Here is a 121,896-nt window from a genome sequence, read left to right on the forward strand (position 1 = left end):
GTTTGGCCCAAGAACATTGCCAGCCACGAGGCCCATGTGCTCCACATGCCCCAAGCTTCAGCCAAGACCCGCTCTGTACTGGGTCTAGGCAGGAGGTCTTCCCTGCTCTTTTTTAAAATGCTTCAGTTTCATTACATTTTTCCTGTGCCTGAGAGTGGCATGAGAATCAGGAGGCCTGGGACTTAGGTACTGTTAGCTCCCTAGTTATTCTCCAGCTTCCCACCAACTCAGTTCCATTGCCCACACTACTATCACACATGAATTTTTAAAAACACTATCTGATCATGCAAATCTCCACTTAAAAATCATTTCTGTCTCCCCATTGCCTAAAAATGCAATGGTCCTCAATCCTTTCAACGTTCTGGATCAGTGATAAATTTTCTACATCTAGCCTGGCATGCAGGCTCCTTACATTCTTTTTTTCTTAATTTATTTTATTATTGAAAGTAATACAGATGTACTCCTTTTTCCCCCATTACACTCCTCCAGGTCTTCAACACACTATTGTCTGTGTCCATGGGTTATGCACATATTAGTATTCATACAATATCTTTGGTTGACTAGCTCCCATCCACCCACCATCCCCCGCCATCCCTCTGAGATTCTGCACTCTGTTCCATGCTTCCATGTCTCTGAATCCACTCTGTTCATCAGTTTTATTTTGTCCTTTAGATTCCACATATGAGTGAGATCATGTGATACTTGTCTTTCTCTGACTGGCTTATTTCACTTAGCATAATCGCTGCTTACCTTCCAACCCTGTTCCCCTTCTCAGTAAGTGATGTCAACACCATCTTAAGTCAGAATTCTGGAAGTTATCTTTACTTCCTCCCTCTCCCTCACTCCTCACTCTGAATTTATGTCCAGGTTCAGGCTTTTCTTCTTACAAATTATATTTTGCCTCTGTCCACTTGGCTCCATACCCACTGCAACCATTCCAATCCATCTGAGCTTCTCCCTCCTAATCAGGGCTGTTCTATGACTTTCGTGGGCTCCAGGCATTTTTGCCTTTATGGATCCCTTCACCCATAAAAAATAAAATAAAAATTATATTTTAGTGCTGCATTGGTATAGAGGCAAATATGATGCAGGCTGGATTCGTTGTTATATATTTATTATTATTTTATGAGTTTTATTCTGAGTTTAAAATAAATTAAAACTAAACATTTTCACTGTATCCACTATGCCTGATGAATGAAGGGACCCTGCTCCTAACTACTGCAGCAGCCTCCCAACTGGCCTCCCTTCTTCCCCTTCTTCAAATCCATTCTCCTCACAACACCAAGAGAGATCTTTTATTATTGTAAATTGGATTGTGCTGCTCCTAAGGTTAAATACCCCTGACCATAGCCTACAAGGGCAGGCACTAAAGACTTCACCTTATTATAGATACAAATAAAGCTTCTCTCAATGACACCCTTCAGGCAAGTAACTGGTTATGTTTGATATATCCTTTTTCACTCTTTCTTCTATGACATGTGGAAAATACATACAAAATATTTATGACTAGAGGCCCAGTGCACAAAATTTGTGCATTGAGGGGGGTGTCCCTCAGCCCAGCCTGCACCCTCTCCAATCTGGGACCCCTCAGGGGATGTCTGACTGCCAGTTTAGGCCCAATCCCATAGGTATTGTGCCTAAACCGGCAGTCAGACATCCCTCTCACAATCCGGGACTGCTGGCTCCCAACCGCTCACCTGCCTGCCTGTCTGATTGCCCCTAACCATTTCTGCCTGCCAGCCTAATCACCCCCTAACCACTCCCCTGCCAGACTGATCAACGCCTAACTGCTCCCCTGCATGTCCGGTTGCCCCAACTGCCCTCCACTGCTGACCTAGTAGCCCCCAACTGCCCTCCCCTGCTGGCCTGGTTGCCCCTAACTGCCCTCCCCTGCTGGCCATCTTGTGGCAGCCATCTTGTGACCACATGGGGGTGGCCATCTTGTTACCACATGGGGGTGGCCATCTTGTGTGAGGGTGTGACAGTCAATTTGCATATTACCTCTTTATTATATAGGATATGTATTAAATACGTACTGTTGGGTAAACCTACTGTTTTTTCATTAAATAAATGATATCCTAAGGTAAATATCATTCTTCACCCTGCCCATTTCACTCAACAATAAGTCTTGGAGGTAAGTCCATGTTGATGCTTATAGATCTTTCTCATTCCTTCTACCTGGTTCTCCATGTTTCATAGTATGAAGATGTTATATTTAGCCATTATTTACTGAGGCCCATTTTTTCACCTTGACAAAGAATACTACAGTGAACATGCTTGCACAGGTGTTTCTCTAAGACAGATATCTTGAAGTAAGTTCCCTGATTTGTCAGATGTGTGCATTTTTAATTTATTAATACCCCCAGTTTGCCGTTCAAGTGTTCATACCACTTTATATTCCCACATGCATTGCATGAGTTTGCCCATTCCTTCACAATTTCACCAACACTAACCATCTCTAACATCCTCCAGTAACTCCTTCGGAATAAGCTTTTAGAGTCTGAATATGTCTTTATTTCAACTTTACTTACGCAATAATTTGCATGCATAACGATGGGTTTAAAGGTATTTCCCTTTTGCACATGAGATATTCTCTATTCCATTCCCCTCTTCCTTCCAGGGGCTGGTGAGAAATCTAAATGTTAACCTAATTTTCATTCTTTCCCTTTGGCAATTTTTAAGATTTTAATTTTATCCTTAATATGCTGAAATCTCACTATGAGGAATCTACGTATAATTTTATGTATGCATCCCACTTGGTATATCCTTTTAGTCTGAGAATTCATCTCTTTTTTCAATTATGAAAAAACTGAGATCAATTTTTTTTTCAAATATCACTTCCTTTCCCTTCTCTTTAGTTTTTAATTAAAACGTTATTAGATATATGAAGTACCTTCTGAATCTATACTTCTTTTGTTTTTATACTTCTGATCTCTTTATCTGAGGAAATTCCTCAGCTTAATTTTCCAAACAATTAATTAATTCTTCATAGGGGCCATTTAATTATTCATGCTTATGTTTGCATTTTATTTTTAATGTCAATGATTACATTTAACATAATCATGTTTAATAAATTATAATTTTTAAGTGAAAAGTTGTTGTTTTAATTTCACTAATTGTTTAATTGCTTCTTTTTGCATTTTAACCTGTTCTTGTTTTCAATCTTCTCCTCTTCTTGTTATAGAGATGATATTCCTCCTTTAGCTTTCTGAGATAGCTTACTTTAAATTCCTGTTCCTATGGTTCTACTAACTCTATTTTTTTGCCATGAAATTCTTCTTTTATTGAGCTTATTATCCCTTCTCCATATATAGGCTTTAAAATATATATTTGTTAATTCTGGTTTGAAAACCTTTCTGTGGGTGGTTCCTCCTCCTTCCCAAGAAACTTTATACTACAGCCTCATCAGCTTCCAGCTTCCCTGTGGGACCCTGAAGGCTTCCTACATGGTCAGGATGGGTCATCTACTGTCCTTTTAAGACCTGCCCATTTTCTCATTCACAGATAATTCCTTTTCCTGATTCTGAGTGCAGCTATTCTTTTATTAATCTCATTTGTATATCTTTTTTGTTATTTCTATGAATTGGATATAGAAATGGGGAATTTCCACATGTGTTGAAATCCAGGTAATATAGCCCATCATTTGAAAACACCAACTCTTCACTAGCTTACTTGTACTCATTCTAGTCAACTTAAATACCAAACTACTATGACTTTGCTGACCACTTTGTATAAATTAGGCCCTCTATTAGTCTCTCTCATAGGACTTTGTCCTCTTCCTACCCAGCACTCATCACAACTTGTAATTATTGATTCAGCTGTGTATTTATCTGTCTTGATGATGACACAACTTTTTAAAAATTATTTAAATGTCTGGGTCAAAAGCATTTATTGATTCCAAAGTACAAAAATATTGTTCAGGTTCTTGAAGTATTGTAATGAAAAAATAACACAAGTAGACAAATATTTGCTCTATAATTTCACACATGCAATAATTTAAAGTATGTGTAAGAAAAGAGGTAGTATTTACTTCTATGTTGGGTGACTAGGGAAGATTTCCCAGGGAAGTTGACACTTAAGCAAGGTTTCAAAGGATAAATAATAGGAAGTTCTACTGACAGATGAGGAAGAGGATACCATTAAAGACCAAGAGGACCAAGTATGTAAGTGCATGCAGGTATGAGGGATCATGATGAAATCTGGAATACACAACAAGTTTGGTACCAGCTCTACATATTAAAGTGTGAGTATGTCAAAGTGTTCCAGTTCTGGGGGAGAATATAGAGGTAGAAGAGCAGTCTCATATCACAGTAGGATGTCGGTCAGGATAGGCTATCAGTGGTCGGCAAACTGCGGCTCGCGAGCCTCATATGGCTCTTTGGCCCCTTGAGTGTGGCTCTTCCACAAAAATACCACGGCCTGGGCGAGTCTATTTTGAAGAAGTGGTGTTAGAAGAAGTTTAAGTTTAAAAAATTTGGCTCTCAAAAGAAATTTCAATCGTTGTACTGTTGATATTTGGCTCTGTTGACTAATGAGTTTGCCAACCACTGGGCTAGGTTATCTGCAGTAACAAACAATACCAAAAGCTCAGTGGCTTCACACAATAGTTTTATGTTTTATTTTTTTAATTAATACAAATTTGGCCATGGCACCAGGCAACTCTTTAGGACAGCTGTTCTCCATATGTTGGCTCAGCACTGCAGGCTACTTCAGTCTCATGTCAACATGAGTCAGGGTTCAAATGCTATTCTGAGACATTTCTATTTTATTCTGTAAGCAAAGGAGCAATCTGGAAAGTTTGGCAAAGAGAAAGAACTAATAAGACTTGTATTGTTATTAGAGTGGGACTAAAGGTATTGAAACTAAGAGGTTGTTAAAATAATCCAGTGAGAACTAGTGAAGCCCTCCACTAACGGAAGGGCATGGGGAATGGAAGATATGCATGACAATGGATTTGATTGATACTTATATGTAAACAAGAGGACATTGATTGATGGCATATGAGAAGAAAGAGCAAACATAAATCAGGATTACAGTCAAATAATCTGGCTTTAGTTTCTGACTTGATTGTGATTCATAGACAGAGTTGGTACAGGAGAATGAACATCTTGGGAATGAAAAGATAATGACCTCTGTTTATTATAACCTTCAGATGGAGGTGGGAATAGACATTTGATTTGTGGGTGAGGAACTATGGAGAGATTTTAGGTTAAAGAAGTAGATTTGTAAGTGATCAGTATATAACAGTATTTAAAACTATACTGGTAGAGTATATGAGAAATACTCAGAAAAAATGGTTAAAGCTGAGCTTCTGAGCTTTCTGGCCTCAGGAGGGCCATCAAGCCCCTGAAATTATATGCCAAGTTTTAAGAATATGTGCATATTTACATTTTTCTTGGAAGAAGGCTCACTTCACAAATGTTTATTAAGGTCTCACTATATACAAGTGAAACACACTATTCTTGGTACAAAGAATACAAAGTAAGCAAAAAAATACAAAAATCCTTGTTAACTTGGAGATTGAGTTATTCTGAGGTTTGGAAAGGAAGCAACAAATGAGTAAATAATTAAAATAAATAGTATTTTAGGCAGTAATGAGTGTGATGAAGAAAAATAAAACAGGATATGACTATAGCAACTGTGGGTGGGAATGGAATTAGTAGAACAGAGTGGTCAAGTAGGACTTCACTGAAAAGGTGACATTTAGAAAGAACTGAAGGAGGTAAGGGAGTAAACTATGAAGCTTTATTGGGGGTATTCCAGACCAAGAAAATCTAGCTTTCATTAGATTCTCAATGATTCACCAGAAAGATAAAGTACCATTCCTCTGAAGAGAGCTGAGAAACAGGTAGAGAAAGAAAAATCTAAGGAGTGCTGGTGATTGGTTGTGAGATTCAGAAAATATGTAAAGCCGAGAGGATGTGATCAACTGGAAGAAAATGGAGTGATGTCAAATGACTGGATGGCTTGGTAGGTTGAAGTCTAGACATAGGGTTATTGAAGGAGCAGAAAACCTAGGTGGTCAGAGCATGGGGTAATATGAGCTTAAAATTTCACAGATGGGACAACCAAGATGGCAACATAGGTAAACACCTGAACTTGCTGTCACACACAACTACAACAAAGCTACAACTAAAAGACAAAATTAATATCATCCAGAACCATGGAAAGGCTGGCTGAGTGGAAATTCTACAACTAGAAGGAAAGAGAAAAGTGCATTGAGTCTGGTAGGAGGTGCGGAGGTGTGGAAGTGTGGAGGTACGGAGTCGTTTGAAAGGGGCTGGCAACTGGGTACATGTTGTCTTTTTCAATCAGGAGGGAGATATAAGCTCCCAACTGCTCTGAACTCCAGTTCTGGGTGAGACTCTGGGGACCGAGACTCATATGGAGAGAAACTGTACTGTCTGGCATAGGGCTGGAATGCGAGGGCGGCTTTCTCTCAGAAGTGCTTGCAGTGATCATTGTTCCTGCATGGTGCTACAGGACACAGAGACCCGGGGGCCTCTTCAGGGCAGGGCTGATGGGCAGCCATTGCTGTTTGCTCTGCCCTGGTGATTCCCAGAGACCCCACCCCACCCAATTTACAACCCCACCCAAGCTGTGCACAGAGGCTTTTGCATATGAATGGCCTGGCCTTTTGCAAACTAAAACCAAACAAACTGCAGCTGGGTCAGAGAGCCCCAGAGCTTCCAAAAGAAGGCCCAAGGCTCCACAGCAGCTTGCATTGCTTCACATCTGGGCACCTCTAAACCCCAAACAAAGAGGAGGAATCTGCATATCTCTATGTAGCTCCTGTGGGTGGCCTCAGGCAGTGGCTGACTTTGCACCTCCTTGAAGATACAAGAGTCAGTGTACCCAGTGGTCACAGTGAGACCATCCAGATTACAACTCATCACATCCATAAGAGACACACTCAAGGGGCAGACTCAGTGAGCCCCAAAGCCCCACTGAAGCAAGTCCTGCCCTGTAAGGGTGTCTCCAGCACAGAAGTTCTCCCAGCATAGACACAGCTGATCCTCACAGCCAATTGGCCTGGAGGTCAATTCCTCCCAGTGATACCAACAGCAATCAAGGCTCAACTACAACAAGACTGTGAACACAGCCCACAAAGGGGTGCACCAAGAGTGTTCACCTCAGGTAATTAGGGAGGCTGAGCCACTGGGCTCTATAGGACACCTAGCACACAAAGCCACTCTATCAACATAGGGAAGCAGCCAAAATGCGGAGACAAAGAAACATGTCATAAATGAAAGAAATGGAGGAAAGCAAACTACTGGATATAGAGTTCAAAACCACGGTTATAAGGTTACTCAAGAATCTTCTAGAAACCTCTGAGAAATATAGTGAGACCCTCAAGGATATGAAAAAGGACCAATTAGAAATTAAGCATACACTGACTGAAATAAAGAATAATATACAGAGATCCAACAGCAGACTAGATGATCCCAATAATCAAGTCAAAGACTTGAGATATGAAGAAGCAAAAAACACCCAACTGGAAAAGCAAAAAGAAAAAAGAATCCAAAAATGTGAAGATAGTGCAAGGGAGAAAACCAAAGAGAGACTCAAAAGATGGCAACCAGCAAGAAGGTAGGGAGGAAGAGTGTGTGAGAGAGTGAGGGAGTGATAGAGGAGTGTGTGGACGTGTGTGGGTGTGTGTGTGAGTGAAATAGGGACAGTTAGATCCTGCAGGTCTTCCAAGGGGCTGCCAATCCAGGCAGTCTTAGACGGCAAAACCCTGCTGCCACTGCAAACACTCTGGGGAGGACACCAGCGGCACAGAGACCACACCATCTTGAAGAACAGAACTGCTTGAGACCAGGATCCTAGGCTTGCCACCATCCAGTCTGATCTCAGTAGCAAACTGGGACACTACAGCCACTCTGGTAAAAAACCTGAGACCACAGCTGCAGACCCAGGGACACCAAGACTCCAGGTACCCCGGCGGCAGATTTTTGAGTCACAAAGCCAATCCCACTCTCTGCCGGCCCCGCAGCAGCGGCATAGGAACTACGTATCAGAGTCTCTGTTACTTTTCGCACACTACAGCAGCGGCAGCACAATCAGGCTTTCCGCACACAACAGCAGCGGCAGCTCTACCTGACTTTGAGCCTTGGTGTCGGACACGGGAAGTTTGTTTTCCACGACCAGGTTCCACACCCAGGCAAGGAGACTGGGCTGAATTTGAGCCTAGGTGTGCATGCTTGGGCATATTGTTTTCTGTGACCAGCTCCCGCACCCACGCAGGACAGGGAGACAGAGCTGAATTTGAGCCTGGACGTGTGAACTCGGGGAGTTTGTTTCCCTCTCTCAGGCTCCACGCCCAGGCAGGGAGGCTGTGCTGAATTTGAGCCTAGGTACGTGACCTTGGGGAGGTTGTTTTACGTGACCAGATCCCGCACTCACACCGGGAGACAGCGCTGAATTTGAACCTGAGGGCATGAACCCGGGGAGTTTGTTTTCCATGACCAGACCCTGTACCCACACAGGGAGGCAGCGCTAAATTTGAGACTGGGTGCATGGACATGGAGAGTTTGTTTTCTGCAGTGCACACCTGAGTGACCAGACCCCACACCCATACTGAGCGGTAGTGCCACCTGACTTTGATTCAGGGCAAACACACACAGAAGGCTATTTTTCGAAGCGCAGGAGTGGACCTCCTTCCGACAAAGTATGACTGTGCAACCTGGTCTCGCAAGCAGATCAGGGACCCTGAATCTCCACGCAAGAGGCAACAATGAGCACCAGTGACTAGACTCTGTTTTTCATTGCATGAGCCTGGGATCCCTGATTCCCAGTACATTTACACTAAGAGCCAGCGACTCCAGTTCTTGGCGCATGTGCATACAGGGACCCTGATTCTCGGTGCGAGGCCGCACCAAGCAACAGATACTCTGATACTTGATTCTCAGTGCAGAACCAGGGAGCCTCTGACTCCTGACATGCACTAGGGAACTTTGATTTTTGGCACACACCAGGGGGTTCTCTGTTTCAGCATGGTGCAGGCAGGGTCCCTGATTCTAGGTGCACACACGAGGCCACACTAAGCACCTATGACTCTGACCTGGGGTGAGCGTGGCTCCCACCAACCCACAGCAACCTCACATCTTGGTGTCAGAGCTCTTCAGTGACACTTGGGGGTGCAAAACTCCCACTGCACATAGCCAGGCCCCCGCAAATTGATATTTGAACCTTCTGGTGATAGTCAGAATGGGGAGACAAGGAAACAATCCCCAGAGGAAAGAAAAGAAGGAATCACCAAGAAAGGAAATAAGTGAAACGGAAGCATGCAACATGACAGAAAAAGAATTCAGAGTAATGGTCATACAGTTCATACACCGGATGGATGAGAAAATCAACAACCTATGCAAAAATCAGGAAGAAATGAAAAACGATATAGCTACAATAAAAAAAAACACCATGGAAGGCTTTAACAGTAGACTAGAAGAAGCAGAGGACCTAATTAGTGAGTTAGAAGATAAAGTAGAAAAACAAGCCTAATCTGAACAGCAACTAAAGTGAAAATTAAAAAGCAGGAGGAGAGCCTAAGGGAGCTTTGAGACAATGCAAAATGAAATAACATACATATAATAGGGCTGCCAGAAGGACAAGAAGAGCAATAAGGATTAGAAATTTTATTTGAAGAAATAATGACAGAAAACTTCCAGGATATGGGGAAGAAAAAAGTTACACAAGTACAGGAGTCCCAAGCAAGATGAATCCCAAAAGACCCACACCAAGACATGCCATAATTACAATGGCAAATATTAACCAAAAAGAGAGAATCTTAAAGGCTGCAAGAGAAAGACAGAGAGTTACCTACAAAGGATCCCCCATCAGATTATCAAATGATTTTTCAACAGAAACACATAAAGCTAGAAGAGAATGGAAGGAGATATACAAAGTGATGCAAAGCAAGGGACTGAATCCAAGAATACTCTATCCAGCAAAACTATCAATCAAAATTGAAGGGGAAATCAGGAGCTTCACAGACAAAAAAGGACTAAGGGAATTTATTACCACCAAACCAGCAATGCAAGAAATGCTAAAGGGAATGCTGTAAAATGAAGAAATAAAAAGGTAAAAAGGAACACAGGCTCAAAAAATTAAAATGGCTTCAAACAAGTACCCTTCAATAATAACTTTAAACGTAAACAGACTAAATGCTCCAATCAAAAGACATCGAGTGGCTGAATTGATAAAAAAAACATGACCCATATATATGCAGTCTACAAGAGACCCACCTTAGAACAAGGGACTCACACAGACTGAAAGTGAAGGGATGGAAAAATATCTTTCAGGCAAATGGAAATGAAAAAAAAGCTGGGGTAGTAATACTTATATCTGACAAAATAGACCTCAAAGTGAAGGCTATAACAAGAGATAAGGAAGGCCACTTCATAATACTAAAGGGATCGATACAACAAGAGTATATAACCCTGATAAACATATATGCACCCAATGCAGGAGCACCCAAATACATAAAAAAACTCCTGGAAGATATCAAGGGAGAGATCGACAACAATAAAATCATAGTAGGGGACTTTAATACACCACTGACATCACTGGATAAATACTCTAGACAAAAAAAAAAAAAATCAGCAAAGAAACAGCAATCCTAAATGACTCACTAGATCAGATGGACTTAATTGACATCTTCAGAACATTTCACCCCAAAGCCACGAAATATACGTTCTTCTCAAGTGCACATGGGACATTTTCAAAAATAGATCACATATTGGGTCACAAGCAAAGTCTCCCCAAATTCAAGAAGATTGAAATCATACCAAGCATCTTCTCAGACCACAATGGCATAATATTAGAAATAAACTACAATAAAAACAATCCAAAACACTCAAACACTTGGAAGCTGAATAGCATGTTATTAAATATTGATTGGGTTACCAATGAGATCAAAGAAGAAATTAAAAACATCCTGGAAACTAATGACAATAAAAACACAATCTAAAACCTATGGGACATAATGAAAGCAGTCCTGAGAGAGAAGTTTATAGCTCTACAGGCCTACCTCAAAAAACAAGAAAAAAAAATGGTAATAAATCATCTAACTCTACAACTCAAAGAATTAGAAAGAGAGCAACAAGAAAAGCCCAGAGTGAGCAGAAGGAAGGAAATAATAAAGATTAGAGCATAAATAAATGACATAGAGACCAAAAAAAAAAAAAAAAATACAAAAGATCAATGAAACCAAGAGCTGGTTCTTTGAAAGGATAAACAAGATTGATGTACCTCTAGCCAGGCTCACCCAAAAGCAAAGAGAGAGGACCCAAATAAAATCAGAAATGATAGAGGTGAAATAACAACAGAACCCACAGAAATACAAAGGATTGTTTAAAAATACTATGAACAACGCTGTTCCAAAAAACTAGACAACCTGGAGGAAATGGACATATTTTTAGAAAAACACAACATTCTAAAACTCAATCAGGAAGATCCTAAAAATCTCAATAGTCTGATAACCATGGAGTAAATTGAAGCAGTCATCAAAAAGCTTCCAGCAAACAAAAACCTGGAGCCAGACAGCTTCACAGGAGAGTTATAACAAACATTCAAGGGAGAACTAAATTCTATCCTCCTCAGACTATTCCAAAAAATTCAAGAGGAAAGAACACTTCCACATGCATTCTATGAAGCCAGCATCACCCTAATACCAAAACCAGATAAAGAATTATAGGCCAATATCCCTCATGAACATAGATGCCAAAATCCTCAACAAAATTTCAGCAAATTGGATACAACAGTACATCAGAAAGATCATACACCATGACCAAGTAGGATTTATCCTGGGGATGCAAGGATGGTACAATATCTGCAAATCAATAAACGTGATACATCACATAAACAAATTGAGAGATAAAAATCACATAGTCATATCAATTGATGCAGAAAAAACATTTGACAAAATCCAACACCCTTTCTTGATAAAAACTCTCAGCAAGGTGGAAATAGAAGGATCATACCTCAACATAATAAAAGCCATATATGACAAACCCACAGCCAACATACTCAATGGGCAAAAACTAAAACCATTTCTCCTAAGAACAGGAACAAGACAGGGATGCCCACTCTCACCAATCCTGTTCAACATAGTACTGGAAGTACTAGCCATTGCCATCAGACAAGAAGAAGAAATAAAAGGCATCCAAATTGGAAAAGAAGAAATAAAACTGTCCTGATTCGGAGATGACATGATACTGTACATAGAAAACCCTAAAGACTCCATCAAAAAATTATTAGACTTAATAAATGAATTCGGCAATGTAGCAGGATACAAAATTAATTCCAAGAAATCTATGGCATTTCTATACACCAACAGTGAACTTACAGAAAGAGAGACTAAAAAAGCAATCCCATTTACCATCGCACCAAAAAAATTAAGATACCTAGGAATAAACTTAACTAAGGAGGTAAAAGACCTATACGCGGAAAACTATAGGACACTGAAAAAAAGAGATAGAGGAAGATATAAACAGATGGAAGAATATACCTGTTCATGAGTTGGTAGAATCAACATCATTAAAATGTCCATACTACCCAAAGCAATCTATAGATTCAATGCATTCCCCATTAAAATACCAACTGCATATTTCACAGACCGAGAACGAACTCTCCAAAAATTCATCTGGAATAAAAAAAGACCCATAATAGCCACAAGCAATCCTGAGAAAGAAGAACAAAGTAGGTGGGTTCTCAATACCAGATATCAAGCTGTATTATAAAGCCACTGTTCTCAAAACAGCCTGGTACTGGCACAAGAACAGACATATAGATCAATGGAATAGAATAGAGAATCCAGAAATTAACCCAAACCACTATGCCCAATTAATATTCAACAAAGGAGGCAAGGGCATACAATGGAGTCAAGACAGTTTCTTCAATAAATGGTGTTGGGAAAATTGGACAGATACATGCAAAAAAAAAATGAAACTAGATCACCAACTTACACCATACACAAAAATAAACTCAAAATGGATAAAGACTTAAACATAAGACGGGAAACCATAAAAATACTAGAGGAATCCACAGGCAGCAAAATCTCAGACATTTGCCAAAAGAATTTCTTCACTGATACTGGTCCTAGGGCAATGGAAACTAAAGAGAAAATAAACAAATGGGACTACATTAAAATAAAAAGCTTTTGCACAGCAAAGGAAACCATCAACAAAACAACAAGAAAGCCCACTGCATGGGAGAACATATTTGCCAATGTTATCACCGATAAGAGTTTAATCTCCAACATTTACAGGGAACTCATACAACATAACAAAAGGAAGATAAACAACCCAATCCAAAAATGGGCCAAAACCGGTTTGGCTCAGTGGATAGAGCGTCAGCCTGCGGACTGAAGGGTCCCGGGTTCGATTCCGGTCAAGGGCATGTACCTTGGTTGCGGGCACATCCCCAGTGGGAGGTGTGCAGGAGGCAGCTGATCGATGTCTCTCTCTCATCGATGTTTCTAGCTCTCTATCCCTCTCCCTTCCTCTCTGTAAAATATCAATAAAATATATTTTTTAAAAAATATATTTAAAAAAAAATGGGCAACAGACCTAAATAGAAACTTTTCAAAAGAAAACAGAAGGAAGGCCAAGAAACATATGAAAACATGCTCAAAGTCACTAATTATCCGAGAGATACAAATCAAAATGACAATACGGTATCATCTCACACCTGTCAGAATGGCTATAATCAACAAATCAATAAACGACAAGTGCTGGCTAGGATGTGGAGAAAAAGGAACCCTCCTGCACTGCTGGTGGGAATGCAGACTGGTGCAGCCACTGTGGAGAACAGTATGGAGTTTCCTCAAAAAACTAAAAAAGGAACTCCCATTTGACCCAGTGATCCCACTTCTAGGAATATATCCCAAGAAGCTAGAAACATCAATCAGAAAGGATATATGCACCCCTATGTTCATAGCAGCACAATTCACCATAGCTAAGATTTGGAAACAGCTTAAGTGCTTATCAGCAGATGAGTGGATTAAAAAACTGTGGTACACAGGACTTAAATATAAGACGGGAAACCATAAAAATACTAGAGGAATCCACAGGCAGCAAAATCTCAGACATATGCCAAAAGAACTTTTTCAGTGATACTGCCCCTAGGGTAATGGAAGCCAAACAGAAAATAAACAAATGGGACTACATCAAAATAAAAAGCTTTTGCACAGCAAAAGAAACCATCAACAAAACAACAAGAAACCCCACTGTATGGGAGAACATATTTGCAAATGGTATCACTGATAAAGGTTTAATTTCCAACATCTACAGGCAGCTTATACAACTTAATAAAAGGAAGATAAATGATCCAATAAAAAAATGGGCAACGGACCTAAATAGAAGCTTTTCGAAAGAAGACAGAAGGAAGGCCAAGAGACACATGAAAACATGCTCAAAGTCACTAATTATCCGAGAGATGCAAATCAAAACAACAATGCGATACCATCTCACACCTGTCAGAATGGCTATCATCAACAAATCAACAAACGACAAGTGTTGGCGAGGATGCGGAGAAAAAGGAACCCTCGTGCACTGCTGGTGGGAATGCAGACTGGTGCAGCCACTGTGGAGAACAGTATGGAGTTTCCTCAAAAAACTGAAAATGGAACTCCCATTTGACCCAGTAATCCCACTCCTAGGAATATATCCTAAGAAACCAGAAACACCAATCAGAAAGGATATATGCACCCCTATGTTCATAGCAGCACAATTTACAATAGCTAAGATTTGGAAACAGCCTAAATGCCCAGCAGCAGATGACTGGATCAGAAAACTATGGTACATCTACACAATGGAATACTATGCTGCCGTAAAAAAGAAGGAATTACTACCATTTGTAGGCACTTGGATGGAATTAGAGAACATTATGCTAAGTGAAATAAGCCAGTCAATGAAAGAAAAATACCACATGACCCCACTCATTTGGGGATAATGAAAAACATTATAAACTGATGAACAAAAAGATAGTTACAGAGGCAGTAAAGCATCAAACAGACTGTCAAATTACAGTGGTAAGGTTAGGGAGAGGTGGGGGAAATAAGAGATCAACTGAAGGACTTATATGCATGTATATAAGAGTAACCAACGGATGCAAAACATTGGGGGGTGAGGGCATATATGGGAGTGGGGTGGGGGTCGGGGGCAATGATAAGATATGTACACATATAATACCTTAATAAAAATTTGAAAAAAAAAAAAAAAAAAAAAAAAAAAAAAACTGTGGTACATCTACACAATGGAATACTATGCTGCTGTAAAAAAGAAGGAATTCTTACCATTTGCAACAACATGGATGGAACTGGAGAGCATTATGCTAAGTGAAATAAACCAGGCAGAGAATGATATATTTTACATGATTTCACTCATTTATGAAATATAATGAACAACATAAATTGATGAACAAAAATAGATCCAGAGACAGAGAAACATCGATCAGACCATTAAACCTCAGAGGGAAGGTAGGGGAGGGTGTGAGTAAGGGGAAGAGATCAACCAAAGGACTTGTATGCATGCATATAAACCTAAGCAGTGGACACAGACAACAGGGGAGTGAGGGCATGAGTGGGGGGAGGAGGGGGTTGGGAAGGTAATGGGGGGATGAGGACAAATATGTAATACCTTTATCAATAAAGAAATTAAAATGCAAAAAAAAAGATAGTGCAAGGAGCCTCTGGGACAACTTCAACGTACCAACATCTGAATTATAGGGGTGCCAGAAGAAGAGAGAGAGCAAGATATTGAAAACCTATTTGAAGAAATAATGACCGAAAACTTCCCCTGCCTGGTGAAAGAAATAGACTTACAAGTCCAGGAAGCGTACAGAACCCCAAACAAACAAAAGGAATCGAAAGAGGACCACACCAAGACACACCATAATTAAAATGCCAAGGGCAAAAGACAAGTGATAATACTAAAAGCAGCAAGAGAAAAACAGTTACCTACAAGAGAGTACCCATACAACTGTCAGCTGATTTCTCAACAGAAACTATGCAGGCCAGAAGGGAGTGGCAAGAAATATTCAAAGTGATGAATAGCAAGAACCTACAACCAAGATTACTCTACCCAGCAAAGCTATCATTTAGAATTGAATGTCAGATAAAGAGCTTCCCAGATAAGAAAAATCTAAAGGAGTTTATCACTGCCAAACCAGTATTATATGAAATGCTGAAGGGTATTCTTTAAGAAGAGGAAGAAGAAGAAAAAGGTAAAGATAAAAATTATGAACAACTAAGTGACAACAACTACATATCTATCAACAAGTGAATCTAAAAATCAAGTGAATGAAAAATCTGATGAACAGAATAAACTGGTGAATATAATAGAATCAGGGGCATAGAAAAGGAGTGGACTGATAATTCTCAGGGGGAAGAGGGTGTGAGGGGTGTAGGAAGAGACTGGACAAAAATCATACACCTTTGGATGAGGACAGTGGGGGGAGTAAGGGCAGGGTGTGTGAGGGGAATTGGGTGGTTGAGAGCTATGGGGGGAAAAAGAGGAACAACTATAATAATCTGAACAATAAAAGATTTATTTTAAAAAATTTCACAGATGGATGTAGCTATGGGTATAGTATATGGCTAAGGTGAAATGGAAGAAGTCATCATTGAAGATGAAGTCAAGGAATGACATTACTCAAGGTGTCAGGAGGAATTGGAAAAGAAAGGTAACCAATGGTGCCCTGTGCCTAAACTTTTAATGAAGAGAATGAAAGATAGGACCAACAGGTTGGAAGTTCATTAACAGAGATGAGTAAGGTATGCCAGAGTGATAGAAGAGTAGGGGAATTTGGAAGGAGGATGGAAAAGTAGTGGTCATGAAACAGCCATAGGGAGTTAGGGAAGTGAGAACCTGACTTCTTTATGATCTGATTCCTATCCTCCACACTGTCTTACCCCAGTTCTCCATTTGCTTCTTATGGCTTAGTCAACCCTGTCCATGGTTGACTAAGATCTATTTAATCTATGTGGCCTTTGCATCTGAGTAACCTCTGGGAGAGAGGAGACCAAATAGGAGTGGATAGCTATAATTGATATGAAATGGATTTAAGTGAGCAAATCCAACAGAGTGTGTGTATGGTGTATTAATTTCCTAGGGCCTCCATAACAAAATACTATAGAATAGGTCATTTAAATTGCAGGAATTTATTTTCTCACCGTTCTGGAGGCTAAAAGTCTAAGATCAAGGAGTTGACAAGGTTTGGTTTTTCTTGAGACCTCTCTCCTGGGCTCACAGATGGCTGCTTTCTTGAGGTGTCCTCTCATGGTCATCCCTCTGTATTGTCTGTGTCCTAATCTCCTCCTCCTATGCAGACACCAGTCATTGTATTAGGGCCCACCATAAGAGTCCCCTTTTAAAGACCTATATCCAAATATAGTCATAATCTGAGATACTCGGGTTTAGGACTTCATCATATGAATGGGGGTAGGAGGGCACAATTCAGCCCATAACAAATGGTGTATGTTTCAAGGTCTTAAGGACCCCAAGATTCCTTCTTATACATCATCTTCCCCCATGATTACCATGAGGAGAAACAACCAAACAGAAAACCAGATACCCAGTGTTACCAGATAGGCTAGTACCAGGTTCTTCAGTAGAGCTTGGTTAAATGACAAGGCTGCCTTTGGTCAGAAGTTTAAGTGGAACATCCCTACCTCTTGCTAGTTTAAATCTTAATCTCCTCTCCTCTCACCCTTTGTCCAGGTACATGAGAAAGACGGTCAAAGAGAGAGCCAGAATTCTCTTAAAGAAGCTGCTTTCAAGTTGTTTCTCACTGAATGAAATAAGATAGAAAGCAGAAGTTGATGTATGGTTGACTCATTCTCACTGCCCACTAGTAAACTTCGATTCTGGCTTGGAGAAGAGTGAGGAAGAGGATAGGAATCAATTTAGGCTTAGAGATGGGAAAAGGAGTGAGGTATCTCCTCTTATAGAGACCAAAGGAGGTTCTATAATCCACAAGCTTAATGGCAACTTAGAATGCATGAGGAATTTGCTCCCCAGCAGAAGTCAAAACACCTTAACATACCTCTTTATCTGACAATACTCTGTAGTAGGGAGCCAAGCTGTGTTGGCCAGACAAGTGTCTTAAAAAGTAAGTTTCTTTTTAAAACACTTAGTCTCAAATAGAGTGGCCTGCAACTTTATATAAAAGAGCAGAAGACTATGGAAGTCTGAGTTCATTGTCTCAGCCCCACCATCTAATTTCTATGCAAACCTGGGCAATGCATATATCACCTCTGGGACTAAATTACCTCATTGCAGTATTATTAATCAAGTACGTAAAATAGAGATGATAATATATGGCCTTTACTGGCTATTTTTGGGATAAAATGAGTCATAACAGAGAAGCATTCTTCTTGGGTGTACCTTTTTCTATTTTATCTTAGAGTTCACCCTCTTTTATTAAAAAAAAATCTTCATTGTTAAAAGTATTTCATAGGTTCTCCTTCACCCCTACCCCCATTAACCTCTTCCAGTATGCTCCCATGGTCACCCTCTTTTTAAAACTACTTTGAGATCTTATAAATTTTAATCTCATCTCAATAGTAATGTGACAGATATTGTTCCACACACTGAAACAGAGATGCCATGAAGTGTTTGAGTAGGAATGTACTTTCAAAAGATAAATCAAAACACCTAGTCCAACATTACCATTGAAATTAGAAACTCCAAACCCAGGAGGACAGACAGAAAGCTCAAGGCTTCACATTGGGTTCGGGCAAAATGTGGCCTCCATTCCTGGCATCTTGACTCACAGGCCAGTCCTCTTTCACCGTGACTCCACCCTCTAGACCAGCCTTGGGCAAACTACGGCCCGCAGGCCGGATCCGGCTGTTCTCTCCGGTTCTCTTGCTCTCCCCTCCACTCCTTTACTTTGAATTTATATTAGTTCACACAAACACTCCATCCATGCTTTTGTTCCGGCCCTCCTGTCCAGTTTAAGAACCCATTCTGGCCCTCGAGTCAAAAAGTTTGCCCAGGGGGGGAGGAAAAATGGCGGCGGAATAGACAGACGTGTTCCGAACCTTGTCCTGGAGCAGAAAGAAAGAACAGCTGAGGGTCGCACGAGGAGTGTTTGTTGGCAAGTTAAGGGACAGCTAAACTCCAGAAGAAGGTGGGGGACTGCTAGACGGGGTTCCCCTGACCTGGCAGCCCCCACTGTGGCTGGGTCCCCTCCCGGAGCTATGGGCTCCAACAAGGAGTTTGCGCCATCTTGAACGGAAAATTGGAGCTTATTGGAAGCCTGAGAATCCACAACTGCGGCACCCACGGAACAGCTGCGAGCCCCAGAACACTGCTCCCCAATTGGCACAAACACACAGATTCAGAGGAGCTCTACACTCCACCACAGAAAGGTCAGATTTTGCCTGGGATATGGTGAGGTGTCTGGTCCCGGCAGGAGAGAGGAATGCGCGTTTTGCGGGAGCTGGAGGACCAGGGAAGTCTGTGCCTAGAAAAATCCGTGGCTGTTGGGGCTGGCGTGATCTGTGAATGTGGAATGGGATCCTCAGAGCTGTTAACAGAAGGGCTCTCTAAAAAGCAACCCATTTTGATCTGACGTGCAGGGACACCCTAAGAATTTCAAAGGTGTGCCGGCTGCCTAGACTTACGCGCAGCCCCGGAGTTCGCACACTTGGGCTTTTTCCTCTTCAAATCCTTGCTTCTGATTACTAAGCCCAATACATAGGATCACCCAGTTGGGGACACCCTGGGAGACTGCAGGGGAAAGTGTTTTTCTGGAACCTGGGGATCAGAGCGGGGAGTGACCATCAGAGAGCCAGTTCTGAGGCAGCCCACTCCCACAAACCGGTAGTGAGTGCCACAGGGAAAGAAGGCTCTAACACTGCCTAGAGAGGCCATATATAGACCCAGAAGTCAATCCAGAAACACTGCTACCCAGGGGCTGAATCATAAATTGACTCTTGTGTAATCAAAAATAAAGGAATATGAGAAATTAAGACACACCACCTGCTTAAAATCAGGACTGGCTTACATCACTGAAGAGCAGTGGAACGCAGGGAACTGCAATACTGCCTGGACTGAGAAACAGGCGTGCCAAACAGAACAACAGAGAAAGTGAATGACCTTCACAACTCCACATTTTATTTTTTATATTTTATTTTTTTATTTTCATTTTTTGCATCTTTTACTCAAGAAACTAAATTTTTTTCTTGTTTCCTCACTTGATTTTACCTTTTTAATTATTACATTTTTATTTTCAATCCATATTATTACTACTGCTATTTTATCTTTTTTTTTTTAAAGTGTCATTTTATTTTGGGATTAGTTTTCTACATTCTATTTTCATCTTTCCTTTAGCATCATTTTACTCTATCTCAACTCTACCTTTATGCCATCACTCTCTTCCTAACCTTCCCCTTTTCAGTGTCCTGTTTATCTTACCCCTTTCCTGCTTTAGATTTTCCCTATTCTTTCTGTTTACCCCTTGTTAAAATTTCACCCTACTTACATATCTAATCTCCAATCCCCTGCTTCAAGTCCATACACACCTCTCTCTTCGCTGTCTTAACTATCCAAAAAATTGTTTTTCTCTCTGTCGTTTTGTTGTTGTTCGCTTGAATGTTGATTATATTGAATTTTTATGCTTTTTTGTGAGATTGTTTTGCTTATTCTTCTTTTGTTTATTTTTTTGTTTGTTTTGTGCTTCTGATTTCCCTGGCCTCACTCAATATTAGTTGGTGTTGTAGTTTGTATTAATCCCCAGGTACTTGTTGCTGGCATTTGCTGGGATTAGTGATTGTTCTATTGGAGTTTTATCCCCATATATATAGTTTGTTCCCCTTTCTCTCTTAGTCTCTTTCTTGTCTCTCTTAATTTTTTTTTCCTTTTCATTTTGACACTCCTTTTTTTTTTCCTTTCTTTTTCCTCTTCTTCTTTCTCTCCTATCCCCTAATTTGTCTTTCTCTGGTGGTCAACTTTATTGGAGGTTATTAATATCGTGAATACATTTCTGTTCAGTGCCTTGTGTGTTGTACCTGGTAGTGCTGTATTTTGTGCCTTTAAATCAACACAGGAGAGAGAGAACTACATAACCAGACACCCAGAGAAGAGAGACCATGGGGAGACAAAGACACAGCCCGCATATGAAAGAAAAGCAGGCATCACCAGAAAAGGAAGTAAACGAAATGGAGGCAAGCAACCTTCCAGAAAAAGAATTCAGAGAAATGGTCATAAGGTGGCTGAAAAGAATGGAAGACAAATTCGACAATATGAGCAAGAACCAAGAGGAAATGAAGAAGAACCAAGAAGAAATGAAAAATGACATCGCTGCTGTAAAGAACTCAATAGAAAGCATCAAGAGTAGACTAGAAGAAGCAGAGGACGGCATCAGTGAGCTAGAAGACAAGATGGGAAAAAATACCCACGTAGAGCAACTTCTAGAAAAAAAAATTAAAAGGCAGGAGGAGAGCCTAAGGGAACTTTGGGACAACACAAAACAAAACAACATCCGCATAATAGGGGTTCCAGAAGGAAAGGAAGCTGAGCAAGGAATAGAAAACCTATTTGAAGAAATAATGACAGAAAATTTCCCTGATATAGGGAAGAAAAACCCCACACAAATCCAAGAAGCTCACAGAGTCCCAAGCAAAATGAACCCCAATAGACCGATGCCAAGGCACATTATAATTAAACTGGCAAACACCAACGACAAAGTAAGAATCTTAAAAGCGGCAAGAGAGAGATGGAAAGTTGCATACAAAGGAACCCCCATCAGACTAGCAACTGATTTCTCAACAGAAACTCATCAGGCCAGAGGGAATGGAATGAAATATACAAAGTCATGCAAAGGAAGGGTATGAATCCAAGAATACTGTACACAGAAAGGCTATCAATCAAAATTGAAGGTGAAATCAGGAGCTTCACAGACAAAAAAGGACTAAGGGAATTTATTACCACCAAACCAGCAATGCAAGAAATGCTAAAGGGTCTGCTGTAAAAAAAAAAAGAAATAGGAAGTGAAGAAGGAACACAGCGGTAAAGAATAAAAATGGCGACAAATAAGTACCTATCAATAATAACTTTAAATGTTAATGGATTAAATGCCCCAATCAAAAGACATAGGGTAACGGATTGGATAAGAAAACACGACCCATATATCTGCTGTCTACAAGAAACCCACCTCAGAAAAAAAGACGCACACAGACTGAGGGTGAAAGGATGGAAAAAGGTTTTCCAGGCAAATGGAACTGAAAAAAAAAGCTGGGGTAGCAATACTTATATCTGACAAATTAGATCTCAAAGTGAAGGACATAACAAGAGATAAGGAAGACCACTTCATAATACTAAAGGGATCAATACAACAAGAAGAAATAACTCTGGTAAACATATATGCACCCAATACAGGAGCACCCAAATACATAAAAAAAAAAAACTCCTGGAGGATATCAAGGTAGAGATTGACAGCAATACAGTCATAGTAGGAGACTTTAATACCCCACTATCACCATTGGACAAATCCTCTAAACAAAACATCAGCAAAGAAACATCAATCCTAAATGACTCACTAGACCAGATGGAATTAATTGACATCTTCAGAACATTTAACCCCAAAGCCACAGAATATACATTCTTCTCAAGTGCACATGGGTCATTTTCAAAGATAGACCATATGTTGGGACATAGGCAAAGTCTCTTCAAATTCAAGAAGATAGAAATCTTATCAAGCATCTTCTCAGACCACAGTGGCATAAAACTGGAAATCAACTACAATAAAAACAACCCAAAGAAATCAAACACATGGAGACTAAAAAGCATGCTATTAAACAATGACTGGGTTACCAGAGAGATCAAAGAAGAAATAAAAAACATCATGGCAACAAATGACAATGAAAACACTACAATCCAAAATCTATGGGACACAGCATAAGCAGTCTTGAGAGGAAAGTTCATAGCTCTACAAGCCTACTGCAAAAAAACAAGAAACAATGGTAATAAATTACCTAACCATACAACTCAAAGAGTTAGAAAAAGAGCAACAAGAAAATCCCAGTGTAAGCAGAAGGAAGGAAATAATAAAGATCAGAGAAGAGATAAATGACATAGAGACCAAAGAAACAATACAAAAGATCAACAAAACCAAGAGCTGGTTCTTTGAAAGGATAAACAAGATTGATGAACCTCTAGCCAGGCTCACCAAGAAGCAAAGAGAGAGGACCCAAATAAACAAAATCAGAAATGAAAGAGGTGAAATAACAACAGATCCCACCGAAATAAAAAGGATTGTTAAAAAATACTATGAACAACTCTATTACAACAAACTGGACAACCTGGAGGAAATGGACATATTCCTAGAAAAATATAACCTTCCAAAACTCAATCAGGAAGAATCCAAACAGCTCAATATGCCAGTAACTATGGAAGAAATTGAAGCAGTCATCAAAGAGCTTCCAGCAAACAAAAGCCCGGGGCCAGACGGCTTCACAGGAGAGTTTTACCAAACATTTAAGGAAGAACTAAAACCTATCCTCCTCAGACTATTCCAAAAAATTCAAGAGGAAGGAACACTTCCAAGCTCCTTCTATGAAGCCAGCATCACCCTAATACCAAAACCAGATAAAGACAACACAATGAAGGAGAATTACAGGCCAATATCCCTCATGAACATAGATGCCAAAATCCTCAACAAAATTCTAGCAAATCAGATCCAGCAGTACATCAGAAAGATCATACACCATGACCAAGTAGGGTTTATCCCAGGAATGCAAGGATGGTACAATATCCGCAAATCAATAAATGTGATACATCACATAAACAAATTGAGAGATAAAAATCACATAGTCATATCAATTGATGCAGAAAAAGCATTTGACAAAATCCAACACCCTTTCTTGATAAAAACTCTCAGCAAGGTGGAAATAGAAGGATCATACCTCAACATAATAAAAGCCATATATGACAAACCCACAGCTAACATCATACTCAATGGGCAAAAACTAAAACCATTTCTCCTAAGAACAGGAACAAGATAGGGATGCCCACTCTCACCACTCCTGTTTGACATAGTACTGGAAGTATTAGCCATTGCAATTAGACAAGAAGAAGAAATAAAAGGCATCCAAATTGGAAAAGAAGAAGTAAAGCTGTCCTTATTTGCAGGTGACATGATATTGTACATAAAAAACCCGAAAGACTCCATCCTAAAACTAACAGACTTAATAAATGAATTCGGCAATGTAGCAGGATACAAAATCAACGCCAAGAAATCTATGGCATTTCTATACACCAATAGTGAACTTACAGAAAGAGAGACTAAAAAGCAATCCCATTTACCATCGCACCAAAAAAATTAAGATACCTAGGAATAAACCTAACCAAGGAGGTAAAAGACCTAAACGCGGAAAACTATAGGACACTGAAAAAAGAGATAGAGGAAGATGTAAGTAGATGGAAGAACATACCATGTTCATGGATTGGTAGAATCAACATCATTAAAATGTCCATACTACCCAAAGCAATCTATAGATTCAATGCATTCCCCATTAAAATACCAACGGCATATTTCACAGACCTAGAAAGAACTCTCCAAAAATTCATCTGGAATAAAAAAAGACCCCGAATAGCCACAGCAATCCTGAGAAAGAAGAATAAAGTAGGAGGGATCTCAATACCAGATTTCAAGCTGTATTACAAAGCCACTGTCCTCAAAACAGCCTGGTACTGGCACAAGAACAGACATATAGATCAATGGAATAGAATAGAGAATCCAGATATTGACCCAAACCACTATGCACAATTAATATTTGACAAAGGAGGCATGAGCATACAATGGAGTCAAGACAGTCTCTTCAATAAATGGTGTTGGGAAAATGGGACAGATACATGCAAAAAAAAAAAAAATGAAACTAGATCACCAACTTACACCATACACAAAAATAAACTCAAAATGGATACAGGACTTAAATATAAGATGGGAAACCATAAAAATACTAGAGGAATCCACAGGCAGCAAAATCTCAGACATAAGCCAAAACAACTTTGTCACTGATACTGCTTCTAGGGCAACGGAAGCCAAAGAGAAAATAAACAAATGGGACTACATCAAAATAAAAAGCTTTTGCACGGCAAAAGAAACCATCAACAAAACAACAAGAAACCCCACTGTATGGGAGAACATATTTGCAAATGTTATCATTGATAAAGGTTTAATCTCCAACATCTACAGGCAGCTTATACAACTTAATAAAAGGAAGATAAATGATCCAATAAAAAAATGGGCAACGGACCTAAATAGAATCTTTTCGAAAGAAGACAGAAGGAAGGCCAAGAGACACATGAAAACATGCTCAAAGTCACTAATTATCCGAGAGATGCAAATCAAAACGACAATGCGATACCATCTCACACCTGTCAGAATGGTTATCCTCAACAAATCAACAAATGACAAGTGTTGGCGAGGATGCGGAGAAAAAGGAACCCTCGTGCACTGCTAGTGGGAATGCAGACTGGTGCAGCCACTGTGGAGAACAGTATGGAGTTTCCTCAAAAAACTGAAAATGGAACTCCCATTTGACCCAGTAATCCCACTCCTAGGAATATATCCTAAGAAACCAGAAACACCAATCAAAAAGGATATATGCACCCCTATGTTCATAGCAGCACAATTTACAATAGCTAAGATTTGGAAACAGCCTAGGTAACTGTCAGCAGATGACTAGATCAGAAAACTATGGTACATCTACACAATGGAATACTATGCTGCCATAAAAAAGAAGGAATTATTACCATTTGTAGGCACCTGGATGGAATTAGAGAACATTATGCTAAGTGAAATAAGCCAGTCAATGAAAGAAAAATACCACATGATCTCACTCATTTGGGGATAATGAAAAAAATTATAAACTGATGAACAAAAAGATAGATACAGAGGCAGTAAAGCATCAAACAGACTGTCAAATTACAGCGGGAAGGTTAGGGAGAGGTAGGGGAAATAACAGATCAACTGAAGGACTTATATGAATGCATATAAGAGTAACCAACGGATGCAAAACATTGGGGGGTGAGGGCATGTATGGGAGTGGGGTGGGGGGGGGCAATGGTAAGATATGTACACATATAATACCTTAATAAAAAATAAAATAAAATAAAAAGTTTGCCCACCCCTGCTCTAGACCCATGCTCCCAACATGTAGCCATTTATTTACCTTTACAATTTTTTTTCAGATGCATAGATACCAACTAATTATTATTTTTAAAAAAACTTTTATTTAAATCAACTCTGGATTTATTTTTTTAACTAGAATCCATATATTTGAAAACATGGTTCTGCCATAAATATAAAAATAAAGATAATGAATAAAAAATTGTTAAATTCCAGCAGAATACCATTGCATCCTCAAGACTCTGAACCTGAGGCTGCCTTTCCTTGTTAAAAGGGAAAATAGCATTCATGGTATAATGATACCACCTTGAGACTTTCTTTTTTATAATATCAAGAGTGAAGGAGAAATTTAAAAGTCAGGACTCTTTTTGGCATATGATGGTGACAGACATTGAGAGTCAACTCATACAATCCCCACTTCCAACCCCTATCTTCTTTAATGCCTGCTTCCTCTGTATAAGCTGTAAAACCCTCAAAGTTAGTAGTGGCTGAGGGACCCAGCTCTGTGAGACATTAAGAAAAATCTCCCAATGCTACCTTTTCCTCTTCATTCTTCTTTTCTGCTTAGATAGTGATACGACATCTAGAGTCACTGCAGCCATTTTATAACCATGAGGTAACAGCATGACCATGAAAGCCCAATTTCTACAGCTGGCAGAGCACAAAGAAAGAAAACAATGTTGAGTAGCTGCTCCAGAACTACCTACCTTCTCACTTTTTGCTATATAAAGAAAACAAATTCTCTATATTTAAGCATTAGTCAAGGTTTCTCTTTTTACCTACCAAACAGAATTTTAACTGACCCAGTGTTTATTAATTCCATGTATTTGGCACCTGCAACCAGCTTGACACCACTGGTAGTATGTCTTTCATGCTTTGGGGGAACCTTCTGTAAGAGCACCTGTATTAGTTTGCTAAAGCTGCCATAACAAAATACTGCAGATTGGGCAGCTCAAACAGCAGAAATTTATTTTCTCACAGTTTTGGAGACTAGAAGTTCAATATCAAGGTGTTGGCAGATATTTTAAAGAAGTTCAAGATTAAGGTGTTCTTCTGAGCCATCTTTTCTTGGCTCACAGATGGCCACCTTCTTGCTGTCTCCTCACGTATTATTTTTTCTGTCTGTCCTAATCTTCTCTTCTTATAAGGACACCAATTACATTAGATTTGGTCCCACCCTGATATCCCATTTTATCTTAATCACCTCTTTAAAGACCCTATTTCTAAATAGTCATGTTCTGAGATTCTGGGGGTTAAGGCTTGCTTCAACACATGCATTTTGGAGCACACAATTCAGCCTATAAAAGAGCTTAACAGTTTATATATTTAGTAGATAACTATTTTTCCTTCCCTGAATTCTTCCCGTTACATGACAACAAGGCTTATGGGTGTTCAAAGTCCACAGACAGGATAAGGAATTCTCAGATGAGGGGAAAGTGTCCTGAATTTGGGGTCAGGAGGCCTGGGCTGTAAATATTGGTTGTCCTCTTGCTGACACACTTAGTCTCTCTGAACCTGTGTCATCATCTGTAAAAAGATAGGAATATTACATGTAATAATGTATTGGTATTTTTGTTTTAATTCCCCAGATGATTCTGATAGTCTGGTAGGCTTTGAAGTGATGGCTTTCAGCATACTATAAGTCATTTTGTTGAATAACCCAAATTTTAATTCTAAGCTGTGATCTTTGGGGCTATTTATCAGTTTCTTATATATTCTTAGGAAGCTTGGATTTAAGACTTTGCCAACAAAAACCCATTGCCCAAATTCCTTACATTTTCTAACACATTCATGGAATTCCAGAAAGTTCCATCTCAAGAGTTGCATATAATAAATACTTCAGTAGAACATGTAAACTAAGTCCTTTCTAGTGGTAGGAATGCTGTGCCACTTACCCTCTTTGTAGTAGTTTTCTGCTCCTTTACCCTGACTATAACCTGGGGGTATTGAGCCCACATCTGCCATTCTATACTTTCATGATCCTAAATAACACATTATTAGTTCCTTGTATGCATATTTTAAATTTTTTGGTGAAACTTTAAAAAAAAAAAAAGCTAGTTGAAGCTTCTTAAAAATTATTGTTCTGAATACCTATGTTTGAATCCTGATTAATGGAATGCTATTATGGCAACAGATAAAGCCAGTGTCGAGATTAGAGGACCACTTTGGACTCTTTGACTGGCTTATAGGTCATTAGCAATCCACTTGACCTACTATAAGTCAATGTGTTGGATAACCCAAATTTTAATCCTTAGCTGTGATCTTTGGGGCTATTTATCAGTTTCTTAGATATTCTTAGCTGCAATAGCATCCCATAGTCCTCCAGACCACATGTATATGTGTTCATGATCTCAGCAGAGTCCAACTCCCTGATGTCACGGTGGAGCAAACTGATGCCTCCCTCCCCCTCCCATAGTCAACAACCTAGGTGACCCGCCCAAGGTCACATACAAGTTAGCCTACCCATATTTAGCCTACCCATATTACTTCCAGACCACTTCCCTTCCATTGCTCCCACTCCCCCATCTATTCATGACACCACAGGGAGTTTTTATTGAAAACACAGGACAATATCATCAATGCAGTCCAACCCAATGGGAAGCTTCCCTGAAGCCCACCCAGATCACTCCTGAGCCACAACATTCTTGTTTTCACGCAGACTCCATTAGAGCCTTGGCTCACTCCCAGGGAGGCACACATCAAATCTGCTGCATATTGGCAGAACTTTGGCTTAGAACTTACTTCAAACGCCTCCCATGAACGCTGGCAGCCTTGAAAAATCATGGCCAGGAAACCATTTCAGGAGGCTCAATTGTTCTATGACACTTTGCGAGGAGAAGCTGATGGCTTTCCCTCCCAAGCTCTCCCCTTCATGCCCAGGACAAATGACTGCATTTCCCTGTATGTGCCCTAAATTAGGAGAGGGCCAGCTCAGCTGCAGCGTGAATGGAGGAAATGTCTTTAATGGGCAGGACCCTCTGCACAGCGCACTGTGCCTTGTGCCAAATTCTTTCTCCTTCAGTTTTAAAACACTTGTGTATTCCAAGAGAAATGTAGTCCATGTGTTTCTGCTTCATTTACACTTAAATAATTTAAATGTTTTGTGAGAGTTATTTGATGTCCAAGCACCCTGTGAGTCTTCTTCATGGGACTTTTAGGGGGTTGTTTCTATTATGTCTGAAACACAAAGCAACATTTCATTGAAACAGTGACTGAGGACAAACCTAGTCTCTCATCCCATGTGCTTGCACCCACATTATTGACCACAGCTTCTTAATAAGGCCGGACTTGGTAAGTCTGGCATTTGAAAGTGTTAAAATAGAGAAACTGGAGAGAAAAGGGAGCAAGGAGAAGTTCAGTGGGATTCAAGCCATCATTCCCTAAAATGTGCCAAAGCAAAGTTGGGAGTGCATGCATGTGCCCCAATGGTTAGAAACGGTGGTAGCCCTTTCTCAGGTACACCACTGGCTAGCTTCAAAAAAAGCCCTGCGTAAGTATAATCCCACTTAAGTTTCATAGCAACCCCATTTTCTAGGTAAGAAAACAGAATTAAAGATGTTCAGTATTGGGCCTAACGTGCACAGCTGGCTTAGATAGAAGTTCGGAGTCTAGCACTGTTTTCAAAATAGTTCAAATTGAGTTTCTCTGTGAATGTTGTGTGTACTTGAATTGACATATGCATTTTAATACATTACTGAGAAGCAGTACAATATAATAAGTTGGAGCTCAGATTGTTTTCCTCATTGCTTTCTAGCTGTGTGACCTTGGGTAAGTTGCTTAACCTCTCTGGGCAGTGTCAATACCTATAAAATGGTGACACTATTACTACCCACCTAGCTGAGGTACAAAGATGATTGGAGGGAATTAACACATTATTAGAATAGGGCCTGACGCATCACTATTAGTGGTAGTAGCAGTAAGAAGTAACAAAGGGCTGGCAATCTTGGCAAGTCATGCAGCCTCTCTGAACCTCAGTTTTCTCATTTGTAAAATGTGTATAATGGTATGATCCTCACAAGTTGGTGGGAGTAACTAAGATGACATTTGTACATCGCTCTGCCTAATGCAGAAAAGGTTCTCAGTAAAAATCTCAGTTTTATGCCCATTTGGTTGTCATTGTTGTGAAGGGAGTTACCTCTCTTATTATTCAGCTCAGCTTAGATCTGGTGCTGATTTCTCCACAAACCTGCATACAGGTCTGGCTCTTCCTACACTGGGGTGCAGGGCTTTCTGACTGCGAACCATCCTCTCTGGCTGTGTTCGACCTCTACACCCTCTGAGTTGGTAAACAACACAAGTTCTGTGTTTCAGTGGGAACACCAAGCCAACTGCAGAGCCTCTGCTCCCAAACATTCCCAGCCAGCAGCTCTGCTCACAGGAAAACCTGTGCTGTTTGCCCACAGACCTGGGGATCAGGGATCTGTTTTCTTTCCCAGTGTGGATGTTAGAATTGCCTTCTTGGTTGGTTATTTCTGTTTAGTTGGTGTCCTTTTGCCAGTGTCCTGAAAAAGAGCAGAAAACTATAGCCATCTGGCAAGGGAGACTGAAGAGAAATTAGACTTTGTCCCCCTCCACCCTCTACACTCAAACAGACTCACCCACAGTCGCACAGACTCTCTCTCTCTCTCTCTCTCTCTCTCTCTCTCACACACACACACACACACACACACACACACACACACACACACACACGGTGACACAAATACCTATTTGAGCCACTCACTTATTTCAGTTATTTTCTCTCAGGGACTGGAGCCAGCCATGCAGGATAAAGGAGGGAACTGGAGGAGCAGATCTCTTCAGGAAGACAGATTCTGTTCTGTCAGGTTTCTCTGAGTGTGTGTAAGAGGGAGGGGGAAAGAGACAGAGAGAGAGAGAGAGAGAGAGAGAGAGAGAGAGAGAGAGAGAGAGAGAGAGAGGGGAAAAGGCAGAGGGAGAGAGGGGAAGAGGGGGAGAGGGGATCTGTTGCAGGCAGGGGAAGGCGTGACCTGAATGGAGAATGCCAGCCAATTCCAGAGACACACAGGGACCTCAGAACAAAGATAAGGCATCGCTGACACCACATCGGGGACGAGCTCACAGACAACTCAGGCCGGGGGGACCAAGGCCAGGGAGCCAGGAGCACCCAAGGCAGGAAAATGAGGTGAGTGCCAGGGTAGGAATGGGGCAAGGGTGTCCCTTCAGGGACCAGGTGTCAAGTAGCTCTGCAGGGTCTGACCTTGTGTCTGGGCTGACTCACCTTTGTGTCCTGTGGGTGGTACAAAGGGTTTCTTATCAATCCTTCGGGCTCTGAGAGGGAGACTGGGATGGGCGCCTTCCTGGGACTCCAGAGACATGCAACTTGAAACGGGAGACTTTGTGCAAATCCTGCCCAGGGCTGCTGACGCTCAGATTCCTCCTCTGCCAGCGCAGGGTGCTGCCTGCTGGCGAATGAGACTTTCCTCCTGCTGCCCACAGCTCAGTTTTTTGTTTTCCTCCTCTGCAAAGAACATTGGTATACCTCTCCCAACACTTTGTGAGTTAGATGTGTGTTTGTGTGTTCATTTGTTCTGACCAGAAAAGAAACCAGCTTCCCACAGCTCAGCTCTGTGGTTTCTTAAACCCTCAGAAGTTGCCTAGTTAAAACCTCAATTTAGAAAACTGAAAACCTGTCCCCGTTTTACAGTTTTCTATAAATTTCTGAATTTCTGACTGAAATCAGAGGCAGCTGGTGGCATGAATCAGAATACCAATAGCACCAAATGGTTCTTACAGGATACCACAATTTTATTTTTTCAAAAGGAGCCTTTGGTTCTGAACCCAGGACTTTAAATTCTAATTGTTTTTATGCTCTTCAACATTTCTTATTCCTCAGCTATAGTTTGAGTTACTTGATCCTTCCTACTATACATTCCTTGTAAGTTTTCCTCTGCAAGTCTCAAAACCTTATCACCGTAATTATTTTTACTACTTATAAGTGTTAATGCGGTTAAGAATACAAAAAAGGGGAAGAAGAAAGAAAAGAAAAACACTGTTGATGTTAAGTCCCTAAACGCCTCCTTTCCCATTAATTTTCTTCTCAATTGAAAAAAAGGGTGTTCTATTTGTTTCTCTTTTGCAAAGTCACCTAGCAACTATTCTGGGTCTGGAATCAATGAGGGGCTTCAGATTGTTAACTCTTTGAACTCAGATTACCTGTAGTTCAGAGAGGTAATCGGGTCTTTAAGGTTAATTCTTTTAAAAGAACATTTGTTCTTTTTAAATACATTGTAATTTTAGATCTGCCATCTAACTTCATATTCCTTTCTCCTAAAGGAATGTCGACATGCAATGACAATTTGATTGATCTGTCACTGTTTGAATCTCACCCTACCCCCAATGCCCCAGTCATACCAAACTACAGGGCTGATGAACAGTTCTGTGTCTTTGCGTTTATCCATTCCTTAACCCAGAACATCGTTCCCCCTTATTTTCTACCTAGGGGACCCAATTGCTCCAGCCGATTCAAACATCACCTCCTCTTCCCTAGCCAACATCCCCAGAGTAAGCATCCTCTGTCCTCTGAGGCTACATCTCTTCTTGTCTTTGTAACATCTCCTTGTTTAAATGCCCACCTCCTCTTCCAAGACTGAATGTCTCTTAAGATACGGAATCTTTTTGTATTAGTATGCCCAGTATTTAGCATAATATCTGTTTCCTGTTAGACATTCAATAAATATTGGCTGAATTGCATTCAGTTGTGAAATAGCACAAATACTACAGAAAAGTGCTCCAATAAAAGTTTTCCAAGAGTCTTGCCTCATATAGAAGGGCACTTCAGAGTTTAAAAAACGCTTTTATGGGCATTGTCTCTTCTGGTTTTCAGATTTTTGGATAAGGTAAGGATTTACGAAAAAGTGACCATAAAAGCAGTTAACAATTTACCCAAAGCCACATGGATGATTTGGAAGGCTCAGACTTAAACTTGGGTCTTTGGGCTTCAACTCCCAGACTTGGATTTTTTTTTTCTGCCATATTCTACCAGACTCTCAATCAAGTAACATTCTACACTGGCATCTCCCAGTCCTCCTGCACATTAGCATCATCTGTAATACTTCAAAGTGCCGAGGACTGGCCCTCACTCCAGACCAATTAAACTAGAATCTTTTGGGGGAGAGGCTTTGGTATTAGTATCTTTTCCAAAAATTTTCACATAAAGCCATGGGTTTTTGAATTATTTTTCACAGGATTAATTGCTTTGGCCAGATGCCTGGGCATATGGGCATGGACCCAGCTTCCTCTGTGAGCTTCGGTTCTTCCCTTCTTCTGTTGAAGCTAATTCGCCATATGGTATTGGCTATGACATGTCACCTCTTGGGGTATCCTTTTCATCACCCGTCAACTAAGGGTGTTGTCAAAGGGATCTATGCAGTCCCTTTCAACTCTTCTACTCAGAGACAGTCTGGATGTAGTGTGGGTTGAAGTGAGGGGAGTGAATGGAGAGGATAGAAATTACTACTCATTGCACAATCACTGATCTACACAGGCATTTTTATCCTTCCTGATGGCCTGCTCCCACACTGGAGCCTCTGAAATCCCAGTTTTCGACATTACTTTTGACATTTCAAGCAAATGTAGCTCAACTTTTTTGATTAGCTAGAATATAGATAGCAGGTGTCAGGAATTGTACAGCCGGTGCCTGGTGTATAAGAAGCCAAAAACACTCAGAAAGTGTGATGGGGAATGAAATCCGACACTTTTATCCTCTGATTTGCAGCCCCTAAAGCAAGCAAGCATATGCTCAAGCCTATTATGTGCAAGGAGATATTTGTTTCATATGTTCGACTGTTTTGAGATGCAAACAGAATAGAACAGAAAGCTTCGCAGGCCTTCCTCCCACACTAAACAGTTGTCTACCCCACATGGTCCTGGGCTTCTGGGCTGTCAGCAGCCGGCCCTTAACAGCCCCGCAGTAGGAGGCTGAGTCTCCTCCATGTGGTCTGGAAAAAGCAGCCATGGAGAAAGTTGACCTTTGAGCCTTGCACAATCTGGATGTCGCTATTGCAGGGAAGTCTGATTTGGGAGCCAACACTCACTCCTAACCCCCCTGTTTTTCGGGAAGCAGCATGATGGAGTAATCTAACTAATGTTTGCCTAGGGCTGGGTGGTTAACAGAGCACTTTCCAACCACCTTTTTTCTGAGAGCAGCCCTGTAGGAAGTCATTATTATCACCAAATGGATGAAGAGATAGAAACCTAACATGACTTTCCCAAGATTGGTTAGATAAATGAAGTAAAAGTCTGAACTGGAACCTAGTTCTTCTGCCCTAGGACCAGCACTCTCCCCTTCCCAAGCAGCACTGCAGCAGAACTCCCTGCCCTGCTGACGTGGGTATATTTCCTCTCTTGAATGTAGGGCTGCCTGGGCCCTGTGAGTGAGAGTTTCTGGACTAAGCTTTCCTATGAATTCACTAGAGACTTGGACTAATGCCTTCCCTTCTCTCTGCCTCTGTGGCCCTTCCTCCAACAGATTGGTTTAAAAAAATATTGACCCTGACAATTGGATTAAAACAATTTGCTTCCTTAGTTGCATCTCACATGTTGCTATTGTAAGGGCCTTGAAAAAAATTTAAGTAATTTTATTGTTTTATTTATATTGAAAAAAAATAGTACAGGTCCTTCTAGACAAATTTGAATATTTTGTATACACAAAAATAAAATTAAAAACACTCATAGTCCCACGTCAGTGATAACCACTGCTAGCACCCTGCTGATATCTTTCTACTCCTATTTGCACTTACCTATTTACCTTTTATGTAAATATCATGAGAAAGCTATGTATATAGATTCAAAAATTCATGCATATGCATATATACACATATATGCATCTGTACATGTGGGACAGAGGGTTGGGAAAAACAGTTTTCTGACTAGAAAAGATATAATTATTAATCCTAAAATGCTGGTATAATTTCCCAGCATTGACTTTTGGGGTTGTATAAGACTGTGGCCCCATTTCATTCATAAATTCATCCATTCAGTCACTCAGTCATCATCGATTATATATTAGGCTCTACACCAGGTCCTTTATATACATAACCTTTAATGCTCATGTGAGTTCTTTAATTAGAGATAATAATCCCCATTTTCATATGAGGAAACTAGAGCTCAGAGAGACTAATTACCTAAGATTTCATGGCCAGTAAGCAGAAAAATTGGGATTTGAACCCCAATACATCAAACTTCAGGGGCTGTTCCCCTAAAGCAGTTCAGTGTGATGTGTGTTCAAGGGAGTGAAAGATACTCTATAGCATTGGAAGCTTTAAACTGGATGATGGAAGAGAAACAAGACAATTAGGTGGGAATGATTACAGCATGTGGAAGAAGGCCGAGTTATGGGTGGGCATGGCATGCCAAAGTATGGCTGGCACTGAGATTAAGTTGGACAGGCAGATCAGCACTAGATCAAAAAGCGATCATCAGCCAACACGGGAGCAGATGCTTTACCCTGCAGGCACAGTGGCACAGCATGGTCAACATCTGTGTATTAGTAAATCAACCTTGGAGGAAGATTGCTGAATAGTATAAAGTGGGGGCAGGGAGACCACTTAGGATGCAATAGCAATCTACAATAATAAAAGCATAATATGCTAATTAGACTGGACAGCCGAACAACCTTCCGGACGAAGTCACGGCGGCAGGGGCCGAGGCAGAGGCAGTTAGGGCGATCAAGCAGGCAGGTGAGCAGTTAGGGGCATCAGGCAGGCAGAGTGGTTAGGGGTGATCAGGCAGGCAGGCAGAGGTGGGTAGGGGTGATCAGGCAAGCAGGCAAGTGGGTAGGGGCAATCAGGCAGGCAGGCAAGCAGTTAGGGGCGAACAGGCAGGCAGGCAGGCAGAGTGGATAGAGGTGATCAGGCAGGCAGACGAGCAGTTAGGGGTAATCAGGCAGGCAGGCGAGTGGTTAGGGATAATCAGACAGGAAGGCAGAGGTGGTTAGGGGCGATGAGGGAGGGAGGCAAGCAGTTGGGGGCAATGAGGCAGGCAGACAGAGTGGTTAGGGTCAATCAGGCAGGCATGCAAAGTGGTTAGGGGCAATCAGGCAGGCTGGCAGTTAGGAGCCAGCAGTCCTGGATTATGAGAGGGATATCTGACTGTGGTTTAGGCCCTACAGGATCGGGCCTAAACTGGCAGTCAGACATCCCTCGAGGGGTCCCAGATTACGAGAGGGTGCAGGCTGGACTGAGGGACCCTCCCCCATGCACGAATTTCATGCACTGGGCCTCTAGTATTCCATATAAGAACTTTTACATCAATTGACCATGGAAAGCAGAATAAATACTACTTATGGGAGAAGTTGATGAGCCAGGTTTGGGATGTTTGAATTCAAGGTCCTTGGGTCTTGCTTGGGTCAGGGAGGGGTCAGTCTATTAGATGCTTGGTGTGGTGTAAATTGACCATTAGGGTTTTGACCAGCCTTGAACATTCTGCCTCTATTGCATCAGTCACATTGGGTGTGTTCTGTAAGTTTTATTGAGTTTTCCTTGCCCTTTATCCAACTCTTTTAATAGTCCATTCTTTTTTATTCCTACAGCTGGAAATAAATTGTAGGGTTTTGATCATTTTATAAGAACACTTACCAAGAGGGAAAAAATTTGTTTTACTGAGTCTTTCTTAATTCAAAATTTTGCATACCTTGATTAATTTTGTTAAATTTGTGTAAGGTACTGCAGATCCCATCATTGAGTACAAATCTCATCCCAAGATTACTATGTTACTATTACTTTTTAGAAAACAGAAGAGGTTATGATTCTTAAATGAAGTTGAGCTGAAGAAATGATAATAACTTTTACCTGATTATGCAATTTACATTTTCAACAGAAAAACGATGTGTGTCAAAGTCCCAAATGTGGTATTTGCTGGCAAAGTTTAATACTATTATCAAATCTTCAAAAGAGCACAACTGACAGAAACCTTAGAAATCACTGAGTTACCATTTTCTGTATGGTAAGCAAGGCCCACAAGAGAGGAGTAAAGGCAGAAGTCAGTGGCTGAGATATGCTGAGAACTTGATCTCTGGGCTGCTGACTTAGTTAAATGGTGAGCAACTGTGTCCATGAATGTAAGGTGATCCATTTATGTCTTTTAGGTGGCTCCCTCTTTATCATGCTTTGTGCTTCTCCTTGTGGAAGGCTTTGGCCCACACTGTGGAGCTTAACAATATGTTTGGCCAGATTCAGTCGCCTGGCTATCCAGACTCCTACCCGAGTGATTCAAGAGTGACTTGGAATATCACTGTTCCAGAAGGATTTCGGATCAAGCTTTACTTCATGCACTTCAACTTGGAATCCTCCTATCTTTGTGAATATGACTATGTAAAGGTGAGACCCCTGATATTCCCTAACTGGGCCAGGATGTCTACCAGCGAATCTGCTGGGAGTTAGGCAAGCCTAGATGAATTAGATGCTGTGCTTACTCCCATGCTGGCAGTCCAGTGAGGGAGACACACAAGGTTACAACATGATGAATGAAGGTGTGAGTGACACGCTAGGTGCAGGATGAGTACACAAACTGAGAAAGGACCATGAGGAAAATGAGGCTGGCAAAGTGTAACTCAGCCAAACACAGCTTCCTCTTTTTATTTCTGTTCTCAAAGTCTTTAATGTTTTCACTAACCTCTACTCCAAGGTCACTTTTAATTCACAAAAGCAGAAAAGGGGAGGGACCCTAGCATAAGCATTAATCAGACTGAAACACATCCGTAAGTATGTCAAAATCTGAGGCACTAGAAAGTATTGCCTAGTTCTCTAAGTAATGATCAAGTGTTTGGGGGAGTGTAGGATATCCAGTAGCAGACAGTTGGAGGTGAGAGTGGAAGGTTAGATTTGGAAGAGATTCTGAGGGGCCTTGAATGTGATACTAAGGAGTTTGCATTTTATCAGCAAAGGGTATAGGCAAGGGTGGGGGTCACTATCAGAGGGGAATGTAAAGAAAAAACACATGGATGAGGGGCAGGAAATAATCAACACAATATTACCTGGAATTTAGAGAGAGCCTACAAACAAGACCATGGATCGGAAGCTGTTCTTTAAAAGTGAGGCTAAGAAAGGTTGGAGAACTTTCTTTCTTTCTTTCTTTCTTTCTTTCTTTCTTTCTTTCTTTCTTTCTTTCTTTCTTAATTTAAATGAAAAAATATGATTGGAGTATTTCTGAGAGATTGAGTTTATTAAGGTTGTGTCTGATTTGAAAAGTTGAGAACCTGCTTTCTAAACTTTCTCTGACTTCCTGGAAGAGGTTCTCATCAAACCACTCTAGAGCAGACTTAGCATATTGTTAGGATTATTGTAGACTCATTTTTCCACAGCCAATAATTCAACAAGAGTTAGCCTTGTATTAGCCAGGATGGTTGATCAACAACAAAGTAGTGAGTTTGCAAGGTGCTTTTACACTTATAAGCTTATTCAACCTTTAAAACAATCCTATGAGGCAGGTACTACTATTCCATTTAATAAGCCAAGAAAAAACCCAAGAAGGTAAAGCAACTCACCCAAAGTTGTATAGATAGAAAGTGGCAAAACAAGGATCTAAACCCATGTGTTGTGACTGTCAATCCTATGCTTTTTTGGCTATACAAGCTGTAATCCACTGAGCCCCAGGATACTGCAGGGGGTTACAAGGCCACTAGAAGCAGGGGGAGCCTGGTAAGTGGGGCTGTGAACTCCTACCCTGTTTAAACTCATTTTAATTGCTGGATGTTGCTTATCATTTATGTTGGATCTGCATCAAAAATATTACTTGCAACAAGGGTTTTGTGACTATGAAAGCTTCCAAAATTGGTACTCCATGGCAAAGTTTCTAAATATTGACATTTTGAGCCAGATCATTCATTGTTGAGGAAAGCTGTTTTGAGAATTATACAGTTTTTAACAGCATCCCTGGCTTCTACTCACCAGATGCCAATAGCACTTCCCTCTTGAGTTTTGAGCACCAAAAATGTCTCCAGATCTTGCCAATACCCCCAGAGAGGCAAAATCTCCTCATTTGAGAACCACTGCTCTAGAGGATGCTGCCCCTCTTTGAATGTTTTGTGCTAGGGACTATGAGAATTTAGGGATACAAAAGATCTGGTCCCTTACAAAGAAAGATGAGCCCAGAAAATAGCCACTGCAGAAGATGGAAAAGAGTAATGACAATGGGAGGCTGACAAATGGAGCCAACCTCTCAGGAAGGGGCTGTTCATCAAGACCCCAGTGCATCAACCTAAATTGAAATTTCTGACTAACTGGATAATTATGTCCTTTAGGATATAATCTAGCCTCTGCCAGAACCAAACCCCAAGAGAAGATAGATTATGGGTAGGGGCATTAGGTTAGCAGAATCCCCCAGCCCAATTCCCCAACTAGTACTGGTCATAAAACCAAGATAGTCTTGAATATTTGGGTTGGAAAGTGAATGTCACCACAAGGAAAGTGACCAAACATTGGCTAAATAAGACAGTATGTTCCGTAGATTTAGACAAAGCTAGATATGAACTTCCTAACTGCCTTTTTCCTCTACTTTCAAACATGTCAACCATCTAGAAATTTTCTCAGTGAGAGCACTTGCTTTTATTGGTAGCTGAAGCCTCACAACTATAAAAATTACAGATTTTTTTCTTTAGCTGTAACAATGACTTATTTTCATTATTCCCCCTTCTCTACCCCTAGAATTTACTCTTGGTTGATATGCATTGAGTAATCATTTCTCACAAGTTTTCCTCTTATTCAGACAGATGCCAGGTTTGACCTTGTTAGGACTCCTTTATCAAGATGATAAACACACAATAGAGGATTTAACTCATTCCTTTGCCCCAAATAAATTCAGTCTCCTGGAAAAGCAGATTAAGGAGCTGACATCAGCTGCATTTTGTATGGGGGAAAAAATGACAAGGTACTGTTCAAGGGCAACAAGAGAATCTGAAGACCTTTCTGACAATGAATTAAGGACACTGAAATACATTTCTACCCAAAGCTTGACCTTTCTGGCTGGAGAATATGTTAGAAATTGATTAATGGTTTCCATCCAGGAAGGTGAAACACTTTTCTGAAAGCCCAAGAAGATGGAACTAAAGCTTCTGGAAGAACAGCATAGTCTTGGGTTCTTGCCTAGGTTTTAGGAAATGCCTGTTCTAGTCCCATATCTGCCATTAATTTCCAAATGATTGGGAGTGGACAAGAAAATCTTGTAATACTCTCTTTGCTCAAAATCAGACTTGTAACCAAAGATCAGTCTGCTTGAGACAATGCAGAAACTGAGCTGCCTACCTGAAGTGCCCTGCAGTCCTTGTAGCTCTGACCCAAACACATTTTGCTAAATCTTTGGAGGAAGGAATTAACACATTGGGCAGAGAGGGCAAGACGCATTTCTCTACTTGCACTTGTCCAGCTGATTCCCTTCTAGAATGCCAACGAGCACCAGCATTAGCCTCCCTGCAGAGGCTCCAGCAGCCATGAGGCCTGAGCAGGCCTTCCTTTGCAGGACACTGTGCCCTGGTCAGCTGACAATTGGTGCTCATAAGGAGACAGGTCCTGTGCCCTTGGCCACTCATGCCTTGCAGAGTTCCTCTCCTGGAGTCAAGAACTCACAGAATATCAGGCTGCTGAGGCCCTCTGGACCCTCATCTAGTCCCATGCAATATTTGTTGTTTTTCAAATATTATGTCCCAATGAACGTTTTCTTCTAAGAAATCTTCTAGTCAGCCGATAGAGAAAACAGAAGTGGGGCTGCTCGGTGTGAAGGTGGCTCCGAAGCTCACTCTGCTCACTCATTCTCCTTGGTCACCCTGAAGTTCACACCTTTTGGGAATTATTGACTGTTGCTTATGTTCCCGTTGGACAGAAGAGGTGACTGAAGCTTATAATTCAGGGACAAGACTAGTATTCTGGCCTCTGAACTCACAAACCCAAAAGCCTTCCACATATAGTTGAAACCCATTCACTTTTTCTAATTGCCCTCCAACCTTTGACCTCAGAATATGTGTCTTTCCTGGCTACTAATGAGAAGGAGGCTCTTTGCTTTCTATCTGCATGAGTATGAGCACGCCACACCGCCCCTGGATAAGTCAACATCCTCTCCAAAATTATGTTTTTTTTCATCTAGTCCATGAAGGGGTGAGATGAGATGATCACTAAAGTCCCTTAAATTCCAGAATTCTAATCCTAATTCTCCTTGCCAGAACTTTACAGATGATCCCACCAAACCCTTAATTTCCTGGTTAGAATAATACCAGAAACCAGTAATGGTATGTTATGACGGCCACTTCTCAAGGTTTTATGGCCATAAGCACTCCATTAAGAGCCTACAGTCTGCTGGGGATGCCTTAGTGACATGTCATTTAAAGAAAACTTGTAAACATATCATGCCACTGCTGTCTTTTTTTAAGCAGTTTCAAATATCACTGATTTCCATTTGATGATTTCTATCCGGGGATGTTAAATGCTCATACAATATGCCCTGTTTTGAGGCTTTATCACTCTGTGACTAAATTGTCTTGGTAGACTTTGAAGTGGGTTTAAAGAACCCTCCAGTTCATAAGAACCCTTTTCAGAGTAGCCTAAACCCACAGACCACCCTTCCCACCCTGACCCATCAGGGTGATGATGACCACACTGCTGACACTGCATATCAGTATCTTACAGAAGAGCAGGACCCCAAGGCTGCAGTCCAGATGCTTCCATCTTAGGAAATTCCTCTCTCCGACCTGATTTCCCGCAGTCCTTTGTCTTCAAAATGCATACACATCTGCACAACAGCATTTGCTTCCTTGGAATGTGTCTGCAATGTGTGGATTCCTGCAGTGCACAGATGAAGCATACAAATCACAGCTGATTAATGTTGCAGGTGAGGTCAGAGCACAGATGCTGGCCAGGGAGTTGGTAGGCCAGGATTCTTGTGGCCTTTCTCTTTTAACTAGGTAAACCGTGGGCAAGTGACTACTTCTAGAGGGGGATACTGAAATATAGGAACTTCAACAAGATGGTCTCTAAGGCCAATGTAGCCCTCATACATATGTAGCTAAGACTTCAAAAATCATAGTTCAATTCTATCATCATTATGATAAAAGCCTAGGGAAGGGCAATTTATTGGCCAAGGTCACACTGGGACCAAAATTTATATCTCAAGATTTTCAGTCTCTTTCTTCTTTAAAAAAAAAAATGGCAGTGGAGTTCCATATTGCAGATGCTTAGGGTTTTTTTTTTGTGTGTGTGTGTTTTTTTTAAGTGTAATGTAATATAAGTACAATGTAAGGCAAACATTGTCCATAGTCAAACTTACTCAACCTCTTAAATATAGTAAAGCACTGTCTTATAGTATATCCAGAAGGGACTTTTTTTCTCATAAATGCAACAAATTACAGTTCCTTTGGTTGAGCATCAGATGAAGTGGTCAACTTGTGCTTAGAAAGGAGCCCTGGAGCTGATGTTACTGAAGGAGGTACTTAGAAATCAGAACCACCAAGGGGACAGCATATGCACACATCCTATTTTCAATTTCACTACATGACATCTGTTCATTGGAAAGGTAGACAATAAAAACCTGCATGCAGCTTTTATTCCCTTCTCTCTTTTACTTATTGAGTGCAAATAGCTCAATTGGCATCTGTTAAATGCTCATGTGATGTAACACCACTGTTCCTCTGTTAACTCTATATCCTTGATGTATTCAGCTTTTCTTCCATTCTTTCCACTGTTAGCCACTTAGTGCAATTCTTATTCTTCTCTAGCCTATTGCAATAGCCTCCTAGATGTCTACCAGCTGTCAGTCTCTCTTCATCCACTCCACCCTCTATATGTGTCCAAAGGAAAAGCATTGCTTTGATTGTGCCATCTCAAAATCTTTCAATGTCTCCCCACCATCTATGGAATGAAGTCCAAGAATCTTATTGAAACTCCCCCACACTTGAGCATTGAAAACTTTCCATAAACTGGGCACTGCACTAAAGGCAGGCTCCACAAAGATGAGTACCTGTCCTCAAGGAATTCTTATGAGACAAGTACATAATTAATAAAGTAAAGCTAGGCAATTAATACATGTGGTATAAGGCAGTATATAGGTTGGGGAGTGGTCATTTCTTGGTGTTCAGGAAAGGCTTTGGAAATAGTTAATGCTTGAGGTAAGTCTTGTAGGGTAAATAATAATTCAATAGTGCATTTCCCTAAGCTTCTCAATCTCTCTAAGAATTGATTTTATCATCAGTAAAAGAAAAAGAAGTTTATAATGATATACAGTACTTTTCTCAAAGGTTGTGGGAAGGTTTAAATGAGATAATGGCTGTAAGTGGAATCAACACTATAAAAGGCAGTCATGCTCAAGGGTTCAAAAATCAGGCTTTAGAATCCGTCAGAACTGGGGTCAGGCCCTGCCTCCACCTCTTATTGTAAATGTGGATAAATAATAACAATGCCTATCTCATGGGCTTCTTGGGAATGACAAATGAGATCAATGCTTTAATGATGTATGTCCTAGACATCTGTGATTAGCTCAATAAATATTATTACAGTGGTAATGATGGCAATAGTATGAGTAACAAAATGCCTGCTGGTATCAGTGGATGCTCAATAAATATCAGTTTTCTCATCTCTACCACTAGTTGGCTATCCATGACCTTGCTCTTGTCAGGCAATTTATAGAAAGGTACTTTGAAAGACCTGTATAAGTGCAGGAGGCTATTTCTCATATGTGTTTACCTGCAGCAACACAAACTTATGGCAGATTCTAAACTATTGCTTCACTTTATTCTAATGGAATAGGAAGAGCAGGGATTATTATACCTAATTTAAAGAAAAGAAAACTGAGCACAAAAAAAACTTAAATGGATTTGTCCAAGTCTCCATAGAAAGCCAAGTCTCAATTCCTGGTTGTCTTACTTCCAAGTCATGATTTTTATCTTCACTCGGTCCCTCTCAGAACAGGCTTTATCCTGGTAGGGACCTTGATATGCTTCCTGGCTATGCATTTTTTTCTAAGACAACACTGCCTGTCAGGGTAATTTAGTAAAATGAAAGGACCTTGAGGATTCTGTGTTGTCTAGATTTTGTTAAAGAACTCTTTTATCCTGATTTTGAGAGAAAAAATATTTTACAAAAATAATTGGAAACGGAGTCTGAGCTATGAAAGCTGGGAAATGCTCAATTTATCTGTTTGTGGTACACAAGTTCTAGCTGTGAACTCAAGGTCATTCCACTAGACTATCAGTCTTATAAGTTCAGGGCCCATGTCCGTGTTTTTTCCCAGCAGTGAGCACAGTCCTGGGGCAGAACAATAAAAGGCATATGTCTCTTGATGGTGAGTATAAAGGAAAGGACTCTGGTCTAGAAATCAGCCACTGACTTCTGCTGAGACATTGGGCAAGTCACCTCTCTGCTTTGGTCCTCAGTTTCCCCATCTGTCCAGTGAGAAAATTGGACTAGCTGACCTTTGCAAGTCTTTTCAGTCCTGATGGTCTGCACCTCCCAGTCCACCGCCCACTTCCCCAGGCCTCATTGGTCAGTCCGCATCCTGCTGCATAACTGAGAGATGAGTCCCTCTGTGGCCCTGCTCTGACCCCCGCCACTAATTTCTGTGCAGAGCTCTGTGTTTACTCGACCTTCAGGCTGTGGCTGACCCCATTTACTGCAGTAGCTCTGCTAATTCTGTGGGAGTGGACAGGAGGCCTTGGATCCTGAAAGAAAAGAGAATGAGAATAGATAAATGTCTCCCGTGAATTTTAATTGTATTCTCTGGTGTGATTTTTTCACTACAGAGGTACTAACTCCCAAACACCAATTCTAGCTGATTCAGAAGAATCAAGAGGTGAAAATGAGCTTCAGAAAAGTGTGAAAAAAAAAAAACTTATTTTATGCAGGAAGTGCAAACAGCACAGGCTATGGGTGATGGAAAGCAGAAGGAAGGTCACAGTGCTGGGGCAGAGAATGTGCTCAAGTGTGGGGAAGTTTGAGGGGGGTGTGCCCCGGGATATGGACACACCTGGTGTGCAAACTTGTGTGCTAGTGTGTACACGAGAGCTCTCAGATACATCTTAGTAAAGAGCGAAGTTGAATTTACTTCAGTGTGCTCATTCATAAAGGAAAAAGTTAGGGAACAAGACGTATCCATTTATTTGACACATATATTTCTTGAATGCCCACTATTTATCAGAGCTTGGGGTATAGCAGTAATTAAAACAAAAATCCCTGCCCACAGGGTACTGACATTGCACTGGGGGAAACAGACAATGAACATTGAACGTAATCCATAAGTACATTATATAGTGAGTCATCAGGTGATAGGCAATGAAATAGAGCACGGTAAAGAGGGGCCCTGTGAGCCAGGGTGGGGTTTATGATTGAAATATGTTGGGCAGGTTAGTCCTCATTGAAGGGGTGACATCTGAGCAAAGACTTGAAGAAGCTGAGAAAGTTAGCCATGTGGCTTTCTGGGGAAAAGCATTCCCATCTGAGAGAACAGCCAATGCAAAGGCTGGGTGTGTTTGAAGAACAGCAGGGATGGTAGTGTGGCTGGAGCAGAGAGACAGAGATGGGAAATGAAGAGAGAGGTGCTGGGGACAGGGAAGGAGAGCCTGCTCATCATGGGGCTGGGAAATAGGGTCCCTGCTAAATGCTGACAGGCAGTGGCAGACTTGACAAGCTGCTTTCACACCAACTTTTTCATTTGACCTCTTGACTCTTAGAGGACAGAACTAATGTCCACCTTGTATGTTTGTGAAAACTCAGCCTGAACATAGTGTGTGCTCATAAATGATTAACAGCTGGATCTGGGTTGGGAGGGAAGAAGAGATGCACAATAGCCCACAACTCACCACTCATATACTAGACATAATATCTCAAGAGCATCGATAATAGTAAAATGCTAAAATAGTAGGTGATGAGTTTTTATATAATTTGGTTTTGATATATATAACTTATATGTAAGTTTATGAAACTTGATTTTTCATGATGGCTGTATTTAACAACAGGGTCACAAAAAACCTTGAAAAGTTGGCCGTTGGCTCCTATAAGCTGGTACAAACTGGCTCCCCACACACCATTGCCCAGGAAGGTTAAAATGACACATGAGTGAGTGGCAGAGCAGTGACCAGAACCCAGGCTGATTGGTTCCTCTTCCAGCTCTCTGCATGGGAAAATTTGAGGCAGTGCATTTGGGCTAGGGTGGGGCAGGGGCCTGGGCAGTGGCAGAAGACAAAACCAGCTCACACATTCCTAGATCTGCTGGGTGACACTGGCCCCTGGCAGGCCCCTCTGTCCACTCAACACTTACTTAATCAGTACTTTCACTCCAGTCCAGACTGTGACTCACCTTGAGCCAGGCAGCCCAGCGAAGGAAGAACACAGCGAGGCTTTGTCTTTAGCAGTCCTCCAGCAATTTTCCTGTCCTTCAACCACTGGGCGCAGCCTCCTAGTCCCCTGGGGATTTGCATGTGAATGGGTCTGCAGTCACTGAAGGGGTCAGGTGGGGCGTCTGAGCCATTCATAGGCCAACAAGAGTGTAAATCCTTCCTGGCCCGCCTTCCCAGCCTGGATTCCCAGACTCTCCCTCCACCCATCCCCCCTACTTCCAATCCACTCCCACTGAGCTGATGGGCACTGCCAGTTTCCCACCTGCAGGATGCCTGCTTCCCATGCTCCCAGCCACTCCTCCCAGCCAGCTCTTTTCTTCTCCCGGGCTCATGCTGCTTGGATACCATCCCCTTTTCTGTCCAGAGCCCTCCCTGAGAATGGGTAGTCCTTGCTGCAGGAGGCGGCTTGGATTCCAAGGACCTAGGAGTGTAAGGGAGCTGTGTCTCAGGCCCCCACAGTGTTAACTGTGCCAGTACGTGGTGCATTCACACAATACCTTGTTAGGGGCTCCCCCAGCTCTGTTAGCAGGTTTTCACTCTAACAAGTAAATAAGAACACTGTGCTGGGATTCTCAGTATACCTGGGCCCTGATCCTGGCTCTGCCATTAGCGGGCTGTGTGACTTTGAACAAGTTGCTTCACTTCCCTGAGTCTCAGTTCCCCCATCTAAGAAAGGAAAGAGATGGACTCGATAGCCTTTAATGTCCTTTCGATCTCTGATATTCTGTGGTTCTCTGATTTCAATGACTGAACCAGGGCAGGAAGACAGGGCATCTGGAGTTTGTCTCAGGTCTGCTGCTCCCAGGATGTGTGGCCTTGGGGACTCACATCACCTCTCTGGGCCCAGAACGAAAATGTCTACCTGAAGTGCATCCATCACAAGACTGCCATCACAAGCAAATGAAATAAAGTGAAAGTATCCTGCCAACTGGAAAGTGTCACACAGAGCAAGGGGACTATTACGGCTGCTATTACTGTTGTTGATATTATTATTGTTATTGTTTTTATGGCCACATGACTTGGGCAAGGACTGTAGCACCAACCTCCAGACCTTCTCAAATGAGGCTGTCTTGAATGTTAGACCCACCAGCTGTGCTATGTTGACTTACATGGCTTTCAAGAGCTTCTGAAATACAGCCCAGCCAGTGTTGCTCAGTGGTTGAGCATCGACCTATGAACCAGGAGGTCACAGTTCAATTCCCAGCAAGGGCACATGCCGGGGTGTGGGCTCAATCCCCAGTGTGAGGCCTGAAGGAGGCAGTGTATGAGTGAATCTCTCTCATCATTGATGTTTCTATCTCTCTCTCCCTCTCATTTCCTTTCTGAAATAAATAAAAAATATATTTTTTAAAAAAGGAAGCTATTAAGAAAAAGAGCTTCTGAAATACAGTACACACACACACATACACACACACATACACACACATGCACACGTGCACACATGCACACACGTCTTTTTTTTCCTGTCTGTCATCTGGTACCTTTAATTTGCTCCTTTTCATCATCTTTAACTATAATTTGAACAACTGGATAAAGTAGCAAAATTGGGCTGCACCCTTGGTGTAGTCCCTGATGTGACAGGCTTGCGGTGGGGTGACCTCAGGAGTCAGGAGTACAGAGCATTCACCTGTGAGTCAGGAGTCCTGGGCCCAGGGCTGTCACTGAATCGTTGGCCTAAATTCACATATCTGGCAAAATTCTTTGAAACACAGGACAGTAGCGAAATTCTAGACTTAATACTGTTCTCCTGAGGATGGAAGCTTTTAGAGATCCCTCATTCTGGTCCTCTCTCATAAGATAAGGGTAATGCTGGGCTGTGAGGGATCTCTAGGTTCCCTTTCTGCTCCAGCAGCCTGAACTTAGGGATCTTATAAGAAGGGAAGTCTGTGCAATGGCTTCAAGGAGATTAGGAATGGAGTGGAACCTAGAAACAAAAACATATCCAGGGGCAGTTCCAGTTTCTTAATTCTTCTTCAGCTGAGTGAAATCACCCGTACCCCACTTAGCTGGGAGTCCGAAAGGTGTCACTTCAGTGAGCTGGATCTCAGTGGTCCTATTCTTCTCACTGATTTATTGAGTGCTGACTGTATTTCAGGCACTTTTCTGAATGCTTTACATATATTAACTCATGTTATGTTTATAACATTCCTGTGCTATAAATACTCTCATTTTCACTATTTTACAGATTAGAAAACCTATATTCAGAGTATATTAGTTTCCTAGGGCTGGCATAACAAAGTACCATAAACAAGGTGGCTTGTCACAATAGAATTTTATTCTCTCATAGTTCTGGAGGCTAGAAGCCTGAAATCAAGGTGTTGGCAGGGCTGTGCTTACTCTGAAGGCTCCAGGGAATAATCATCCTTGCCCCTTCTAGCTTCGGTACTCCTTGACATTCCCTGGGTATGGCAGAGTACCTGCAGTCTCTGCCTCTGTCTTTATAGTATTTCCCTCTGTGTTCAAGTTTCCTTCTTCTTATAAGGACACCAGTTATTGCATTAGGCTCCAACCTAATCCATTATGCTGTCATTTTAGTTACATGGTCAAAGATCTATTTCCATAGAAGATCAAGTCAAGACCAAGGGTTAGGACTTGAACATATCTTTTTGGGGAGTACAATTCAAGTTACAACACGGAGTTGAAGTAATTTCCCAAACATCTAATAACTGGTGAACTCATAAAGATGAGGTCCCACGTGATTCAGTCTCAATAAGGAGTTATATCCAAAAAAAAACCACAGGAAACTTAAAAAATTGAAATCAATGCACAATCAACTCATTCTCTTGAGAAATAAACAAACAAATAGGACAGATATATTCTTATCTCAAACATTCTTAAACATTCTATCTCTCTCCCATTGATTCTCTATCTATCTCCACTCCCTACCCCCCAAAGTCTTCATGAACTCCATCCACACCAAGGAATTCTTCTGTCTCTCCTCATCCATCCACTTACACCAACCAAATTTCTTCTTGTCTTGGTGTTGGCAGGGCTGTACTTTAACATGACACAGCACAAGATAACCCCAAAGAATTTCCATTGAAAAATGTGAGGAATGGGAGGCATATCATAGTCACTGCTCCATAGTAATCTGAAATCTACCAGGCACATGCTGCTGACTCCAGAGACCAGTTCTGGATAAGAGCCCGGTGCTGCTCCCTGAGAGTGGGTCCCCAGTCCACTTCTCTCTGTGGCTCTTGGCTCTGCCCTCTGGCTTCTCAGCTTCACCCTCTGAGACATTCTTCCTCTTTCATAAGAAATGGCACATTTTGTAGCTGAATAGACCTTTCCACCTATTTCCTGTTCATTGAAACTTGAGGTCTAGAATCCTCTTTTTATTTTGAATTGTCTCAGTCATTTCTAGTCCAAGCTGGTTGGTACATCTCTCTTTAAAAAAATTTTGGTGTCTCATCATATATTTAAATATAGTCCACTCTAGACCAAAACAACACCCACAAACAACACCCACAGTTCTTTTCAAAATAGGTCTCTCTCTCTCTCTCTCTCTCTCTCTCTCTCTCTCTCTCTCTCTCTCTCTCTCTACTTTGAAGAGCATGTTAAAGTACTATGGAACATGTTCTTAAGAAGCTTCAGTGTCCTTTGATCTAGCTAATAGGGAGCACTAAGCACTGCCTCAAGTCTTCTACATTTAAATGAAGGGTCTTACAGCCAGAACTTTGACATTATTTTTATCCTGAGGCCATTTTTGCTTTTAAAATATTTTGCTAGTATAGAGATGAGAAATAGTCTTATTTTCCAACCCAGCTAGTCCTGGACCATCTGTATTTCCTCTAATTTCTGCCTTTACACCAAAGACTTAATTCTTCCTGAAGTACCTTACCATATACAGCTGGAAGCACATACTGACACTTGCAACATTCTACATAAGTTCTCCTCAGCCAGATCCACAAGTTTATTACTATTTTTCTACCTTCTAATTGCCATAGGCAAATTTTGCCACTTGTTTCACCACTATGTGACTCAGGTCACCTTTTGTCAAGCCTCCTGAAGCAGTTTCCTCACTGGTAGCCAAACTAAAGCCACATGTTCTAGTTTTGGTTACTGCAGCATCCTACTCCTGATGCCAATAATAGTATCTGCCAGAGTGCAGTCAGAAAAGCAGAGCCTCTGTGAGTATTGTGAGATAATGACTATTTATGGGCATTAGAACCCATACAATTATAAAAACAACTAGGGAAGTGATGGTCCCTAGGTGGACCGACAGGGGTGGTAGCTGCTCAGAGCCAACAGCTTCCCATAGACAGAGTTGGAGGACCACAGAAAGGTCACTAATCAGCTCTCCTGAAACCCTGGAATGGGTGGAAATTATGGCATTTGCAGAGGAATCCAAGAATTAAGCAAGCCCAGCTAAGGAACCAACATGGGACTGTGAAGGGGAGCCCATGGGGGAGCCTATGAGAAGCTGTTGGCTCTGAGCAGCTACCACCCCTGTCAGTCCACCTACAAGCATCTGGTGGTAGGCTTGCTGGTCATCAGAGCCAGTAGTTAAAAAGAAGAGCTGGATGCAGATTGAAGACAGTAAGGACCAGTTATAACCTATTGGGTACATCTATATCTGTTCATTTCTATATCTGATCACAAACAACCTTCAGAGAGTAAAAAACTGTTGTGTTCTAATTTGGCCAAGTTCCTCTTTTGGCCAACACTACCCTGGAACTGCACAGGAAAGAAGACCCTGGGAAATGTAGTTCCAAGATCAAATAATCGACAAGAGGACAATCAAGCACACTCTAAATGTCTGCCTAAATTAACTCTGTGAAGCTCTTCAAGTGCCCAGAGAAGATATCAGGGGGACCCAGGATGTAGCTTTTGAGCAATGACAAGCAAAGCTTTGAGCTATTGGGTCTGCAGGACAGCCCTTGTTGGTTGGTCTCATGCCTCATAGGAGCATGAGTGTCATTGGCTATGGAATCAGAATGCTGCGATTGTGGACCAGAGCCACCACTTACTAAATAATGACCTTGTCTGATTCATTTGGGTCATCTGGGTTTCAGGTTTCTCATCTATAAAATGAGAACAATTGCTCCCAAGCTACCTTCTCCATCTATTGCCCCAAGGAACCAATGGATACCTGTCTATAAACTCCGATAACTTTATGGGCATGTGGAAAGCAGCTGTATCTGTCATTCTACAGAAATTTGGCCAAAGTTTCTGCTGTCCTGCCCTAGTTTTGCCTAGGAGTTTTTTATGCTGTTTCTACTAAGGTAGAAAATTCATAGAAAACAGACTCTGGCTTCTCCTCCTTAGATCTCTCTTTCCAGATTTCTTTCCTCAATACAACCCCTTTCCTATGTCAGATGTTGGTTGAAAAGGAGGGGTGGTTCAGACTCTGAATACCTCCAAGTTCTGTCTGGACTGTAATGTGGAGAATGCCAAAATATATTTATTTGTTGCATGAGCTTCATACGCAAGTCCCATGTTTCTGGGAATGTGAAATTTAATAGCAGAATAAGAGAAGTACTCAAATGCGTACGCATTAGAGCATTGTCAGGATATAGTTACTGCAGTGGAAGACAGGAAGTTCAATTCCCTCTGCCTGGATGCTCTCCCTACTACCCCTCACCTCTCTACCTGCTCACCTTTCAGTCCCCAGCTCAAAGAACATTGTCTCCTTCCTAAATGTTTTCTGATTCCCCTCAGCTGGATGATATTTTTTTTTCATTTTTTAAACCCTCAGAACTTCCTATCTTTCACTGCAATAACTATAGCCTGACAATGCCCTAAAACATATACATTTGAGTACTTATTCTCCTACAAAATTTCACATTCTCAGAAGCAGAGGACTTGCATATGAAGCTCATGCAACAAATAAGTAATTTTTTGCATTCTCCACATTACAGTCCAGACAGCACTTGGATTATAAATAATTGTTGAATTAAGTTGAAAGAAAATAAGTTGGGAACATGCATCCATGTGCTGGTGTCTTAATAACAATAGTCTGAAAGGACATGGTTACCCATAATAAGATATAGAAAAATGAAGAGTCTGTGATCCCCAACCAGATAATTCTTGGTTCTCTATTATTATGAATTTTGTGTCATCATGCGATAAGGCATTTCCCTTTATATTGTTAATATGATGGCCCTAAGTGGGACAGTCCAAACAAGAACCAGGGCTCAATCTTCCACCTGTAATCAGAAATAAATGATTTTTATAGAATATTACAATTCATAGCAGCAGCTGCAAATCTTAACCAGGGCCAGTGACCCCCTCTGTTTAGGTTATAGCTGGAACTTTCACTGAGCCACATCCTCTCTGGGAGATAGTTCATGCACCCAAGATAGGATTTCAAGAGGCCCTTGAACCAGAAAAGTTGTTTGTCAAAGTGTCTATGTCTTTTGTCACGGGCACTCTGGGTTGCTGGGTTTCTTTCTCCAGGGTCAGAAAAGTTCCAAAAGCAAAATTGACATCAGGAAATGCTTGTGATTATCTCTCTACTCTTAAGCAAGTCACTTCCCCTCTCTAGACCTCAGTTTCCTCTAGAAGGAGGGCAATTGAAATAGCTGTGAAAGGTCCCTCCCTCCCACCTCTGATATACCAGGATTTTATTCTGAGCTACAGGCTAAATTCCCAGAGTCCCAGGGCCTTTTCTTTCCTGCTTCTAGAGGTGTATATGGCTCAGATTTTCCCATGGGTCTCATCTGGGGCATGCTTACCTATTCTCTAAAGTAGTGTGGCTCTGCAGGTGATGACTTTATTTGCCATCATAAAAAGGTCCCTAAGCCTGGAATATATGAGGAAGTAAGTTATTTATCATAGACCTTCATTAGGTCTCTTCCTTAGAAATTATCTCTGATTGGTTTCACTTAGAAGTGTCCATGCTATAGGCATTATAGACCCCAAAGACCTTGGGGTACCAAATTACAGGAAGGAGGCTGCTGTGTCTGGAAGTGTTACTGCTAAAGACATTACTATTCATGATAATTGTTTATGTATTATATGGTTACAGACCACAAACAAGTCCATCAGATTCTTTAGCAGGAAGCAATGTGTGTGTTGAAACTCCTGCTTTCATTTCCTAGTATGTATGAATGAATCTGTATGTATGGATATTATAATTTGGTAGAATACTAGTATATCAAAATTGGAAGAGAACATAGAACTCAAATATTTCAACCCCTGTTTTATTAGGTGGATAACCGAGAACTAATGAGGAGGTGACCATATAACAGTTTATTGTAGATCAGAAATAGGAGGTCAAGCCAAAACCGGTTTGGCTCAGTGGATAGAGCGTCAGCCTGCGGACTGAAAGGTCCCAGGTTCGATTCCGGTCAAGGGCATGTAACTTGGTTGCGGGCACATCCCCAGTGGGAGGTGTGCAGGAGGCAGCTGGTCGATGTTTCTCTCTCATCGATGTTTCTGACTATCTATCACTCTTCCTTCCTCTCTGTAAAAAATCAATAAAATATATATTTAAAAAAAAAAAAGAAATAGGAGGTCAGGACCTCTAACTACAGCTTCCATTACTCCAAAGCAGTGGCCACCAAAACTGGGCACTCCAGCTCATGCAGTTACTCATTCATAGCAGAAGCCCTTTCCCAGGCCCTCACTCCAAACCTATTTAGTCTTATTTTTATTGAGTTCTAAGAAGAGCAGTTAACTTGTTTGTATTTTATAACATTTCAGCTAATAAACTCATAAAGATACAGGAAATAAAACAGTACATAAATAAGACATAAGAATTACAAAAGCATTATAGTCTGGGGATGATCTATGTAGGGTAAGCAACATTACACAACGTAATATCCCTAAAATGGTTGATGTTCATAACAATCCCTGGATCCTAACAAAGGGTCGGCATGTTTCACCTAAGAAAGAAGGGTTTTGTGTAAAGCACTTTAAAAAGTATTACAACAAAAAAATGTTTTACTTTTTTTTTTAATTATAATTAAGTAAAACTTCAGCTGTCTTTAAAACTCAGATAACAAACCAGCTGTGATGTTCAAGGAAGTGACATTTCAGCTGGGTGCATATAGGCACATTCTACAGTAATAAGTCTGGTGAAATTTGGCTAGTATCTGCAGAGAAAAGAAATAAATAGCAAAGCCATGATCTCATCTTCTGTTTACACTTCAATTCCCAAAGTTAGCGATTAATTGTCCTTGTGTTTTGTTGCCAGGGCAAATTGTTTTTTCTTTAAAACTCCCACTTATTTTAAATAAATAAACCATTAGTTTCAAAACAGAAGTGTCAAATGTCAAGATACTCTGGCATACTAAACTAAATGAACAAAACAATGAATTCATTAGAATCTACTAGAGATAGGCAGCCTTTGAGAACTTTCCTTTAATGACTTTGAAAGGCAGCAGAAATTATTCTTGGTGAGAGATTTTCTTATGCATCTTGACTAAAATCAGTCTAGAAGTTTCAAGTACAAATACAGGCTTACAAGAATTGGGAAAGGTGTAAACAATAGAGTCATGGGTAGGCCAAGCATTTGTGGTCAAATAAATAATATCAAACAGCTGCTATACAGTGCTTCCCAAATCAACACACACAATCACTGTTAGGCAACCAGTTTGAGATCTCTGCTTGGGTCTCTGGCTCTTCCAATGTAATTAATTTTTTTAGCAAATAGGCAATTTTTACATCTGAGTCTTAATACAGACATACACAAAAATATACTATCTCTAATCCCAGTAGTTTTGGTATTATTAAGACTACCTATTAAATGTAGTTCTGATGACATGTCTTTCCTGTTAAACAGTTTTCAATGTCTTCCCTTTATTCACAAAATTAAGACTCATTATTATGGCATTCAAGGTCAACCATAATCTAATTAAATTAAAAAGAATCACCTATCTTTCTAAGTGCATCGCCTACAATCTCCACAGATTACCTGGCTTCTCATTGTTCTCCAAATGGGCCTTGTTCTTTGAGATCTTGATAACAAATAACTGCTATGTGCCAGGTCCTATTCCATGCACTGATGAAACATCTGTAAAGAAAACAAAGTCTTGTTGTCCTGCAGCTTACATTCTAATGGGGATATTTTACCTCCTTCTGTGTGCATCCCCAGTGCTTGTTTCCATTAAACCACCTGTCACTCTGCATAATAGCTCTGTGTGTTTTCATCAGTCTGAACATGCACAGCTCTATGTCTTATTCTTCTCTCATCATCCCCATCGCCTATTTTGCCCAGCGTCAGCACACACTGAATACTCAATGAATGACTTATATTGTATATAAAGTTTCTTTGGAAATGTGCTAAGTTTCTGTTGCATAGAAAATCCATCTGTGAGGTGATCTAACGCTTTTTTAATTTTAACATTGAGTTTTTTTCAACAAAAAAGCCATTTGGGCCTTGACTGGTTTGGCTCAGTGGATAGAGCGTCGGCCTGCGGACTGAAGGGTCCCGGGTTCGATTCCGGTCAAGGGTATGTACCTGGGTTGCAGGCACATCCCCAGTGGGAGGTGTGCAGGAGGCAGCTGATCGATGTTTCTCTCTCATCGATGTTTCTAACTATCTATCCTCTCCCTTTCCTCTCTGTAAGAAATCAATAAAATATATTTTTTTAAAAAAAGCCATTTGGTTGTCAACAGGAATGAAAAACGTCAAGCTACTTCTGATGGATCTAAATAAAATGAATGAAACGGTGATCAGATGGCCACTTTTACTTAAGCTGTAATGTGTCTTCCTTAAATTCCATAGTCCTTAATCCCTACCCTTTGGAATTCCCAGGCTGCTTGGTCTACTCCTGGGAAGCCCCTCCCTCTTTTCTACTGAAGAAGCTAATTTGCGAAGCTGCTCATTTGTTCCCTTTCTTTTTGACCTCAAAGGTAGAAACTGAAGACCAGTTGCTGGCAATCTTCTGTGGCAGTGAGAACACAGACACTGAACATACCCCTGGCCAGGAAATGATCCTCTCCCCTGGTTCCTTCATGTCCATCACTTTCCAGTCAGATTTCTCTGATGAGGAGCGATTCACAGGCTTTGATGCCCACTACATGGCTGTGGGTAAGTGAGAAGTGGGTGGCTCATCCCCAGGTCTCCGTTTCTCACTAAAGATTAAAAGTTCCTTGTACTCTCTTCTTTACAATGAACACCTGTATACTCACCACACAGATTCTACCATGAATGTCTTACTGCATTTGCTCTATCACATATCTATCCATCTGCTGACTGGTGACCTGGAGCATCTTTTCACATGCTTGTTGGCCATTTATATATCCTTTTGGGGGAAATGTATGTTCAATTTTTTTTTAAAGACATTGTTATTGATTTCAGAGAGGAAGGGAGAGCGGGGGGAGAGATAGAAACATCAAATGATGACAGAGAATCATTGATCAGCTGCTTCCTGCATGTCCCACACTGGGGATTGAACCCACAACCCAGACATGTACCATGACTGGGAATTGAACTGTGACCTTCTGATTCATAAGTCTATGTTCAACCACTGAGCCATGCTGGCTGAGCCAAATTTTTAAATTGGATTGAGGATACATCTTTTTTATCTTTATATTTCCAGTGCTTAGGACGGGGCTGGGCCCCTATAAGCAACACAGAGACAGGCAGAATGGAGTAGAAGTTAAGAGCCTATGCTCTGGGACCAGCCCATGCTGTCCCCAACATTTACTATCTGTGTGACTTGGAGTCAGTTACTTAATGCCTCTAAGTCTCTCAGTCTTATCATCAGTTGAATAGGAATAGTAACAGTCCTGCTTACTATTTTCACTATTGATAGAAGATAGTGGCACCACCACAAGTCAGGTTGCTTGAGTTTGAACCTGGCTCTCTATAATCTTGGGTAAGTCTCTTACCTTTCTGAGTTCCAGTTTCCTCCTGTAAACAGAAACATTGGCTACTTCTGGGCTTCATGTGAGGATTAAATGATGAAATGCAAGCATCTCACAACATAGTGAATAGCCTACACTAAGTGCTCTATAAATGTTAGCTACTGTCTTCATCATCGCACATGGATTGACTGACTGAGAGGCTGTGCCTGCCCCCACAGATGTGGACGAGTGCACAGAGCAGGAGGACGAGGAGCTGTCCTGCGACCATTACTGCCATAACTACATCGGTGGCTACTACTGCTCCTGCCGCTTTGGCTACATCCTCCACACGGACAACAGGACCTGCAGAGGTGGGGTCTAGGGATGACACTATTCATCACCATTGTGTGCCACATTTTCCAATCAGATGAGGGAGGCTTAGAAGAAGGACGGTAGGAACAATTAAAAATGAAGTCAGAGATCTGTGCCTCTAGGTACCACGTGTTTGATGCTGTTGAAATGCCCAGCAGCCCTAGCCTGTAGACCATCTTTCTTCCTGGGCAGCAAGAATCTCTGCCCTTTTCTCCCTATCTCCTCTCCCTCTGCAGGTAATTGGTCTGCTAAAAAAAAAAAAATTCCCAGTCCCCTCTCTCTGAGCCATGAACTAGTCCTTCCCCAGAAGTTCCTTTTGTTCTCTTCCATAGCCACTAAGTTCCTCTGTGATAAAGAGAACCTTGGTCCAAATGAAAGAAGAGGGAGGATAGAGGCAAAGACAGAGACAGCAAGAAAACATCTCATTCTTGCTCTCTCTGTTTTAATCTTTTATCAGCATGCCTATTCTGCCATAGTCTCTGGGCTAGGCAGATGTGGACAAGCGGAAGGGTCAGCTACTTTCCATGAGGACCATCTGGCTAATGGGAAACAGCCACAAAGCAAATGGTGAAAAGTAGTAAATGCTGTACAAGTAGTGTGGCCACAGCACAATCAGACCTGAGTCTGCCTGGGGTGTGGGCAAACATGTTCCAGAAATGGTGGCCCTGACAGACATAGAAGAATAAGGAAAAGGCAGAGAGAACAGCTTCCACAAACCTGCCTAAGCCCAATAGAATTTGGATGGTTTGGAGAATTACTAATAGATTAGTATGACTGCAGGGTAAGGAGCTGAGTTTTAGAAAAATCCCTTGGAAGCTGAGTGAGAGATAATTGGAGGAGGACAAGGCTGGAAATGAGAATTCTTTTTCTTTCTCCTTCAAAAGCTTCTACTTGCTTCTGAATAAAATCCCTGTATGACTCATCAGTAGAGAAAAGGCACATACAGGAGTTTCATCTCGAGGGTTATATTTTCTATGGTTTTCATTCAGTAAGTTTTTATTGAGTATCTACTATATACTGAGTTGAGTGGAGGCTAAGAATGAGCAAGATTTCTTGATCTCTTTTTCACTTTTACCTGTGCCTCCAGGAACTTTTTAAAACATTATTTTCCTAATCTTCTTAATATCTGCCCCTACCCATGAAATTTTAATACCACGGATACACTGTATATATTATTTATGTACTGTATGCCTAACTATATATCACTCATAAAAAGGGTAAGACTTCTCCCAACCAAGAACTAATTTTAACCCCCTTTGGAGCAATATCATTGCCATGAGAATGTGTGATACAGAAAATGAAAAGAGATGGGAATTCAAGTAACCTCGACCTAAACCTTGCTCTACTGTTCTGAGTTGTAGACTTTCAAGTTAGTCATGCCCCCTTTTCTGGGACACAGTTTACTCATGCAAATGAGCAGGATGAGCTAGTGCTTAGAAAGAATTGACATCCTACATCTAGGATAGGTCAACCCAAGGACAAAGGTCCAATAGCAAATAAAAGGACCTCAGCAGAGCTAAGCAACAGCCAGGTGCTGTGTCCTTGGTGCAGCAGATGAAGTGGGGACAAAGAATCCCTGAGTTCAGGGTACTTTCAGTCTAGTGGGGGCAAGAGAATCCACAAACAAATCTATCACATAGTGGCAAGTAGTGGTCAGCAGCATAAAGGGAAACAAAGCAAAGCCAGGGGCCAGAGGTGAGAGAGTGTATGAGGGATCAAAACAGGCTTTGAGCAGAGACCTAATGGAGTTCTGGGCTGAGGGGAGAACAGGACAAAAGAAGTCCAGACACCACCACCTGAACCATTCCATCTCAAAACCTTTCCATCTTAAACCCTGTCCTTCCCTCCTTCCCCCCAGTGCCACAGAATCTGATGAGAAGGCTTATAACACTACCTTTGAGTCTTGACCTGCAAATTACTAGTGTGTGACCTTGGATAAATCACTTTCCCCTCACTAAAATTCAGTTTCCCCATCTGTGATGGGGGATAAATATTCCTTTCCCGCTAGCCTCTCAGGGCCATGTGGAACCATACAGTAACAGATAAGAAAGGAGTTTCTGTGGCCATGTGTGGTGGGTCACTTTGCTCTGATATGTTTCCCATAGTGGAGTGCAGTGACAACCTCTTCACCCAGAGGACTGGCGTGATCACCAGCCCTGACTTCCCCAACCCTTACCCTAAGAGTTCCGAATGCTTCTATGCGATCAGACTGGAGGAAGGTTTCATGATCAGCCTGCAGTTTGAAGACATTTTCGACATTGAGGACCATCCAGAGGTGCCTTGCCCCTATGACTATATCAAGGTAAGCCTGCAATGGACTTTCCCTCTGGTGATGCTGGAAAATCTTGCTGAATTGGGGAAATTGATAATCTTGCCCTCTACCTTCTCCCAGGATAGGAGGCCAAACAGCTATCTTCCAAAAAATAACTATTTAAAGTAACATCTACCAGCTTAATCAGATCCAGTCTAGGGATCTTCCCTGATCCAAAACTAGCCACTTGGCCACCTACAAAATCCCTTTTGCCATGTAGCATAACATCATCATGAAGTAACACCTGGAGTGAAGGTCATGAGGACCACCTTAGAATTCTGCCTACCACACATAGTTTCTAGGAGCTCTGCCATGAGCCTTACCCAGGTACTTAATCACTTGGGGCTTTATTTTTCCCCCCTCTCCACAGTAAGGCTGACAAGATGAAGGTATCACCCAGGATTGTAGATGTCACTAAATGAGGCTTAAGGAGTTCTCATTCTCAGAGATGGAAGGAAAAGAGTTAAACACAGAGGAAAGACCCAGGACTGGGAGTTGGAAAATCTGGATCAGTGAATAGTACCTATTCCCTTTCCTCCATCCCACCCTCCTATCCTAGTGCAAACCCCATTATCTGCTGGTCAACTGCAAAGCTTCCACCCTTGCCCTACACAGCCTGTTCTCCCATAGCATCCAGGCTGATCTTTATAAAAGTCCGATTAGATCAAGGTTGCACTTGGAAGTAAACATAAATTCCTCAGCACAATGTGGCCCTTGCCTGCCTTTTCAACGTCATGCCATGGCACTCCCTCTGTTGGCCTTGACCTTCACATATACTGTGTTCTCTACCTGAAAAGTATTCTACCCTCCTCCTCCAATGAAAAGCTCCTATTCATCCTATATGTCTCAAATCCAGTATCGCCTACTCAAGGAAGCCTTCCCTGGCCACCTATTTAGAGTTATTATCTATCATATTAATGATGAATTCTATAGGTTACATAGATTTTACTATATAAGTTAGAAACAAAAAGCACATATTTATTATCCTCCCCCAACTAGACTGCAAGTTTCTTGAGAGCAAAGGCCTTTTCTATGCTCTGCACAGGACAAGGTCTATCCCTCTGAGGCATAATATGTTCATCTTTGAGTAGGGATTATTAGCCTGCCTAGTTCACTGTCAGGGCTATTATAAATTGTAAATTGTGGGACTGGAGATGGAAATATCTGGTGAATGGTAACACCCACTAGAAACGTGAGTGAATAATAGGTTTCACATGAAGGTTTCCAGAAAACCCCAGGCACAGTGTAAAGGTGGCCCCTGAAGCAGCCACGGCTATTCTGATGTGAACCTCCTTTTTCTTTGTCTTGTCCCTCACAGATTGAAGCTGGGCCAAAAGTCTTGGGACCCTTCTGTGGAGAGAAATCCCCAGAACCTATCAATACCCAGACCCACAATGTCTCAATCCGGTTCCGCAGTGACAATTCAGGCGAGAACCGGGGCTGGAAGCTCTCGTACAAGGCAGCAGGTAACTTGGTCATTGTGCTCAGCCCTCATGAAGCAGTGGCTGAGGGATGAGGAGGCTCCAGCGTGGGACTCCTTGGAGATTGTGGTGGGATTACCAGCTCTGCCACTGAGTACACCAAGGCACATTTTCTCTTCTGACTCAGTTTCTCTTCTATAAAATGGGGTGATCATGGGGTGTTTATGGTGTGTTCGAACTTACTGTACTTCAGAATCATATGGAGAGATTAAAAAAACAGAACTTGGTTTTTGAACCTCACCCCCACACACACACTGTGATTCATTAGGCCTGGAGAGGACCCTTCCAGCTCCATCCCTCTCTAAGTCTGAAGCTGGAATTTTGGTGTGGGCCTGTAGCTCAAAATGTTCCATTACGGCAGTTTGGCTCTTTATGTTTCCCATGGACTGGCAAAGCCCACAGGTTTCATTCCCCAATACCCCTAGGCAGCCAGTCCCGGCCCAAATATTGATAGAGCCATTTGATGCAAGGTGTATGCAATAACTTGAAAAAAAAAGGGTGGACATCAGTGACAAGACCACAGCTGGGCATGACTAATTCAATTCATAGACTCCAATATCCTGGCCTGTACTGCACTATCAAATTTAGTGCCCGGTTCTGCAGAGAAAAGTGAAGCAAATGTCAACAAAAGAGAGTTTGTCCAGGAAACATTTTCAGGGATAGCTCTAGGCCTGAGAATCCTGTCTGATTTTGCCTTTTGAAAAGAGAGCTCAGAGGCATATGATCACAGACCAACACTTTGAGGCATGGTCTTGGGAAGAAAGAGCCATTGGTGTCATCCTGAGTTCCCCAAGAGGGCAAACTACACCCAATGAGAAAATATTAGAATGGTATAAATTTCAGTTGCATATGAAACTACTATTTCTTTAATCAGATGAATTCAGTATGAAAGGTGAAGCTTTGGGAAGTATGGAGCTCCCCTGTCACTGTAGAAATGCAAATAGATGTTTGATGTCTACTATGGAAGATGTTATTAAAAAGTAAGAAAGCATCAGACTAGGCTTGCACTCAATGGCACTTAATATGCTATCCAATCCTGAGTTTTGATTAAATCATCTGGCTAACCACCTCATTTTACAAATGAGAAAAGAGAGGTCCGAGGACCTGTTCAGGTTCCAGTAAGTCTTCTTCAGGTTGTATTAGGTCCAGGCCCCTAACACCCAGTCCCGTGTCTTCTCCACCTCCATCATGCCTGGCAGTCTAGGGACTGGCCTCTAGCTGCCATACTTTTCCTTGTTTTCTCACCTGCTATTTTTCCATTCCTTCACCAGGGAAGGAGTGCCCAGGGCTACAACCTCCTGTCCAAGGGCAAATTGAGCCCTTGCAAGCCAAGTATTTCTTCAAAGACCAGGTGCTCATCAGCTGTGACACAGGCTACAAAGTGCTGAAGGTACATGGTCCTGCCTGGGGAGTGGGAGCCACCAAGCTAGAGAAATTCTCTCGAGAGCTTCCCCGAATAGATGGGCTTCCAGAGCTTGTGACGGTCCCACCATAGTAATTTCTAGATTCCCCATAAGTCTCCAAAGCACTCCAGAAGTCTCAGTCTTCTAAAAATTTAAAGCCTGTGTCCCAGACTCTCATTTCTGGAAGTGGCACAAAAGTCTTTTACCAGAGTGTGGGCTGGTTTGAATTTCAAAAATCTAGCTCTACTCATCCCTACAATCAGGACAAACAACCTTAACAAATTTGAGGCTTATTGGGGGAAATGGGGATGGAAAACAGGGATTTTAGAGGTGGCAGATAGGTATTGCTAACTCGCCCACCCTCTGAAACCATGATTCTCCTCGGAATCACCTGCTTAACTTAAAAAACCAAGTCCCCTCCTAGGCCCACCTGAGCTCAATGAAAGCAGAATCTCTAGGGCAGTGCCCAGTGATTGGTTTTCTGTTACGTTACCCAGGTGAGTCTTATGTGAGCCAAGCTAGTGGACCAGTGCTCTGAAGGAATGGTTCTTGAAGTGGGGTCCCCACTGCAGCGTCAACTCACTTGTTAAAAATGCAAAGTCTTGGTCCCCAGGTCAGAGCCACTGAATCAGAATCTCTAGGGGCAGGGCCCCGCAATCTGTGCAAGTGCCTTCAGGATGCTGTTGCTTGCTCAGGTTCAAAAGCCATTGCTCTGAAAAAGGAGTAAAAAGTATAGATTTCCCTTCAGAGACAGTTGCCCAAATCCCTTCTCACACCCATTTTAGAGGTGGCAGATAGGTACCGCTAAGACTTTCTCCAGGGCAGGAATGGAGAATATGGGCTCAGCATCTACCTTTTCCTCATCTTTAAGCTTGCTCTTGGAGGCTTATATTTGGAAAACCACAGGTTAGGACACCCAGATTTGTAGTTTGAGCTGCTTGTGCTGAAAAACCACCAACAACCCCACCTGTTTTCCTTCTCCCCACATCTTCGTCATGTTTCTTCCTAGGATAATGTGGAGATGGACACATTCCAGATCGAGTGCCTGAAGGACGGCTCATGGAGTAATGAGATTCCCATTTGTAAAAGTAAGAAAACAAAATCCATTTATTATAAAGACTATGAGCTCCCCAGTGCTGGTGGGATTCGAACAGAGACCACACAGGGGGGACCACTTGGCAGGTGCACTTTAAAAGAAAGGGGGCAGGAGGTCAGCAGACACATGAGAGTTGGACAAAAGAAGTATGTATCTTTTAGCAATAAAACAATAAGATTACAAAAGAAACTTTTTGTGGGCCTTTACTTTCTAAATATGGATTTTACCTCTGCCTACAGACAGGTTGCCAAGCTTGCTACAGGAATAGCATGTCTCCAGGTTTGAAACTCTCACTGTTTCAAATAGCTAATTCAGGAAACTATTTTGGCCTCAGTGCCCAGAGTCGAGTGACCTTGCCAGTCCATGTGGCTGTCAGCCATATCCACTAAGTCTTCTGAGACAGCTTACGCTTTAGGACTTTGGGGTCAACACGGTGGATGTGTGTGAAGCAGGGGACACAGTTCTGCACGACCTTGGGACCCAGAGTTCTTGCCTTGTCTCTGCTCCTAACCCACCCCATGACCATGGACAGGATCCTCCTCCTTAACTGTAAAATAGAGAGTTTGAACTATTTTAATATTCTAGAATATATCCTGGTGGTTCTAACATAATGTATTCCATATAAATAACCTAGTAAGCTTTGCAAAAATACAAAGTGTCAGCCACTCCCTCCTCTTCCCCTACCCATGTGACTTCAATGCAAGACTTGTAAAGACCACAATTTTAGGACACTTATCTATAGTGACAGAAAAGGGAGGAAAAGAGACAGGAAGGAAGGGGAGGAGGATTTGCTTTAGAACAGAGAGGTTAGAAGTCAAGAATTAGGATTAGTCTCGCCTGCCCCTAGTTCATGACTGCATGTAAACTTGGAGTGGTGTCCTTGTCCCACCATCTCCTAAATGGCTCAGATTCATTGGGCTGGCAGATCCACTCCCACTGCCCCAATGGGACACTGTCAGGCTGGGACTCCCGTGAGGCAAATCCCAGGCAGAACTTTGGAGCAATGTGTGCTTGTTGTAAATTTTCCTTTCTTTATAGGACGATGTGGCTGGAATCAGAGCCCAGTATGTGTGTGTGTGGGGGGGGGGGGGGGGACGGGGGGGATGCTTTTTATGGCTTCAACCAACATTTCCTGGATGCCTGGGCAGAGGTCTACAGGGAACTCAGATGGAAAAGACAAGAGCCAGACGTGGAGGAACTTAAATGCCAGCAGACACATCTGCCGCCTCCTCCCGCATGTGGCTCATGTGTGGTGCTGTGGCTGAGTTCTACCCAAGCATGAGGCTTTTGAGAAGGAGGGGCTAAAGGAGGATGTGGATGTAGAGGATGGAATGTGGCTTTGGAGTCAGAAAGTTCTAGATTCAAATCCAGATTCAAGCAGTTGCAGGTCCCTAAGCAATTTACTCAGACTCTTTTTGCCTCAGTTTCCTACATTCTTGATTGTTCTGAGGACTAGCTGTGTTAATGTACATATCAGACCTGGGGAGCACCAGGAATAAGAAAAAGCTCAATAAAAGCTTATTTGTTCCCCTACCCAACTCCCTCACTAGGAAAAGTTTTGGTTTCTCTCATTTACACTTGTAGGAAACTTTGATAATAATTTTCTTCCCTGATGAAACACACACTTCTTATTGTAACACAAGTGTTGGTAGAGTTAGGTCCTATTATATTTGATGGTACTCTTTTATGTGACTTTTGTTAGTATACAAAAGAATGCCTGTCGTTTTGTGCCACAGAAAAGAGGAATTTTTTGTCTCCCTAATGTGACCTGGCTCTCCCAGCACAGCCTGGTTTGGGCTATTAGAATCCCTATTTAGACACTTGGAACATCCCTGCTCATTCATGAGTAGGTATTTCTTGAACATCTCTCTGTCCCAGGTATCTGCCAGGTCCTAGGGGAGACACAAAATTGAACAAGACTGAGAAGTTGAGAGTCCCCAAAGATTTTGAGGAAAGGGGTTGGGAACTGACAGGAAGTGTGTGTGCAGTGAAGAAACCTGCACCAGAACAGGAAGTAAAAATTATGGGACCTGCCACCACCTTGCTGTACTGACCCCTGACAAGTACTGTTCCACTCTGAATGCCATCTGTCAAATGAGGATCCAGGTCAGGTGAATGCAAAGTTCACTCCGGAACAGAATATTATACTCCTCATGAGCCAGCATTTATGACTGTGCAAATTCTCTGAATGGTACAAATTCCACAATCCCAAACTGTCCTTCACACTAACTGTACCTAAACTGTGCATTCTTAATCAATTCTGGTGCAGTGATTTCTGTATTTCCAGCATGAACTGCTTCTGCTTTGCTTGCTAATTTTTCTCTTTCTCTTCTTTCTCTCTCTCCGTTCCTTTCTCTGCTTCCTTTCTCTGGACCCACTGATCCCTCTTTGATCCTCACCATGATGACAGAAACTGAAATGGATGTGGAGAGTGAACTCAAGTCAGAGCAAGTGACCCAGTGAATGATGGGACCCCACACATTGCAGACATCCAGGAATGGATCACTCACAAGACCCTGGGTCCCAGAGCTACTTCACCCCTCCCCACCCTGCCAACACTCCATTCCCCATTTCATTGTGGATCAGAAATGATGCTAAACAAGGCAACACAGTCTCAAAGAATTGAAACTCCTGCCTGTATGAAAACAATTTTCATTTTGAGGGTTCACCCATTATTCAAACATTACTCTAGAAAATAATAAAAAAGACAATGGGAGATTTATCACCTCTAAGTGGACCATATTCTTCTCAAAGGAAAAAAAAATGACTTTGGTCCTAGAGACACAAGATTTAATAATATACAATCCCATGGCCTTAGGTTGACCAGGTCAAAGTGGGCCCTGTTTTCCAATCCACTCTACACTTCAAATTTAAATGAGTCAGAATGCCTGTGACTTTATGACTTTAATATTTTTACTTGTTGTTATTTCCTTAACATGAGTAGGTAGAACTAGGAATAACTCATATATCCTGGATTTTTAGGGAATCTAGATATATCTTCATGCCTAAAAGCTTCCCTTTCACCTATACCTAACACAGGGCTAATATTCCATCATCGAGAGTTCTTTCTTCTGGGGCTTACATGTTTTGAATTTCTGAAAATTCACTCATTAAAGTTTTGCAAAAGATAGGGATCACATTGAAAACAGCAGCCCTCAGCTCAGGTGCCCTGGGAAATCCCAGGGTCAATTGTAAGTAGTGATAAAGGCTGTGGAGTGCAGCCAGCATACTGGAAATCTCTGCTTCAGCCTGAACAAAAATCTGGACACACGTATCAGAGAAGCCTTTTATTGCATTGTGACTACTAGTCAGTGTGTTGAGGAAATGGCCTCTGGAGGAGGGCAGAATCCTGCAAGGGTGGACAAGGAGCTATCTGGAGGCTTCAGTGCCAGCCTAGGGCAGGGGTGCCCCTAAGACAGGACATGGGATGGTCACTAAATACAATTGAATCAATATTTTTAAGCCCAAAAAGTATAATAGATATGGTACTCAGTGTGATAGAGGAAATTATAATTTAGGCAGAAGGTTTGAAATGGGCCCAAATAATTGTAATAACAGGCAACATAAGATGCATACATCAGAGAGAAGTCAATAAACAAAGGCTCTGCAAAGAGAAATATGGAATCAGCCCTATTTGGTTAGAAGAATAAGAAAAGTTTTTCAAGAAAAAGCCACATTTAAGGCCTTGAAGTGGCCAGGACATGAATACACAGGGTTTCCCATGTGGGGAAAATAGCAGGGGAGAAAGAGGCACAAGAAGGGGTCTGTGATGCTGAAGCATAAGTCCATGGAGGGGAAAGATGGAGGTGAGGCTGAGTGGGAGGGGGCCATCCCTGAGTTGAGCCAACTCTGAGTTCTCTCAGAAGCCCCCAAATTGTGGCAAAGTATACTCAAGATGGCATGTCAAGAAAGACATGGGGTGGTACATCCCATTCCAGAGAATGAGAAAGGGAGGCCAAGGGAATGGGGAAGAGTGTAGAAGTGGCCAGAGGAATCTTTAGAGAAAAGGATGAAACTCTTCCTAAAGCAAAGAAGACAGACTAGTTAAGGAATCACAGTCTGGATACAGCATCTTTGATGGTACCAGTCAGAGCTGCTCAAGGCCTCTCAAAAAGCGAAGTTGTCTCCAGGCCACCATAGCCTTGGGGAGAAGGCATACCCTTTTCCTGCTCACTCTACCCAAGCTGAAGTGATTTCCACTTTCCACTATGTACCACCTCCTCTATATGGTTGTAGGACCATCTTTAGCAAGTGGGCAAAGTTACTTCTCTAGAGTGATTTGAAAGCAGGCCCTCCACCCAGAAAACTTCTCACCAGTGCTAGCTATGTCACATAGCTTGACTATCTCACTACGTCTAAGACCAACCCTAGAATTCCTCCACCTGGAATTAGGTATCAGGTCTTGAGGATACCTTAGGTAAAAATGAACTGCTAGATTCAAGTTAAGGGAGACAAGAGTCATACCAAGATCCAGGCACCAATCAATGGCATTTCCTAAAAAAAAGTAAGAAAAATGTGATGTGCTTTGAGACTCAGCAGGAAAATGCATTGAAAACTGTTGATAGCTTTCAAAATAAATATTATCCCCTCTTGTCATCCTAGTGCTGATCTTCACATGCTCTCCTCACAGAGTAGATGAGTGTGTCTACTTTGAGTGATCAAGACAAATGGGAATGATTTGTCCAGGGTGTGGGGGGGGGGGGGCGGGGCAGATGCCAGAACAAAACACTAACCAGTTCTCCTGGTTTTTGCCATCCTTGTGGGTAGAAGGGACCTACATTTATTCCCATTCTTCATCCTCTGCTCCATCCCGGAGGGTATTGGAGTTAGTTATATTTTAAGTTTGACAACTCCTTGTTCAATCAAACAGATGAATTTGGAATCCTAAACTTAAAAGTCACAATATCTGAGTAGCATCTCAGGGGTAAATTGTTCCCTTTCTGTTTCCCAAGGTGAGCAGGTAAAATTCAGAAAGAGAAAAACTCTGGAAATTCTACCAGGGCCTTGGAATGCAGTCCTTTGAAATTATCAGAAGGTTGACAATCAATATCCATCATTACCCAGCTAATACTGATTATAGGCAGTTTCAACTAGCAAACAGATCCTTCAGAACTGTCAGTTTGGTTTAGTTAAGAAAAACTGAGTTAAGGTCAGGTCTAGTTCCCTGATCATAACTTGCTAAATTGATTGCAATATACTAGTGTGTGACCTTAGACCAGTTAAGTCTCTTCTCTGAGCTCATCTGTAAAGTTGACCTTCTTGACACCTGCCTTAGCAGTCCTTTGCAACTGTGAACTTCTGTGATTCCTCTATGATTCTTTAACTCTGGTGGAGGTTGTTAGACCTAAGATTAGGATTTCCTTAGGAATGAGCACCACCCCCTAATGGAAGCCCATGAAGAAACATTGATAATTTGGGTCCTCAGCCACTGACCTGGCTCCTGGCAGACTCATAATGGACTTTATCTCTGCTGGAAACTTGCCTGAGACCTGGTTGGACTGGAAATCTCCCCTGAGGAGCAGGCATCTTTGGTCTTATCCTATAGCCAACCTCAATGTCCAGCCACCAATAATTGGAAAAAAATAAGCAGGTAAAGACTAAAAGTTGGTCTACCCTGACCGCCACCTCCTAACTTTTGTATCTACAGAGAGCCAGCAGGGTGGGGCTTTATTGCATTTCTTTCTGTTTGTATTTATTTATTTATTTATTTATTTATTTATTTATTTATTTGCTGAGCTCCAATATGAGCACATTAATGGCTCTTAGCATGTGGTTAGGTCTGGAAGTATTGAATATTCTTTGGTTCTTCTCAGCCAGAATTTCTTGCTGAGCCACAGGCTTCAAGCTTGGGCAGAAGAGGCTAAGAGGATTGTACAATAGATCTGGAAGTCAAGGAAAGAGCCCTGGTAGGGAAGAGATGGGTCTGCTTAAATCTTAGCAGACCTGTCCTTGCCCTGAAATTGAGATTAGGCTAGGTGAGTTGACCACACAATAGATGGGAGAGACCCCAAAAGCAAGGCCACTGGTGATTTCATAGGTCGTGCCCTCCACAATCTCCTGGGACATCATTCTCAGACTATAACATGACTTACTGAAGCTATGTGCAGTGCACAACATGCCAGATGGCCCCAAGAAGAAGAACAACAGATAACTGAGGGATCTTACTCTCTTCTCTCTCAGTTGCAGACTGTGGTGCCCCAGCAGAGCTGGAACATGGGCTGGTTTCCTTCTCTACAAGGAACAACCTGACCACATACAAATCTGAGATCAGATACTCCTGCCAGCAGCCCTACTATAAGATGTATAACAATATCACAGGTGAGCCCTGCTTGCTAAACCAGCCCCTCCCACCTCACACACCCTCTGGGTTTCAGGGTTAGGTTGGGGGCTGAAACAGTCAATCAGTTGGCCACAATTCGGCAGGATTGGGAACGAAAAACATTTGGAGACATGCCTTGCCTCTCCCTGGCTCAGGCCTGCACGCCAAGAGTTAGGCCACATGGTAATCCACACATCCACATTCACAGCCTCCCACAGAGAAAGAACCCTCAGGGACATGGGGCTGATCAGTTCTGCCTCTGCCAAACTTGGGGTTAGGGTTAGGGTTAGCACTAAGAAAATTCTCCTAATTTCTTAGAGCCTCCAAGTTTTCACTTTAAAAAGGGAGCAGTGATGGAGCTCACAGAGCTACTGTAAGATGCAGATGAGATGGTAGACATAAGTGTGATTCATTAAAGGGTTTGTTAAGTGGAAAAGGAAGGGAAGGGCACTGTGTGAACCAAGTCAAAGAGCACTGTGCGAACCAAGGCCTGTGTGACTAATGGTAAGTGCCTGCCAGGAGCTAGGCAGGGCTGGGCCGGGAGGGAGCAGCCCCCAGACAGGCGGGAGTCAGATTGCACAGAGCCTTGGACACCATGCTGAAGCGTGTGGTATTTGTTTTTGAGGGCAATGAGGAGCTATTGGTGATATTGAGCAGAGGAGGGACATGGTGAGATCCTTATTTTAGAAAGAGCCTTCAGGTTGCAGAGAGAATTGGCTCAGAGGGAATGGCATCAGAAAGACAATTTGGAAGACTCCAAATGATCCACAGTAGAGGAATTAAGAACCAAGATCCATTTTCCATGTGCTTTAAATTGACCATTTTCTCCCCTTTCTTCAATCTTTCCTCATTCTCCCAGGTATATATACCTGTTCTGCCCAAGGAGTCTGGATGAATGAAGTACTGGGGAAAAGCCAGCCCACCTGCCTGCCAGGTACCTCAAACTAAGTCCTCTGCTTCCTCCTATTCAAGGCCTATGGCCACAGGAATTCTGGCTGTTAATGGAGGGGAAAGTTGAGGGCATGATGCTCTGATTGCTTTTCAAGATACCTTCAGAGGTTCAAAGGTCAGATAAACCCAGCCTCACACCTTCTCTAACTAGCCTCTATATTTCTAAATTCACATCTTCTATCAGCCCAGGAGCCTTTCTGTCTCTTTTCTCTGTAGTTTTGCTCCCTTCACACCAGGTTTTTTAGCCTATGTAGTGTGTATGTGTCAGGAAAATCAAAAAAGTGGACACCCCATCCTCAATCACTCACTATGCTGTAGAGGAAACAAACAATATCAGACAAATAACTATAGGATAGAGTAAGTTATTTCAAAGATCAATGTGTTCAAGTCTTGCTGACTGCTGCTTCCCTGTAGCTCACCTACTGACCCATTTTAAAATGAAAAAAAGACTGCAGTAGCAGGGAGTGAATGTGCAGCAATGGATTTAGGGTATGTTTTGTGAATACTTGTGTTAGCATTAAAAGTATAGATGATTTGCATCATAATCATGTTGTATATATGTATACTAGTATATTGCAACCAATTTAGTAGAAAATTATAGCCCTAAATGTAGGGTTAAACAAATAACCCACAAAATTATATTTAATATTCACAACAGAAATGTTTGCTTAAAAAAAAGCAAGAATAGCCAAAACCGGTTTGGCTCAGTGGATAGAGCGTCGGCCTGTGGACTGAAAGGTCCCAGGTTCGATTCCGGTCAAGGGCACGTAACTTGGTTGCGGGCACATCCCCAGTAGGGGGTGTGCAAGAGGCAGCTGATCGATGTTTCTCTCTCATGGATGTTTCTAACTCTCTATCCCTCTTCCTTCCTCTCTGTAAAAAATCAATAAAATATATTTAAAAAAAAAAAAAAAAAAAAAAGCAAGAATAGCAGTAATTGAAAGACAAGACCATTCAAGACAGCACTGAGGAGCAGTCCTGATTCTGTCTGCACATTCCTCCAGCAGTAGGAGTTTCAGAGTGTGGTGAAGTGTTGTGTAGCATCTGTATTTTACTGAACCAGACTGTTAGGGAGATGGAGGTAGTGTTATTATTTGATGGAGATAGTGTTATTTGCACTTAAGTAATCCTCAATATCACTCAGTAGGCTTCTAGATGTTAGAATAGACATTAAAATGGAAAAGCTACGGAGTTGTCTACCATTAGCCTTAAGAACTGAAGAAAGTGTCAGCATTTGGGAATCAGTTTTGGCCAACACTGAGGAGCTATGAGATCCCAGAGAAGGAGGAAGTCAGTGCCTGTGGTTGTCTGGGAGTAGAGGGGTGAGGGCTGGTTAGGAAGACTTCACTTAGGAGGGCTTCATGCTTAGAAAGGATTCTTGAGGAAATAAAAAGGGGAAAGGCCAACCCATTTACACTCTACTAATCCCCATAAACTTGCTTAGGCTTAGAAAGACACCCAAGACTTTACACTGTTGGTGAAGTCTCACAGAAAATGGGAAATGACAGAGCTGTGACAAACTGGAAGGTCAAATCTCTACTTTGTTAAAATACTATGTGGGCCAAAGAAAATAGCACTGCAGGCGGACTCCATCCTGGGCAGCCATGTTATGACCTCTGGAAAGAGAAGAGGCCCTGAGCTGGGAGTTAGGGGCTTGAATCCTAGTTCTGGTATTGTCATGTCCTTTGGTAAGTAATATATCTGGGACTAGGAATCCATACCTCAGAAGTGAGGGAGCAAACCCATGTGATCCATGACATTCTATAACTTTTATGGTCATCATCTTCTATATTTATACAAAGCATTGGATACAATGAGTCATAAAATTATTTTAACACTTGATGTTGGGCAGAACCATGGTGTATCATTGGACCAGACTAGAGATTTATAAATTCTCTCCTCCTAAAACACTGAGATTGAACCCAGAAGCAAGCCAGAATAGAGAAAAACAATTTCACCAAGTGTCATAATATCCACCTTTTCACAAAAACTGCTAAGCAAATATTATTTTCCCCTTATTTTGCACATGAAAAAAACTAAGAATCAGTGCATATGGTTTATCCAAAACTACCCACAAATGTTAGGGGCAGAGCTGGAAGGTGAACCCAAGACTTTCGATGTCAACACAGCATTCTGACCACTTCTTTTTTTTTTTTTTTTTAATATATTTTATTGATATTTTACAGAGAGGAGGGAGAGGAATAGAGAGTTAGAAACATCGATGAGAGAGAAACATCGATCAGCTGCCTCCTGCACACCTCCTACTGGGGATGTGCCCGCAACCAAGGTACATGCCCTTGACCAGAATCAAACCTGGGACCCTTCAGTCCGCAGGCCAACGCTCTATCCACTGAGCCAAACCGGTTTCGGCTCTGACCACTTCTTGATTCTGATTATATTTTATGCCATCCTCATGAACCCAATATCACATTTTTTGTTTTGAAAGCACTCCCTCAGTTCCTCCAGTCTTCTAAGGCTCAAGTCTAGCTGCAGTACAGCTGAGGCTATAGTATTTCTTTTCTTTTTTATATATATATATATTTTTATTGATTTCAGAGAGGAAGGGAGAGAGAAAGAGAGAATCATCAATGATGAGAGAGAATCATTGATCGGCTGCCTTCTGCATATCTCCTGGGGATTGAGTCCACAGTCCAGGCATGTGCCTTTGACCAGAATAGAACCTGGAACCCTTCAGTCCACAGGCCGATGCTCTATCCACTGAGCCAAACCAGCTAGGGCAAGGCTATAATATTTCAAGAAGATTCCTTTCTCCCAGGAAGGACTAGATATAGAACAGTGTCAGTTGAAAGAATGACCCTATTTCCATGAGCCTTATCAATGGCTTGTTGCATTATCCAGCTCTTAAAAGCAGAAAAACATAACAAGAAGAAAAACAGTCTTTGTGGAGAAAATGAAGTTAGACGCAGCCGTGGGCAAACTACGGCTTGCGGGCCGGATCCGGCTGTTCTATCCGGTTCTCTTGCTCTCCCCTCCGCTCCTCTACTTTGAATTTATATTAGTTTACACAAACACTCCATCCATGCTTTTGTTCCGGCCCTCCGGTCCAGTTTAAGAACCCATTGTGGCCCTCGAGTCAAAAAGTTTGCCCACCCCTGATTAGAGTCATACAAAATGGGCTCTACTTCTGGCTCTGGCACTACTGACTTTGAGTATGTCATTTGCCTTTTCTGAACCTTGGTTTCTCCATCTGTAAATTAGCTGTTTTCCAAGCTACCCCAACTCTGACATTTTAGGACTTGGGTTATACCATTGACACCTTGGTTGGAAAAAAGTGCCATTCAGCACTGGTTTTGTTGTGATCATGAACTAAGCCACAGGCATGTCTTTTACCAGATGAGGGCTTTTTGGCACTAGATGAGTCATTGTGCAGGGCTCATCACAGACCTGCCTTGAGCTGTCACCTTGTAGGCTGCTGCTTGTAATTGGGAATCTGGCCTTCAACTGTGAAAGGCCAGACCACAGAGAGTTAGCACAGGCCAGCTCATATCTGGCCTGGGGTGAACAACAGGGTAACTCAAGAACAAATAAGAAGCATTTGGCATCAGGAAGAAGCGCATCTGAAAAGCATTAGGTTTCTAAATGCCTGACTTCCCAAAGGTGCCAAGAACACTCAAATGCTCTTCAGTCTTTGTTGCTAGTTTCCAGGGCCAAGGAGTGTATCCTGGCCATTTGCAACCAAGAAGAGGCCCATGCTCCCACCAGGCTTACCTCCCAGGCCTAATAACCATGCTGGGAAGGGTTCATGTGAACTTGTTCTTAGCCAGCGGGGCATGATCCTGAAGACCCTCTGCTCATGAGCCAAAGGTGTTTGGCTGCAGGAGGCTGGTGGTGCATGTGCATGCTCGGGGTACAACTCAGAGGAACGAAGTTTGATCAGACCTTTCTTCTTCCCCTGAAGGTATACAGGGTTCCTGGGTGCAATGATGGGTGGCTCAGAACAGGGCCCATGCATCATTGCTTGTAGATTATGCCACCTTTCTCTATCCTTAGATGCCCTGGGCATTCATTCTCAGCTTGAGTCTTTATGCTAGAGAAGAAAAGGTTAGAGGGCCTATCACGTGATCTTTACATGTAATGAGGCATTGTGGAATACAGGACAAGACATTGATTGTAGAACCTAGTTAAGCTCCTGCTACTTATCTTAATAGCCATGTGACCTTGGATAGTCACTTAACCTCTGGAGAGTTTTACTTACCTATAAAATGGGGGTGGCCAGGGAAAATAAAATAAAAATTAAAGGAATTTAGGATTTGAAAGATCCTTGGAGATCATCTTAAACTGCCTCATTTAGCAAATCAAAAATTAAAATCTAGAGAGGACAATTTACTGAGCCAAAGTCATACAGGACATAGGAGAGAAAAGCCAGGTCACGGCCTCAGGTGTCTTGGCTCCCAGTCCAGTGTTTCATGTGACTTACTAGACCATCTTTTAGTTTCAGAAGTTTTATAAGTGCCCACAGTATGGACTACTTCTGGAATATGAGATGCCTTTCTAGAGGAAAAAAAAAGGGGGAGAGGTGATCATATTGGAGACTGGACAGGCTCAAGATGGTCCAGCCCAAAAATGATCCTGGCTAGAAATGGTTCAAGATGATGATGGTCCATGCATGAAATGGTCTGGGCCATAGATGGCCCTGATTACAGAAGGTCCAGACTATATCTCAGCCAGGCTAGAAAAACTTAGGCCAAACATGACCCAGCACAGAGATCTTCCAGGCTAGTGTGGCCCATGATGTAGAGTAGGGTCCTGTGGTGGCAAAATCTACAGTGGGTGAGATGTGAATTTCTCTTAGTGGCTCTTTTCACATGATGACCTTTTCACAGTGTGTCTCTTGTCCCCATTCCCTCCTTCTTCTTACAGTGTGTGGTCAGCCCTCCCGCACCCTGCCAAACCTGGTCAAGCGGATCATTGGGGGCCGGAATGCCGAGCCCGGCCTTTTCCCATGGCAGGCCCTGATAGTGGTGGAGGACACCTCGAGAGTGCCAAATGACAAGTGGTTTGGGAGTGGGGCCCTGCTCTCTGAGTCCTGGATCCTCACAGCAGCCCATGTGCTGCGCTCCCAACGCAGAGACAACACAGTGACACCAGTCTCCAAGGAGCACATCACTGTCTACCTGGGCCTGCACGACATGAGGGACAAATCGGGGGCTGTCAACAGCTCAGCTGCCCAAGTGGTGCTCCACCCAGACTTCAACATCCAGAACTACAACCACGACATAGCTTTGGTACAACTGCAGGAACCTGTGCCACTGGGACCCCACGTCATGCCCATCTGCCTACCAAGACCCGAACCCAAAGGCCCAGCTCCCCACATGCTAGGCCTGGTGGCAGGCTGGGGCATCTCCAATCCTAATGTGACAGTGGATGAGATCATCAGCAGTGGCACTCGGACCTTGTCAGATGTCTTGCAGTATGTCAAGTTACCCGTGGTGCCACATGCAGAGTGCAAAACCAGCTATGAGTCCCGCTTGGGCAACTACAGCGTCACAGAGAACATGTTCTGTGCCGGCTACTATGAGGGTGGCAAGGACACATGCCTTGGAGATAGTGGTGGGGCCTTTGTCATCCTTGATGACTTCAGCCAGACTTGGGTGGCCCAAGGCCTAGTGTCCTGGGGAGGCCCTGAAGAATGTGGCAGCAAGCAGGTCTATGGGGTCTACACGAAGGTCTCCAACTATGTGGACTGGGTGTGGAAACAGATGGGCTCTCCTCAAGGTCTGGGGGAGCTCCAGGTGGAACGGTGAGCTGACAGGCCTCCTCAGGGCCTGCCTGCCCTGCCTCAGCCCAAGCAACGCTGACCCCACACTTCTGACAGCACACTCCATGTTACTCACCAGACCAAATGGAATGGAACATGCTGCTCCCATCCTCTGGGGACAGCCCCAGGACCCTGAGAGACAGCAGAGTGGTATAGAGGAGAGTCTCTACACAAAAGACCTGGGCCTATGGCCCTGGGCAAGTCCCTTCCCCTCTCCAGTCCTCACTGTCCTCAGCAATACAAAAGAGCTGGAAGTCTGGGCCAGTCCTAGTACTACTCTCCAGGACTGATTTATCCCAGTGGCCTTATTCACTCCTATTCACTTATCAAATCCATGGTTGCTATAACTGGACCTGATTGTTAGAAAATATTTCCTTACATTGAACTGAACTCCAAGTCCATATATTTTCCTAGCTCTATCCTCTGGGCACAGACAAGTCTAGTTCCTCCTCTAGGAGAAACCCATTCAGGTTTGGGGAGATGGGGATTATACCCTAAGGCCCTGCTCTCCTAGTGAAATCCCTGAAGTACTCTTATCCCGGGATTTCTCTCCCGAAAGCTTCTTGTACTCCAAGCCTTAGTCTTTATGGTATTGTTAAAGGGACTTCAAGGGACAAAGAGAAAGCTGGGGATGTCTGGATAACTTGGGGAGGAGAAAAGCAGTGGGAGGCTCCCCAATCCTCTTAAATTCCTATTGTCAACTCAGAACATGTCATTTTGGACCACATGTCTACTCTCAAATACCAGCTGACTACATGGGGTACTCCAGACAAGCATGAAGCAACCTGCTAGCCTTGGAATGTATCATCTGAAAAGGTTGCTTGAGCCCCAGCCCTAGGCATGGAGACTCATCTGGATTGCTTGGAAGAAAAGAAGGACCATGCAGTGCCCCGCTGTGCTTCTGAGCAGGAAAATGGAAGAAGGATGGGCTAAGGACATTAGGAGTGACCTCATCCTACTAGGCTGCCCAGCATGCCCATGATCTGAGCTCTACAGAGAATCCACCAGCATGGATGTTCAGAGGCATGTACTCCTCCAATTTCCAGGAGCCAGAGTAAAGGGCAGCAGAGTCTTACCTGTGAAAGGCAGTGAAATGAGACGGAGAGCCAAGAGTCCAAAGCTCCAGCCCCAGCTCTGTCCCCCACTGGCTGTATAACTTTTGACAAATCACTTTCCCTTTGGGGGCTCATTTTCCCCATCTGTAAAAGGAAGGCGTTGGATCTCCCTCAGGGTCCTTCTAGCTATAGCATTCAGTGCTTCCAATTGCCAGCAGACTGGCAGTCCTCCTGGGATTTTTCCACCAGAGACAGGTGTCCAGAGAAGCCCCTGAGAGGGAGTCCCAAGAGAACAGTTGGGAAGTGTCCACTTTTCTAATGGGTTCATGAAACCATACTCCTGTGCCTATGAATGCTGCATGTAGAGAATGCTATATATTGTATATCTTATATCACAAGCTCACCACTCTGTAAGGTGCCTCTGCACTCTGTGTCTCCTGTCAGGGATCTAAAGTGGAAATAAAATCTCTATGGATAATCAATAGCCTTCATTTGGGGGTTTGATTATTGTTGATATTTGTTTGTTTGTGACTCTTTAAAAAGAAACTTGCCCCTCATAAAGCCAAAATACCTTCCATTACAGAAAAGGTACAATGTTTGTCACCTAGATATCATCCAAGAAAATGTGATGAGGAGTGGGGTTGGTTATTGACATGTGTCCTCTCAGAGGCTGCACATTCCTTCAGTGTATTGCCTGCTATTTTAAGTCCTTGACTTCAAAGAGCTCAAACTAGCATGCAAGGCAAGGTTCTGTGCTTCTAGGTCTCACACAGGCAAGAAGAGTTAAGTGTCATAAGAGAAGTGTAGATTGCAGTATTATGGGAACTTAAAGAGAGCAAGAAATCCATATAGCTGAAGGGGGTCTGGGGGACCTTTGCAGAGAGGTTGTTCTGGGAGATGAAAGCATGGGCAGAATGGACAAAGATCAAGCAGGAAAGTGTGCATGAATAGATTGAGAGCAGTGGGAATTAAGGGAGAGTGGAAAGAGTCTTGAAAGCCATTCTATGTTTGCACTCTGTCCTGAAACTAGTGACTCTGTACTTTGGGGTATATCATTATCACCTGGGATGCTTGTTAGAAATTCAGATTCCTTGGTCCCCCCTGGGAAATTCTGAATCAGCAAGCCTGAAGGTGGGCAGAATAGTGTGGAAAGTGGCTTGGCGGGGGCGCGGTTTGCAGAGCTACAGAAACAGGTTGGGAAGCTACTGCAATCAGTCTGGAGGGAAATGGTGAAAATCCACCAAACCTAGGGCTATGATAACACAGATGTGTGGGCAGGGAGTTTTAAAACATTTAAGCAGTGTGTTCAGCGGGGCTTGGTGTCTAGGCATAGAAATAGTGCAGATGTGGGTGTGGGGGTAGCACAAGCTAGCCTGTTAGTGAGGACTGGCCATGGGATGCACTCATGCTGTGCCTTGGTTTGGAGTTTGTATTATAATGACAATGTCATGCTTTCTACACCATTGGGAACTGAAACAATCCTAAACTATGTGTAAAACTTTATATGTAGCTGGTTTCAAGGATTACCATGTCTATGTTCTATTACCTTTCAGATTTTTACTTTCCTCTAGATATTTGGACTGTGTGTGTTGTGACATATTGAGACACTGAGGGGTCATGAAGGTTATGTGGAGAGCACACTGTGACATGGTGCTTCTTCCAAATTCACCTCAAAGGAGAAGGAAGGATGTGGAAACTGTCACCTCTTCTCCCCAGAAGCTTGGCTATGGAAGGGAAGGATAGGAGAAACTTTGAAATGAGTGGGATTCGGGGAGGGTAGAAATTTGATTTTAGGATGAGAAGGCCTAACCCTGTTTTGGAGACATAGATAAAGGAGAGCTGCAAAATACAGAAAAGGGATAAGAATCCATAAAGCCAGGTCCTCAAGAGTTTGGAAGTGAGGAGATCCAAAGCCCAGAATTAATTCTAGAGAGAAGAAAGTTTACAGAGGAAGCAGATGGAGTGAGGGATGGTTGGGGCACTTCCCACCCAGTGGGCTTTGAGTATATTCTAGGAATAGGGAGAAATAGCTTAGTGAGAAAGAGAAATATAGACTCAAATAATTGAAGTCTATACCAAAAGGCTTCAGGTATGGTTAGATCAAGGGTTTCAAATATCAGGATACAATCTCTCCCTTGCTTCACTCCTCATCTTCTAGTTCCACTTTTCTCTACTAGTAACATTATTCTCAGCAGACTCTCCATGAAGTGATCTTTGGCAGATCTGGGTTTATAGCCAATAGTTTAGCAACCCCAACAGAGAAAGATTCTCTCTCTCTCTCTCTCTCTCTCTCTCTCTCTCTCTCTCTCTCTCTTTCTCTCTCTTTTTCTCAAATGCTTATCCCCCAAGTCAGGCTTTCATTGGGCCAGGCCAAGGTTATATTCTCACCTCAGAGCAATTGCTGTGACCATAGGATGAGAGGCATGAATTAGTCAGGTCTGGGTCACATTCCTACCTCTAAAACTAGAGATAAAGTCATTCCAACTCAGGATATATGGACTGGGAATAGGGGAAGAGTGGATCCCAGAGAAAAATTGGCATGCTGTCACTGAATGGGGCCATGGATGCTTGGAGATCAAAAATTAACAGGTGTTCCTAACAGAGAGTAATGAGCTGGTAGCTCTGGCAAAGGACAGGATGGAGCCAGGAGTGTGACATGTTCCCTCTCCCCTGGCTGCCACAGTGTGTGGGCTCCCCAAGTTCTCCCGGAATCTGATAGCCAGGATCTTCAATGGACGCCCGGCCGACAAGGGAACCACCCCCTGGATTGCCATGCTGTCACACCCGAATGGGCAGCCCTTCTGTGGAGGCTCCCTTCTAGGTAAGGAGAAGGTGAAAGGGGTGGGGAACCCAGCATTAGGAACCAGTGTGGGAGCAAAGGTAGATTGATCAACATTTCTTCACTGAAAACCACTGTGTACACCAGTAGCAGGGCCAAAAAGTATAGTGTTGTAGAAAGGGCCCTTAGCTGGGGCCAAGAGATATGTGTTCCTGTTCTAACTGGTTCCTTTAGTCAGCAAACACCTACTGAGTCCTGGTCAGTCTCTGGCACTTGGAAGGATCAGAGAGTCAGCCCCTCAAACATGAATTACAAGACATGGCTCAAAGGCAGGGTGTGCCAAGGCTAGGGAAGCAGAAAAAACCAGGAAATTCACCCTGGAGAAGTGAGGGAACTTTCTTACAAAGGCCTTGAATGTCCCACTTAGGAATTTATATTTTATCCTGAACTCTATTGCAGACTTATAAGCATGTTCTGGAAAGTTCTCCAGAGACTATGTGGATTGAAAAGGAGGGTGATTCAGGAGGTCAGGGTTCAGTGAGGTAGCTATTGCAGTAGTCAAGAGGGAAGTCATTAGCTTCAGAATGAAGACAGGGGCCGAGGGATGGCAATGAGGCAGATTCAAAAGCATTGGGAAATAGAATCATCAGGCTTTTGTAATGGATTAAATGTGGTGGGAGTGGGAGCAAGAGCAGGACAGGAAAGGCTGACAGACCTTCATGCCGCAATTGGGTCCAGATGACCTAAGATCCATTCCAGCTCTGACATCCTAAGAAAAAGTAATAGCACTCTGGAGTCTGCAGCCAATGCCTGGCTTGATCCCATCACAGAGGAAGAAGGTCTGGATGGGTTCACATCTGCCTATACAGCTCTTGGGGCTGTTGGCCTCGCCTCTCTCTGACCCACCTCCTCCAGGGTTCAGTCAGGTGAGGACAGCTCCCCACCAGGGATCCCCCCAGGTACCAGGCCTGGACCAGGGCTGCAGTCAGACACCCTGGGATATGTGAAATGGCAACCAGGCGTTAGCCCTCTTCTTCAAGGAATTGATCCTTACATTCCCACAAACACAAAGGTGAGTGTTCCCACCCTATTAAGCCTCCCAAAGAGGCACAAAGAATGACTACAGGTGACAGGGGCAGCCCTGTGAGGAATGGGCAGGGGAGAGGACCAAGGGATAGAAGAAGGGAGAGGGACAGAGAGACAGAGCTAGAAGGACAAAGAGAGGACAGAAAGATAGAGACCATGAGAGAGACCCAGAAAATAAGAGAGAGGGAACTAGAGAGAGATAAAGGAGAAAATAAAAGTAAACAAATATGACAAGAGGAAGAGAGGCTGGTAGGGCACGAGATAGCCCAGAGTGAGGAGAAATCAGGAAAGACAGAAAAGCAGAGAGGAACCAGAAGTAAAGGAAGGGTCAAAAAAGAAGCAGAGTAATGGTGAGGAGCAGTGGGGAGAGTGGAGGCATGAGACCACTTCATCAGACATTGCTGGTTTTGTTAGAATGTGAGTGAGAGATGGGTTATGTGCCCACAGTTTTAAGAATTAAATTCATTTTCTTAAGCCTGGAGATTTTAAGTTCAATCATGTCCAATGCTTATTTGTATCTACTGCATGTTTATTCCATGTTATGTTTTGAAGATGTTAGAAGTCTGCTTCTTTATCCTCGACTACTGTATGAGTTCTCCCATGCTCCACCCTGCACAGCTCTCCTAATCTAGAATCTCTCTCCTCCTCCTGGCATTCAGTTTTGTAGAGGGAGTGCAGGGTGGGAGGGAATGCAGGAAAGGGGCTGAGGGACAGAGGAAGGAAGGAAAGCACCACCATTTCGATGGCTCAGGGACTCCAAGAGTATTTGCAGAGCTGGGAGGCAACGCCACATCTCTGGACTTCCCATTGCACACCCCAGGGTTCATTTAAATGCTCCAGAGCCTTGCTCTGAGATGGCTCTCCCATCCCATTTTATCCACATGGGAAATTTGGTCAATAGTCCCTGACTGTAGACAGAGCTCAAAAATTCCTCCAGACAAAGAGAGTGGCCTGCATTGAACTCTATTTAGAACCCAGCAGCCAGAGCACATAGTTGCTCCTGAGAGGGCCAAGCAGAACCTGGAACCTGCTCCAAAAAGGTACCTCTGCCTGGAACTCTGAACTCCAATCTGATATCCACACCCCAAAACCCTGGTGCCTTTTCTTTCTGTTTGGCTCATTCTGGTTATGCCTCTAGCTTTAGTTACTTATGAGTTTATCATCTGCTTCACCTAAAGAATGAGCCAAAGCCTGACCCTATATTAAACAAAGGGCAGAAACCAGTCCACTGAGGGGAAAAGACAGCTGAGATAGAAGACATGCTCTAAGCTGATGGCTAGTAGACCCAGGGTCTGGCCCTGGCCTGTTACTAACCTTCTGAGTGACCCTATAGATTTCTACTTTCCTCCAGGCCTCAGGATCCAAATATATAAAATGAGAGGTTAGGATCAGAGCAGTGGTGGCAGTAGAATCATCTGGGGAACTTTAAAACATATTTGTGCCTAGGCCACACTCCCATAATTTAGCTTGTCTGGCTTCAGGCCCAGGTATTATTTTTTTTTTTTTTTTAATTCTCCAGGTGGTTCTAATGCACATCCACAGTTGGGAAGCAGCATGATATGTCAGTGCTTTTACAACCTCAGTGTGCCTAGGAATTACCTGAGGATCTTGTTAACATTCCCAGATTTCCCTACTGAAGGCAGATTCTGCTTCAATAGGTCTGAGGTGGTGCCCTGAGAATCTGCATTTATAATCCATTTCCAGATGGGGCTGTTGATGCTGGGCCAGGAACCACAAGGCCAGAGGAGTAGCCAGTGAGCACAAGGGTTTTTTGTGGACTCACTTTGGCCTGTCTGGAGCTCACCAACCCTTTGGGTTTAAGGGGGCGCTGAAACCCTGTTAAAGATGTTCAGCCTTAGCTTTGGTTGGAATAGGCAGATAAAACCGCAGATTCAACTTCTCATCTTCAGATTAGAATATGAGTGTCTGACTTGAGGCTTTGAAATGCAATGGCAAAGGGTGCCCTAGAGCAGTGGTCGGCAAACTCATTAGTCAACAGAGCCAAATATCAACAGTACAATGATTGAAATTTCTTTTGAGAGCCAAATTCTTTAAACTTAAACTTCTTCTAATGCCACTTCTTCAAAATAGACTTGCCCAGGCCGTGGTATTTTGTGGAAGAGCCACACTCAAGGAGCCAACAAGCCGTATGTGGCTCGCGAGCTGCGGTTTGCCGACCACTGCCCTAGAGTAATCTGAAGGCCTCAGGTTGAGACAGGTTGGGGCAGTCCAGGGCAGTGTGTGTACACAATTCTGTTGTCAGGCTCCAACTGGATTTTGACGGCGGCTCACTGCCTCCACCATTCGCTCGATCCAGAGGACCCAATCCTCCATGACTTTTACCTGCTCAGCCCTTCTGACTTCAAAATCATCATGGGTGAGTGAGGAACAAGGTGATTCTTGAAGCCAGTTGTGGTTCTGGGAATGGGGTGTGTCCACTCAATCTTTCCTCAGGGCAGGACCCCTGGGATGAAGAACCAGTTGGGACTGGAGTCCAGGGACCTGAGTCTAAGCTCAAGGCAATGATTTCCAGGGGCAGGGACCATGAGCAAGTCATTGAAGTCTAGGCCTCAGTTTTATAATGGGGAAATAAAGAGCCCATCTAGATAAATTCTAAAGACACTTCATGCTTCTATGAATCTATGCTTTCAAGTGAGTCATACACATATAATTCCATCCCCAATACCACCAGCTGCTTCAATTTAGTTCCCTACTGACACTAGGCCAGGATCTAAGGACACAGCATAATTAAGACCTAGTTCCTGCTCATAAGGAGCTTACAGTCTAATAAAAGAATGAAATATAAGCATAGAGACTTCTAGTATAAGAGAAAAAGCAGTAAGTTCTATAGGAGAAAAACATAAAATGTCATGGGAGTTCATAGGGAAAAGACTTCTTACTAAAAAATCAAACTCAAGAATTGGAGAGGCTTCATGGAGGAGGCAGCACATGATCCAGAAGGGTGCTTATATGATTTGAACATGTGGTGATGAACTTTGGAATGAGTATTATAAATCAATGAGATCAGCTTATGAAGAAAGATAGAAGTGGAAGCCCATGAGAATACATGGGGAAGAGCAGGTAGGACAGGATTGCTGGGAAAAGATGAATAAAAGAGTTAAGGCTGGAAACGTGGACTGGATGAGACAGAGGGCTGACAGGGAGTAAAGTGTGACCTTATCCTCTGTGCCTCCATGCCTCATGTGCCTTCTTCTTGCCCAGGTAAACACTGGAGACACCGGTCAGACAAGACTGAACAGCATCTCGGGGTCAAACACATCTTTCTCCATCCCCAGTATGACCCCAACACATTTGAGAACGACGTGGCTCTGGTGGAGCTGTCAAAGGGCCCGGTGCTGAATGACTTTGTGATGCCCATCTGTCTCCCAGAGAGTACCCTGGAGGAAGGTACCTCTCCCCACCCCTGTCCCCACCTCTGCAGAAGAGCAGGTGCCTCCAAAGAGACTTCTTCTCCAACGTTGGTGAGGCTCTGGTGCCAACGAAGCCAGCTGACAATGTCTGCATGATTCCTCAGCTGCCTTCCCTAAAACAACTGTCAGGCTGGTTTCCAAGGTGGCACATAGTTAATAGGAAGTACTTTATCAGCCAGAGTCCAGATGGGGAAACAGAAACTAGACTAGTTATTGTTACAGAGAGAATCTAATATTAGGGTGCTGGAGGACTGGAGAAGTAACAGGGGAATGCTGAGATAATAGAGATAGTACTTGCAGGAAGAAACTACCACTCCTGGGCTGGAGGGACAAAGGGAAGAGGTTGGAGTTATAGAACCTAGAAGCCTGGACAGGGACCCTGTGGAGCAAGAACTCTGACTCCTGTGGAAGAGGCCCCATTAGGGAAACAGCTGGAACCAAGCACCACTGCTGGGGTAAGAAACCACTGGGGAGCGGGGGTGATGTCAACAGTAACGGCAAGCCTTCCTGGAAGTGCCCCCTATTTTCAGGATCCCCCTGAAAAAGCAGAAGTGCCAATTCATCTGTAAGGTTACAAAACAGAGTATAGAAGGGTAAGTTTGGAACTGAGGGACAATAGATTTATCACAGCATAGACTCACTCCCCATGCTACATTTCCTAACTGGTTGACCTTGAGGAAGTTGCTGAACCTCAAATCCCTTGCCTCTACACTGAGGATAATACCCCATGGGGTGGTCATTATATTTAAATGAAATACTATATTCAAATGTATCCAACACAGAGTGAGAGTCCCACCAGGGCAGTTAGCTTCCCTTTTATTCTGTTAGAAGTTCAGGGATGCCATGTTACAGCTAAACTCCTTCAGTTCAAAGAAGTTATAAAAAATGGCTGAATGGAATTTGAGAAGTATTAGGTAGAGTAAGCCAATAGGAAAGGCACGCCTACCATATATAGTTGCTTTACATTCATTAACTTATTTACCACTTATAAAAGTTTTGTGAGGTGGTATTATAGTCCCATTTTCCAGATGAGAAAACTGAGGGTCAGCCAGGTGAAGTGACTTACTCAAGATCTAGCTTGTAAGAAGCAGATCTGGGGCCTAAAATCTAGGTTTTTCAATGTAAAGCCCAGTGCTGTATTCAGGATCCAGGCTTTTCTTCAAATAAGAAAAAAGTGTTCTATCAGTGTTTAACCCAGTTCAACATCACTCTGAGATATGCCAACTTCATAGACTTCTAGAATAACAGAGCTGGGGGGGGGGGGCGGTTAGAGAATATCAAGCCCAGCCTCTTCATTTTATGGATAAAGAAATTGAGGCTCATAATGGGAGGGAGGAGTGAGGGCTTGCTAAAGGCAGCATGCATATTGTGGACTAAGCTGGACTTTTTTTAAAAAAAATATATTTTATTGATATTTTACAGAGAGGAAGGGAGACGAATAGAGAGTTAGAAACATCGATCAGCTGCCTCCTGCACACTCCCTACTGGGGATGTGCCCGCAACCAAGGTACATGCCCTTGACCAGAATCAAACCTGGGACCCTTCAATACGCAGGACTTTTTATTTTTTCCACAATTACTGATTGAGTACCTACTATGTGCCAGTACTGTTGCAGGCATAGGGATACAGCAGTGAATAAGATAGATGAGAGGACTGCTGTCATGGAGCCTAGGTTCCATGCTAGTTGGGAGTGGGAGAGAATGGACAACTAAACAAATCAGCTAATGATTCATAGAAACAAATGCCTAGACCTCTGTTGCAGGTTACCTCCAACCCAGCAGTCTTCCTCCTCACCAAGCTGGCTTTCTCTGAGGGGGCAAATTCAACCCTTCCTTCTCAAGCAGAGGATGATGGGCTGCAAGATGCAACCTTCTGAAAAGCCCACAAACAGCCTCTCTTCTCCCACTGTGTCTTCTCTCCTCCAGGGACTATGGTCATCGTCAGTGGCTGGGGGAAGCAGTTCTTGCAAAGGTTCCCAGAGACCCTGATGGAGGTAAAGTTTAACTTATGCCCTACAGAGAGTGACACCCCTGCCCCGCATGAGACCTTCCTGCTCCATGTTTCCCTTTTGGGACATGGAGGCTGGAGCAGAGAGTGGTTGAGAAAGACACCAGAGGCGCTCGAGCACACACCTCAAAGTTCACTGACACTTTGAATCCCATCAAGCTTGATCTGTTTGTTCTGCATGTCATGGGTCTCTAGTCTCTAAACATTGTTGACTGTTTCTGTAGCTTATTAAAGGCTCAGCTCATGGAAATTCTTGCAGAAAATAGCAGGCTTGGACACCCAAAAGGATGGTCCATCTCTACAGAATAAAGACTCACATAGCAGATTAAACAAGAATGAGCCAAAGGATAGGCTCTTGAGAGCTGCAGTCCTTGCAATAACGAACTTAACTGTTGCATTTAGAATTTCACATTCACATCTATAATAATAAAAGCGTAATATGCTAATTAGACCAGACAGCTGAACAACCTTCCAGACGTCATTCCGAACGTCCCCCCCACAGCGGGGGCCAAGGCAGAAGCGGTTAGGGGCGATCAGGCAGGCAGGCAGAGTGGTTTGGGGTGATCAGGCAGGCAGGCAGAGGGGTAAGGGACAATCAGGCAGGCAGGTGAGTGGTTAGGGGAGATGAGGCAGGCAGGCAGAGTGGCTAGGGGTGATCAGGCAGGCAGGCAGGTGAGTGGTTAGGGGCGATGAGGCAGGCAGGCAGAGTGGTTAAGGGTGATCAGGCAGGCAGGCAGGTGAATGGTTAGGAGCCAGTGGTCCCAGATTGCGAGAGGGTGCAGGCTGGGCTGAGGAACCCCTTCCCACATGCACAAATTTCGTGCACTGGGCCTCTAGTCATTACATAAAAGAACACTGAACTAGAAGTAAGGAACCATGGCTCCTAGTCCTAACTCCTGCTAACTTTCTGGGTGATCTTAAACAAGTAATTTGCCCCTGTAGACTATAATTGAGTATCTCAAGCTGCAAAGTCAGGGACAACACTTGATGTCCTCCAAAAGCTGCCTGGCTCTGATATTACCAGGTTCTATGACTGCCACAGCTAGTTTCTAAATCCTTCAACATATGTTATTTTAAGTACTTTAAATTTTCAAATTTGCAACAACCATTCACTCTTCGTTCATTAAATCCCAGGTGATTATTTGGTGCCTCCCATGGACTCGACATTGTACTAGCTACTAGGTATGCTGAGGGATAAAAGGACAGATCTGGTTCCAGGACTCCTTGGGCTGATAGTCAAGTGGGAAATACAGACAGTAGTTACCAATGTGATAAATGTGATGATGGAGAAATGTGGAATGTTCCTGAATGTATAATGGGACATATGACCTTGTCTTAGGGGCTCAGGAGGACTTCCCAGAGGCAGTAACATCTAAACAATAAATAAAGGCCAGTCAGGCACTTAACAGTTTTCTGAAGATATGTGCTCACAACCGCCCTGCCCTGATTTCCTCTCCCCACTTATCCGGGAAGGCCATAGCCCAAGAACGACCTGAATGTCCTCTGGTCCCTTCCCAGCAAAGGCCAACAGAACCTGTATTTGGGGACCATAAGACCCATTCAGTTATTGGTTTGGCTGAACTAAACTCATAGGTTTCCTTGTGTTAGTCCACACATCGATGCTAACATTTAGCTCCAACCTGATCAAGGATAATGATAATGATAATGACAACACCTTACTTTCAGGTATCAATTTATCACCTCAATGCAAAATCTATAATAATAAAAGCATAATATGCTAATTAGACCGGACAACCGTCCAGAGGAAGCTGGGGCTGCGAGGGAAGCCCAAGTTCTGGGTACCGGCCAGTGGCCCAAGGAAAGCCTGAATCCCGGGTGCTGGAGGGAAGCCGGTGCCAGCAGCCAGGGTGAGGAAGGCCTACTCTTGCACAAATTTCGTGCATCGGCCCTCTAGGATACACACACACACACACACACACACACACACACACACACACACACACACACATACTGACTATGCTCCAAGTTACATAATATAGAAATGGGCAAGATACAGACCTAGTATCTAGAAGCTCATACTGTAGTGAGGGAGAACGTAAGTAAATGCTTGCTGCAAGGTGAGCATCAGTAACCCTACAGTACTAATATTTATACAGCATTCATAGTTTACAAAGCATCATCTATCTGCTCATTCATCTCCTCTTTGAACTGAATTCAGTTTTCCACCACAGTCTCTGTGGTTAGTATGTCAAATATTGTGACTTCCATTGTTCAGATGAGTGAACAGAGTCACAGAGGTCTGAAAAACAGGGATTAAGCCACATGCCTTAGGCCCCACAGCCAGTAATGGTAGGGATGGGGGAAAGAAGACTGACCATAGATTTTGCATACAGTGCCATATTTGAAATAATGCATTTGCTGGGGAAGTATGATCACCAGTTTATAGATGAGAAAACTAAAACTCAAAGAGGGCAAATGACTTTCCCAAAGTCACACAGCAAGTTTATTACTGAGACTATACCTGATCATGGATCTGCTGATTCTCCATTCAGTATTTCTTCACCTGCACCATAGGGCAATTTCTGAGACTAGGTCTAAGGTAGTTCCAAGCTCATCCAGCTGGGGAGCAGCCAGCTGTAGGGGGTGTCAGAACAGCAAGGATTCCTCAGCCAGGAGTGGGGACCAATGATGGCCTTGTATTTCAGATTGAAATCCCAATTGTTGATCACCGCACCTGCCAGGAGGCCTATGCCCCACTGAAGAAGAAAGTGACCAGGGACATGATCTGTGCTGGGTTCAAGGAAGGTAAGTCAAGAGACTGGTATATAATAATTTGGTGTCTAACTCATGCATTGAAGTGGTGCAGAGCCCAGGAATGGAAGGGCAGAACACCTGGGAGTCTGGGAGGATAAACAGGAAAGGGGTGGAGGGGAGGAAGTTCACGAGAGGGAGGGTTCTGCCAGAGAAATGACGTTGGAGAGAAGAATGCTAAAAAATTTCCATTACTCCCTTCTCTAAGTTCACCTTTTCACCTGTGAAATACAAGAATCCTTAACTGGCACTTTCTAAAATCACTGAGCTCTGAGGAGGCCTCACCTGGAACTACTCAGAGCCCATGTTTGAGTCAAATGATCTGCTTGCACCCCCTCGTGCCCAATTCTCTGAACTACAAGTTAGCGGTGGGAAGAGAGAGGCTCCTTTGGATTTGGGGCTAGGGAAGGGGACAGGTTACTTTGACCTGCATCTCTTTTTTTATATTTAGGGGGGAAGGATGCCTGTGCGGGTGACTCAGGAGGTCCCATGGTGACCTTGGATAAAGAGACAGGCCAGTGGTACCTGGTGGGCACAGTGTCCTGGGGCAAGGACTGTGGAAAGAAGGACCTCTATGGAGTATATTCCTCCGTCTACAGCAACAAGAACTGGATCCAGAGAGTCACCAGTATGAAGAATTGAATTCAGTTTTCCACCACCTGTCCATGGTCAGTCAGCGGAAGAGGATAATTACTTGACACAAGACACCTTCACCCTTCACCTGCCTCATTCAGCCCATCCATTCCTAGCCAATAATGGAGGCATCTCAGCCCCCTTTTCACTCTCTTTTAAGAAGCAGAGTAGCTGAGTGATCAGAACACAGGGCTGAACCCAGCCTCCATCACTTACAAGTTTTACAACAATGCTCAGGTGACTTCACCCCTTTAAACCTCAGTTTCTTTGTCCATATTCTGGAAATGGCATACCTTACCTACCTCATAAAAGTTTGATGAGAATCTAATTAATTAATATATACATAGCACTTAGCACAGTGCAGGCATAAAGTAAGTGTTCAGTAAATATGACTTAGCGGAATATATCTACCAGGCAGGCAAAATTTTCTTACAAATCCTGGCTGGGGCTTAGGTCTGATCAGTGTGTACCCTTTCTCTCAACCTTAACTATCTCTTTCATCTGCCCCCAAATGCCCTATGCTTCTTTGCTACCATGCACCTTTCCAAGCCCCAATCCCTGCCCCCCACTAAAAATGTAAAAGAGAGAGGTTCTTAGTCCTATAGCATGTCCTAAAGCAATGCATGAGCTAGACACCAAATTGTGAGAGTGCCTGTGAGAAGCAGGGCAAGGAGGGAGACTGGGAATGGTTGACAGAGAAGCCAGACACCAGGTTCTAGAACCAGCTCTGCCCTTAGCTCCCTGTGTGGCTCTAAGGAAGTCCCTTCCCCTCATCCCAAAGGACCCTCCCAGCTCTGACAATCCAGGATCCAGTGGAGCCATTTTTTTCTTGGTGAGTTAAAGCCAAAGTAACCAAAAGGCCAAAATTACCTTAAGGTTCAATAGAGTTTTGACAGAAAATACTGCTGCTGCAGCAACACCAAACCCTGGTTCTCAAAGACATAGCTCAGCCAAAATGTTAGTCAAGGGATATTCCCGTTTTACTAAGCAGAGCATCTGCTCTAGGCCCCAACCTCCTTCCCTTCCTGAGAACCTGAGCTGCACAAGGTCAGCTCTGAGAGACTAGACTCAGACCCCTGAACCTTCCCTCCCTGTGTCTACAGCTTACCCCATGCAGCCCTTCTTCTGATTCCTCACCCCTGTTCCTTACCCTATCCCCACATGGTCATAAGTGTTTCCCACACAGAATCCCCTTAGAGAGCCAACTCCTCTCTCAGGAAGCTCCCAGAGACCTCATCCCCTCCAGAACCTGAGATTTAAGCCTTTCTGGGGATCAGAAGCCCCAAGTCCTTGTTTGGTCCTATCAATTTTGGTCTTCATGGGAGATTTCAGTTCTTGACCTGCTCTGCAGCTGCTAAAGTCATTCAGGGTCTCTTGCTGAAAGAAGATACAAGGAATGAGACTTATGGACACTATGTCCTAGGCCAGTGGTCGGCAAACTCATTAGTCAACAGAGCCAAATATCAACAGTACAATGATTGAAATTTCTTTTGAGAGCCAAATTTTTTAAACTTAAACTTCTTCTAACGCCACTTCTTCAAAATAGACTCCCCAGGCCATGGTATTTTGTGGAAGAGCCACACTCAAGGGGCCAAAGAGCCTCATGAGGCTCGCGAGCTGCAGTTTGCCGACCACTGTCCTAAGCTGAATGCTCAGGAGCACCAGTTCACAGCCTGCTTCTGCTTCTTTTTTTTTTTTAAATATATTTTTATTGATTTCAGAGAGGAAGGGAGAGGGAAAGAGAGATAGATCAGTGATGAGAGAGAATCACACCCCACACTGGGGATCGAGTCCACAACCAGGGCATGTGCCCTGACCAGGAATTGAACCATGATCTCCTGGTTCATAGGTCGACACTTGACCACTGAGCCATGCCAGCTGAGCTACTTCTGGTTCTGTGTGCTGGTCTTCCTACCTCTCTGTGCCCTGCAGTTTATTCTATAAAGGGAAGATCACAGTAGTACCCAACTCCAGCAGACATTTGTCAAGCAAGCTGGAGCTCTGTTTCATACACCAAAAAAGAAGTGTGATACAAAGTTTGGAATTGCCCTAAGTCATTCCAAAACTCCATACTTCTCTGACTCACAGTACTGCCAGACAGTGCTGACTGCCCCAGAGACTACTGAGATGAGGGAAATATGCCTCCTACCTTCTAGGAGCTCCAACAGAGGGAACTGGCATACACAGGTGACCACCATGATCAGAATGAACCCCGCCCACTGCGATGTGTGGGAGCAGCATGGAGACATTGGAGGGGGAAGCATCAGGAAGGCATCCCAGAGGATATGGTGCTGGAGCTGAACCTTGAGGAGGGTGGGCACTTCCACAGGTGAGACAGGGAGGCCTTCCAGGTGGAAGGAGAACAGAGTAAATGTCCCTCGGGCTTTCCTCAGATTACACTATCTTCTTTCACAAAAATGGCAATGTTCTGAGTCTGGAAGCAGACCAATAATTAAAGGGACTTTCTCTTTAAAGTGAGACAACAATGTGTCTTGGCCTTAGGATTTGTATGCAAATACTGGTTTCCCTCCACTAATCAAAAGGAGAGCATTCCTATGAAACCCTCAGAAGTCAAAATAGTGTAAAGTGAAGAAACCATTACCTTAGGACACATATTGCTAACAGATGCATAAAATAAATGGAGGTAAAGTAACGGATGCTCACAGACACAGTGCAGAGCTGTGGTGCCCAGATGCTGAGGTGCTCCGTGTGATTCCCAGAAGAAGCTTAGTGGGAGCACTCTCGCTACTTCGATAGCAGCTGCTGCAAAACAAATGCTTAACGCTAATTTTGCTTTTCACCTTTTTTCTCAAAAGTGAAAATTCTCTATGAAGCAGGTGCTAATGTACATCTTTTGTGAAAGCGAAGTGAGGTAAAGCAAACTTTCAAAACATGGGGATATCTGTACTGACTTATGGCTGGACATAGTTTATCCCATCTGTTATCCCAATTTCAACTTCACCCTTATTTGTGAGCAGATGTCTGACTGTGCTGTGTAAGGCTGTATCAGCCCCTGCACTACTGCCAAGGTCCAAGAACCTGAAATCTCTCACAGAGTCAGAGGCAGAGGATTAGAGTGTCTGTAAGGACCATCTTGTCTAATTTCATGACCCTTTCTTGAACATTTCTGGAGATGGGAAACTCATTACCTCCAAATGCAGCCCATTCCAACTTCAAAATGAACACAAAGATCTCTTCTATGCAACTAAAACCCACCTCCCTAGAAGACAGTTTTTTATAGCGAAAGCTATGATTTCATACCATGAAGGTTGTTATTTTCAGTAAGCACCATGCCAATTTCATTAGCAACAGAAGCTGTTGTTCTTGTAGGTGACTACACATTTGTTCCAATAAACATCTGCCTTGAGTCAAAGCATCCTATTTGGCTTGTATGTTGTCATGCACTGACATTTCACCTAACATTTGTCTGTGTCTCATTAGGATCACTGTATCATGAAAAGAGAGACTATGATAAGATCATATTATCAATATAGTAAAATGTCTTAAGTTTTGCCAGTCAGTTCTGATTAAATACCTTGTCCTACTGTTCCTGTAAATTATCAGTATATCTCAAGATGCCACTTTTTCAGCGTCAATTTACATATCTTGATTTCATCCATACCCAGAATAGGAAAAAAATTTTTTTCCAGATCATGTGTTCAATTGTTTGGTTCAGAAAATACGGTACTGTGTCTATGAGTGGCCTGTTATGGATTGGAGTACAGTATTTCCTTTCTGCCATGAGTTAATATTTTCTGGTGACAGATATCTAAGAATCAATACCACCAAGAAGTCCTTCAAACAAAGGTAGGCAAGAATCAAGGATGTAAAATCCATACCCCTCAAATGGCAGAGATGGTGGCCCATCTGGGTCTAGAATAGGTCTTGAAACTTAGACACTTAGGTTCTAATGCAGCATAAGTTGACTCCCTTGTCCACTTAATTTTCTATCTATAAACTACTAGCAGAAAAACCTTCTCAGAGGGTTGTTCAGAAAAATGAGCAGATAGAAAAGAACTTTGGCAACTAAACTTAGCTCACATGTAAAAAATTGTATGGGAAATAATCACTAACATTTTTGATCACTTACTATCTGATAGAGACTAAATTAAGCTCTTACACAATTCCCTAATTTAATCCTCCCAATAACCTGTGATGAATATACTAGTACTATTATTATCCCCACTTTATAGGTGAGCAAACTGGAGCAGAGCAAGGCTGAAAATATGGCCCAGCTTAGAAAGAGCAACACTCCATAGCAACAAACACACATAGTGTTCAATTTTGGTTTCTAATACTCTTCTCCAATAAAAGAAACTCCTTGAAGAAATGGCTGATCCAGGACTAGAGCAAGAAATGTTCCCTGCCCTAGTATGGGTATTTTTCTGGTACAAGATGAGCCTTAAACATCTTGGATTAGAATGTAAGGAAGTGCAATGATGGAGGGATGACAAAGGGATGCAGAAGCCTATTGGTCAAGAGCTCCAATGGCCAAAGCTGGAATAATTTGAGTAACCAAACAAATAAAATTATATTGTATTATAACTCAAAATATAAAGTAAATATCCATGAGTACATACTTATATGAATAAATTCTGGATACATAAGTAAATGGGGAGAATAGATGACTCTCCCATGGAGAATGCCAAATAATTTATGTGAATTATTTGCTCTAAAGGAGCTGGAATAACTTTCCATCCCTTAAGTGTGGGCTGCATATAGTGACTTCCTTTCAAAGGGTCCAATATGCAAATGGGGAGGGGGAAGAATAACTTTATAGTGGAAAAACCTGTCTGAACACTACTTTAGCCAGGTGTCCACAGTTAATATCAACAGTGATGAGTCCTGTTGATAGTATGTGGCCTTGATAGGCTATGGTGAAAGTGGCACTACATTTTTGTGCTTTTTCCTTCCTCCCCAAATCTCATAACCCCAGTCTAATCATGAGAAACATATCAGAAAAATCCCATTTGAGGGATATTCTAAAAATACTTGACCAATATTCCTAAAAATTGTTCAGGGCATCAATAATAGAGAAAGTGGAGAAGCTGACACAGCCAAGAGGACCCTGTAATGGGTTGAATTGTATCGCCCCAAAAGATATGTTGAAGTCCTAATCTTCAATGCATCCAAATGTGACCTTATTAGAAAATAGGTTCCTTGCAGATATAATTTGTTAAGGCAAGATCATACTGCAGTATTAATCCAGTATGACCAGTGTCCCCATAAGAAGAGGAGACACAAGAAGCAGACACAAGAGGGAACACCGTGTGACAACGAGGGAGAGATTGAAGTCCTGTAGCTATAAGCCAAGGAATGCCAAGAAACTGATGACGACCACAGACACTAGGGTCAGGCAAGGAAGGATTATTTCCTACAGGTTTCAGAGGGAGCCTGACTCTGCCAGCACTTTGATTTCAAACCTCTAGTCTCCAGATTGTGAGATAAGGCATTTCTGTTGTTTTAAGCCATTCAGTATGGGGTGCTTTGTTATGGCAGCCTTAGGAAACTGAAGCAAAGGCTAAGGAGGCATGATGACTAAATGTGATATGGTACCCTAGATGGCCTCCTGGAACAGAAAAAGGACATTAGGTAAAAACAAAGGCAATCAAAAGAAAGTATGGACTTCAGTTAGGAACAAGATATGAGTACTAGAGGCCCAATGCACAAAAATTCGTGCAAAAGTAGGCCTTCATTCCCCCCTGGCTGCTGGCACCGGCTTCCCTCCGGTACCTAGGACCCAGGGTTCCCTCCTTCAGCCACCAGCAGGCACCCGGGACCCCGGCTGGCTTCCCTCTGGCCCCAGTTTCGTCCAGTATAATTAGCATATTACCCTTTTATTATTATAGATTGGCTTATTAACTGTGATAAATGTACCAAACTAATGTAAGATGTTAACAATAGGGGAGACTGGATGCAGGTTATGTGGGAACTTTATGTACCATCTTTACAATTTTTCTGTTAATCAAAACAATTCTAAAATTAAAAGTGTTTTGTTTTTTTAAAGGTGTGACCCAAGATGGAGTTAGGAGATGGAGGGACTGGGATTTGAAACCAGTTCTGATGGACTCTGGAGCCCAAGCTCTTCCTGCACTGGTTCTGCACCAAGGGTTCTCAAAGTGGGCTGCACAAGGAGTCATGTGGGAAGTTTCAAAAAACACTGATGTCTGGGTCCCGCCCCCAGAGATTCAAATATAATCAGTCATCATTGGGGTTGGGGGATTAAAGTTCCCCAGATAATTCTAAGTTGCATTCATTTTGAGAACCACATTTCTAGGTGACCCTGCTGGTGTGTAACCCCTAAAGAATGTTGGCAGCCTCCATTACCCAAGCTCGGGTCTTTGATTTAAGTCACACAGCTGGTAAGAGGCAGCAATGGTGTGGGTGCCTGCTGCTCTCAGCCATGATCCAGAACTTCCATGTGACTCTCAGCTACACCCACGCTCAGAAGTGTCTGCATTGTTTTCCTGGAAAGAAGTCTCTTTTACTCCGCAGTGTAACCTGAAGAAGGGGAAGGTATTCCAGGCATGGGGCATTGCACTTGTGAAAGAAAGGAGGTAAAAAGACAGTAGTGTTTGGGGGAAACAGTGACTTGGTGTCCCTGGAGAGCCAGACAAATTGGAAGAGAAAAAGAACACCCTAGGGAAGATCTGAAGTCTCAGCCTGGGATGCACAGCTTGGTTTTGGAAATGGGGAGACATTTGAAGTTTGGGGACCAAGGAGAGACATGATCAAGTGAAGCATTAGTGCAGAGTAAGCTGAAGGAGAAGAGGCGCAAGGTAGGGAAATGTAAGATGGCTTGTGAACATCAGGCAAGGGACTCCGCTGGCCCTGAACTAGGTTAGGCCTGTGGAAAGAGAACAGGAATCTGCTTCCTGTGGCTCTGCGAACCTAGGGCTGGACCTTTATTTTTTTTTTTTTTTCCAAATTTTTATTAAGGTATTATCTGTGTACATATCTTACCATTGCCCCCCACCCCCACCCCACTCCCATACATGCCCTCACCCCCCAATGTTTTGCATCCGTTGGTTACTCTTATATACATGCATATAAGTCCTTCAGTTGATCTCTTATTTCCCCCACCTCTCCCTAACCTTACCACTGTAATTTGACAGTCTGTTTGATGCTTTACTGCCTCTGTAACTATCTTTTTGTTCATCAGTTTATAATGTTTTTCATTATCCCCAAATGAGTGGGATCATGTGGTATTTTTCTTTCATTGACTGGCTTATTTCACTTAGCATAATGTTCTCTAATTCCATCCAAGTGCCTACAAATGGTAGTAATTCCTTCTTTTTTACGGCAGCATAGTATTCCATTGTGTAGATGTACCATAGTTTTCTGATCCAGTCATCTGCTGATGGGCACCTAGGATGTTTCCAAATCTTAGCTATTGTAAATTGTGCTGCTATGAACATAGGGGTGCATATATCCTTTCTGATTGGTGTTTCTGGTTTCTTAGGATATATTCCTAGGAGTGGGATTACTGGGTCAAATGGGAGTTCCATTTTCAGTTTTTTGAGGAAACTCCATACTGTTCTCCACAGTGGCTGCACCAGTCTGCATTCCCACCAGCAGTGCACGAGGGTTCCTTTTTCTCCGCATCCTCGCCAACACTTGTCGTTTGTTGATTTATTGATGATAGCCATTCTGACAGGTGTGAGATGGTATCGCATTGTTGTTTTGATTTGCATCTCTCGGATAATTAGTGACTTTGAGCATGTTTTCATGTGTCTCTTGGCCTTCCTTCTGTCTTCTTTCGAAAAGATTCTATTTAGGTCCGTTACCCATTTTTTTATTGGATCATTTATCTTCCTTTTATTAAGTTGTATAAGCTGCCTGTAGATGTTGGAAATTAAAACTTTATCAGTGATACCATTTGCAAATATGTTCTCCCATACAGTGGGGTTTCTTGTTGTTTTGTTGATGGTTTCTTTTGCTGTGCAAAAGCTTTTTATTTTGATGTAGTCCCATTTGTTTATTTTCTGTTTGGCTTCCATTGCCCTAGGGGCAGTATCACTGAAAAAGTTCTTTTGGCATATGTCTGAGATTTTGCTGCCTGTGGATTCCTCTAGTATTTTTATGGTTTCCCGTCTTATATTTAAGTCCTGTACCCATTTTGAGTTTATTTTTGTGTATGGTGTAAGTTGGTGATCTAGTTTCATTTTTTTGCATGTATCTGTCCAATTTTCCCAACACCATTTATTGAAGAGACTGTCTTGACTCCATTGTATGCTCATGCCTCCTTTGTCAAATATTAAATGCGCATATTGGTTTGGGTCGATATCTGGATTCTCTATTCTGTTCCATTGATCTATATGTCTGTTCTTGTGCCAGTACCAGGCTGTTTTGATGACAGTGGCTTTGTAATACAGCTTGAAATCTGGTATTGAGATCCCTCCTACTTTATTCTTCTTTCTCAGGATTGCTGTGGCTATTCGGGGTCTTTTTTTATTCCAGATGAATTTTTGGAGAGTTCTTTCTAGGTCTGTGAAATACGCCGTTGGTATTTTAATGGGGAGTGCATTGAATCTATAGATTGCTTTGGGTAGTATGGACATTTTAATGATGTTGATTCTACCAATCCATGAACATGGTATGTTCTTCCATCTGTTTACATCTTCCTCTATCTCTTTTTTCAGTGTCCTGTAGTTTTCCGCATATAGGTCTTTTACCTCCTTGGTTAGGTTTATTCCTAAGTATCTTAATTTTTTTGGTGCGATGGAAAATGGGATTGCTTTTTTAGTCTCTCTTTCTGTAAGTTCATTGTTGGTGTATAGAAATGCCATAGATTTCTTGGTGTTAATTTTGTATCCTGCTACATTGCCGAATTCATTTATTAAGTCTGTTAGTTTTTTGATGGAGTCTTTCGGGTTTTTTATGTACAATATCATGTCATCTGCAAATAAGGACAGCTTTACTTCTTCTTTTCCAATTTGGATGCCTTTTATTTCTTCTTCTTGTCTAATTGCAGTAGCTAATACTTCCAGTACTATGTCAAACAGGAATGGTGAGAGTGGGCATCCCTGTCTTGTTCCTGTTCTTAGGGGAAATGGTTTTAGTTTTTGCCCATTGAGTATGATGTTAGCTGTGGGTTTATCATATATAGCTTTTATGATGTTGAGGTATGATCCTTCTATTCCCACCTTGTTGAGAGTTTTTATCAAGAAAGGGTGTTGGATTTTGTCAAATGCTTTTTCTGCATCAATTGATATGACTATGTGATTTTTATCTCTCAATTTGTTTATGTGATGTATCACATTTATTGATTTGCGGATATTGAACCATCCTTGCATTCCTGGGATAAACCCTACTTGGTCATGGTGTATGATCTTTCTGATGTACTGCTGGATCCTATTTGCTAGAATTTTGTTGAGGATTTTGGCATCTACATTCATGAGGGATATTGGCCTGTAATTCTCTTTCATTGTGTTGTCTTTATCTGGTTTTGGTATTAGGGTGATGCTGGCTTCATAGAAGGAGCTTGGAAGTGTTCCTTCCTCTTGAATTTTTTGGAATAGTCTGAGGAGGATAGGTTTTAGTTCTTCCTTGAATGTTTGGTAGAACTCTCCTGTGAAGCCGTCTGGCCCCGGGCTTTTGTTTGCCGGAAGCTCTTTGATGACTGCTTCAATTTCTTCCATAGTTACTGGCATGTTGAGCTGTTTAGATTCTTCCTGATTGAGTTTTGGAAGGTTATATTTTTCTAGGAATATGTCCATTTCCTCCAGGTTGTCCAGTTTGTTGGAATAGAGTTGTTCGTAGTATTTTTTAACAATCCTTTGTATTTCAGCGGGATCTGTTGTTATTTCACCTCTTTCATTTCTGATCTTGTTTATTTGGGTCCTCTCCCTTTGCTTCTTGGTGAGCCTGGCTAGAGGTTCATCAATCTTGTTTATCCTTTCAAAGAACCAGCTCTTGGTTTTGTTGATCTTTTGTATTGTTTCTTTGGTCTCTATGTCGTTTATCTGTGCTCTGATCTTTATTATTTCCTTCCTTCTGCTTACACTGGGCTTTTCTTGTTGCTCTTTTTCTAACTCTTTGAGTTGTTGGGTTAGGTAATTTATTACCCCTGTTTCTTGTTTTTTGCAGTAGGCTTGTAGAGCTATGAACTTCCCTCTCAAGACTGCTTTCGCTGTGTCCCATAGATTTTGGATTGTAGTGTTTTCATTGTCATTTGTTGTCATGATGTTTTTTATTTCTTCTTTGATCTCTCTGGTAACCCAGTCATGGTTTAATAGCATGCTGTTTAGTCTCCATGTGTTTGATTTCTTTGGGTTGTTTTTATTGTAGTTGATTTCCAGTTTTATGCCACTGTGGTCTGAGAAGATGCTTGATATGATTTCTATCTTCTTGAATTTGAAGAGACTTTGCCTATGTCCCAACATATGGTCTATCTTTGAAAATGACCCATGTGCGCTTGAGAAGAATGTATATTCTGTGGCTTTGGGGTGAAATGTTCTGAAGATGTCAATTAATTCCATCTGGTCTAGTGAGTCATTTAGGATTGATGTTTCTTTGCTGATGTTTTGTTTAGAGGATTTGTCTAATGGTGATAGTGGGGTATTAAAGTCTCCTACTATGATTGTATTGCTGTCAATGTCTCCCTTGATATCTTCCAGGAGTTTTTTTATGTATTTGGGTGCTCCTGTATTGGGTGCATATATGTTTACCAGAGTTATTTCTTCTTGTTGGATTGCTCCCTTTAGTATTATGAAATGGCCTTCCTTATCTCTTGTTATGTCCTTCAGTTTGAGATCTAATTTGTCAGAAATAAGTATTGCTACCCCAGCTTTTTTTTCAGTTCCATTTGCCTGGAAAACCTTTTTCCATCCCTTCACCCTCAGTCTGTGTGCGTCTTTTTTTCTGAGGTGGGTTTCTTGTAGACAGCAGATATATGGGTCGTGTTTTCTTATCCAATCTGTTACCCTATGTCTTTTGATTGGGGCATTTAATCCATTTACATTTAAAGTTATTATTGATAGGTACTTATTTGTCGCCATTCCTATTCTTTACCCCTGTGTTACTTCTTTGCTTCCTGTTTCTTTCTTTCTTTCTTTTTTTTTTTTTTTTTTTTTTTTTTTTTTTTTTTTTTACAGTAGACCCTTTAGCATTTCTTGCATTGCTGGTTTGGTGGTAATAAATTCCCTTAGTCCTTTTTTGTCTGTGAAGCTCCTGATTTCACCTTCAATTTTGATTGACAGCCTTGCTGGGTACAGTATTCTTGGATTCAGCCCCTTCCTTTGCATGACTTTGTATATTTCATTCCATTCCCTTCTGGCCTGATGAGTTTCTGTTGAGAAATCAGTTGCTAGTCTGATGGGGGTTCCTTTGTATGTAACTTTCTGTCTCTCTCTTGCTGCTTTTAAGATTCTTACTTTGTCGTTGGTGTTTGCCAATTTAATTATAATGTGCCTTGGCGTCGGTCTTTTGGGGTTCATTTTGCTTGGGACTCTGTGAGCTTCTTGGATTTGTGTGGGTTTTTTCTTCCCTATATCTGGGAAATTTTCTGTCATTATTTCTTCAAAGAGGTTTTCTATTCCTTGCTCAGCTTCCTTTCCTTCTGGAACCCCTATTATGCAGATGTTGTTTTGTTTCGTGTTGTCCCAAAATTCCCTTAGACTCTCCTCCTGCCTTTTAATTTTTTTTTCTAGAAGTTGCTTTTCTTGGGTATTTTTTTCCATCTTGTCTTCTAGCTCACTGATGCGGTCCTCTGCTTCTTCTAGTCTACTCTTGATGCTTTCTATTGAGTTCTTTACAGCAGCGATGTCATTTTTCATTTCTTCTTGGTTCTTCTTCATTTCCTCTTGGTTCTTGCTCATATTGTCGAATTTGTCTTCCATTCTTTTCAGCCACCTTATGACCATTTCTCTGAATTCTTTTTCTGGAAGGTTGCTTGCCTCCATTTCGTTTACTTCCTTTTCTGGTGATGCCTGCTTTTCTTTCATATGCGGGCTGCTTCTTTGTCTCCCCATGGTCTCTCTTCTCTGGGTGTCTGGTTATGTAGTTCTCTCTCTCCTGGGTTGATTTAAAGGCACAAAATACAGCACTACCAGGTACAACTCACAAGGCACTGAACAGGAATGTATTCACGATATTAATAACCTCCAATAAAGGTGACCACCAGAGAAAGGCAAATTAGGTGATAGAAGAGAAAGAAGAAGAGGAAAAAAGAAAGAAAGAAAAAAAAAGAAAAAAGGAGTGTGAAAATGAAATTGGGAAAAGGGAAAGTAAAGAGAAAAAAAAAATGTAAGAGAGACAAGAAATTGACTAAGAGAGAAAGGGGAACAGACTATATATATTGGGGATAAAACTCCAATAGAACAATCACTAATCCCAGCAAATGCCAGCAACAAGTGCCTGGGGATTAGTACAAACTACAACACCAACTAATATGGAGTGAGGCAAGGGAAAGCTGAAGCACAAAACAAACAAACAAAAAATAAATAAAAGAAGAATAAGCAAAACAATCTCACAAAAAAAGCATAAAAATTGGATATAATCTACATTCAAGCAAACAACAACAAAAGGACAGAGATAAGGACAAGTTTATGGATAACTCAGACAGCGAAGGGAAAGGTGTATGTGGACTTGGAGCAGGGGATTGGAGATTAGATATGTAAGTAGGGTGAAATTTTAACAAGGGGTAAACAGAAAGAATAGGGAAAATCTAAAGCAGTAAAAGGGTAAGACAAACAGGACACTGAAAAGGGGGAGGTTAGGAAGAGAGTGATGGCCTAAAGGTAGAGTTGAGATAGAGTAAAACGATGCTAAAGGAAAGATAAAAAATAGAATGTAGAACCCTAATCCCAAAATAAAATGAAGATAAAATAAAATGACACTTTAAAAAAAAAAAAAGATAAAATAGCAGTAGTAATAATATGGATTGAAAATAAAAATGTAATCATTAAAAAGGTAAAATCAAGTGATGAAAAAAAAAGTTTCTTGATTAAAAGATGCAAAAAATGAAAATTTAAAAAAAATAAAAAAATAAAAAAAATAAAAGGTAAAAATAAAATGTGGAGTAGTGAAGGTCATTCACTTCCTCTGTTTTTCTGTTTGGCACGCCTGTTTCTCAGTCCAGACAGTATTGCAGTTCCCTGCGATCCACTGCTCTTCGGTGTTGTGAGCCAGTCCTGATTTTAAGCAGGCGGTGTGTCTTAATTTCTCGTATTCCTTTATTTTTGATTACACAAGAGTCAATTTGTGATTCAGCCCCTGGGTGGCAGTGTTTCTGGATTGACTTCCGGGTCTATCTATGGCCTCTCTAGGCAGTGTTAGAGCCTTCTTTCCCTGTGGCACTCGCCACGGGCCTGTGGGAGTGGGCTGCCTCAGAGCTGGCTCTCTGATGGTCACTCCCCGCTCCGATCCCCAGGTTCCAGAAAAACAACCTTCCCCTGCAGTCTCCCAGGGTGTCCCCAACTGGGTGATCCTATGTATTGGGCTTAGTAATCAGATGCAAGGATTTGAAGAGGAAAAAGCCCAAGTGTGCGAATTCCGGGACTGCGAGTAAGCCCAGGCACCCAGGGAGCGCACGGGCTGCGCGTAAGTCTGGACTGCCTGAAATTCTTAGGGTGTCCCTGCACTTCAGATCAAAATGGGTTGCTTTTTAGAGTGCCCTTCTCTTAGCAGCTCTGAGGACCCCTTTCCACAGTCACAGATCACGCCAGCCCCTACAGCCACGGATTTTTCTAGGCACAGACTTCCCTGGTCCTCCAGCTCCCGCAAAACGCGCGTTCCTCTCTCCCGCCGGGACCAGAGACCTCACCTTATCCCAGGCGAAATCTGACCTTTCCGTGGTGGAGTGTAGAGCTTCTCTGAACCCGTGTGCTTGCGCCAGTTGGGGAGCGTTGTTCTGGGGCTCGCAGCTGTTCCTGGGGTGCCGCCGTTGTGGATTCTCAGGCTTCAGATAAGCTCCACTTTCCGAATCAAGATGGCGCAGACTCCGCGTCCAAGCCCGCAGCTCCGGGAGGGGACCCAGCCGCAGTTCGTGCTGCCAGGTCAGGGGAACCCCGTTCAGCAGTCCCCCACCTCCTTCTGGAATTCAGCTGTCTCCCAACCAGCCAACAAACACTCCTTGCGCGACCCTCAGCTGTTCTTTCTTTCTGCTCCGGGACAAGGCTCGGAACACGTCTGTCTATTCCGCCGCCATTATTCCCTCTCTAGGGCTGGACCTTTAAAAAGCCAGTTTTAACAGTTTCCCAACCTCTGCTAACACTTCAGGATGAATTAGTAGAGAAGTAGAGAGGAAACAGGGCAGGGACCCAAACCCAAAGCTGGTAATGGTTTTCAGGCCCCTGCACTTTCTGTGGCTGCTGCCATCCATGCTTGTCTCTAGAAAGGAAGGAACTGGGTTCTCTGAACTTGACAGGAGACAAACAAGGCCTTTGTAACCATCTCCTACATCTGGTATGTGTTGGTCTTTTTTCCAAGATAAGAAAAATGTCATTTAAATGCAAAAACACAGGCTCAGTTCCCAGCATTGAACTTCTGATCACAGGAAAAAGAGCCAATAACCTTTCAACAATGAGGCCGATCACAAGGCTCCAAGGGAGTTCCCTCTGAGGAATGGGGCATTAAGACAAGACAGTGTTATGACCAGAAGGTATGTCAAGTCTGGATCGTGCCCAAGGCGAGCATGTTGACTAATGAACAGATCGATGTGGGTGGGAACATATCTCACCCACCAACATCTGCCAGTCCCAGTGGAGGCCTCTGCAAAGTCACAGGTTGTGATCCCCAGTCCATACCAACAGGCCAGCACTAACCAGAGCAAGCTCCAGAGACCTGTATGTGTCGATGCAGTCCAGGCCCAAGTCTCAGAAGATGCTGACCTACTTTGAAAGTGAGGACTCTCATCTCCCCTTGAGCTGTTTATCCTGTGACATTATTCCATCTTGCCCATCTCACCCATCTCCTGGGACTTTCTGGCTTATTTAATCCCATTCATTAAACACTAACACGTGCCCCAGGCCTGTCACCGGGATCCAAGACAACAGAATCTTTCCTTTAAACAAGACTGACAACATCTTCCTTTGGTCTTAAGTTTTCATGTCCAATGCCTAAATCCATGTTGGAAGTCTAGACCTCCCACTAAGTCTTTTAATTTTAATGTGTTTAAAAATTATTAAATACTTCAAACACACTGAGAAAAACAGAGACAAAAATCCATGTCCTGCTCAGACTTGATGAAAGCACATGTCCCAGGCAAGGGACATGGACAGAATTCTAGTCCAAAGAATAAGTTGGTTCCATGAGAGAGAAGGTGCTTTGGGCCAGTGGAAAGAGCCCGGAACCTCAACTTTGAAGACCTGGGCTCCAGTCCAAGCTCAGCTGCCTAATGGCTCTGAAAGCTTAAGTGAATCGTGCTCTCTGTGCCTAAGTTTCCACAGTTTCTCTATGGGTTTCTCCCTCTTTCCAACCTCTCTTCATGGAGAGCCCCCACGCTCTGTATAAATAGCCCTACCTAATCTCATGACATTTAATATTATCTAAATGTTGATAACTCCAATTTTATCTCTAGTTTGAGCCTCTCCTCTGAACTGCAAGTGTGAATAGTCAACTGCCACCTTGGTATTTCTCACCTTTAATGTCTAACAGAATGCCTAAAACACATCTCAAACTTCACATGTCTAAAACCAATCTCCTCATAGTGCTCCCAAATCTTTTCCTACACAGCCTTCCTCATCGCAGAAAGTGGTAACTATATTTATTCTTCCAGTTGCCCAGGCCAAAAGCTCGGGGCCTCTTTGATTTCTCTATCTCTCAGACCCCATGTCTGAATCATCAGCATATCCTCTCAGCTTATCTTTAAAATAGATCTTGACTCAATTCTAGTTGCTATCACCCTAGTACAGGCCACCACCCTGGAATGCACCTCTTTCATTATTCCATGGTTGAAACTCTCCTGTGGCTTCTTGTCTCATTCATTAAAAACCAATGCACCAACCCCCATTACCACTCTGACCCCCATTGCCACATATAGTAGTCATGACTATTAATCCTGAACTGCACTCCAGCCACATTGGCCTCCTCACAGTTGAAAATTCTATCTGCTCCTACTTCAGGGTCTTTGCACATGTCATTCCCCTTACTCAGTTCTTTCATCTTTTTTCAAATGTCACTTTCTTGGTGAGACCTTCCCTACTTACCCAATCTAAAATTGTAATTCTATTCCCCACTCTTCCTATCCCCTCTGCCTACTTTATTTTTCTCCTTACTACTTAACACTAATACACCACACATCTTACTTATATTGTTTATTGTCAGTTCCTCCACTATCCATAAGGTCAGTGATTTAGTCACTTTGCATTTCACTATATCCCCAGAGTCTAGAACAATGCCTGACACATAATATGTACTCAATAAACATTTATTGAATAAGTTAATATTGAAAGTAGGTAATATATTATGTCCTCATAATATTACTATGACCCTATTAAGACAGAAGTGAAAATATTGGGCTTATTTTAGAAATGAGGAGATTAAGACTGAAATTCCATCACTACCACCCAAGTCCTTGTATTAAGGCACTACCTCTCAAGGTAACTGCCTTTCAAAATATGAATATCTTTAGAGAAGTCTAGTCAGTGTAAGATTTATAAAAGTTTGCTTCCAGGATGGAAAGGAAAGAGAGGTGTTGTGGCTATTTAAGTTAAGAGGGTCAAATTCCAAACCAACCTAAGCAAACTAAAATCCTGGGGTAACAACTAGATGACCTATAAGAGGAGTCAGGGTCAAGGCACCACCCCAAATGCTCAAGGACAAATAGGAATAAGCAGCAATCTGTGACAAGGTCAGAGCTAGCAGGGATCCTTCAGATCACCTTCCCTCTTTGCTTTACAAATGAGGAAACTGAGACTCAGGAGGGAAAGAACTAAGTACCCAAAGTCAAGCAGCCTAGATATCTTCATAATAGCTAAACCAGGGCTGAAATCCAAGTTGCCCAGCTCCTATACTAGCCTCACCCACCCTCCCAAGGAGGTTCAGTGACCAAATAGCCATACAACAGGAGGATTTCATTTCCCTTCTGCATGTGGCAGTACCCACACAATGCCAAAAATGACTCCAAAGGAAATTCCTTAGCTGGGAGTCCTACTGAGAAACAGAATGGAACTTGGAAAAGAACTAAATTCCTTCTGGGGTATTTCAGCCAGTGGAGTGAAGCCCAGAAATCACTGCTGTTTTCTGTTTGGGGAGATTTTTAAAATATCTATCTTTAAAGAATGAAGAGGGACTACAATGCTGCTAGAAAATAAAGTCTTTGCTTTGAAATATATTGAGGAAAAGAAAAGAAGGGACTCTACATATATTAAAATAGACCAGGTCTCAGCCTTGTGCTGGGTAATTAATTCTTGCCTTTCGGTTTTTCCTAAAGCATTTACCAACAGAGCTTAAACTCACAAAGAGAAAGCCTTTCAGGACTCAAAATGGGGAGGGGCTGTCAATTGAAAGGGAAAGGGGAAAAAGAGGAGGAGCATGTGCTCTTTATCAGATAATACCACAGACAATGCATTATTTATTTCTTACCATTGCCCTCCAAGGCAGATAGTATTGTTCCCATTTTGATGAGGGAAAAAAATGAGGCTGAAGAGCTTAAATAACTTGCCTAAGGCCATACAACTGGTAAGCAGGAGAGCCAGGGATCAAGTGTTTCTTAACCCCGAATTTCAGGATCTTCCCTTACTTCATGCTGTACCATGACATTCAAGTTCCTTACTTTCTCTAGGCTTCAATTCCCTATCCATGACATTAGGGCCCAATATCAAGTATCTCTAATATGTCTTACAGCTCTGATGGTCTATGGACTTAATCTGTTAGGGATTGACCTTAGTTAGTGATTTTTTTGGTTCTTAATGCTCCTGACCCCCAGGAAGAGTTCCTCCACTGGGCTGGTCCCTAGTTCCTATGAGTTTGAGGGAAGTAGATCAAGGCAGCACTTCTTGCTGACCCCACACTGAGTATTTCAGCCTCCAGAACCACAATTCAGTGCCTGTAGGTCTCCTCCCAACTGGACTATCAAGGCCAGTGCACAGAAACTCTGCTGGGAGAGGTTTGGGATTCTGGAATATCCCTGAGGAGTTCATTTGTAACACCTAGGATATATTTTAACAAGTTCATTATGCAGCAAGTGGCAATGTGTGCAAAGAAAGAACTGTCCCAGAGAAGTCTTTGCCAAGACAGGGATAAGCTGGTGAACAAGCCTAGAACCCCCAGCTATAGCAAGTATAAAGGAGACAGAGGGGCCTCCATAGGTTGTAGACATCTTCCTACAGAGCAGGACGACTTAATGCTTTAGGAAAGAGTTCTGGACTAAAAGTAAAACTAAGTCAGGGTTGGAATCCTCACTCTGACACTATCTGGCAGTGGGATCTAAGGATGTCACTTCCACATTGGAGTCACATTCTAGCAGGGAGTATAGTCATAGACAAGTAATTATAACAAAGTTTGATAAGCATCTGGCAAGGATGGTCAATCAAATAATGTAGACTTTCAGAGCAAGATAAAGCCAACATTGAAGGCAGGAACTGAAAGGATCAAGTCCCCAGGGTAGGAAGTGGGAGTAAGAAGCTGAGCCCTAGTCCTAGAGAATCCAAGGCAGGTCATTAAGGAAATCTCAGGGCTCATTATTACAAGACCAGGTGCCAACAAAAGCCTGTTCCTCAGAAAACATTGTACCAGACAGCACAGGTGAGTTACCTGGGAGTCTTATTCTAATCCAGATGTTCAGGACTCATGCCCAGAAATTCTGATTCTAATGGTCTGAGGTGGAGGCTGGGCACTATTATGTCTTTAAAAGCTCCCCAGGCGTTCTCAAGTGTAGACAAGGCTGAGAACTTTTGTAGTAAGCAAATATCTCTGAGAGACAGGGTCTGCTCCTTAGTGCCCATTGGATCCTAGTGCCCAACTCACGGCTTGCCAGATAGAAGGTGCTCAGGATATGTGCCTGAACAAAGGGATGAATGCTGTGTTACTGAAGCAAAGTCACCATCCAGTTACTAGAACTAGAGCAAGGGCAGAAATAGGACTGACCTTATACTGGTTCCCTGACCAAGGACTTCCTGCATCCCTCTTGACTATGGACACAATTGGCCCAAACCTTGAAGCTGGAGGAAGATAAAGCCTTATGTGGAGACCCCAGAAAAGAGAGAGAGTGGATGGAAGATATACAACAGCCCATTACAGATCAGGGACTGTACAGTGAATCTGAAGCACACATTAATGACTACTAAGCCTGATTGAAGATATCCCATCTTTATTAACATAGCCCATCTTTATATAAGTGGACCTCTTCCCTCCACCACTATAGATGGCGATTATTTTCCATTAAAAAGGGGAGCAACGGGGGAGGGGATAATGGAGTCAAGTTATTAAGATAAGTGAGCTGAACAAGGAACCTCAAAAGTGCAGGGTGGCATCCCACCTCTCCTTTCTGCCTCTCCCGCCCACCCCACTCCATAGCCTTATTATCAGAAGTCTTCCCTCCTCTCACTCCAAACTATAGTGCATCCTATTTTAAAGAGATGTAAAACCCAAGTATCTATGCACTTGTGTATGGGCACATCTTTGATGCTTCCTCTCTTACTAATGACCCCCATTCCTATGGTTCTAGGTAGGTAGTTGATTTTGGGGGAGAGGGCCCATGCTTGGCCAATGTGAAACCTCTCAACGAAGATTTCAGCAAAGAGCCCAGGAGACCAGATTCCTGCTCCTATGTTCCAACCATCAGAACTTCTGAGAATCAGTCAGACTTGGTCCCCTCTGAAGACCCTTTGTTATAATGGAAATTCATTATATTTGTTTCTTAGGGATTTTGTGCTTGCTTCTAACACTCTACTTTCTAAACCTCCCCTAAACTCTCGGCCAGTTCAAATACACTGGGTCAGATGCCCAGCTCTAGGGGACTCCACCCCAAGCAATACCTCTGAGCCAGGTAGACCCCAGAATTCGCCCTGAGTGGAGGGAAGCTGGGAGCCTGGAGAAGATAAGCAAGGGACCCTGTGGACCCAGCAGCAAAAGGACAACCCAGTGCCCAACTCTCTCTCTTCTAAAGGAACCTCTGCTGTGTGCATAGAGGCAGAGCTGTGGATGTGGCTCAGACACTAGGCAGAGGCTAATTTAAGGCTGCAGCTCCAGGTGTGGGAGTTATGAGGGGTTGTGGGGGGGTGGAGTGGGCTGATAATAAGAACACAGGGATGCACTCATCACTGAGGAAAGGCCTTTGGAGATCACTTAGTCCTGTAGTTTTCAAACTTTTTTTAAAGCAGTTGGCCTTTTTTTTTATATACAAATTTTTTAATGGAACTCCAAGATGGAACTGTTCTGATTAAAGCAACAGGAGGCAGAGAGGGATGCATGGTTTGACCAGGATGACCCAGACATACAATCTACCTTCCAAATCCAAAAGTCACCTATGCAGAAATTTGGGGCCCTCAGTTTCATTTTGAAAAACCAACGATCTAGTCCAAACCCATGATATTATACATGGAAAAGCTGGGTGAGCTGTCCAGGGAACCCGCTGAGTCAGTGGTAGCACCAGTGCTAGATTTTAACCCCACTCCCAACCCAGGTCTCTCTGCACCCCTCCCACTAGCCCCTGGCCTTGGGTCCCTAGAGTTCCCTGGGGCCCACCAAGGGAATCTTAGACTGAGCTGCGGAAAGAGAACTGCAGGTAGATGATCAGCAGCAGGACCGTGGCCCAAAACAAGCACCAGGGGATAGAGCAGAAATTGGAGCCAGAACTCGTCTCAGCTTGCGGTTTGGAGGGGCTAGGTGCCGGCTTGAAAGTGTAGATGGTCGCCTCCTCCTCCAGCAGCTTCTGGCTGGGCTTCCAGTGCACGATGCCTTCCTGGCAAGCCTCGCAGAACTCACTGCGGTGCCTCCTGTTGTCTTGGCGGCTGGCCACGTGGATGCGGTAGTGGCCACCGCGCTCGCCGTAGCACTGCTCACGCAGGCTGGTGATGAGGTTGTCCACCAGGCTCTCGATGTTCTCCTCCAGCATGCTGGACTCGTCCAAATGAGCTGTGCCACACTCGTAGCACAGCTGCTTGAAGACACGCATGCGCACCGAACCCGCGCGCTGGGCCCGGTCCAGGTACATGTGGAAGAGGATGACCACGTGGGGCGACTGCCAGGTGTGCCAGCACCAGGAGCAGTGGAACCTGCGTGGATGGGAGAGAGGTAGGAGGAGAGAAAGGAATGGAAACAGTGGAAACAGCCGCAGGAAGTCGATGAGGGTTAGTAGGCAGAGCATGGAGGCGGTGTGTTTGTGATCCTTTGGGTCATTAGCTTTCCCCAGGTGGCTGCCCAGCCTGCCCCTTTGTGTGTGCTACTATGCCCAGAGCACACTCCTTGGATGCACCTGGCATCCAGCAACTCTCTGCCAGTCACTCAGGCCCACCTCCGCAGTGCTTTGTGGAGGCCTCAGCTCTGTCCAACCCAATGCCCTCAGGCCTTGCCCTTGGGCCTTGGCTCTGGCATCTTTCTTCCTCTGTAAAACATGCAAGGGCACTAGATGATCACAGGCACACTGCATCATATAGGAATCACACGATCTATCCACACATTCTTACCTGTCAACATTGATTGTGAAAAGACTAGACCTAAGTCAAGAGAAAATGATACTGTTATCACTTCTCAGTCTCCAGCCAGAGACAGGATTAATGCATCCCAAGGCCTGGAAGTGCAGGCAATCCAGGCCCAGAATGAGCACACTGGGGCCAGCTGGGATCACAGGTCACCAGACTGTCTGGAGGAGCCACAGACCTCTCCACTTAGCCCCGCAAGCCTTCCAAGTCTTTGGAGAAGCTCCTGGGCTCTGCCAGGAAGTGTCCAGCCTCTTGTGCCCCCAGCAAATATCCAGCTGTTTGCACCCCTTCCGTCAGCCAATTGAAGAGCTTCACATTTTCATTCTCATCTCTTCTCTTTTACTCATATCTCTGAGGACTTTTTCCCCTCTCTCAGACTAGACTACAAAACTTGGATTAGAAAATGTCAAGACCTTAGAAATCACCCAATTATCTCTTTGTTTTATTCTGAGGCAGAGAGAATAAGAAAGCAATCCACATACATGTAGCTAGTTGGACACAGAGCCAGTACCCTGCACATGGCAGGTGCCCAGTGGAAGTTTCTTGAATTGAGTTAAAAAGACTGAACCAGGCCAGGAAGGAAGGCCTTGCTTCTGACCCTCAGACTGCCCACTTAGTCTCCCTATTTTATGTCCCAAAGATAAGTTTTTATATAATAGACCCATGGACAAGAGTGATGGAAAGTGACCTCAGATATTATTGCACATACCTAGGGGCCTTTATCGAAATGAAGATTCGGATTCAGTAGGTCTAGAATGGGGTTCAAGTTCTTCATCTTTAACAGGTTCCATGTGATTTTGATGCTGCTGGTCCAGGAAGCACAAGACAAGGATCTAGGCTAACCCCTCCTTTAGTAAATGGGAAAGTGAGGTCTAAGAAGGAATTTGAGTTGCTCAAGGGCCACGGAGCTAAGAGTAGACCCAGTTTCTACACACTTCTTGTGTTCAGTAATTTATATTAAGTCAAGCTGAATTAAACAGATTGAAAGGGAACTGTCCCAGGACCCCTAATAGACCTCAAGCCCTCCTCCTCTTAACCATTTCAGATTATATCCAAAAGTATGTAAAATGTCAGAGTTTAGAACTAATGAATATATTCCACCTCTTTTCTAGAAGGGGAAACTTGGGCTTGGAGGAGAAAGGTTACACAGGTGCTCAGTAGAAGAGTAAGAAACAAATTCAGGTATCTCAACTCCCAGTTAGGGACTCTTTCTCTGCCTCCAGTCTACATGGACCCAAGAGTGAGACTGACTCTTACTTAGTGCCTGGCTTCTCCATGCCTCTGTTTCTACTGGAAGGTGCCCCAGTGCCTGCCTGCAGGACCCTTACTTACGAGACTACTCACCTGCCAGAGGCATGCAATTCCAGGTACTGCTTCCAGCCAGGGGCCAGCACATTATGCTTGAGGTTGGGGTCTATAATGAGGTCCCAGCTGTCAGCCGGCTTTGCCACCTCCATCTTCTCATAGAAGGCTTTCTTCCATTCACCTGTGGTCACACTTTTACACATGGTCTCGTCAGTGGTGAGGGAGGGCAAGATGCACCTGAGTGAGAACACGGAGAGTGAGGGCAGGTGCAGGGTAGGGCAGCGCAGTCTCCACGGTCTAAAAATCCTCATCTACAGGACCAGAGGAAGCAGGACCTGGCTCCCTCCTTTGTCCGCAATGGAACCTGTTTCCAAGGCAACCCGGCAGGGCCCCAGAGGTAGAGCTTGGGGAGAAGGAAGTCTCTGGAAGGATGTTTCAGGGCCCTGAGGCTGCGAATGCAGGGTTTGTGTGTCGAAGTCACCCAAGATAGAATGGGGGTCCTGAAAGGAGGCTGAGCTTCAGAGCATCTCACTCTGGCCTGCAAAGGGCATGCGGAGATGAGGACCTGTGAGCTAGCTCAGCTTCACCTTGCTGTCCCTGGAGACATCATCAGCATCTGGCTGTTATGGTAACCATGATGCCTTAGGGAGCCTAAGAGAAATAAGGGATGAGAAGATTAAACCTGTTAAAAGATGCAGCAATAATAATAAACTCTCTCTGTACCTCCACCCATACTGTGACCAAGACTTTGCCATTTACAAAAACTAGTGGAGGTATCTTGACCCACGGTTTTTATTGCTGCTGTACAGATTGGGAGCCTGGGACTTACCTAGCTTATACATGGTAGAGCTCCTATCCAAATCCAAGTAATTAAGCCCCTACAAATTTATTAATTTATTCGTTTCAAACATACCCACGTGGCAGGCTCTCTGCCAGGTGGTTGTAATGAGTATGTACCCACTAACCAGAATGCAACAGGATCTGTGCTATGACAACATTTATAAGAGCAGCCCTGTGCACACAGGTGGGAGCCATTGCATCAGCGCGGCAGAGCGGAAAAGAGGATTTTCAACTTCACTATAGAAGAGGAACACAATATCCATGGAAAAAGCAGCCTTTACTATAGGTGCCTCTCCTGCTAGTTTCCAATAAATTATTTTTCCTTTATAAAAGTCATACAGGTTTATTCTAGAAAAATTGGAAAATAAAAATAAAATAAGGCAAAAGTAAGACTCTTCCTAATATCCATACTCAAGATTATCACCGTTAACATTATGATATATACACTTTGCCTGCCATTGTCTGTACATATATGTGTATATACACACATTCTACATACCACATACCACACTGTGATCTATTTTTTAAATAACAATATATCATGAGTATTTTTCTAGGTCCTTAATAGTATTCTATCTTGTAAGTTCTGTTATGTGATTGAACATAACTTATCTAGCCAGTCCTCTATTTGGGGGCATACATTATATTAATCTCACACAATTACACTCTTGCTACCTATTTATATAAAAACTTACTGATGAAGTTCATGGACCTGCACTCCAGGCATCAGAAACAATGCTTCCTGCAGCTGAAAAACACATCCCTTTACTCTCTGTAAAAGCTTTGTGTGGCTAGAAGAATCTGAGCAGGCTCTTCAAACAGACTATGGACAGCCCTTAGGTCCTGAAGTTTAGTGATGAAAAAAGGGTTTAATCTCCCATCTGGTACTGAAGATCATCTTCCAAGTGCTCACCCTACCTTTGTATGAATGCTTGACTCCTTGATGTCCTTTATTTTAGCCTCAGCTTATTCTTACTAGCAATGGGTAATTAGGAAATGGTAACTATAGTGATTAAAAGCAGGAGCTCTGGAATCACTTGCCTGGGGGATATTTTGGGGGGAGCAATGTTTTTGTTTTGTTTTGTTTGTAATTCCCTTATATCTTGCTAGGTAGATATGCTAATATATGTAATGTGTATTATTTCATTCTGGCACACCATTTGGTGGTGTTTTAGGTGAATATATTTTAAATCTGTATAGTAACAGCAACATATAATCCTTACTAGGTATCAGTCATTGTCCTTAGTGCATAATACATATTAATTTATTTTATCCCAGTAACCTCTAGAGTTAGGTAATGAGTTGCAGCTCCATTTTGCACATATGTAAGTTAAGCAGAAAGGTTAGATAACTTGCCCAAAATTCCACAGCTAATAGTTAATGGAACTGGGATTTGAACCTACATGACTGTCTCCAAAGCCCCAGCTTAATCACTGCACTGCCCACATGGAATCTAAAAACATTTTCTAAATAAATGTCTTTCTACTTTCTCATCAGCTGGATATGGTCATTTAATACTCTGAGAATTGAAATTCATATTTGTTCAGCAAATGGTTCACTAGGCCACACTGAGGCCACAGTCCCCAGAAAGAGGATGAGGTATATTTGACCAGCCAGGCTCCCTGTTCCTACTATAAAAACCACCTCTGCTGCTGAACCTATGGAGCAACAGGTCCACAGATTCCTGATGTCCAGCATAAATATTTTAGAGCTGAAAGAAAAATTCAATGTGAAATCTTACCAAAGAAAATATAGTGCATAAAGCCATCTCTAGGTACATCATTCCTGCAAAACTGTAATCATTTGATGGCAGGTGCCCTGGTTCAGAGGAAAGAGCACTGAACTGGAAGTCAGGAGACATCCTATATAATAGAAGGCTAATATGCAAATCAACCAAACAGCAGAACGACCAGTCACTATGACGCACACTGACCACCAGGGGGCAGATGCTCAATGCAGGAGCTGTCCCCTGGTGGTCAGTGTGCTCCCACAGGGGGAGGACCACTCAGCCAGAAGCCAGGCTCACTGCTGGTGAGCGCAGCGGCGATGGCGGGAGCCTCTACCACCTACGTAGCAGTTGGACATCCCCCAAGGACTCCCAGACTGAGAGAGGGCACAGGCCAGGCTGAGGGACTCCCCCCTCCCCCCACCAAGTACACGAATTTCATGTACCAGGGCCTCTGGCAAATATATATTTCTGCTCTGATACTGGCTGGCTCAATGACCTTCAGCAAGTCATTTCTCTTGGCCTCAGTTTGTCCATCAGTTCAATGAAAAATTAGAGTGGATGGTAACACTGAGGTCCCCTCTGACTGTGGCCATATGTGGATTGAAAGAGCTTTATACTTAGAAACTGGAATCCTTTGAGGGCAGGAGGTAGGATGGAAGCCACTGGATGGAGGGCAGCTTCTAATGCAGCATTGTAGGCAGTGCCTGGAGTCAGGGTCTATCTCTTTGGGGGGCTGCTACATAGTTAAAAAATGGAGAAGTGTCACTTTACAAGCTTTATACTAGACACAGTAAGTCAGACAGAAATTAAATCAGAACCACTGGCCTGGCTGATGTGTCTCACTTGGTTGGGTGTCATCCCATGCACCAGGAGGTCTCCAATTCTATTCCTGGTCAGGACACATGCCCAGGTTTTGGGCTCAATCCCCAGTAGGGGGTGTGTAGGAGGCAGCCAATCAATGTTTCTTTCTCTTCCATATTTCTATCTCTCTCTCATCTCCCTTCCTCTCTCTGAAATCAATAAAAACATATTTTTAAAAAATCAGAGCCACTGAACGCTAACACTGGAAAGGATTTTAAGTTCATTAAATTTTTTAGTCTTCAAGTCATATTCTTGCCTCTGAATTAAGGCAGTCAAAGCCCAGAGAAGTAAAGTGAATTAATCAGCCTCAGAAGTATGATGGGAGCATCTCAGGTTGCAGCCATGGGCCATGGTGAGAATGGAGGCTGAGGACATTCCCAGAAAGTATGTGAAGCTGAGAGAAGCTTATAGATCTTGTCCTGGAGCCAGAGTGTATTACCCAGCACCAGGAACAAATTCTCTAGAAGTATTGTGCATCTGTTGCTACAATAAACATTATGATGAAAAATAAGAACACAGAAAGTAAGAATCGCCAGAGTTGTGTGTGTGCAACCAGCTGATGCAATCCCCATTGGCACAAATTAAGTTTAGAGCCTGAGCTTGCTATGCAGAGGCCAATGTAATGCATCCTTCTATATAGCAGAATGTTTTATCTAATAAAATAATATTTCTATCAAGACAAATAATCCTATGATATTGCAACTTGCTCTCTATCAAATGAACTCTGATGCCCTGAAATGTACACTTTTGAGATTGCCAGTCTAGATAGATATCAATGGCCTCACCTTGACATATTTAAAGTTCATGCTATGAATAGTTTAAATTCACAAAATGGTTTAAAATTAAATTCCAACTAGAAAATAGAGTGGTAAAAAATAAATAAATAAAAGCTGAAGAAAGGAAACCATGTCTCTAATTTGTTGTTTGGCTCAATAAGAAATATTTTACAAAGCTTATTATTTTATTACTGTTTATCAAAATGCTGTAAACATTTTAACATTGCCACTCTTGAAATAATGCACTAATGAAAAGTGATTCTCAATAGGTGCAATTCTAAAACCCTAAGGGACATTTGAGAAGGGAGAGGGGTATGTTTGGGGACTGCGTCAATGAGTAGAAGTTTCTACTGACACTCAGTGCCCAGAGAACCAAAAATCTAAATATGCCTAAGAATTCCACAACAGAGGATTTTCCTTCTCAACATGCCCCACCCTTGCTGAGCCTGAGCAGTCAGCTCCTCCGTGATCGACTCATTTAGGAGTCAAAGAGCCCAGGTAGTAGTTTCAACTTCCAGTTTAATGGAACCATTGTTTTGTTCCCTGGTGGAAACATTCCTCCCTTGGGATCCAAGACCTCTAAACCAGCAGAGTCCAAAGTTCTAGGGATAGGAAGCAAAGAATAAAACAAAATACCAAAAAAAAAAAATTACTAATGTATTTTAAAGGTAATTTTGAGAGAGTTTTTCTACCTCTTCATTCCTGGAGCTAGGAAAAGCAGCACCAAATCTTGGTTGCTAATTCAGAACATATGCTTATCCTGGAGTACATTAACACAACCCTGCAAAGTGCCATCACCTAGATGGTTCTATACCACAGTCTTCCAAAGGCCATCCTGCTGTTCAATCAGGCCAGATGCTTCAAGATAACGGGGGATATGGTGAGACAAATGAGTTCCATGAGCATGAGCTCATTGCCAGATTTAATTTGCTTTAAAATTAGCTGCTGGCCTTAGCTGGTTTGGCTCAGTGGATAGAGTGTCAGCCTGTGGACTGAAGGGTCCTGGGTTCGATTCCAGTCAAGGGCATATGCCCGGGTTGCAGGCTCAATACCCAGTAGGGAATGTGTAGGAGGAAGATCAATGATTTTCTCTCATCATTGATGTTTCTATCTCTCTCTCCCTCTCCCTTCCTCTCTGAAATCAATAAAAATATATTAAAACTAGAGGCCTGGTGCACAAATTAGTGCATGGGTGGAGTTCCTTGGCCTGAACAGCAATTGGGGCTCATTGCGGGGGCTAGCTGGCCAGGGGGAGGGACTGCAGGAGGTTGGCCAGCCTCAGGAGTTGGTTGTGGGATCACACTGACCACCAGGGGGCAGCTCCTGCATTAAGCATCTGCCCTCTGGTAGTCAGTGCGCATTGTTTGGTCGTTTGGTCACTTAGGCTTTTATATATATATATAGATGAGCTCCTGGTCAGAAGCAATGCTCCACAAAATATTACAATGGTAAATAGGGTATTTTTCTAAGTCCACTGCTGAGTGTCCATCCAAATGTTGTTAGCAGAAATCAACACTAAACCCTTGATAGGACACAATTCAGTGGGGAGCAGAGCTTTGTTCTCACTGAAGTAGACAATTACTATGGATATAGGTTTGCCTTCCTCTCCACTATACTTCTGCCATTCATGGACTTTCAGAATGCCTTATTCATTATTATGGTATAGCTCCACTTGGGCCTCTCAACTTACCTGCTTAGGCTTCCTCACTGCATGGTGGTTGGTTTCAGAGTAACTTGCCAAGCATAGCTCTTACCCTTTCTTAATCTACCTAGCCAATGACTCTCTTTTCCCAGAATAGGACCTGGCATCCCACCTTTCTTTCTTCTTGCTGTTTCTTCCATTTGAAATGCATTGTTTCCATCTTCACAGAGCACCATTTTACCCAACCTGTTATGCTTACTCCCCTATTCTGGGATGAGGCAGGGAGTTCCTATGTTCTCTGTAGCACCCCACATTTTCCATCCCATACTTATAAGAATTGTTAGCATTTAGTGAGCACTTACTATATGCCAAGGAGGCACCTTGTTAAAGGTTCACATTTTATCCTCACACCAACCCTATAAGGTAGATCTTGTTTTTCTGCCTTTCATTGGTAACTCAAATAAGCCTTGAAACGATTCAACAACTTGGCAGGTGGTAAAGGAGGGATTTGAACCTGGACAGTATGATGACTGTGCCCACTGTCTTAACCATTGTGCCAGGTAATGGCAGCATTATCTGTCTTCCCCCAAGAAAAGGTGAACTCTCAGAGGTGAGGTTCCTCCTCTGGCTTACTCACTGACACGTTAGTACAGCATCAAAGAAAGTTGGTGTTGAATGAATGAGGTACAATCCTGCCTACATTGAGAGAAGTCCCCCACTGTTCCTGGTGAGAATGTTCCCTCTCTCTGCTTGGCCACTACAAATCCTTTCTGGTACCTTTAGTATACTTACCAAGTTATTTTGAGTATGAGTGACCTGTGATATGATAACAACTCTAATAGTTCACAAGCCTCTTAAAGGCAGGGCTATGTCTGCCAGAACTGCAAGGGCTCAGTGCTCTTATATGGGAACCTAGGCTGATTTACAGGAGGAGAGGAGGGATCTCTGAGCCCAAGAAACAGGGCTGAACTTCCTGCTTTTAGGAACCTCCACTCAGATAGGAAAATGACATCACATATTCTTGGTCCCCCTTAACCACACAACAGAAGCAAAGAAACACACCTGATAACTTACTATCCACATGCTGAGTAACCTACCACTTAGAGATAGTCAAGGGCTTGATTATCTCACTCCCGCTCTGAGGTAAGAAGCAGTGATGTGTCCCTTGGGTAATAGTATCTGTAGTCATTTTATAGATTACTAAGTAACTCATCAAGTGGAGGGGGCATTTGCTAACACATTAGAGTTCATCACTGTTACTCCTGGGCTCTTCCTACTGACTGTCTCAGTGTCACACCTGCTGTGTACAGGTTCAGACACCCCAGTCCTATGAGAGATGATGACTGGATTCTGTCTGCATTCAAATCTTGGCTTCACTTCTTTTTTTTTTTTTTTTAAATAAATCTTTATTCAGATTATTACAATTATTTCTCCTTTTTTCCCCCATAGCTCCCCTCCAGCCATTTCCCACCCCACCTTCTGCCCTTATCTACCCCCCACTGTCCTCATCCATAGGTGTATGATTTTTGTCCAGTCTCTTCATGAACCCCCCCATACCCCTTTCCCCCTGAGAATTATCAGTCCACTCCCCTTCTATGCCCCCGATTCTACTGTATTCACCAGATTATTCTGTTCCTCAGGTTTTTAATTCACTTGATTTTTAGGTTCACTTGTTGATAGATATGTATTTGTTGTTCACAATTTTTATCTTTCCTTTTTTCTTCTTCCTCTTCTTTAAGAATACCTTTCAGCATTTCATATAATACTGGTTTGGTGGTGATGAACTCCTTTAGCTTTTTCTTGTCTGTGAAACTCTTTATCTGCCCTTCAATTCTGAATGATAGCTTTGCTGGGTAGAGTAATCTTGGTTGTAGGTTCTTGCTATTCATCACATTGAAAATTTCTTGCCACTCCCGTCTGGCCTGCATAGTTTCTGTTGAAAAGTCAGCTGACAGTCGTATGGGTGCTCCCTTGTAGGTAACTAACTGTTTTTCTCTTGCTGCTTTTAATATTCTCTCTTTGTCTTTTGCTCTTGGCATTTTAATTATGATGTGTCTTGGTGTAGTCCTCTTTGGATTCCTTTTGTTTGGGGTTCTGTGGGCTTCCTGGACTTGTAAGTCCATTTCTTTCACCAGGTGGGGGAAGTTTTCTGTCATTATTTCTTCAAATAGGTTTTCAGTATTTTGCTCTCTCTCTTCTTCTGGCACCCCCATAATTCTGATGTTGGTACGCTTGAAGTTGTCCCAGAGTCTTCTTACATTATCTTCAACTTTTTGGATTTTTTTTTTGCTTTTTGCTTTTTCGGTTGAGTGTTTTTTGCTTCTTTGTATTTCAATTCTTTGACTTGATTTTTGTGTTCTTCTTGTCTGTTTTTGGGTCTCTGTATAATATTTTTTATTTCAGTCAGTGTATGTTTAATTTCTAGTTGGTCCTTTTTCATCTCTTCGAGGGTCTCCTTATATTTATCGGCCTTTTCTAG

At 42.7% G+C, this 121,896-nt stretch overlaps 2 protein-coding genes and 1 long non-coding RNA gene across 9 annotated transcripts; 1 reads left to right on the top strand and 2 right to left on the bottom strand.

Moving 5' to 3' along the window:
• Positions 1-26,231: 26,231 nt before the first annotated feature.
• On the bottom strand, positions 26,232-31,143 carry LOC308242990. Its single transcript, XR_013960034.1, has 3 exons — positions 30,863-31,143; positions 30,545-30,641; positions 26,232-27,666 (listed from the first exon to the last, which is right to left on the bottom strand). It is a non-coding gene; the product is annotated as an uncharacterized lncRNA (long non-coding RNA).
• MASP1 (MBL associated serine protease 1) lies at positions 30,810-96,923 on the top strand (the record flags this gene model as incomplete). Of its 7 annotated transcripts, none has more annotated exons than XM_080657926.1 (17): positions 30,810-31,282; positions 37,244-37,475; positions 56,270-56,447; positions 57,445-57,576; positions 59,683-59,879; positions 61,207-61,354; positions 62,641-62,759; positions 63,782-63,860; positions 70,049-70,186; positions 71,047-71,121; positions 80,656-80,793; positions 84,101-84,214; positions 85,060-85,245; positions 87,194-87,261; positions 89,942-90,041; positions 90,499-90,715; positions 96,688-96,923. In XM_080657926.1, 16 exons carry the CDS (start codon positions 31,278-31,280, stop codon positions 90,687-90,689), a joined length of 2,100 nt encoding a protein of 699 aa, XP_080514052.1. In that variant the 3' UTR covers positions 90,690-90,715; positions 96,688-96,923. The 7 variants fall into 7 exon arrangements, with proteins under 7 accessions (XP_080514052.1, XP_080514053.1, XP_080514054.1 ...); XM_080657927.1 differs by lacking the exon at positions 96,688-96,923 and adding an exon at positions 92,837-93,161; XM_080657928.1 differs by lacking the exon at positions 90,499-90,715 and having other exon boundaries at positions 96,688-96,918.
• Positions 96,924-111,318: 14,395 nt separating this feature from the next.
• Positions 111,319-113,880, bottom strand: RTP1 (receptor transporter protein 1; the record flags this gene model as incomplete). The annotated part of the gene is made up of 2 exons (XM_080655083.1): positions 111,319-111,838; positions 113,609-113,880. The coding sequence occupies 2 exons, from the start codon at positions 113,878-113,880 to the stop codon at positions 111,319-111,321; spliced, it is 792 nt and encodes a 263-aa protein (XP_080511209.1).
• Positions 113,881-121,896: the final 8,016 nt, after the last annotated feature.

This window comes from Plecotus auritus (assembly GCF_963455305.1).
Source record: "Plecotus auritus genome assembly, chromosome: 2".
Lineage (NCBI taxonomy): Eukaryota > Metazoa > Chordata > Mammalia > Chiroptera > Vespertilionidae > Plecotus > Plecotus auritus.